Below are 139,767 nucleotides of genomic sequence, written 5' to 3' on the forward strand. Positions count from 1 at the left end.
TGAAAGGAGGGGAAACAAAAACAGAACAGATTTGTTTTGGGGATTTGGTGCCATGTGTATGCCCAGATACATCACTCCAGGCAGATGCTGGGATGAAGGAAGAGTCTGGGAAAGGGGTTCAGAAGAGAGGCAGAGGGGGTTGGGAGTATGTTCAGAGAGGCAGGGGCAGGGGAGAGGGCTTGTGCAATTTGAGGAATCTCTCTTAATTAGAAGTTTTGTGAAAATTATCCTTGGAAAAGACAGAGATAATGTTGGCAATACAGCAATAACAACAATAATGAGACTAAAGGAAAAAGGAGGAAGAGACATTACAACCATGGGCCAGAGGCGCTGCTGTTGGCCTCTGCCGGCAGCTCTGGTGCCTAGGCTGGGAGAGGAGACCCTTACGTGTTTGGCAGTGGGTCTTTGTTTGAGGAGCAGACTATCCCACAGAAGGCAGAACAGCACTGGAGATTTTCTGGACATTCCTCCTGCTGCGTACAGAAGGTGTTGCAGTCTTCAGGTTCGGATCTGCAGGGTGGAGGTTCCAAGATATACTCTGGAATGGAGAATAGGCAAGAATGGTCGAAAGAACAGGCAGCAGCCGCCTCGTTTCTCCTATGTGCTCTCCAGGGGTGGAAACAGGTTTTGCTTCTAGCTCCTGTCTTCATCTGAGTTCTGTTCAGTGAATTAGGGATGGATATCTGATCCAAGAATATTTGGTTGAATTCTGAGCTTATTGTACATTCACGATCCCTGCAGATCAGATTCAGGGTCCCTATAGACCCTGGTAGGGTCCATTTCAAGGATATGGATGTGTATGTATGTGTGGCAAGCTAAAACAAAGCAAAACAAAAGTGGTATTGGCCACCTAATTTGTAAGAACTTATTGTGTGGACTTGAGAAAGTCTTTTAACCTCTCCTTAACGATTTAGACTAGAGTCAACCAAACATAGGCCGATTGTATGGAGGAAGACTAAACAGAAGGTAAGTTTGGTGTAACCATGAACCCAACAAACTGCAAGTGCTGGATCAGAGAACTGGGACCCAGTTCAGTCGAGTTCTCAAAGTGGCCTTTTCTGTGATGAGATGGGTAGGAATTTCAGAATGGGATGTCAAGATTGGGCTTCTCCTTTTCCTCCCAGAAGCTCTGCAAACAGAACTGAGACTCCCCCAAAACATGAGCTATCAGTCATATCATTTTCCTGAGCCCCAAATATAGAAGAATGCACACTTCTTCCTACTGTGTGGTGGCCCACAGTCATTGTTGCCCTGGTCAGGTTAAACTGGGCAGCAGTGGCCAATGAGACAGACTCGTCTATACTTGTCTGTGGATACTAGTCACTGGTGATCGTGCAGTGCCTCTGGATTTTACATAAATAAAAAAGTGAAATAAAATGCAAGGTTCCCCTTTCCTCCCTCCCCACATATCCTCCAAGACCAACGTTACGCAGACTGGATCTTGATTTCCACCTGCTTCATTGTCCTGTCTGTCTTGAAGCTTGTACAGTGGGACCCAACATCCCCGATGGAGCCAGGGACAGTGAAATTAATCAGGAGGATGAGGCTGACATTTATTGTAACTACTTTTTGTGGGAAGTCTCGTGGTCTAATAAGAGTGCTCCATGGAGAATGTGCCAGCTCATTTCTCCTTCCTCCTGTCTCTATATCATTATTTATATTATGAGGTTACATTTGAAAAACCCAAACCCATTTATCTGGAGGGTTTGGAGCCAGGCAATGAGGAAGCAGAGCAGAGCTTCTAGCCTGAATTGTCGGACTATAAAGCTTGGACCCTTGAACGTGGCACAATTCTGTTCACTGAGAATTTTTCTACATGTCTTCCCTGAGACATTCTCTCTTCCATGGGAGTGAACCCCTTCCCTCCCCTGGAGCCCAAGCCCAGCACCTACTCAGAAAGTATTGCTTGGGACTTCCAGACACCAGCTGGGGTGCAAGGCTGAGCACCAGCAGGAGTTGGACAGGTGACACAGGTGTCATGGTGCTGGAAGGACGGGTGGTAAGTCCTGGCCGAGGATGGCTGGGTTTACCCAGACCCTGCTGTGAGAAGAGAGAGAAACAGGCTCTGGGATGACTGCTGGGACGGCCCTTTGTCTGTTACAGTCAAGCGGAGCCAGCGGGACCCAATCATCTCCTACACCTCCTAGCCCTGCCCACTACAGGGGCAGGTCCTGTTCCCAGATTTGCTGTCTTAACCTCTTCACATGGAAATTAAATCTCTCTCTCTCTTTTGTTTGGATCTGTAACTAATTAGTCTACCACATTTTTCCATTACCTATAATCTTTCTAGTACGTTCTCCCTGTGTGTGGCTGGTCTCTTCAAATTCAATGCCCTTCTCAGCTCTCTGAGTGCTGACCAGGCCCCCTTTCCCTCAGTGCACTGCTAGATAGAAATGATGGTGTGTGTTCTTGCCTGCTGTCTGATTTGGGCTGGAAACTTCCTAAGTTTCCCTGTTTGGCATAGCCTGTTTTAGCTTTCTCCGAAGGACCTCTTTTCAGGCTTAGAGAATTGGCTTTCATTCCTAATATAAAAATAACATTTCATTAACTTATGTCAAATTAAACCCATTGGTTTTCTACATAAACTAAGAGCATTGTGTTTCTGCTTCAGTCTTAGTGTGGACTGTAGGAAGACAAGCCTACCTTGACCTGAGCAGCTAGACTGTCGATTCCAGCGATTCTGTCCACTGTCTGGTGATCTTCAGTTTAAATGAAAGGCAGTTTTCCCCAGTGGTCAGCGCTTTGCAGTTGAATCAAAGTGCAGATGGATGTTGTTTTGTGCCCATTTGTCTTCTGTCTTCTTTGGAGGAAATAGAGTGCTGCTGCTAGGAGCCAACCTGTCTCTTTTTGTTATGAAAAGTCTTTTAATAATTAAATATTTAAATGCCATATTCCCCAGATCTCTGAGCAGTTGAGGGCTGTTTTTCAGGTACAGCTACAGTATACAATCTGCCTGGAGAGCTGAGTCCAAGATCAATTGCACTGGCTCTCAACTTAATAGGTAAAGGAGGGTTGGATTAAATATAAAGTATTTTTGTAAGAGACTTAAAAGTACATATCAGTTTAAAACATGAGACTTATTGTTTTTGTAGTCTGAAATGAGATGCAATGAACAGACAATTATAACATTTAACAGTAAGCACGGATGCATTTAAATTACATGCATGCGCATACACAGACACAGTGAACAGAAATTGGGCGAAATGGATGCTCTTGGTGGGCCCTATCAAAGCATGCCACTGTGTAAAACACACATGCAACAGAGTCAGCAAGAGGAATTTAGAGACAAAAACATAAGTAAACCAGGGGACCAGGCAGGGTATACCTCAATAAAGATGGCAGAACTTGGTCACCTGACCTGGCTCTCAGTTAAGATGGCGGTGAAGTCTCCTGACCTCGGTTAAGATGGTGGTAAGGTCACCTGGCCTCAGTCAAAATGGCAGTGGTCACATGTTGTTTGGAAGAGAAACCTAGAGGTGTGATCCACCCTATTGCTGAGCTGCCGTACCACAAGCCATGGTGGGGAGCAAAAGGCTGGAATTGAAAACAGCTACCTTGTGGATCCGACCAATCTTGTTGACAGAAGTAGCAGTGGCAGGGACAGTTTGAGGAAAAGTGGAGCCAATGAAGTCATCACGACACTGGCGGAGTGTGGGTTTATACCATAACTGAAAATGTGAAAACCCCTGACAACACAAGGCTGATAGGGGGACATCTCCCTTCTATAGGTAGGGTGTGAAACAGCCGTGAACATCTCAGGGCTTGGAGAAGAGCGCCCTCTATCTACAGGCGGGGTGGTAAAGCCTGACTGGCTTCGGTCGGGGTGACTCAGAAGCCAGAGGGGCTAGAGGCCACTCTGAGTGGTGATATTTTGTTTGTGATCTAACAAAGTTTGCCTGAAGATCAGAGTGCGGAACTAAGTCATCACTTAGCCATAGAGGCCAGGCAGTGGTGGTGCACACCTTTAATCCCTGCACTTGGGAGGCAGAGGCAGACAGATCTTTGTTAGCTCAAGGCCACCCTGGGCTACCTGAGAATGATCCAGTCTAAAAGAGAAACAGAACCAGGCAGTGATGGCTCACACCTTTAATCCCAGCACTAGAAGGTGGAGATGGGAAGGGATATTACTGGGAAGAGAGAGGACTATAAGGTGGGAGAAAAAAAAAAACACATGACCAGACACTTGACAAGGAGCAATTTGAGAAGCGTTTAACTCTGGTTTTCAACTCAAGGAGATCTTTCTACCAAAGTGGGGGAGACCTTACAGCAGGAGGGTAGATGATAGAAACAGGAAGTCAGGTGGTCACATTTCATCTGCAGACAGGAAGTAGAATGTGAACAGGAAGTGGGGCTGGGCAATGAAGTCTCAAGGTCAAGCACCATTGACCCAAATCCTCCAACAGGCCTGGCACAACCTTTTCAGACAGCGCCACCACCTGGGGGACGATGTGTTGAAACACATGAGCCTGGGGGAAACATTCTACATGCCAACTGCAACATTTTGTTACTTTGATTAAACAATTATACTTAAAAAAATGTTCATATTGACTCAGGACATTAATAGTCTCAGGCATTGATAAGAGGGCTACATACACTGAAGGACAAGTAACTATGGAATGTTTACGTGGGTAAGTAAAGATGGCAGAAGACAGGTAAAAAACAGAAGCAATTAAAAAAGTGAGATAAGTATTCTTCCTATTAAATATACAGAGAAATTTAAAGATGGTACAGTTAGTTCATGGTAATGCTACACAATGAGATTTTATTTGTTTATGTTTTGTTTTTATTTTGTTTTTGTGTGTTTCAGTGTGTGTGTGTGTGTGTGTGTGTGTGTATGCATGTGAGTATGGCTATAGGTGTTAGATCCTCCAGAACTGGAGTTACAGGCAGTTGTGAGCTACTTGATGTGGCCAGAGGCTCACTGAGCCATCTCTCCAGCCCACACAATAGATCTGTCTGTCTCTCTGTCATCTACCTAGTCTCTTTTCTATACATTATATCTATACACTAGACACACAATTAATGGTATCTCTCAGACAAGAAAAGGCCTGCAGCTAGAAGGCTGACGCTGTGGTGACAGGAGCTGCTCTTCCTGCTGATGCTCAGTTCTATGCTGCACAGTACGGGGGTGAGCAGTCTTTGCAGTGGTGCACAGGTGCCCTCTTGCTCTTCCCCGGTTTAGTCAGCAGGGGCAGCAAAGAGCTGATGCAAACCTTTCCTGCCTTCCCTCTCCGTGTCTTCATTGGACACAATCTAGGCTCGCTGCTTTAGTCAAGCGGTTAGGTTTCTCTGTGACATTGCTGCTGGCAGTGGCACAGGGAGGGCACCCAGAATGGAAGAAGATGCCTAGTAGGTGATGGGCAAGAAGGTTTGGAAAGATGGTACTTCTCTGAACACTCAGTTCTGCAAATAGCACTGCGCTGACTCTGGGCCATTCCAACCTATCACCGCCCTGCCCTGGGATCTAGTGCTAAGACTTGGTGCTGGGCACAGAGGAAACTCCTGCAGTGTGCGTGGGACCCAGTCCTGTGATCTGAGCTTTAAGCTTGAAAAGGTTTCCTGCTTCCTGTCAGAAAAGACAGGCCCGAGAGAGAGGACCCGGCCATGGTCTACGCCACTGCCACCACATGGCATATGGCTCGCCTACTATGAGAATCTGTACAGGCAGCTCCTGTGAGGGGGAAGTTAGCTGTGCTTCCTGAACCCAAACTTACCTCAAGCCACGGGCAAAAGGACGCCAGCAGGAATACCACCCACACTACAGTCTGAACTCTCTGCTCCTGTCAAATGGAGCGGAACTGATGGTGGGCACCGGGCTCTTGGACTCCCACTGTGGGTACCCACCGGGAACCCAGGGCATCTCGCACAGGCATCCTGCTCTTTCCAGACTTGGGCTTTCCTCTTTCTTCTCTCTCACTGTGGCCCAAGGAGCACTGCCAGCCTGTGGGTTTTGCTCACACAGCCACCCCTCCCAGGGGGCACTGCCCATGTTCTCACAGTCCGAGAACATTCCTCACTTGGAGTCCGGGGTAAGCCTAAGCCCGGGTTCCCATACTTGTTCACACCTACCATCACGTCCCAATTTTGGGGATTGAGGTTGAAGTCGGTTTATAATGAGCGCAGTGAACATTGGGTGTGGTGGTGCACACTTTTAACCCCAGCACGGGTGAGGCAGAGGCAGGCGGATCTTTGTGAATCTGAGCCCAGCCTGGTCTACAGAGCTAGTTCCAGGCTAGCAAAGGCTATAGAGCGATACTCTGTCTCAAATAAAAAAAATATTCATAATGAGGATAATGAATTTGGGAAGTCAGGTGGCAAACCTGAAGTGTGTGTGTGCATGCATGCGTGTGTGTGTGTGTGTGTGTGTGTGTGACTAACATGACTCAAAGTGGGGGTTTTCTCTAGTGTCTCTCACTTCTCTCCATGTCCTGAACGCAGAGGCAAGCTTGAGCACACCTGTGCGACATCTCCTTCTGTCCATCACTCATCCGTATGGTCGCTCTGCTAGCGGCCATGGGTTGGTCTGGCTGCCGTGAAGGACTTCAGTGCATTCCATTGGCTGAACGTGCCCACTCTTCCCAGCCCTCCTCCGCTGCTCTCAGTCTTTTTTGACCCAAAAGAACACCAAGGGGGAAGACAGGTGATTCATGCTGATGTTGCTGAAGGTGAGTTCACACAGGGTGGCTCTGGATTGACAAACTCAGAAGCCATTGTCCATCAAAGGAAGCCACAGTGTAAAGAAGTAACCCACGGAGTGGGAGGAAAAGCTTGACAGTTCCGAGCCTGATAAGGGGTTACTATTTCCTGTGCAAAAAGCGATGCTGCCCAGATCCCATTGAGATGTTGCAGAGAAGGGCTGGAGAGGTGGCTCAGCGGGTAAGGGCACTGGCTGCTCTCCTAGAGAATCCTAGTTTGATTCTCAGCACCCACATGGTAGCTCACAATCATTTGTAACTCCAGTTCCACAGAATCCAGTACCTTCTTCTGGTCTCCACAGGCACCAGGCATGCAAGCAGTGCACAGACATGCATCCAGCCAAGACACCCCCCCCCACACACATATAAAATGAAAAGAAACGCAATAAAAGTTGGATGTGGTGGCATACACCTGCTATCCAGGAGGTGGAGGCAGGTGGATTGTGAGCCCGGTGCCACCCCGGACTACACAGCAAGATTTTGTCTACAAAAAAACAAAACAACAACTACAAAAACCCAAAATGGTAAAATAGTTTAGAGTCATAGAAAATATTTACAACATGCATTACATTGAAAATATTCATAGACTTAAGGGAGGTGTCTCAGAACACATTCGCCACTCTTCTAGAGGACCTGAGTTCAGTTCCCAGCACCCTCATCAGGTGACTCACAATCGCGGTTAACTCCAGCTCCTCCGGGGATCAGACGCCCTCCTCTGGCCTCCGTGGGCACTGCACATAGGTGGTGCATATAAACACAGGTAAACAGCAGATCCCCTGGCACCCGAGTTGCAGGTGGTTGGGAGCTGCATTGTGGGTGCTGGGAACCAAACCTGGGATCTCTGCGAGAGCACTGTGGTAGTTTGGATGAGAGTGTACTTCACAAGCTCGTGTTTGAAGCCTTGCTCCCAGTTGTTGGTATTGTTTGGGGATGTTATGGGAGGTGTGGCCTCGCTGAGCTGCTCGGAACAGTGGACTTTGAGAGCTCATAGCCTCATTCTACTTCCAGTTATCTTTCTCTGCTTCAGGATCGTGGCTGAGGATGGGACCTTTCAGCTTCTTGGTCCTCCCACCATGCCTGCCTCTTGTGCCCATGCCTTCCTGCTATGGACTTTTATCCCTCTGAACCCCCAAGTCAAGACAAACTATTTCTTCCATAAACTGCTTTGGGTCGTGGTGTTCTACCACAGCCGCAGAAAAATAGTAACAATAAACACAACATTACAAGCTGTAAATGCTATCAATCCCTGAGTCATCCCTCCGGCCGCCAAGCCTAGGTGTGACATTTATGTGGTGATCCTGATTTCTAACCCCTCTTGGATGAGTCATGTTCCCCCTAGCATAGAGCCCACAGGACACTGTTAGGATGATGCTATCAATGGAGAAACGAGGAGAAAGGTGGGTGGCACTCTGCAACGGCGTCACACGGGGCTACTGAGATGTGCGGACCTTCCTCCCACTCCCACAGCCGTCCAGGCTTTTGAGTGTGCTGTGGAAGGAGTCAGGTGGAGGTGAATCTTGTTCTGGCCCGATCTAGGCTGCCTGTAGCAAGAAGAAAAGCAGGAACCAGGCACAAGGTCCTGCTCGTACCCACCTTAAGATCTGAGATCGATCTGACCCAGTTCGAAGCAAGATCAAAGTTCAAATCGCCGACGTTTGTTCCTCTCATTACTTGCCCTGTGTGCAGAGGTTCCACTGTCCCTGGAACTGCAGAGAAAGCTCCGCCAGTCAAATGATTATCAGAGCTTGTAGCTGAGACATCTTCAGAGGTAGGTAGGGAACAAGGTCCTGGGCTGAGCCTGTAGAGACTGTGATTTGGGGATTGCTTAAACCAGTGGTTCTCTACCCAATGTTTAGTTAGCATAGCTCCTCATGTTGTGGTGACCCCCAACCATAAAATTATCTTCATTGCTACTTCGTAACTGTAATTTTGCACTGTTATGAATCGTAACATAAATATCTGATATGCAGGATGGTAAAGGGGTTGCGACCCACAGGCTGAGAAACAGTAGTATTTCTGGGTGTCCCAATGAACCAGAATATTCAAGGTAGATGAGATCTTAGTTTATTTTATCAACATCAAACTCAATGATGTTGGTAAATATGTCATGTAAGAGAACTGACCTTTTGTTAGAAGACCCTCACTGAAGTATTTAGAAATGAGATCAATAAATCAAATTGACTCTTTGTGACATTTTCATACATACACAAAACTGTACCTTGCTCTTTTTATTCTTGAGACATGATCTCATTATGTAGCCCTGGCTGCCTTAGAACTCACTCTGTAAACCAGGTTGGCCCCAAAGTCACAGAGATCTGCCTGCCTCTGTCTACTGAGTTCTGGGATTAAAGGTGTGTGCCACCATGACTGGCATGTACCTTGAACTTTTATTTTTTTGAGAGTTATTATTTTTATGTATGTGAGCGTTCAGCCTGCATGTGTGTCTGTGTGCCATGTGTATGCAGAGCCTGTGGAGTCACAAGAACCCAAGTCCACTGGAACTGGAATCCCCAATGGTTGTGAGCTGCCATGTGAATGCTGGGAACCCAACCTGGGTCCTCTGGAAGAGCAACAGTGCTCTTAACTGCTACTCTATTGTGGTTTTCAGCCATGTTGTTTATTGCAAAGAAAATTTTCTGCTCATACAACTTATATGTACATTTAACAAGAAACTTTAGGCAGTAAAGAAGTCACAAAGCTATTTCTCAGGGTCATAATGCATTCCTTGAGTAAATGATAAGGAGCAGAGCCATTTACCATGGCAACACAGGGCAGGGTGCAGGGAGGGGGGCGGGCAAAGAGCACCAGGTGTTTCAGCATTCTTTGACAAGGGCTGGCACTGAAAAGTCCCAAGCATAAAGATGCTTTTCTCATCCTGTATGTTGCCTCAGAGTACAAGGAGGGAAGCTTGTAACCTTCTTATTCAAGGCTGTGAGGCCAGACCAGCTTCTGTGGCCCCGGCTATCTGTGAAACTTTTCCCACGTAATGTCGTTTCTCTCTGAACTTGGTTAATTGTTCTTCCTGTTAGCCATATAAATTTTAGGACTTTAACATAAACAGTTAACAGAGCCTTGAATTTTGTGCCATAAACTGAGGCTTGCTAAGGAATGTAATACGGAATATTCATGGTCTCTGTTATCATTCAGGCCTGGCTAGAGATAGTGTTCCTCTGTGTCCAAAAGACCTTGATGTAACAAACCAGACATCTGCAATTCTGTTCTTGGGTAAATCTGGGAAAAGTCTAGCTTGCCATCTGTGCACAGAGACCCTCAGTCTAGCTAACTTGCCCTTAATTGCCTTGCCAGCTAGTGAATGATGGAAAACAGGCTTCTAAATCTTTCACCAGCACGCGAAACAAAGGCTAAACTGTAGAGACCTGTTTTATTCATCAGGCGTACACAGCGAAGGAGGAAGTTATCCTTCTGTCAATTTACAGGATCACCAGTGCTCAGTAGACGAGGAGCACACTGCCAACATCTGTGGGAAGAGATCATGGTATCACAGGAGAATTACAGGCGGAATCAATCGCATCTGTAGTCAGTTGGCCCATACACCCTGTTTGTGAGTTTACCGTCCATCAGACAGTGGCTCGCCTGGTGGGTCATCCTTCTGCACAGTTGTCATCTACTGTGTCTCCTCGCGGACCCCAGCACCTCTTCCCCACGTGATTGCCAGCAGATTTCCTTTTAAAATGAATTTTTGTTTCCTTGTGCGTTTGTGCGTGAGTGTGTATGAGTGTGAACACGGTGTCTGTGTGTGATGTTTGTCAGTATGCGTGGGCACGTGGGTATATATGGAGGCTGGAGGTTGAGGGGGTGGATAGTCTCCATCATCCTCAATATGTATATTTGGAAGCAGTCTTTTAACCTGAAACTCTTGGCTTTGGCTAGGCTGGTTGGCCAGTGAGATTCAAGGCTTAGCCTCTCTCCACCCCACTGCAATTGAGAATCAGCCGAGACACCCATCAAGAGCTGAGTGGACAATGGAAATGTAGAGCACAATGGAATTTTATCAGCCCTGAAAATACAGAGTCATAAACTCCAGCCGTATTCTCTAGAGAATACAGAAGCCAATAATCAATTAAAATTATCTTAATTTAAAACATAAATTGCTGCTGGACTTGGTGGTGCATACCTTCAATCCCAGCATACAGGAGACCCAGTCAGATAGATCTCTGAGTTTAAGGCCAGCCTGAATTTTGTTTAGAGATTTCATGGTTGCATCTCTCCTGCCTACTCTACATAGTGAGTTCCAGGCCAGTCAGAGACACATAGTGAGATCTTGTTTGCAAAACAAAAAACAAACAAACAAATTGTCTGGGTTACTGAAATCGCTAGGAGAAAGCAGAGTGACACCTCTTCAAGATGTAGACAGAGCAAGAACTTCCTGATTAGGACGCCAATAGGAAATCGCCCAGGAATTATAAATGGGATTTTACAAAGTTACAACATTTCTGAAAGCCAAAGAAAACAGTTAGCAAGGGGAACAGACAGCTTATAGGATGAAAGAATGGGCTAATACCTAAAATATATAGTAACTATAAAATTGAACACCCAAAATCCCTTGCCTATCAATAAATAGGCCGATGAACCAAGCAGGTAATTCTCAGAGAAAAAAAACATAAACAGCCAATAAGTAATTTTTTCTCCTATTTATTTATTTTACATCAGTTTTCCCTCGCTCTTCTCCTCCCATTCCCCTCCGCCCCCGCCATAATCCACTTCTGTTCAGAAAAGGGCAGGCCTCCCCATGGATATCAACAAAATGTGGCATAGCAGCTTGTTGTAAAACTAAGCACCTCCCTTTGTACTAAGGCTGAACAAGGGGACCCAGTATGAGGAATAGGGTCCCAAAAGGCCATAAAAGCGTCAGAGACAGTGAGAAGGAGAAAGGATTGTAGGAACCAGAGAGGTCAAGGACATCATAAGAAAACCCACAGAATCAACTAACCTGGGCTCATGGGAAGTCACAGAGTCTGAACTGACAACCAGGGAACCTACATGGGTCCAACCTAGGCCCTCTACACATCTGTAACAATTGTGCAGCTTGGTCCTCTTGTGGGATTCCTAACTGTGGGGGCCAATACGTATTTTGAAGTGCTCAATATCCTTAGTCATTACAGGGAATGGCTAAGATAATAATAGGGAAGAGCCAGCTAAAGCTGCTTGGAGAAGTCAGAGCGACTAAGATCCAGATACAAATGACTAGTACTGGGAGAACGAGGGGAAAGAGGAAACCTCACTCACTGCTGGTGGGAGTGTAACCTTGGGCAGCCACTATGGGAACCGACGTGGCGATTCTCAAGAGACTAAAATTAGAGCTGCTACATCACTCAGCTCTGTCACCTGGACATTTACCCACCCCAGAGATGCCTGCACATCCGTGTCCATCGGTGGCCTCGTCACAGCAAGAAAATGACACTCAGTCTAGATGCCAGTCGACAGACAAACGGATGATAAGAGGTGGTGCATTTACACAGTGGAATTTTATTCAATTATACAAAGATGAAACTGTGTGAATTTCAGGAAATGGGTGGATCTGAAAATTATACCGAGCAATATATCCCAGACTCAGAAAGGCAAACACTGCATGTTCCTTCTCATATTTGAATTTGTTTTAAAGAGTTAATTTTAAGTGTATGTGTATGCGTGTGTGTCTTTGTGCATATGGAGTGTGGGTACAGGTGCCCACCTATGCCAGAAGAGGGTTTGGATCCCCTAGAGCTGGAGAGATAGGTAGTTGTGAGCTATCTATTGTAGGTGCTGGAATGGAACTCGGGTCCTCTGGGAGAGCAGGAAGTACTTCTAACTACTGAGCCACCTCTCTGGCCCAGATTCTAATTTTTATTTATGTGGAAATAAATGTAGGTAGGTCATAAAAACAGAAGGGTGGCCTTGAGCAGGGAAAAGAGGTTCTTTTTTTAAAATTAAATTTATTTATTGATTTATTTATTATACATCTTGGCCTCGGTTTCCCTTCCCTCCTCTCCTCCCAGCCCGCCCCCACAAAGGATTCTAAAGAAAGGGAGTGGGAAGATAATAGAACACATGAGACGTAAAAATGCAAAGGAGAATTCTGCGGTCGAGTGAACATGAGTGAGATGGGGGAGGTGAGAGAGAACCACTGGGGGTCAATTTAAACAAACTGTAGAAGCTGAGGACCAGGGCGCCTGCTCTAAGACAGTGTCCTCTATACATGACAGGAGAGCTGGGCCCATGAAATCTCAACAGTGTGGTTGTCTAAACAAAAGTGGCGCAGTGACAACACCCAACTGGCATGCCAGTGTGGGAAAGGGGACTCTCACAAGACCCACCCCCAGGTGAAGACCTATAGGCAATTCACGGCTGGTAAGAGCGGGAGGACCAACCTTTTCTGGGGATGAGTCCCTGGTAGGTCATCCGACCACAAAAGGTCATCCCTAAACACATGTACATGTGAGCAACGGCAAAATGAATCTAGCAGGTTTTATTTATATATTATTTATTTATATATGTGTGTAACAATAATAATTAAAGAAAAAAAAGCAAGAATCTGGGAGAGAGTGAGGTGAGGGGGCGTGACATGGATCTGAAGGAGGGAAAGGAAGCGGAATGTAAATGATGAAAATGTGGTACATGTATATGACACTTAAAAAGAAAAAATAGAGAGGCTAACGAAAAATTAGAAATAAAATAAGAAGGAATAGAAAGAACGCCACATAATTAAAATTTTATCAAAACAGTTCATACATATTTGTCCATATAAAATGAGGAGAGTATATCATCAGTGGAGTGGAACCAGTAGATAGATTTTATTCCCCTTTTTGTGATTATTTTTTTACATTTAAATTCTGTAAGATTTCATATTTAGATTTTATAAGTCTCAAGTGATAGTTTGAATTATCTTTTAATCAAGGGAAGGAAGAACATATGAAACATATTTCTTCAGCAGAGGAAAAAGACGAGGCCAAGCTGGAGGTCAGACGCTGTCTGGTGGAGGGCAGGGCTTCTAACTAGAAGACTGAATATTTAGAAACCTATAGGTGCTTCCCCTTGGTTCACACCTTTATTTCCCAACTTATATGTTTGATCTCCAGCAGCTCCTGGGAAGGAAAAAAAAAAAAGCGTCCCCAGACACTTCCGTCAGTATCATGAAGACGTCACTGCTCCCGTCTGTGGTGTTTCTCTGCATGCTGCTGCGGCTGCCCACGCTGGGAGGGAAAAGGAAGCGATACTCTCGTAGGTAGTGAGGATACCTTGTGAGCTAGGGCCAGGGGCTGGGCTCACTTCCGGACCAGGGTGTCGTGTCTGGCATTTGATTCAGGTTCCACCTTTCCAGATCAGCTGTTGGAGAACCTAAGAATTCCTCCAGCTGGGACCATTCCCAGGCAGCAGCATTCCCAGGTAGACCATGAGCCCTGGAGACAGCGTACGTCTCAGTGCCTCTGAGGCTCGAGAGCCAATACGGAGAACTCCCTATAGAAGTTCTCTGATTCCTGTCATGAGAACGAAACGGATATTCGTTAAAGAAACCTTGAAGTATATACCTCTTAGAATGTGAGAAGGCGCCAGGGTCCTTGGTGGAGCGAAGCTACGGGTCCATTGAGAAGAGAACCAGTGGAAGGGTGGAGAAAGCGGATTGAGATAAGAATCTGGAGAACGGCCAGCAAGCGGTTCATTGGGTAAAGTGCTTGTCAGGAAAGCCCGAGGACCCGAGTTTGAACCCGGGAACCCACAGAAACACGGAAGGAGGGAAGCGACCTCACGAAGCTGTCCTCTGACCTCCACGTGTGTGTCATGGAACAATCAGCAAGGAAGGAGTCTAGAGAAACCTGGTTCAAACCAGGCATGACTGAATGATGTGGTCCCAGAAATTGGGAGGCTGAAGCAGGAGTTTGGAGTTCAGTTTTATGTGAGTTCAATGATAGCCTAGGCTACATGAAAGCCCATCTCAAAAACAAAGCCGGAAAGCTTGTTCATATTCTCTCTGTCTACCAGAGACAAGTAAAGCTGGTAGACAGCTCAGACTTTCAAATCTCTTATTGAATCAATCTATATTTTATAGACGGGTACATGGATGCTGGGGGCATTCAGGATCTAGTAAGTCCTGTGGGAGCTGAGGTAATGAATTCAGTGTAGAGTCTGTGAGGTCAGGGCCAAGGTGATGACATCACTTGGGGAACACAGAAGACAGATACCTTAACAGGAATATGGGGCTGACACCTTTGACCTCAGAGAGCTTGTCTTCCCGTGCTTGCCTCTGGGGCTCTGTTCACCTCTTGTCATTTCGTTTCCATTTCAGAGGAAGAGCTGCTACTCGAGGAATGCTGGGGACAGCCAAAGGCAAATGACTGTTCCAAGAAGTGTTCTAGAACTTTCAAATGTATACACAGAAATCACACATGCTGCTGGACCTACTGCGGCAACATTTGTGCAGAAAATGGGGTGAGTGGCAGATGTGTGTGCGTGTGTGTGGGGGTATTGGCTTCACTGATGCTACCCTCTGCCTTAGACTGTTATTCCTCAACAGAAGACCAAAGTTGCCCAAATCTGAGGCCCACAAGAGGCCCCCATACAGACAAGCACTCATACACACAGAAAGACAGACACAGACACATACACAGACATACCTAGATACACCCAGACATGCACAGACATAATAGACACATCTATATAGCCCTCCTGTAGACATGTATAGAGAACACACATAAAGACAGACCCTTAATTAATTATACACACGCACACACACACAGACCTAGAAACATCCACACACACCCCAGACATATGTAGACATGCACATACAGATACATACACACAGATACACACCTATACCAAGCCCCCACACAGAGACATATACACACACATATTCACACATACAGAACCACAGACAGACAGACATACCCACCATGTACACAGACACATATATAAGGCACATCCAGACACACAGATCAACACACAAGCAGGCAGACACAAAGATACACATACAGATTGAAACATACACATACACACACACACACACACACACACGGAGGGAGGGAGAGAGGGAGGGAGGGAGGGAGAGAGAGACAGAGAGAGAGAGAGAACCTAAACTTCTTTTACAGAAATTTTTTGAAAGAAAGAAATGACCCGAACTTCTCCGTGGCCCAGTCTCTTGAGAGCTAGCAGCCATTTAGAGACTTCAGTGGTTACTTTTGGAAACGCTGTGTTTATTGGTGGGTAGAAAAGCAAACATACCTGAAAAATAAAGTGTTTGCTAACAACTGGGCTTCCGTGTTCCTTTCCTTCACATCATTCTTTCTATTCTTCCCTGAAGAGCTTGTTTTAAAGGTTATTTATTCTTTCAGTTTCGTGCCATATGTCACGTTCTTTGATCAAAGCCCCCTTAGTGCCATCTCTTACTTCCTCTCCATTCCCATCAAATCCCTTCTTCGTTCAAAGTCCTTCCTACTCTTTGTAGACCAGGCTGTCCTCAAACTCACAGAGATCCTCCTGCCTCTGCCTCCCGAGCGCTGGGATTAAAGGTGTGTGCCACCACACCAGGCTCCTCTCCTACTCTTGACTGTACTCCTTACAATTCCTAACTGCAGGAATTTTGCCACTTTATGTGGCTTAGAATTTACGAGCTACTCCCGTGGACTTTCTCGGGTACCATTTTAATGTGAGGAGTTGGCAAGTGAGCCCTTTGTTTCTTAAAGAGTGGCTCTTTCATAATTTGTTTAGGTATATGGAGGTAATTCTTAATGTTGCACTAAACAAAGAAAACAAATGTTGTGTACCTGGCCGCTGATAGGTTTCTAACTAATGTGGGGACGTTCACAAGGAAGCCTTCATCAACAGCTGGAGACCTCCCTCAGTGCTAGTCATCCTCGGTGACAGCAGGTTCCAGGCAGCTCCCAGGACCAGGGTGACCTGCATAGACCTAATTATTAGGCCGCACTGTAGACCTAGGCTTCCTGATGCCCTGTACAGACACTTCCTATAGTCTCCCAGCATTGCGTGCTAGACAGTCTGCCCCAAGGCCAGCAACCTCATACTGAGCTGATGGGGAAGCTCCAGCAGTCAGCGACCTTTAAGAGGTTGGATCGGGTTAGGGAGTGACCTTTTGGGTACCCAGAGAAAAACTGCTGGCCTGCCCAGGGCTCTCTCTCTCTGTTTCCTGTGTTACACACCTGAAGTTGAACTTCTCGTTCCTGTTTTGTGAGTTTGCCCCTTATAATAAAGAAAATATAATTGGAATCTTTTGTCTTTTGGAGTTAGCTTGGGATTCTTTGACCCGCTATCGATAGACGGGATAGGATTTGGTGTGCGGGTGTGAAATAATACTTTTGTGTTCAAGAGATGGAGAGAACTGAGCAACAAGTGCCCAGAGAAAACACCCTCCTCCAGCCACACCGGACCCTCTCACTCTTTCCCAGGCCCAGTCACATCACCTGACTTCCCAGGACGCCTATCTTCATTGTAGAACACTAATCTAGGAAGGGTCATAAGAACAAGGTGAGAGTGGGCACAGCTAAGGAGAGGACGCCGTCTTTAGGGGGCCTCCTACTCTCTGCTCCAGTTTTGCTTTGTTTTATTTTTAATCTCTACCTGCGTGGTGCTTAGGGTTTTTTCTGACCCCAAGGCAAGGAATGTTCTCTTCAGCACTGGAACATGCAGCACACAGACACTTTGTGGTGGGAGGTCTGATTCTGTGTGCTGGAGCCTCTTGGAATTGGAGTGGGTGCACAGGCCCAAAGGACAAACTGGAGACAAATTACTAATGAGAGAGAGAGACAGAGAGAGGGGGGAAGAGAGAGAGAGAGGGAAAAGAGAGAGAGAAAGGGAGGAGAGAGAGAGAGGGCGGGGGAGGGGGAAAGGAGAGATATCGGACCGGAGGAGGGCGCATGTAGGGACGACACTGGGTTTAAGTGATTACCAGCAGTGAGTGTAAAGAGGGCAGATACCACGTCGTTTATTCTCGTTTATTTACGAGAGGCATCCGGGACGGGCAATGAGGTGGGTATGGCCGGAGCCATATCTCCTTCAAACATGAAGTTGGTGGAGGATTGATCCTTCCAAGAGAGATCGTCAGGGGGCGCAACGGTCACTTCCCACACCCCGTCGTCCAACAGGTTCACACAGACGTTCCCACACCACGTGGAACAGCATATGTTATTTGCTTGGCAGTCTTGGTGAGCCTCACACGGGTGCTTACACAGATACTGCTTTGGCCTCCTCTTACACTCCCCGATGGCAGGGAGATCTTGTGTTACTGAAAAGAGCAACAAGAACGGAAGGGTGAGTAGAATGGCTGCCTAGAGAGAATCCCTCCCAGGCTTAAAGTTCCTTCAATGTGCTAAGGTCCCACTCAACACACCTGGGTTTTCCAAGCACCTGTCTTTGTGCCTCTCACCAAGTCCTGGAGATGAGTTGTTTTCTAAATCCCATGCCCCATGCTACGCTCATCACCTCCTCCACAGCTCTCAGCATCCTGCTCTCCACTCTCCTCTCCTGGTTTTCCTCTTACCTGCATTGAGGGCCAGTCTCTCCTAGTAGACAGAGCTTTGATGACATCACCTCTGTGGATTGGATATTCTTACTCAGCCCACAGAAACCTGAGACATTTCTCAGATCCCCTCTGCTCTCCAGAATTTGCAAGGTCCATGAGGGTGACCAGTCAACCCCTGGCCTCTCTTTGCTTCCTTTGTTGTATCTTTCCAGTATCCCGTCCATTTCATAGTTTATCTTTTACTGACGCCCCTGTGCCCTCCTACCCCCACGAGCATCTCTGCATGTTTACCCTTCCCAAATATGCATCGATCAAGAACAATTGTCTTGTTTGTCGTTTGGACTTTCAGCCTTGGGGTCCCTTTGCCACAGTAGGAACCCTTGGTTTCTGGATCTTTGGAATGAAGTGGGGGAAAATTGCAGGTTTACTCTCCACCTCTTCACTTTGTCTAGCTCTGGGAACCGGAGCAGGGGAGCTGTGATCACCAGGAGCCCGGACAGTGTTGTGGACAAGCAGGGTAGGCAGTGGTGCCTCTTCAGTGTCCCTCCTGGCCTGTTCCCCGCCTCATCCAATCCCCTTACCTTCGTATTGTCTCCGTTTTCCGCGGATCCCTCCCTGGGCTAGTGATGACAGCAACAGCAGGGTGAGGGTGAGCTGCAGAGCCCTGGACAGCATGGCTTGCAGCAGAGGCCTCGGTGAGCTGAGAGCTCCGCTGGATGGCAGACTTCCCAACGCGGGATGAGGGCTCACTGCTGCCTATGCTGGCCAAGCCCGGGCAGAGCAACAACCTATCTCTTTCCCTTGTCTCCGATCTGTCTCATGTGGCTTTTCTCAGAAGATAACTCCTTTTGCAGTATCAGCCCTCTTTTCTTGCTAAGATAATTTCCACAATTGTGAAATATATCACTTAGGGCCCAGGCGATGGTTCAGTGGGTAAAGTGTTGGCATGTAAAAGTCGGTCTGGAGGCGAATGTTGGCTAGCCTGAACTGGGAGGGAAGGTAGAGCAGACAGCTCGCTGGGTCTTGCTGGGCTGCCTGGAGCGGAAACTGTGAGTGCTAGGTTTGTCGAGAGACTGTGAAATCTACCGCTAGTTTCCATATGCACATGCACATACACAAGCGTACTCATATATGTGCACATGTGCATACACTACACACATGAAGGGAAATATACAATTTATTTAATTTTTTTGGTTTTTGGTTTTGGTTTTTTGAGACAGGGTCTCGCTGTGTTGCTCTGGCTGTTCTGGAACTAGCTTTGTAGACCAGGCTGGCCTCGAACTCACAGAGATCTGCCTGCTTCTGCCCCTCCCCCCCGGAGTGCTGGTATTGAAGGCGTGTGCCACCACCGCCCAGACTATTTTAGTTTTTTTCATTATAAAAGATTTTATGGAAAGAAGAAGAGAAAATTATGATTTAAAAGGCTATAGTCTCACCAGTTAAAATAGACTCATTTCCAAAATTTATTTGGTGTATATCTCTATGTGAGTCTGTGTTGTATCTGTGCACTGCACGTGGAACTAGCCCCTGGAACTAGAGCTACAAGCTGTTGTGAATCACCTGATGCAGGTGCTGGAACAGAATCCCATTGGTCCAGCTCTCCAGCCTTGACCCTTGTTTTCCTGTGTTGTCTTTCGGGTTCTCCAGGCACTTCAGAGTCACATTTTTGGCTCAGTTGTTTTTGTTACTTGTCTTCCACTTATTTAATCATGTAACAGTTCCACAAAATGCCTTTCCATTATTGCACAGCTTCCATTTAAATCACACATATGGTCAAGTATTTGTTGTAATTCATGCTGCTCTGCAAAATACCCCAGACTGAGTGAGGTGTGTCTGTGGGTAACTGACAAGGCAGGGTTGCGCAGAGACTGAAGGGGACCAAGGAGGTGGTAACTCTCTGCTCACCTAGATTCATCTACAGCACTAGTGTGGGAGGCAGAACTTAGGTAGGCAGGGAAAACTAAATGGAATGCTGGGAGAAAGGAGGGCGGAGTCAGAGAGAAGTCATGGAGTTGCACCAGAGATAGAAGTGCTGAAACTTTGCTGGTAGGCCATGACCTCGTGGTGATGCACAGATTAATGGAGATGGGTTAAATTAATATGTAAGAGTTAGCCAATAATAAGCTAGAGCTAATTGGCCAAGCAGTGATTTAATTACTGTAGTTTCTGTGTGATTATTTCAGGTCTAAGCTAGCTGGGTGGCAGGGAACCAACAAGTGTTCCCTTCTTCAACAAATTGGTGCCCAATGTGGGGCCCAAACCCACGACCCTGGAATTAAGAATCTCATGCTCTACTGACTGAGCTAGCTGGGCCGCTGCTTGTGCCTCTGAGCTGTGTGTACTGTCCCACTTCCAGGCACACAGCCAGTCCATTTCGCCACCAAGCAAGGCACAACAGTCTGCTCACAAACCCCATCCAAATGCTTGGTTTCTCGAAAGAGTCAGAGTGTGTGCTAGCAGCACAGCCCCGGCCAGAAAGCTGCCATTTTGAAGCCATGTGACTGCTACTGCTGAATCAGTAAGACCTCTCTTAAAGGAACTGAAGCATGCTAAGCCCAGCTTAAAAAAATGTGGCTGAACTTTGTTTTTTAGTGTCTAGAATTCCTTTCCAAGCCCCTTCAGGTTTTAAGTGGATTTTAGTTGGCCATGTGGGGGCCAATCTGTTGGAGAAGGGGGCTGCTTGTTGGTTCCTGGCCGCCCGGCTAGCTTAGATATGAAATAATCACACAGAAATTGTATTAATTAAATCACTGCTTGGCCACCTCAGCACTGTGAAGGCTCTGAATTTGGTTCATGGGTTCTTAGTTTTTAAAAACATCAAACATCTTTTCTTTATTCTTTGACAAGTTCATACCTGTATATAGAGTATGCTGATCCCATCCATTCTCCACTCTCAACACTCACCTTCCACTGCTTTCTGAATTCTCAGCCTCCAATATGTCCACCTTTGTCTCTCTCTCTCTCTCTCTCTCTCTCTCTCTCTGCATATCAGAGAACCTACCTATCTCTGACGAAGTGCCACCTCTTAAAGGTAGCACCACTCTTACCATTGCTGCCCTGGGTACCATGACTCTGGCACAGGAACCTTCAGGGAACAATTTACAGACCATAGCAGGTACCATTGTCCTCCTCATCTGTAATTTCCCTTCAGTGTGTTTCTACACTCTTTATACTGTTGTAATTTCCCTTTAGTGTGTTCCCATACTCTTCACACTGTTGTGATTTCTCTTCAGCGTGTTCCCACACTCTTCACACTGTTGTAATTTCCCTTCAGTGTGTTCCCACACCATTCACACTCCTGTAATTTCCCTTCAGTGTGTTCCCACACTCTTCATACTGTTATAATTTCTCTTCAGTGTGCTCCCACACTGTTGTAATTTCCCTACAGTGTGTTCCCACACTCTTCACATTGTTATGATTTCTCTTCAGTGTGTTCCCACACCATTGTAACTTCCCTTCAGTGTGTTCCCACACTCTTGTAATTTCCCTATAGTGTGTTCTCACATTCTTCACACTGTTGTAATTTCTCTTCAGTGTGTTCCCACACTCTTCACACTGTTGTAATTGCCTTTCAGTGTGTTACCACATCATTCACACTGTTGTGATTTCTCTACAGTGTGTTCCCACTCTGTTCACATTGTTGTAATTTCCCTTCAGCGTGTTCCCACACTGTTCACACTGTTGTATTTTCTCTTCAGCGTGTTCCCACTCTGTTCACACTGTTGTATTTTCTCTTCAGTGTGTTCCCACACTGTTCACACTGTTGTATTTTCTCTTCAGTGTGTTCCCACACTGTTCACACTGTTGTATTTTCTCTTCAGTGTGTTCCCACACTGTTCACACTTGTGATTTTTCTTCAGTGTGTTCCCATACTGTTCACACTGCTGTGCTTTCCCTTCAGTGTGTTCCCACACTGTTATAATTTCTCTTCAGTGTGTTTTTATCCTGTTGTAATTTCTCTTCAGTGTGTTTTTATCCTGTTGTAATTTCTCTTCAGTGTGTTTTTATCCTGTTGTAATTTCTCTTCAGTGTGTTTTTATCCTGTTGTAATTTCCCTTCAGTGTGTTTTTATCCTGTTTTAATTTCCCTTCAGTGTGTTTCCACACTCTTCACACTGTTATAATTTCCCTACAGTGTGTTCCCAAACACTTTGCACTGTTGTAATTTCCCTTCAGTGTGTTCCCACACTGTTGTACTTGGGTTACCAAACCTGGGCCTCTGTCTTTGTACTGGCTTGTCCTCCTTGGTCACCAAGTCTGTGGAGACATAGCACATACTTCCCACTGCTCAGAGCACCAGGGGAACACAGAAAGAGCTCCACACATAGACATCTGTTGTTATATGAAGTAATCCTGTGGGCCAAGTTTGAGAGAAGCCTGTTTTTTGAGGTTGACCTTTGTGTGTGTTTGTGTGTGTGTGTGTGTGTGTGTAAGAGAGAGAGAGAGAGAGAGAGAGAGAGAGAGAGAGAGAGAGGTGGAGGGGCAGAGGAGAACATTGGGTACCCTGGTCTGTCACTCTCTACCTTATTCCTTTGAAACAGGGGCTTTCAATGAATCTAGAGATTGACATTTTCTTCTTTCTTTTTTTTTTTTGGTTTTTCGAGACAGGGTCTCTCTGTAGCTTTGATGCCTGTTCCGGAACTAGCTCTTGTAGACCAGGCTGGCCTTGAACTCCCAGAGATCCGCCTGCCTCTGCCTCCCGAGTGCTGGGATTAAAGGCGTGCACCACCACCGCCCGGCGAGATTGACATTTTCAACCTGGCTAAGTGGCCAGCAAGAACTAGTGACCCTTTTGCCCATTTGCCCCAGTGCTGGAGTTACAGGCATGTGAGTCACTGTTAGGATTTGAAAAAAATGTTTGTGCTGGCATCTGAACTCAGGTCCCAGGCTTTCCCGCAGGCTCTCTTACCCACTGTGCCGTCTCTCTAGCTCCTATCTTGCTTCTCTTTGCTATTTGGTGAACAACTCTCTCCACCTACCAAGCAACAACTCTGTAGCAAGATCTTGACTTTAGGTTTGATCAGCCTTTATTTGCTAGATGGCCAGCTAGCTTTTATAAAAACCCAGTTTCTTCACCTCTGTAAACCCTGGAGGGCATTTGTGGCAGCCTGGACTTTGGTCATCGAAGGAGAATCAATACTGAGCAGGATGCGATGATAAAGGTCAGGTCACAGAGCTGGATGTGGTACACCGTTCCTGAAATTCTCGCATTCTGGAGGTGGGGGCAAGAGGATTGCCATGAGTTCTGGGCAAGCCTGGGCTAAAGAGTGAGATCATTCCTCAAACACCACCTTCGCCAATGCAAATGGGTGCCTTTGACTCCCTTCCTGTGGGGGAACTCAGATGCTTCAGAAAGAGACTGCACCATGCGCTTGAGGAACTCTGGATAGAAACTGGAGCTGTAGACCAGGCACACAATGTCCCTCGCCCACCCTGACTCCATCTGTGTCGATGCGGCGCGGTGCTTTCTGGTGGAAGGGTGCCAGAGAAAGAGTCTGTGATGTGGCCAACACGTAACTCCTGGGCTGAACTTAAAACTCTGCTACCACAAAAGTCACCCTAACTTCTAGGCCACTGAACGTCCGGGTTCCTCTCTTCTGTGCTCTGTTCCAGGTCTGGACAAAGAGCTGTGAGTACACTCTCACAAGCACCTGTGGAGGGCAGAGTGTGAGCGTCTTGAGGCATGAGTCTTATTTGTGCTTGGCTTAGCCTAGTTGCTGTCTGAATAGTGTCAACACTATTCCCATGATATGGGTGGTGGTGTCTTTTTGTTCAATTGAAAAAACTGAAAAAGAGGTGACAAGACTGACTCCAAAGGTAAACTTCAGGTGGATGAAGTGGTCACCTGCACTCCTGTCTAGCTGGGTTTTTTTTTCACATTGTGTACTTTTATGAAATTACAAAAGAATAAGTGAAAGGAAGAGGCAAAGCTCGAGAGGGAGGCTGTGAGTGTTACCACTTCTGAGGAGAAAGGCTCCTCACTGCAAGTGATGCAGTTCTGCTGGGGGTGTGTGGGGTGGGTGGGGGTGGGGTGGGGTGAGGGGGTGGGAGGAAGGTTTCCCCACTGCAAGTGTTACAGCTCTGTTCAGGTCAGAGGAAGGTTTTCCAAAAGTGTCACAGCTCTGAAGGGAAAGTTACTCTGGCAGATGGGAGCCAAGGACTATTATAAAGTCACACTGCACAACAAACCTTACACAGAGATTTATTGGGAGTGAAGAATAATGTAAAAGTATACAACTGGCCGGGCGGTGGTGGCGCACGCCTTTAATCCCAGCACTCGGGAGGCAGAGGCAGGTGGATCTCTGGGAGTTCGAGGCCAGCCTGGTCTACAAGAGCTAGTTCCAGGACAGGAACCAAAAAAGCTACGGAGAAACCCTGTCTCGAAAATAAAAAAAAAAAAAAAAAGTATACAACTGTATTGGTGGTCCTCAGGTAGAAGAATTGTTGATATTCCTCTGTTTCCTCTTGTATTTTGTACTTTAAGAATTACACAATCTAAGGACTCGTTATTTTCCTTCAAGAAAGCAATGTCTTCTAAAAAGAAGCGATTTCACCAAAGAAGGCATATGTCATGCAAGATGGGAAGCAGCCCAAGGGAAACCGACGGCTAGCGAGGGAGTTGGTGTACATGTGGGGGCCAGCAGAACGGGAAGGGCAGGACATAGAGTAAACACGCCCCCCAGCGTGTCCTTCTCCTTCTTGCTCAGTTTGCCTTCGTTTCTTTTCTGCTTCTAGCAGCAGTGGATGAAGATTCCTCTTCCTGTAGATGTTAAGTCAGCGATGAGGCTCCGGATTCTCCTCTTGACTGTGCCCATCTATGGGGTTGTGGTGTTTCTGCACGTTCTGGGAAACCTCAAGGGTAGACATGGTAACAGTAATTGTATGACCTCTGTCCACTCCTGGCATATCTGTCATAGCTGACTTAGGGCCCATATTTCAAAGTCGTCCTTCAGAAGGTCAGACACTGACAACCTGAGTTCAGTTGCTGGAATGTATGGTGGAGAGAACTCTCAAGAGTTGTCCTCTCGCCTCCCCATGTGTGCCATGGCTCACGCATGCCTTCACCCACATGCATACAGCACACACACACATACACACACTACAAAACTTTAAAAATCAGAGCTATCCTTAAGCGGGGACACCCCAGCGAGACTACACTGCACGCTTCCAATCTAGTGTCCCTTTAACCTCCGTCTACGTCTCGAAAGCATTACCAGGTTTGTGGAAAGAGCAAAGCCTTTCTACACCACACAGAGCACGAGGAGACACAATTTTCCATCAGACCTGCTCAGTTTGAATCGTGTGAAGGAAGTATTAACAACCAAGTTTTTCTTTGCACTCATATTTCAAAATCTCTGTGCTTTGGCTGGGTGAGACATCGATGAACAGCACAGTGTGATATTAGTCACGTCCTGCTGGGCTCTCTGACAGAAAGAGCTGGGGCAGAGCCGGACCCACTGGACTCTCCCTTGGGATGAGTGGAAAGTGAGGTTTCTACTGGTTTTGGCTCAGTTTTCCCATTCTGCAAGTTGGGTTTTATCAGTATAAACTTGGTCAGGTGGTATATGTTGGGAAGGCACCCCTGGCCTGAGCTGTAGGACCCAGAATCCCACAGTGCTCTGGTGACAGCTGGGAGGAAGGATTGCCTGTCGTACAAGGATGCTCTCTGAGAGAGAGACTGATTAGAAGTGGGGGGGATTTTGAAGGACAGCCTCTGCTATCCTGGATTCTTCCTGGTATGGGGCATCCAAGTTCCAGAAGGGTTTGCTTGGTCTGAAGATCTAAAAGGCTGTCTGCTGCCCATCATGAGTAAGTAGACCCTGACAACCTCTAGCATCTCCATTCCAGGTGAGATCAAAGAAGTCGACCAGTGCTGGGTACAGCCTCCCAAAAGGTTTTGTGGGAAAAGGTGCACAAAGGTGCACGGATGTTTGAGACCGAACCACACGTGTTGCTGGACATACTGTGGAAACATCTGCTTGGACGACGAGTGAGTGGCTGTGGTGAGAAGGCGGGGGCATGGGCACGCTTGAGTTCTGCTCCTCGCATGCTATCCAACCCACTGTTCAGAAGTCGCGGGTTCAGATGGCAGCCACCTGAAGTTCAGTCACAGAAACAATTAGATAAAGCAAGAAGCTCCTATCTCTAAATCCTTCCTTTCACCAAGAAATCAAGGCACTGACGTGGGGTCGGGTTTGCTTTTCCCACTACTCTCCTTCAGTTTCTCTGCTTCCCATGCGACGTTGCCCACTAGTTCAAACGTCCCTCGTTTGTCTGAAAGACCCGATCACTACTGGTTCCTTTATCTCAGCCAGACCCTAGAAGAGCGTTTGGGGGAAATCACTTTAATTTTTTTTAAGTTTATTTATTTAGTGTACGTACACTCAGATATGCAGCCACGGGTGTGTAGAGGTCAGAGGACAGCTTGTCAGAGCTGCTTCCCGTCTACCTTCTAGGTCCTTGGGATTGTACTTGGGTAACCAAGCTGGGTGACATGTGCTCTTAGCTGCTTATTTGTCTTGGAGGCTCAGAAACTTGATTTCTGAGGACAAATTCTGATGTAACAGAGATTTCTGTCATTTTCCAGAGCCTCCAAGCTATTGTTTGGGTATGAATTTATTCCTAGGGATACTGATGTCTAACAATCTGATTTTTCTCTTTCAGAGAACCGTTTAAAACACTGATGAAGCCGGGCGGTGGTGGCGCACGCCTTTAATCCCAGCACTCGGGAGGCAGAGGCAGGTGGATCTCTGTGAGTTCGAGGCCAGCCTGGTCTACAAGAGCTAGTTCCAGGACAGGAACCAAAAGCTACGGAGAAACCCTGTCTCGAAAAATCCAAAAATAAATAAATAAATAAAACACTGATGAAACTCTAGTCTCTATGCGGTCCACCGCTGGTGTGGGTTGCGCTGTGACCGACCGGGAGGAATGCTGCCTGCTTCCCTGTAGGGACGCTCACTCCAGCTGAGAGTCTTTCTGCTCTCTCCTAATGTCTTCACTCAGAGAAAGTCCGAGCTTTTGCCAAATATACGAATATATCAACCTGAGGTTCTGTGGTTCTTACATATTTTTTTTAAAGATGTGTGTTCTCTCTTGCTAGAAAGTCCTAATGCTTGCTCCCATCCCGTTGTGGACACAGGCACAAGTCTGTCTTCTGTGTATTAACTAATTTACTGCAGCGAAAAAGCAAAGAGGTTAACAAAAATTCCATGGCGCTGCTAAGCATGATGGCGCACACTCGGCAGTGTGAGGCGGGAAGATTGCAAGTTCAAGGTTAGCAGCAGCAGCAACAACAAGTTCACGTGACTATCAAAATAGTTAATTTATATTCATAATACATTTTTTCCGAGGGTCATCTGAGATGGGTACCAAGAGCTCCCAGGAGGGGCTTCTCTTTCTCCCATGCCTAGTTTCCTTCCTGCCCTACCGTCTTACCTGGCAACCATGCTCATCTCCCAAGTCATGTGTTCTGGGCTTTGCTGCCTGTGTTGCTTATCTGGACTGTGTCTGGATGTGACTTGACCTGGATGAGAATATTAGAGGACACCTTCCATGCATTCAGCCTGATGCCTCTGTCTGGAACAGAGAACAAAGTGTGTGTGTGTGTGTGTGTACGTGTGTATGTGTGTGTGCATGTGTGTGTATGTGCGTGCCCTCTGGAGGGACAACAGCTGTTTCTTCATGATACAAAGAAAGGAACAAAGGGTGAAAAGCACCAGGGAATGGAAGGGAAGGGATGTTTTCAGCTGGGGCTGGGTATTTTGCTTCAGTATTAGGTCCTTTTCCTACCTTTATGTGCCAAGCCAAGACACAAGGGCTGCAAAGGAGAAAAGATGTTGGTTTGTCAATATCAGCAAAAGAGTAATTTGGCACACAGTTGCTGCAGTCTGCAAGAATCATGCAGTGAGATTCCAGCTGATTAACGCAGAAGGCTGGCCCACCAGAACAAATGTGTTCTGATGGAGATAAACTCAGTCGCAGCCACCTTTTGTATGATGGCTGATTCTTACAGTAGATCTCTTGCAAAGCCATAAGCATTCTCTTTTGGGGCAAGATTTAGCAGTACATAGATACTGGGTGCAATTTTCCCCATGTACTGGTATTTTTGGCCACCTTTTCCCACCCTGTGGGTCCTCGGGAGGGAATTTATTCACACAGTCAATTGCCTCGGTTCCCACAGTCTAATCTCGGCTTCATTCCCTGAGAAGATTTTAGAAGTCAGCTCCCTCAGTTATCTTCTTCTTGGCAGAACGTTTAGTGAGGAGAGGAGTCCTTCATATGGCTCACATTCTGGACCTTCAAGATAGGGGTGGCACGTCCCGGCTCGTCTGATTCTTAGTCCTTCATGATAAAGAGTCTGGTGCCCTAAATTGTCCGATAGCTGACTTGGGAAAATGCTAACCTTAGTTAACCCCAGTTCTACCCTAACAAAAAGATATTAAATCCCCTTCATATGGACGGCATTAAGGATGCACATCATGGTTTGCTTGGGCTTTGGTTTTGAATTTGTCAGATCATGAATTTTGTACTATATAACCATAAATCCCCCTTGTCCAACTATGAAGGGTCCAAGAATAAGAATATAAAAATGTAAATTCCAGAAACAAGAATATAGAAACAAAGGCACACAAAGTTGTAAGCCTAGGAGAATGAGAACAGACTGTCAGTAGACTTCTCAGTAGCTTGAGGATTAACTATTAACAGTGGGTTACTCTGCTTTACAACCCATAGCTCTATTAACAAGGTCAATGCATCTCTCTGCAGACTGAGAGCCTAACACCCCCGGCCATCTTTGAGCTGAGTTAACTTTTAGGAGATAAATCTATGACCTCTGGGTTACGCATCTTCCCTGCTATGTGAAATTGGCAGCATCAACAGGGAGAGCACAGGGCTCACTAAACACTGCCTGGAAGGACCAAGGAAGACAACAGATTAAGTACAAACACTAGTTTAACTGAAAAACTCTGTTAATAAAGATTGTAAAGTAAGGCATCTAAGTTTTCCCTGGAGATTGTAAAAATTCCTTTGTTCAGACCTAATGCCTGGTGCCCCAAGCACAAAATGGTGGGTTCAGAAACCGGCCTTTGCCACAGAGAATCCATCTCTGGCTGTGGTCTCAGGTAGCTGATAAGCTTTTTGTGCCCCATGGAGATTTTTTATTTTTTATTTTATTTAGTTATTTATTCCTGGAATCTGGTTTCTGGAATAAAGTTTGCTTCTGGTTTATTAGACTTTGGTGGTGTCCCCATCTTTGCATCACTACCCCCTCGACCCAACAATAGAAGTAATTTTCAGTCTGAAAAGTCCCCTTTTAGCTAGCTACACTGATGAAAATGCTAGTGCAGATCAAACACCACACATTTCCCTTCAGCAGTTTATCCCGGTTACCATGGCCACCATAAACAGCCTCTGTGGAGCAAAAGGGGAGTACTCAGAGAGCACAGAGCTGTCGTGTTTCCTCCCCGTTTTCTGCATTTATCGATTACAAACTTCTAGCTTAACTGGCCACATTTAGGAATGCAGTTTAACATACACACTTCCCTTCTCCTCTTTAGAGTTTAGAAGCCTCTCAGAAGCTGCCTGGGCATCTTTTCTGGCCACGCCTCCCCAGGGCCATAAAGATGCTGATAGGGCACCTCCTGACTGTTATCTGCTTTTTGTCCCTGAGAAAATTCAAGCTCGAGAATTGCCTTTGTTCGCGCGTGTACATAAACTAGAAACTTTGCACCACTAGGAGAGAACAAAGAACATGATTTGAACAGCATGTGTGGGAGCTCATTCAGTCATTTCTTAGACCAGGAATTTTCTTTCTCTTAAAATTAATATCCCACACAGTAGAATATTTCGCAAGCGTAAACAAGACTGAAATCTTGCCATTTTCAGGAAAATGAACAGAACTGGAGGAATCACGTTAAGTGAAACAATCCAGTTCTCTCACACTGGAAATGAGAAGAAATAGAAGACACCCCGAAAGAGGAAGTGTGACGGGCTGGGAAGAGGGAGGAAGTCAAAAAGGGAAGGAAGGCTAGGGGCGAGGAGGAGCGTGCTCGTGACGTGCTCGTGACGTGATCTTGACGCATGCGTGGATGGAAGTGTAGCAGTGAGAACCATTTAACTCTTATAACTCATATATGTTAACAATTATGGTTACTATGATTCTGTGCAGAGAAGCTGAGGGACGCCTGAGGGGTCGGAAGAAGGTGGGCATGCAGACAGCGCAGCTCCTTAGCCAGCTACAAAGACACATACACCAGGGTTGTGGTTTGTAAAGCTTGATGGTTGGCTAAGCTCTCAGCCCTACTGCCTGGCGATGTGGCCGGTTGAGGCGGCGAAGAACAAAGCACTAAATGCCAGTGAGACAGGAGCAGAACTAACTTTATTTATTTATTTGTTTGTTTGTTTTGGGTTCACTGGAAAGGGGTGCATACCTCGTGTGTGTAGAGGTCAGAGGTCAACTTGTAAGGGTGGGTTCTCTTCTTCCACCATGTGGCTCCTGGGTATTAACGCAGGTCACTGGGTTTGGTGATAAGTGTCTTTGCCTGCGGAGATGTCTCACCAGTTCATGCATTTCTTAAGGAAGAAATTATTTGGCGCCTTCAGTGGCATCGCAGCAGCCAGTACATCCACAACCCAGGGGAAAAAATGTACATGTTTGTGAAAAATGAGCTGTATTTCTACAGATTGAGTCATACTGGTCGCCAAGTGTAGAATAAACAAGTTGGAGTGCTTCTGAAAGCATGACTTTGGAAATATGGGGGAAAGCTGAAAGGCAACCAAAACAATGAAAAAAAATGAAGTGTCCATGCAGAAGCAGTCATGGAGGAACTCAAGGACAAAGCAGATTGAGACAGGAAGCAAAGACCAAATGGTGACAGTCGTTTTTCAGGGGTGTGGGCTTGTGAAGGGGTTAAAATTGACCAGTCAGAGAGTGACACCAGAAAGATGTTCCAATAGTGAGCCTGGGTCCCCCTCCAGAGCGCCAATTCAGGATAAATACGCATCCTAACTACGTGTTTGAGAAGCCCAGAAAGCAGCTGAAAGGTATTTACACACCAGGCAAGGGTGAAACCGGCACACCTGAGCTCCCAGGAGCACTCCCAGCATCCTCTCCTCAGGATCCTCACATAGCTCAGTGCGCATGCCTCGGAAAACTTCCAACATCCAGCTTCTCCCTGGAGACGCAAAGAGAAAATTAAAAGAATACTTCCGACATTCCAGCGTGTTTAGAGGGGCTGTTGTAGGGTCTGGGTTTTGTTTCACACGCACTACTGGAGTTCCCCAGAACCACACATACCTCATGGAAGCCATAATCTAAAATGAAATAAAGCAGTAGGGGACAGTCTCAGAAGATGGGTATATAGCAGGCAGACACTAGAGGGAGCCAGAGAAGACACAATCATCGTTGCGGTTCGGGTTCATGATTCCCAAGTGGTAAGAGTGTCATGGTGAGAAGCATAGGAACAGGCAGCAGATTCGGCAGTTGGGACAGAAGCTGAGGGCTCACATCTTAAATCAGAAGCTTAAACCAGAGAGAAACTAGCGATTGGACAAATCTTTTAACTCGTCCGCCTCCAGTGACAGGCTTCCTCCAAGACAGGCACACCAGCTAGACCCTCCCCCAAACAGCACCACCAACCAAGGACAGAGACTATGGGGGACAATTCAATGGAACCACGACACAGGGATTTATCAAAAGATGAGCTGTAGATGAATTTCTGGCTTTGCAAGTATAGCAGAATGGAAACATTCAAAGCTGAAAAGCAAGAACAAAAACTTAAGAAAAAAAAACAACAAGCCGGGCGGTGGTGGCGCACGCCTTTAATCCCAGCACTCGGGAGGCAGAGGCAGGCGGATCTCTGTGAGTTCGAGACCAGCCTGGTCTACAAGAGCTAGTTCCAGGACAGGCTCCAAAACCACAGAGAAACCCTGTCTCGAAAAACCAAAAAAAAAAAAAAAAAAAAAAAAGAAAAAAAAAAGAAAAAAAACAACAGAAGACAAAATCCAAGAACATGGGAAACGGCCAAAGGTTTAGAGAGAAGAGTTTCCGAGATGGCCGGATGCTTTCTCACCCTCTTTTTTTTTTTTACAGTGTACAAGAGGATTTATTTCACAGCATTTCCCCCTTTAAATTAAATTCTAATTAAAAAGGAAGGTTTTAACTTCATCATAGTAATATTATATACAACAAAAACAGTTATTAAGAATTACAGTTATAATATCTAGTGTATTTGTATTTGACAAAATTGGAGAAGATATTTTATTATCTATCTTATCTTAGTGAGTCTAAAATTTCACATCTAATTTACCTTTTTATCATAACTAAGAAAAATTCCTCACCCTCTTGACTGAGACAAAAGTCTGGCTGCTTAAAACAAAGGCCTTGCTGGCTTTTGTCTCCCAACAGCAGACCTCTGCTGGTGGACTGGATCAGCAAGTTTAAGACTGGGTTGGACTTAACCATTAGCAGCCAATCAAACACCTGATCTTTCTTCGAACTGACCAAACCTAAATTAGGAGTGGAAAATTTTTCAGGAGACTGAACCCCCAGTCCTTGCGAAGTGACTGGATTTTCCAGCTTTTCAGAGGGTCATTTCCTCTGTGTGTCTGCTGCATGCGTGGTTTCCCCAATAAACGCCATTCTTCAACTGTTGGTTCTGTCTGCGGGAACAGATTTCTTCTCTGCTATCTTTTACACTAGAGAATTTTCCTGCCTTTTAATTCTCCAACTGGCAGAGAAGACAAACCCTATCCAGACCTCTAGACTATATCAGTTTGAGATATGTGTAATGAGACTGTCAACAGAACAAGAGAGAGGGCATAAAAAGCAAAGAAGAGAAAAATATCTGAGCTAATAATAGAAAAAAATCCCCCAGTTAATGCAGATACCACAGCACAAATGCAGATTACCAAGTAAGACAAACACCATCAGTAACCATTATAAAAGGATCCTTTAGCATGTCATTTACTGGAAGATAGTAAAGGAAACACAAACACTCTCAGAGAGGCAAACAGATAAGCCTAATGCCAGGGGCTGGGGAGATGGCTCAGCAGTCAAGAGCACTTGCTGCTCTCACAGAGGACCTGAGTTCAGTCTCACAACCTCCTGTAACTCCAGCTCAGGGGCGATCTGACGCTTCTGGCCTCTGAGGATACCCCACACATGTGCTAAATTTACATAGTATTTCCTTATGGACTTGTAATTCAAGAATAATGGGAATAGTTTTTTAATTTCTTTAATTCCTAAAATATTTAGTGGTGTGGAAAAACTAGCCACTTCTATCTTATGCTTAACATCATAACATTAAATAATTATTTCTATTACTGGTACTGTTCTTTCTGAATTAACTCCTTGTATTCTAATGTGTTTTTTATTTTTATAACTATCTGTAAATTCTGTGTAGATACTTGTTTCACTTCCTGTATCTAAAAGCCATTTTGTTGGTGCTATTATTTCTTTTTTAACTACTGGCAGGTTTATCATTGGTCTTAGCGGCTGCTGTTCCTGGGTGTGGCATTTTGTCTCTGCCACCTGTTTTGCCACCTGTTTTTCCCCCTTGGTATGGGTATTGATCTGCTCCTGTCTGGTTGCCATCTGTTTTGTTGAATTTGTATGCGAGGACCAGTATTTGCTGGTCCTCTGTTGTACCCTAAAAAAGGTCTCTGTGGGAATGGTTTCCTTCTTTGTCCTACTACAGCCCTCCATGGGTTCCATGGTTGATTAGGTCTTATGGGCAGCCCTGTTCTAGCCTTTCCAAGAGGTTTAATTTTCCTAATATTTTGCAAAAATCCTCTTGGTTTCTTACTGACTGGAAATGACAGTACTTTATCATTATCCATCTCTCTCAAGTTTTTGAAAAAATCTATGACTTCTGCCACTGTTTGGCAATTTTGAATTGGTCCTGCTAAACTCATTCTGAGGTGTGGTGGCGCTCCCTTAATTATCATTTTCTTAAATTGTGGAATTAATGGAGCTGCCTGTGGTGTGTTTCTTTCATTGTATATAAAATACAATATGCCTAATTTTCTTGCTAGCTACATACCTTCCTGGTATGTCATCCATTTACCTGCTGCTTCAAACTGGGTAAGATCCATAGTAGGGAATGCATGTCTCCAAGCTGCTGTAATCCAGTCTAATAGGGGGTGGATATCACCCCGGCTTACGTCTAAACAATGCTCTAGAGCTTCTGCTATACTCGGATTTTTTACTATATTACGGATTTTCCTCATTTCATGTTCTGTCAACATAACTGTGTCTGCACCTTTTCCCCACAGTTTCACTATCCTTGTGTCATCTTTCATGCCATTTTGGGCATATTCTCGTCTTAACTCACTTAAATCCCCTGGAGTAAATGGTCTTACTTCCTCTACCCATTCACCTCTGTGCGGTGCAGTTTCTTCTATATTTGGTCCATCCCCTGATAGGGGTACCCACCATGACCGTCCTTTTAATTTTGCCAATAGAGGAGTACTTACTGGAAAAGAGGGAACGGCTTCAGACTGTGGCTGACTGGCCAGGTTTGCCCTACATCTGGTAATATTCAAGGCTAGCTTTTTGCCCATTAATCTATCTTTATCAATATCTTATATTGTTTTTACCAATATTGCTGGTACTTCTTTCTTGGGGGCCCTATCTAGGATTGGATTTAGCAACTGTGGATCTGTTAACTCCATCTTTACTTCTGTTGGTTTCATATACCCTATCTTGTCACTAGGTGTCACTGTTGAGATACAGACCTAGGAAGGGTAAAGTCATGATTCAAACAAAAAGAAAGGGGTGTGGTAAGAAAGGACCTCATACCCTGGCTTATGGGGTGGAGTTCTGTGGGGTGTGGCATTACAGTAGCCTTCTGGAAGAAGAAATGCTTTGTTTTACCCCAAAGGATGAGACAGAAATGGTATACAGTGGAGTGAAAGTCATAAACATAGGTGGGGGTTGGGGAGGGAGTGGGTGGCAACTCAGATCAAAGACTTTAATACCCCGTTTCTCTTGCTCGGAATGACAAGCTGGGAACTAAGCTATGAACCACACATCCCATTTGCCAACCCTTCTTCTTGCTATACCCACAAATCTGTCCAGCTCAAGCACTTCCTTAAAGATAGCAGAGGAGAGGTTGGAGAGATGACTCAGCAATTAAGAGCAGTTGTTGCTCTTGCAGAAGACACAGGTTCAATCCCCAGCAGGCACGTGGAGGCTCCCAGCCATCTTTAACTCTAGTTTCAAGGGATCCAGCGCCCTCCTCTGGTTTCCTAAGCACTGCTTGCACATGGTGCACCACATCCAGGCAAAATGTTTATATACATAAAACAGCAATAAAAAAATCATTAAAAAAAATAATACAGAGAGGCAGAGGCAGGCGGATCTCTGAGTCTGAGGCTAGCCTGGTCTACAGATCAAGTTCCAGGACAGCCAGGGCTATTACACAAAGAAACCCTGTCTCAAAACAAAAACAAAAACAAAACAAAAGCAAACAAACAAAAATAGCAAAGAAGAATAAATCGGCACAAACTGGGAGCTGAGCCTATACGAGTCTGCTCAGCAAGACCCTACTCCAAATCTCTCGACAGTGCAGTATTTGAGCATCCTGAATGACGTCCATTATCACAAGGCAAGGTTAAGATTAGAGAATTAATGAGGAGTTGGATCAGGAAGATGTACCAGGCAGAAAGGGCATTGACATGGGCACAGGGGCCAGACCCTTAGAGTTACACTGAGTTAGCTTGAAGCAATTGCTCTAGGCAAAAGTCACGGGTTGTTTCGTGTTGGGCCATTAAAGAGAAGTCTCTGAGGGAAGGGCTGGTGGCCAGTGCTCTCACTTTCCCTCCCAGGCACTAGGGAACATCAGGGACTTGTGGCTGCCTTGCTCCAGAGCCTTATTTGCTGCAGGAGATTAGTATTCAAAGGTGTGGGTGGGGCCCCCAGGCCATCTGACCTTAGCCTCACTGAGTGGAACGGTCTAAAGCTCTGGGCTCTCAACAATTGGTTTGCGAGCCCCTTAGGAGTTGAATGACCCTTTCACACAGGGTTTACCTAAGACCATTGGAAAACAAAGATATTTACATTTTTGATTTGTAACAATAGCAAAGATACAGTTATGAAGTAGCAACAAAAACGACTTTATGGTTGGGGGTCATCACAACATGAGGAACTGTACTAAAGGGATGCAGCGTTAGGGAGGTTGAGAACCAATGGTCTAAAGTTACCTGATTGGCCATTTATGGCAGGACTGATCAGCAGACAATTTTAATGTATTTTTTCAGTAACAACAACAAAAAGATCAGTGGATGGACATTTTGAAAACTGTCTCAACCAGCAGTGCTAATAACTTTAACTAAATTTGCTATGGTGTCATCACTTCCTAACAGTGCAGTAAAATACCTAGAACAATTTATTGATAAAAATTAAAGCACTGTTCTTTTCTGATTAATTTATTTTTATTCTGTGTTCATTAGTGCCTTGCGTGCATGTATGTCTGTATGAAGGTGCCATATCCCCAGGAACTGGAGCTATAGACAGCCATGAGCCACCATGTGGGTGCCGGGAACTGAATTCGGGTCCCTTGGGAGAGCAGCCAGTGCCCTCAACTGCTGAGTCATCTCTCCAGCCTGCACACTGCTCTTTTTGATGTTTGTTACTTATGCAGAGGAAGGTTGGATGGCAAGCAGTTCTCAGAACAAGGCATTCAAATAACCAACAAATAAAAGCATTTGAAATGTTTTGATACTAGACATTAAAGTTCTCGGTTTCGTGGTGGCAGAAGTCAGCCAGTTGTTTCAACTGGCAAAGGTCTTGCTGCACAAGCCTGGCCACCAGGAGTGTTTCCCTCCTTTCTGTGGGTTTTGCACCTTGATGTGGGTTCAGGAAAGCAATCTGATACACACAATATGCAAATCTAAAATTTTTGCCAGTAATAAAAGCATTTTAATAAAACAATGAAAATCAATATCATTATCATGAAATGAACATAGATTAAAGAGAAAGCTAATACCATAGCAGAGGTGAAAGAAAGCAAAATAATAAAAATGCATTAAAAACACCAAATACAATACCTAGAGATATAATGTATCCCTGTGTTAACAGAACAAAACCAAAGACAAACTTAGTTGATTGACAAAAGTGTTCTCGACAGAACAGCAGGGGAAACCTGGAGACAGCAGGATATTTCTAAAATGTTTGTTCAAAACATTTTTTCAGTTGGCTTAGGACACCTTGTGGGGAACATTCGAGAGTTAGAATAAACAAGACTTTTGCATCAGCTGACCTTGAAAGGTGGGCCACAAACAAATGTCACCAAAGGAATAATTACAAGTTAAAGGTGTCCTAGAAGTATAGCTAAAAGAAGATTTGAGAATCTGGGATAAGGAAGGTAGAGGGATTTTAAAAAACCACATTGTTCAAGGCTGGAGATGTGTTTCTGTGGCATAGAGCTTGACCACTATATATGTTCCTGGATTTGGTATCCAATCCCAGGAAATAAAACATTGAAAAAAATACTATAAATTATTGTATATAAATAATATAAATATGCAAATTGAATAAGCTAATAAAAATCTCGGGAGATTCCTCTTGATTGTGGGAATTTATTTTTTCAAGAAAAGGTTTTATTGTGTAGCCCTGACTGTACTGGATCTCTCTCTGTAGACCAGGTTGGTCTTGAACTCACAGAGATCTGCCTGCCTCTGCCTGCCGAGTACTGGGATTAAATGCATGTGCCACCATCACCTGGCTGGAAATTTTTATAATGCTTACAACTGCCAGAAGTTGGCATGGATAAGTCAGACAAACTCAGAGAAGGCAAGAAAAAATTTAAATAGGAAATTATGAGAAAATATGTCCATGGTTAACAGTGATAAAAGAAGGGACTAATATTAAAAATTCAAATTACATTCATAATATGTGTTTGTATACTTTTTTGAGACAAGGATTCTCTATGTATATACTGGCTGGCTAAAAACTTGTTGTGTAGACTTGACTGGCCTTGAACTTACAGAGATCTGCCCACCTCTACTTTCCAAGTGTTGGGACTAGAGGCATGCACCACCACTCCAGGCTCTGTCTCTTCTCTTACAAGGATGGCAAACATGAAAAGGTCCTCACAGATGCCCTCGAAATGGAGCAACAGAACCTTCAACTATCAACAGCAGGCAGCAAACTCTTAAGACTCTTTGGCATCCAGAAGCTGAGGACAGAAAACCTGTGCAACCTACCTACCCTGGACTTGGCTGTGTAACCTGCAAGAAGCCCCACCTGTGAAACACACACGCACACACACACACACACACACACACACACACACACGTACGTACACACACATCCAGAAACAAAATTGTGTTTTCCAAATGACTCTGTTTACACAGAAGAGAAGGAGATGATAATAATAATAATAATAAAGTTATGTTTGACTGAACATGGTGGCACACACCTTTAATCCCAACACTCGGGAGGCAGAGGTGGGCAGATGTCTGTGAGTTCAAGGCCAGCCTGGTCTACAGAGTGAGTTGTAGGACAGTCAGAGTTACATAGTGAAACCCTATCCGTCAGAAAACCAACATATGTGTATGGGGAAACATGGTTTTGAAAATATGAAGAAAAGAACAGAGGAGGTTATTATATTAATTTAAGAATCTTTGGGAGGATGTGAGACCTGGAAAGAAACAATGTGTTTCGGGTGTGGATGATGCTCTTTCTTTTGACTCAGTGAGAGCCTAGTGGGTGAGCACTTCATACATTTGTTAGGTTGAACATTAATCTTTAGCAAATATTTCAGCATTATTCTTCACACATGTTCTAAAAAAGGCTTTCTGCCTTTTTATTCTCCTCAGATACAGAACTCGTGAACCCTAAAGCCATTAGATAGGGCACATCAAGGTAGATATTTGCCCCCAGGAGAAGGGCACCGGGGGCCCAATGTGGGCGTCAGAACTGGGACAGGCCAGAGGGCTTCTGTGTAGGAGGGTGGCTGGCGCTCGGGGCAGAACCAGAGAATGCTCAGTGCAGGAGCAGGGAAGAGTGCTGAGGAAAAGGTGCCCCGAGGACAATGAGAAAATCGTGCACCTGAGGTGGGGGCCAGGGGACAGCCTGGTACAGGATGAGCTCCTCAGTCCTGTGAGGAGGACGCTCATGTAGAGGAACAGCCTAGTGACGAAGCTGAGGTCTGGCCAGGGTTAGAAAATTCTTCACAACAAAGGAGGGTTGTGGTAGCTGAAGGAGGGGTATGTGGGAGAGCAAGACCCAGGTAGTGCAGTGGAACCCGAGCATGGCCCAAAGGATGCTCAGGCAGGTGTGCAGTGTCAGAGCCCAAGAAGACTGAGACCATGTAGCTGCCAGACTGGCCTGCCATGGGGAGTAATGCCCAAGCACAATGCCGAGATTTTCCCAGAGCAGGGCATCATGAACTAAGCTAATCAGACCATAGAAGGCACTGATTTCCAGGGATGACCTGATGAGGGCATGGGAACCCTAATCAAATAACCTGACATCTGTAGGTAGAATGTTCCAGGGTAGAACCATCTCAATCTGGATAAAGTTGTGTACTTCCCCATGTGCACACATACTCACACGCTTATATGTGATACATATACAGCATTTTTGTAGCTGAAAAGAAAGTAAGAACACATTGTTCATCACAACTGTTCATTCTACATGAGAACTGATTACACTTTGACCTTTGATTTCAGGAACCTGTGAAAGAGAGAGAGAGTGAGAAAGAGGGAGGGGGTCACCAGAAGGAGTAGGGAGAGATTTGGAGCAGTGAGGTATTTATTATTTGGCAGAGGAGAAGGATGTGTTCTTTTGGAGATGCCAGCAAGGAGAGAAGGTTAGCTAGATGTTACTCAACCTCTCTGAGCTAGCAGGTTTTCTGTCCAGCCTTTAAATCTCAAGTCTTACTTATAAATAGAATGATAAAGATTTAGTTAAAGCTACCTTTAGTGGCTGCGGCAGAGCCAGCACCTGCAGGAACAGAATCCCTACCAGGCTGTGGCCTAAGTGTTCAGGCCACTGCCAGAAAAGCTGATAACTGCAGAGTTGCAATTGCTGGCTGGAATAGCAGTAGATTAAGGCACAACCAATGAGCTGAAGATAAAACAGCAATTCATTAGTAAGGAAGGATTGCCACCGGGTTCTTTTTACAAATCCAGTAGTACTCTAACTCCAAAGTCAGGGGGAGACACAACAACAAAAAAGAGAAAATTAGAAACCAGCTTCCTTGGCCAAGCTGCCAAACTGTATTCTAAACGTACATTTAAAAAATAGTTTTTAATGTTTATCTTATGTGTGTGAATGTTTTGCCTGGTTGTGCATATGGGCACCACGTGTGTAGCTGGTGCCCACAGAGGTCAGAAGAGGGCATCAGAGCCCTGGAACTGGAGTTACAGACAGTCATGAGCAGCTATGTGGCTACTGGGATCTGAGCACAGGTTCTCTTCAAGAGCAGCAAGTGATCTTAACTGTGAAGACATCTCTCCAGTCCCCTAGCTATGCATGTTTATACCCATTGATTTGTACTGCTCCCACCTTGAGTAGAAGAAGCCTCTTTTAGCAGTGGGTGGTGGTTAAATGCAGAAACCCCAGCTGTTGACAATGCCAAGAGTAAGTGGCAATCAGAGCTCAGCTATGGATAGAATGTCTTTATCAAGCCCCTGCCCTACCTCCAACCCCACATCCAAGCCTCAGGGAGCAGTGTGGTAGAGGGGGGCAGGGTGGATTGTGGGTGTGCTGTAGAAGGCAAACTTTGAGAGGTTATGTGACTGTTAAGACACACAGACACACTGTACCTGTGGTTACCCACACAAGACCATTACAAGATCAAACTACTCAAACATTCTAACATGAAGCAGGAACTGACTCCTGCTGTCTCACCCCCAGCTGAGGAGCTCATGACAGTTGATGGCTTCCGAGGGAGGGAAAGCCACTTTTCTAAGTGTGGTAAGTGGGTTTGGGTAGTTTGCCCATGACCCAGTGGATGACCCCATACAGGGGCACATAAGGACAGAACTAATTAGAATTTGTACATCATTGACAAAAATCAGAGAATTTAGGCAGAGATGGAAGATCTGTTTGGGGTTTAAGAAGGAGAGAAGATAGAATGGATTCAGCTCATATATGCGAGAACGAGAACCAAGCACAGATTATGCTCATTATCCTTGCTCACGCACCATAGCGAGATGATAAGAATATACTGACGATATACAGGTTCAATACATTGCACACATGTATAAAGGTCTTTACGATGTATAACATTTCAATTAGACAAGAATAAATTTTTTGAAATCTTTGAAAGTTTGCTCATGAGTTTGTGTGTAGAGGTTACAGACTCAAACATAGCTTTTTGGAAGCTAGAGGACAGCTTCTGGGTCCCTCCCACCTTGTGTGAAGTAGTGGCTTGTATTTTTAAAGTTTTCTAGTGATTTGGTGGAGTCTGTGTGGCACTTTTCGTGGGATTTTCACCTGATCTGAGAAGCCACGGCACTGAGCCGCTAACTTGATGATCCATCAGTTAGGGTTTATCCAGCTCTGCCAATCAGAGCCCCCCCTCCCAACCATGAGACTCTCTAAAGTAGCTGGTCATGGTCTTCCATGACCAGAGCGCTTCCATGACACCTGCTCCCAGCTGCTCCTCAGCAGCCCCCCACCCGCACCCAAGGACTCAGAGGAAGTAGAACTCTACCTTCCTGGGAAGTCACATGACACCATTTTTGCTTTGTTTTATTGTCAGAGCAGGGCATACCTAGCTTCAGTGAAGGGGCCTCGACCCCACTCGTGGGTAGAGGCACATGGGACAATGCTGATTCCCTGCTTCACGACTGCCATGCTGTCTTGTGCCATTTCTTCCTTCACCTATTTCCTCCTCTGTTCCTCTTTGCTTCCTCCTGTCTCACCCATAATATTTTATTTGGAGGTTCTAGCGGACACTGTGGAACTGTATCTTTACTACAACCCCATGGTAAATGCAGATTTAACATGAAGGGGGCTCCAGCTGTCAATTCCAAAGATTTGAAGAGAAATTCTACTGTCCCAAATCATCATGGCTAAATGAATTAAAGCAAGCAGTTATTTAAAGTAAGCTTTTTAAATTTATGTATAGGGCTTCCTTCCCCTAAGATGGGGTTCAAGAGATCAACATTGAACATGGGGGAGATAAGATGTTTATAGCTCATGGATAAGGGGTTTCCAAATGGGGGTTTGGTGGGAAAAATAGGTGTGGTTATAGGGGAAGAACTCAAGCATAACAAGTTAGTCATAATGGCCTCCTGAACCAAGACATGATCGCAAGGTGGTCATAGCAACCTTTTGAAAGAAAGGTGGGATTGCCAGATGGTTATAAACAACTGTATGAAGCAAAGATATGGTTATTGCTTCCTGGAACAGGCAGTACAGAACCATTCATAATTAAGGCTACAGGTGGGGCATAGCCTAATCCCTGAGAAACAGAAGTTTAATCATAAACCTAATGGACGCAGGCTGGTTCATGAGAGCTTCAGGGTCCTCCCTTGAGCAGACCGAATGATTATGGAAACGACCCTGGCTGTTGTGCTTACATGGTTAAATGACGGTGCTAAGATGCTCTAAATGCTGTCAGTCAACCTGTCCTCCTCCACCCTGACATCACACTTCTCCTGGGTCAGGTGGCATTAGAACAGATGCCAGCATCTTGAGCATCCACACAGAAGGAAGTGAAGTTAGGGACATATTTAGTTCGGGATTAGTGATATATGCTTAGTGTAGTAAGTTGCTCCTGTCATAATAATAGCTGCAAGGACTCATCCCATCGCATACTGTCGAGCTCCTTTGACACTGAGGCATGAGGCTAGAGGTTTGACTCTGGAGCTCACATCCCTGACTCTGGAAAGATGTGGAAGGAGGCAACTTTTTCAACATATTGAACCAGAAAAACACGTGCCTGAAAGTTTCTAGGAATATGAGAAAAAATGCTTGAAATAGAAAACAAGACTCTCAGAGTCTGCCAGATAGCTCAGCAGGTAAAAAGTGCTGCTTGCCGACCCTAAAACATCCGGTTGGATTTCTGAGACACTCGAGGGAAAGCGAGAGCTGACTCCTGAGTGTTGCCACGCGTCTGCCACGGCACACACCCTCACCAAGTAAAGCAATGTAAAACAAATATTTAAAAGGGAAAAAAATCTCCTCATGTTACATACCGTGTGTGTGTGTGTGTGTGTTTTGCTGGGGACAGAAGCCAGTCCCTCAAAAATGCTAGACTCTACCAGCGAGTTGTGCCTGCAACCAGAAAAAAGTGTTTTTAAATGAAACTAACTACTACTATTTTTTTTTTTTTTTTTGAGATCAATTTTTTATTCGTTACTTTTTGTTGCTGTGGTAAAACATCATGATCAAAAGCAACTTATCGGAGAAAGGGTCTCTTGATGCTTATGGTTCCAGAGAGATGGAGTTCATCATGGCAAGGAAGGCTGACAGCAGTCAGGGAAAGCATGGTGGTCGGAGCAGGAAGCTAGCTGGTCACATTTCATCCATACACAGGAAGCAGAGGGGACACAGGAAGTGGAGCCAGGCTGTAAAATCTCAAAGCTTACCCCTGAGAGACATACTTCCTCCAGCAAGACTGCACTTCCTAAAGGTTCCATAGCTTTCCCTAACAGTGCCACCAACAAGGAACTGAGTGTTCAGACATGAACCCTTAAGGACATTACATTCAGACCAGCACAGTACTTAGAAGTCTTGCCAAGGCTCACCTTTTATGTTGTATGGTGCATTTTGAGGCACGATATCACAATGTGAGCCTCCTCCTCAGCTTGGGAAGCATTGGTCTTATTAGAGACCAATTTTTGCTGGAGAGTAGAAATGAAGACATATAGCTGAATGCAATAGAGATAGCATTCCTTCTGCCTTGAACTCTTGTGGGCAATAAAGAACTATTTTTATATACTAGATTCATGTTGATTTTTTTTATTTACCATCTTCCAAATACTTTTAATATTTTTTTTTTATTTTTTTATCATTTTTTTTTATTCTTTTTTAATTAAAATTTCCAACTGCTCCCCGTTTCCCATTTCCCACCCCTCCTCCCACACATTGCCCCCTCCCCCCACTCCCCTCCCCCATCCCCACTCCTCTTCTCCTCCCCCCAGTCCATTCCCCCTCCCTCTCGATACTGAAGAGCAGTCCAAATTCCCTGCCCTACAGGAAGACCAAGGTCCTCCCACTTCCATCCAGGCCCAGGAAGGTGAGCAACAAAACAGGCTAAGCTCCCACAAAGCCAGTTCATGTATTAGGATCGAAACCTAGTGCCATTGTCCTTGGCTTCTCATCAGCCTTCATTGTCCGCCATGTTCAGAGAGTCCAGTTTCAACCCATGCTTATTCAGTCCCAGTCCAGCTGGCCTTGAAGAGCTCCCAATAGATCAGTTCCACTGTCACAGTGGGTGGGTGCACGCCTCGTGGTCCTGATTTCCTTGGTCATGTTCTCCCTCCTTCTGCTCCTCATTTGGACCTTAAGAGCTCAGACCATTGCTCCAATTTGGGTCTCTGTCTCTCTCTCGATCTATCGCCAGTTGAAAGTTCCTGTGCCATTCTTCTTGGCCTCTCGTCAGCTCTCATTGTCCGCCACATTCCGAGAGTCCGGTTTTATCCCATGTTTTTTCAGTAGCAGTCCAGCTGACCTTGGTGAGCTCCCAATAGATCGGCCCCAATGTCCCAGTGGTTGGGTGCACCCCTCATGGTCCTGACTTCCTTGTTCATGTTCTCTCTCCTTCTGCTCCTCATTATAACCTTGGGAGCTCAGTCCGGTGCTCCAGTGTGGGTCTCTGGCTCTATCTCCATCCATCGCTAGATGAAGGTTCTATGGCGATATGCAAGATATTCATCAGTATGATTATAGGATAGGTTCATTTCGGGTTCCCTATCCTCAGGTGCCCCAATGAACTAACTGGGGACATTGCCCTGGGCATCTGGTAGCCATTCCAAGTTCAAGTCTCTTGCCACCCCTTAGGTGGCTCCCTTACCTAAGGTATGAGTTTCCCTGCTCCCCTATCCAACCTTCCTTTATCCCCAATCACCCCGATTCCCCCATTTCCCCTCATCCTCTCCTTCACACTTTTCTCTCCCCATCACCCCTCATCCCCATCCCACCCCACCCCCAAGATTCCAATTTTTTGCCCATCAGTCATGTCTATTTCCCATAGCTGGGAGGATATCTATATGTTTTTCCTTGGGTTTACCCTCTTGTTTAACTTCTTTAGGATCACAAATTATAGACTCAGTGGCCCCTATCCATGGCTAGAAACCAATTATGAGTGAGTACATCCCATGTTCTTCTTTTTGGGTCTGGGTTACCTCACTAAGGATCGTATTTTCTATTTCCATCCATTTGCATGCAAAATTCGAGAAGTCATTGTTTTTTACCGCAGAGTAGTACTCTAATGTGTATATATTCCACAATTTCTTCATCCATTCTTCCATTGAAGGGCATCTAGGTTGCTTCCAGGTTCTGGCTATGACAAATAATGCTGCTATGAACATAGTTGGACAAATGCTTTTGTCATATGATAGGGCATCTCTTGGGTATATTCCCAAGAGTGGTATTGCTGGGTCCAGGGGTAGGTTGATCCCAATTTTTCTGAGAAACCGCCACACTGATTTCCAAAGTGGTTGCACAAGTTTGCAGTCCCACCAGCAATGGATGAGGGTACCCCTTTCTCCACAACCTCTCCAGCAAAGGCTATCCTTGGTGTTTTTGATTTTAGCCATTCTGACAGGTGTAAGATGATATCTCAAAGTTGTTTTGATTTGAACTACTACTATTTTTATTATTGTTTATGTGTATGATGTGTATGTAACTGTGTGTGTGAGAGAGAGTGTGTGGAACAGAGTGTAAATGAAAGTGGACATCAGAAGATGACGCTGTGGCGCTGATTTCTCATCCCGCATTGTGGGTGTTACAGGGATTGAACTCACACTGTCTGCCAGGCTTGCACAGCAAACAGCTTTATCCCTGGCAAGGACTTTCACCCCCAAGGAACCATCTCGTAAACACTCCGTAAGTCAGTTCTAACGGAAGCTTGGTTGGGAGTTCTTCACAGGTAAGAGCAGAGTGAAGGGACCGCAGAGATGGCTCAGGGTTGAGAGCATGCGCTTCTCTTGTGGAGGACTCCAGTGTCATAACCAGCACCCACTTCGGATGGTGCATCGTCCCTGGGACCCCAGCCACACACACACACACACACACACACACACACACACAAACTAAATCTTTAAAAAGTTGATGGTAAACTCTGTTCTTACTTATTTTCTCCTATATTTCTAAGCATTTTACAAATGAGCCTCCAGTTTTAGGGGTGCTGTCTCTTCTCTTTCTCGGTTCTTTAGCACTACAGGATAGATACATTTCCCCTGATCCACAACTGTCATGATTTTCACACTCTTCTCTTTTTGCTGTTAGTAGAAGATTCATAATCTGTCGTGATGTGGGATTTCCTCTGTATGCTGTGATTATCATTAATGAATAAAGAAACTGCTTTGGACCTATAGCAGGGCAGAACTTAGGTAAGCAGGGAAGACAGAACTGAATGCTGGCAGAAAGAAGAGCAGAGTCAGAGAGAAGCCATGGAGTCCTGTCAGAGACTTATGCCACAGCCATGTGGTGACACACAGATTAATAAAAATGGGTTAAATTAATATGTAAGAGTTAGCCAATAAGAAGCTAGAACTAATGGGCCAAGCAGTGATTTAAATAATATGGTTTCTGTGTTATTATTTCAGTTCTGAGCTGCCAGGACAAACAAGCAGCCCCCTTAAAACACACTTGTTATCTGAGAATTTATACAGAGGACCAAGAGCAGATGGGATTAACATATTGATTCCTCTGAACAGACAGGGACATCTGAACACAGAGAGCTGTTAACAGATGTGAACATCTGCATACCGAGGGGTATGAACAGACGTGAACATCTGTATACAGAGGGCTGTGAACAGACGTGAACATCTGCATACAGAAGGCTGAGAACAGACGTGAACACCTGCAGACAACAGAAGAGTTTTTCAGATTCTGAGACATCAAAAATCACATGATCTTTTTATTAGGAGGAACTAGAGTCTTCATAGGAATAAATGAGAACCCCGGAAGTTGAGGTCACAGGGTGTTACACTGAGAAGGGGTCAAAAGCCTTAAGGGCATTATGTTTGAAGAGACGCTGGGTTGAGGGAAAGAGAATAAGCAAATTCTGCAGTTCTGTTGTGGGAGCAGCCAGAATCTTAGTGGCTAAGACTTGACTGCTATCAGCCCATCTAGAGTATCCTTGGACTCACAGAAGGAAGTCTCAATTTGCCAAGACCTGGAATTTCCTGCAGCTCAACCCTATCATAACCAGGAAGACAGATCTGTAAGACACAAGAGTAAGGATGGAGATGCTGGGCTTCAGCCACCGTAGGAACCAGATCCTTCAGCAAATGGAAAGGGATGGGATGATTTTCACATCCCCGGGCAAGCAGGGAAAACAGAAGTGATGGGCATGTGGGGCTCAGCTCGCGCCTTCTAATTTATACCACTTTATACCTGTTAACTCAGTGTGGTGACCATGGCAGCTCACATGCTCCTGCTCTGAGTTGGGTCGGGTGCTCCCTGCTCCTGTGTCCTTTCTTTTCCCACTGCTCCCCTCAGACTTGCAGGCTTCCCTTTGCCCACTGCCTCCCTCCTATCCTCTCTTTCCCAGGTCCTTCCATTTGCACCTCCAGGACTGCCCAGGCCTTGGAAAGGACTGATGCTCAGATTGCTGTTTAACTTTAGTGGAAATGCAGATTGGGGACCTTTAGCACTTACGTTATTTTTTACAGATGTCTGTACAGTCATTTTCACTATGGAAATTGTTAAGGTTCCCATGGCAACCACCATAGATGAATTCAGTACAGACCCCAGTTTCTTTATTATACCACCAACGTGGAAAGTAAGCCAAGCAGGGGCCACTAATCTTTGGCAGACTGCATACATCTGTGGGGAAAAAAATGGAAGACAGATATTTGGATGCATGTCTCCTCAGTAACAGCCCCTCCCCCTTCCTCTGTCCACTGCTCTCTTTGTCTAGCTCAGAGCTGTGTTTCCGGTTCCCTGGGAATCTGACCAGTCACTTCAGCCTCTTTGGTCTTCTTTTTCTCAGCTGCAGGATGACAACACAAAGAACCACCTTGCTGGTCGGGACAGGACCGTCCCAGGAGCAGACGTGGCCATTGTGTCTCCTCAGCATCTGAATGATGACTGCTTGATGACTTGGCCTCATAAACGGCAAGGATGGCTGTCTCTTTCCTTTCTGCCAGGAATGGCCACCATCTAAGTTAAAATATTTCCAGTCCACTGGACGTCAGAGGAGCTGATGCACTGGCTCAGGACAGTTATCTTCCAACCCCAAAGTCCATACCTCCCTCTCCACAGCTTCTCTCTTTTGCTGCTCTGAACGCTCTTCCTTTCAAACTGTCCTCGAAAGTCAGCCTACTCCCCAGTCTCCTTCACACCTGCTCAATGCCCGAGCTGCACTGGCTAGCAAGTCACACTCCTATTCATTCTTCAAAACCCTTCCAGTAGCCAGGTGTGGTGGCATTTGCCTGACATCCCAGCACTTGGGAAGCCGAGGCAGGAGGATTGCAGCGATTTTGAGGCTGCCCTGAGCTATACAGAAGACCATGTCTGCAATATCTAAACACTCCCAGCACCATTGCCTTTCTGATATCTCCTGGGTCCATGCTTTACCCCTTGATTTTAATGCATCTGTTTTATGTCTGTGATCAAGATTTATCGTGGGTTTACCCATATTTTCTGACTGCAGGAAAACTGAGTTCTTAATGAGCAAATACTGTACCTTAGCCCTGTACAGCGGTTCTGAGCAGGTCTTTGGATGTTTCAGGAATGTTCTCAGAAATAAAAAAAATAAAGGAAGGAAGGAAGGAAGGAAGGAAGGATGGAAGGAAAGAAGGAAAGATGGAAAAGAAGAAGAAAGGAAGAAAGGAAGGAAGGAAAGAAGGAAGGAAAGAAGGAAGATGGAAAGAGAGAAAGATCCCAAACGTAAGCACTTAATGAACAACTGATTTCACCACTGAAAAATTCCATTACAATCACACAAGTTTAGCTATTAAAGTGCTGGCTGTGGGTCTTAGCCTTTGACCCATGTTGACATTTCCTCTGTTGTGGCAGCCCTCATTCTGTTCTCATTGTGCAGGTAGAGGGCATGAGACTTGGAGAGATGAAGTCACTCCCTGATGTCACACACCAGTGAGGGAGTTATGTGTAGATGAATCACCAGATATGGTGGTGCACTCTTAGAAACCCAGACACCCAAAAGCTAAGGTAGGAGGATGTCAAGGTTGAGGTCAGCCTTAATTCCCTGATTCAGCAACCAGAACCTGAGTAGACCACAGTCGGGGGTTAGGAGCACAGGGAGGAGGATCACGTCCGGATGTCCCAGTGCTCATCCTCAATGATCTCCACCTTCTGCACCTCCCAGTGTTTCCACGCCTGACCACATGTCTCATAGCACAGCGTTTTCCCGTGAGCACTTGCTGGCATCTGTGTTTGCCTGCACACTACCCATCATTCAGATTCCAAGTCCTATATGGCTTTCCCAGGAAAATCTTTGGTGGCCTCATTGAGGAGCCCATCCTGGGTGTCACGGGCACCCTTAAATATTTGCTGATAGATAAATGGGCAAGTAGGTTTTTTTTGGTTTGGTTTTTTTTTTTTTTTTTTTTTTTTTTTTTTTTTTTTTTTGGACAAGTGGTTTTGAGGGTTTTGTCTGGAGCTCAAGGATGTGAGCAGAGAGAAAAGAGTATAGGAGGCTAACGCGATGAGGGGAGGCGTCCTGGGTTTTATGTTAGTCCAAGACCTGGACACTCAAGCCCGGAAACTCACGACACCTGTCTCAACTTATGAACAGCCAGACGTGTTTTTGCTGTTTGATGAGACTTTGGTAGCTACTTGCATCTCAGAACAGCACCTGAGAGTAGCTAAGGGGTCACATGACTCAGGAACAATATGCCTCATATAAAACGGTTAACTGAGGTTCAAAATGGAAAGGCCAGGTCTAGATAAATGTCTCACTAAGATCACTTACTACCCCTTCAGAAGACCTGGGCTCAGTTCCCATTACCCACATGGCAGCTCACAACTATTTATATCACCAGTTCCAGGGGCCATGATGCCCTCTTCTTTCCTCCAGTGGCACCGTATGCATTTGGTGTGCATACATACATACATTGAGCCAAAATGTTCACTCACATAAAAATAATCTTTTTTTAAAAAGAAAAGGGATGTTGTTTCCTTCATATACTGAAATGGAAGAAAAATGAAAAAGCACAGTCTCTCTCTGTCCATCACTGTCAAAATCAGCACCAATCAGATGCCAAGATAATCGTGGTCAAACTCTAACCCCCAGTGGTCCAGGAGCAGACATGGCAGTACCAGCATTGGAAGGCAGGAGGGGTGACCCAGAAGGCATGGCAGTACCAGCATAGGAAGGCAGGAATGGAAGCTAGAAGGCACAGCAGTACCAGCATAGGAAGGCAGGAGTGGAAGCTAGAAGGCACTGCAGTACCATATTAGGAGGGTACAAGCAATTCAGCGAACCGGACAGTTACCTATTTTGGGGTTCATGCATTTTTTTTCACAGAGAAACCGGCAGCACTTTTGCTTTGGTGGGCAGTCTCTGTGCCGTGAACAGTCGGTTGATTTTTCATATCTACACTTCACTTTGTATTTTGGGCACATTCCTATAGGAAAAGAAGAAGATGTAGTCCCCTGAGGAGTTGAAGGAGATATTGTTCTCCCTTCCTAGTTCCAGATGGTCACTGCAGAGATGAGGAAGCTTGTTGGCCCCTCACCTGTCACTAGAAGAGGCAACCCTCAGGGGCTCAGGTTTTCACAGCACTGGCCCCATCGCCCCCTGCAGCGACTCAGCACCTAATCCCCAGAACCTTCTCCAGCCATCTCTCCACCCCTACAAGATTCCCCAGAGAGGGACCTGCTCCTTTGGGACTGTTCTGATCATTTGGTTTTGGCCTTTGTTGGCCCCTGTAACTCAGTGTTTGCTTAGCTTGTCATCCTGAAAGCTAATGGAACAAAGTTTGAAAAGCCTTGGTCAAGATGCCTGGGCTAAAAGAACTGTGATGAACACTGATAAAGGATTTCCAGTGATTAATATTGGTAAAGCGTCCCATGGAGCGAGCAGAGGCGTCCAGAGCATGTGAGGCTCTGTGGACTTGTGCAGGCCACACAGCTCTCAAGGAGTGGACCCGGAACTTGCTCCTGTCACACGGCCTCCTGATCACTCACTTCCCCCACGACCTTCAAGTGCTCAGTGTGTTTTAGCTGGTAAGGATGAAATCTCCCTGCTTCACCATCTGAAGGGACCCTGGAGGCTGTTCTTCAGCATACAGGTAAGGTCCTGTGAATACAGGAAAGCTTTGGGGAGCTGCAGTGGGCAGGCAAGGAAGCTGCTGTGGTGCTGCTAGGGAGAGGCTCATCCTAAGTGGAGAATCTTTTGTCTAGTTAATTCCCAATGTCCATTCAATGCACACCAGTCCTGAAGTGCATGAAGAATTCCTTATAAAGATAGGGAGTCAGCTGTCACAGACAGAGAGCCCTGTGTGACCCAGGGCACCTCTCCAGGATGACGGGGAAACAGTGACCCCAAACATCTCACTCCCACCAGGGTCTGGGACTGGGGTGGGGAAACCCTCTCATCTGCAGTGTGTTTTGTTCTTTGACCCCATCAAGCTACTTCTCTCCATATTAAGAACTGTACCCCAGATCCAAAGGAGGAACAGAAGGAGAGTGAGCACGAGCAAGGAACTCAGGACTGCAAGGGGTGCACCCACACACTGAGGCAATGGGGATGTTCTATCGGGAACTCACCAAGGCCAGCTGGCCGGGGACTGAAAAAGCATGGGACAAAACCGGTCTCGCTGAACATAATGGACAATGAGGACTACTGAGAACTGAAGAACAATGGCAATGGGTTCTTGATCCTATTGCACGTAATGGCTTTGTGGGAGCCCAGGTAGTTTGGATGCTCACCTTAATAGACCTGGATGGAGGTGGGTGGTCCTTGGACCTCCCACAGGGCAGAGAAACCTGCTTGCTCTTTGGGCTGAGGAGGAAGGAAGACTTGATTGGGGGAGGGGGAAGGAATGGGAGGTGGTGGCGGGGAAGAGGCAGAAATCTTTAATAAATAAATTAATTAATAATAATAATAAAAAAAGAACTGTACCCCAGTACTTACTGAAAAAGAACCCCTCTGCCAGCTCAGGTTCCTGGATGCCCCACAAGAAGATGAAGAGGACCAGGAATGGCAGAAGTTCCCAGAGTCTCATCTTAAGAAGCAGTTGTCTGGCCAGAGGCATTAAGCTGGGTGGAACTGGTCAGTGGCTCTGGCTTCTGCTCTGAGGTCTGTGCCCAAACCGTCAAGAAGCAACTCTGGACACGAGCCAGTCATGTTCCCTTCCGGAGGCCATCCGTGGCCTACCTAGCTGTACCCACAGTCACACTGTGGAGGAAAGGCCTCTGACTCTCTGGTCTGGACCTCTGCAAGCTGAGGTCTCTGGCTCTCTGGCCTACTGGGGAGAAGGGTGTACTTGCTTAGGGTCTCCTAGAACCTCTTAACAAAGCTATGTGATTCCAGAATCTTTGTTTTCCCAGTTGTAAATTGGTGTTTGGGAATATCCTAGTCCTTTTTCTCTGTGATTCCTTTCTCTTTTTTTTCTTTTCTTTGTTTCTTTGTTTGTTTGTTTGTTTGTTTGTTTCTTTCTTTCTTTCTTTCTCTTTTATTTATTTTTTTTTTTGGTTTTTAGAGACAGGCTTTCTCTGTAGCTTTTGGAGCTTTGAAGCCTGTCCTGGAACTAGCTCTTGTAGACCAGGCTGGCCTCGAACTCACAGAGATCTGCCTGCCTCTGCCTCCTGAGTGCTGGGATTAAAGACATACGCCACCACCGCCTAGCAATGCTTTCTTTCTTTTGCCTCCTTTCCCCCATCCTTCCTTTCTCCTCCATTTATTCTTCTCTCCACCCCTCTCTCTTTGAGACAGGATCCATCTATCCCAGGCTGGTCTCAAACTTGGAATGAGGTAGATGATTTCTGTTCCTTCTGCATCCACCTCCCTAGTGCTGGGATTACAGACCTGCATCTCCTCCCCCAGTTTACATGGTACTGGGCTGGGGCTGGGGGCTTCAGGCATGTTAGGCCAGCATTAGATCAATCGACCTGCATCTTGTCTCCCTCTCTGGCCTAATTATCTGTGGTTTTGCCCTGTATGTCCTTTTTCTCCTTTTCAATGAATCTGTCTGAGTCTCTGTCTCCTTACCTTTCAGCTCCCTACCTTGTCCTAGCTGGCCTTGAATTTGTAATTCTCCTGCCTTCTGAGTATCTGTTATTACAGCCCTGAGCCATGATGCCCAATTCCTGCCCTGGATATGCCCTCTATGAGGAGTAATGCAGTAAGGTGTGTGTGGCTAGGAACGGGTACGAAGGCAGTCTCCAGGGCTGGTTTTCCTCTTCCACCGTGCTTGAGGTAGTCTCCTCACAGTTTATTGCTGTACCGTGTATTCTGGGGCAGCTTGCCCATCAGTCTCTAGGGTATTTGCTCTTTACTGGTCTCACAGTGGTAGAGCTGGCTTTAACAGTTGCTTGCATTGTTCCAACTTCCCATGGGTTCTGGGGTATTCACCTTAGGTCCCCATGGTTAGTGCTGTCCATGCTACCTTTGGACTCCATTTCCCCAGGTATGTCTTCCACAGAAACCAGGCAAAGAAAGTCTAGTCAGTTTTAAGATCTTTGTTCCTCATGGGGATCACTGTTAATAATACGTGCTGTAGGTTTCCAAGTTGCCAAGGGAATAGATCTGATGTTCTCACTGCAAACAGTGATCTCTGAGCCAATGATGTGTTATCTTGAATTGTCCCACAATGTACACTCCTCACATACCATTCTTCTCCATAAAAGGCATAATCGTCATTTGCCCAGTAAAATTTAAAACCTAAAGGGTAACGTGTAAGATGCTCCGGAAGAGCGAGGTCACAATTAAATATGAAAGCAAATGCTGAGAAGTGAGAACTCTAAGGAAAAGAAACGGGGGGGGGGGGGGGGGCGGGGAAGAAAGGTGAACTACATCTAATTAAAACCATGCATAAGGACAATATTATGCCCAACCCCGAAAGTTCGTATATGGAAACTGTCTGAAGGACTTAAAAAGTAAGTTTATTAGTGGCACTCACAGACACATCTTTTTACTTGGAATCCTAATTCTAGGCTGGACAGCTAAAATCACAGTGGCATACCATAGGGCGTCCCCGAGTGAGACAAACCGTGAAACCCTCAAACTTTATTCTCTCTCTCTTCTCTAGTCCCCACACGGTGTGTGTGTGTGTGTGTCTTCATGAATGTGCACATGTTGGAAGTCAGAGGACAACCTTGGGTGTTGTTCCTCAGGTGACACCCACCTTTCTTTCTTTCTTTCTTTCTTTCTTTCTTTCTTTCTTTCTTTCTTTCTTTCTTTCTTTCTTTCTTTCTTTCTATTTTGAGTGAATCTTTCTCTGACATGGAACTCATCAAGTAGGCTACACTAACTGGCCAGACTGCCCCTGGGTCCCTGGTCTCTTCCTTCCAAGGTCTGGTGTTACAATATGTACCACATTCCTGACTCCCACCCCCACCATGGGTTCTGAAGATTGAACCATGCATTCAGGCTCACAGGGCAAGCCTTTACCCCTTGAGACAGTTCTTGGCGATTCTTACCCATTTTGTCTTTGCTTTGTTCCCATGAACCACATCCTCAGGGGAAGAACTTTGAAAATTCCTTTTGTTTGAAACCTGGAATTTCCCATAACTGAGTGGCATATGAGAAGTACAGACACGTTTTTTTTTGTTTATTTTTTGTCTTTTTGTTTGTTTTTTTGGTTATTGCTTTGTTCTATTTCTTTGTTTGGTTTTGTTTTTCGAGGAAGAGTGTCACTGTGTAGCCCTGACTGTCCTGGAGCTTACTATGTTGACCAAACTGGCCTCCAACTCAAAGATCTGTCTGCCTTTCCCTCCTGACTGTGAACATCACAACACCTGGCTTGAGACATGATTTTTAAGAATTAATTCATGAAAGAAGAGGTGTCAGTGAGATGGCTCAAAGGGTGAAGGCTTTTGTCACACAAGTCCTACAACCCGAGCTTAATCCCCGCCCCAAACCCATATATAGGCAAAGGAGAAACCAATTGCACAAAGTTGTCCTCTGATGTCTACATCCTGTGGCGGGCACCCCATCCAATCGTAATTATAAACACAATAAAATTAGAAGAAGATCCCCTGCAGATTGCAGGTCCATTAACTTCAGGAAGAAATACAGAATCCATACAAAATGTCATGAAATCCTTATGTGCACATGTTGAGAACCAATGGTCTAAAGTTACCTGATTGGCCATTTATGGCAGGACTGATCAGCAGATAATTTTGATGTATTTTTTTCAGTAACAACAACAACAAAAATATCAGTGGATGAACATTTTGAAAACTGTCTCAACCAGCAGTGCTAATAACTTTAAATTTGCTATGGTGTCATTACTTCCTAACAGTGCAGTAAAATACCTACAACAATCGAGTGGTAAAAATGAAAGCACTGTTCTTTTCTGATTAATTTATTTTTGTTCTGTGTTCATTAGTGCCTTGCGTGCATGTATGTCTGTATGAAGGTGCCATATCCCCAGGAACTGGAGCTATAGACAGCCATGAGCCACCATGTGGGTGCCAGGAACTGAACCCGGGTCCCTTGGGAGAGCAGCCAGTGCCCTCAACTGCTGAGTCATCTCTCCAGCCTGCACACTGCTCTTTTTGATGTTTATTACTTATGCAGAGGAAGGTTGGATGGCAAGCAGTTCTCAGAACAAGGCATTCAAATAACCAACAAATAAAAGCATTTGAAATGTTTTGATACTAGACATTAAAGTTCTCGGTTTCGTGGTGGCAGAAGTCAGCCAGTTGTTTCAACTGGCAAAGGTCTTGCTGCACAAGCCTGGCCACCAGGAGTGTTTCCCTCCTTTCTGTGGGTTTTGCACCTTAATGTGGGTTCAGGAAAGCAATCTGATACACACAATATGCAAATCTAAAATTTTTGCCAGCAATAAAAGCATTTTAATAAAACAATGAAAATCAATATCATTATCATGAAATGAACATAGATTAAAGAGAAAGCTAATACCATAGCAGAGGTGAAAGAAAGCAAAATAACAAAAATGCATTAAAAAACACCAAATACAATACCTAGAGATATAATGTATCCCTGTGTTAACAGAACAAAACCAAAGACAAACTTAGTTGATTGACAAAAGTGTTCTCGACAGAACAGCAGGGGAAACCTGGAGACAGCAGGATATTTCTAAAATGTTTGTTCAAAACATTTCTTCAGTTGGCTTAGGACACCCTGTGGGGAACATTCGATAGTTAGAATAAACAAGGCTTTTGCATCAGCTGACCTTGAAAGGTGGGCCACAGACAAATATAACCAAAGGAATAATTACAAGTTAAAGGTGTCGGAGAAGTATAGCTAAAAGAAGATTTGAGAATCTGGGATAAGGAAGGTAGAGGGATTTTAAAAAACCACATTGTTCAAGGCTGGAGATGTGTTTCTGTAACATAGAGCTTGACCACTATATATGTTCCTGGATTTGGTATCCAATCCCAGGAAATAAAACATTGAAAAAATTCTATATAATATTGTATATAAATAATATAAATATGAAAATTGAACAAGCTAATAAAAATCTCGGGAGATTCCTCTTGATTGTGGGAATTTATTTTTTCAAGAAAAGGTTTTATTGTGTAGCCCTAACTGTACTGGATCTCTCTCTGTAGACCAGGCTGGTCTTGAACTCACAGAGATCTGCCTGCCTCTGCCTGCCGAGTACTGGGAGTAAATGCATGTGCCACCATCACCTGGCTGGAAATTTTTATAATGCTTACAACTGCCAGAAGTTGGCATGGATAAGTCAGACAAACTCAGAGAAGGCAAGAAAAAGTTTAAATAGGAAATTATGGGAAAATATGTCCATGGTTAACAGTGATAAAAGAAGGGACTAATATTAAAAATTCAAATTACATTCATAATATGTGTTTGTATACTTTTTTGAGACAAGGATTCTCTATGTATATACTGGCTGGCTAAAAACTTGTGTAGACTTGGCTGGCCTTGAATTTACAGAGATCTGCCCACCTCTACTTTCCAAGTGTTGGGACTAGAGGAGTGCACCACCACTCCAGGCTCTGTCTCTTCTCTTACAAAGATGGCAAACATGAAGGTCCTCACAGATGCCCTCGAAATGGAGCAACAGAACCTTCAACTATCAACAGCAGGCAGCAAACTCTTAAGACTCTTTGGCATCCAGAAGCTGAGGACAGAAAAACTGTGCAACCTACCTACCCTGGACTTGGCTGTGTAACCTGCAAGAAGCCCCACCTGTGGAACACACAAACACACACACACACACACACACACACTACGTACACACACACATCCATAAACAAAATTGTGTTTTCCAAATGACTGTTTACACAGAACAGAAGGAGATGATAATAATAATAAAAAAGTTATGTTTGACTGAACATGGTGGCACACACCTTTCATCCCAACATTCGGGAGGCAGAGGTGGGCAGATGTCTGTGAGTTCAAGGCCAGCCTGGTCTACAGAGGAGTTCCAGGACAGTCAGAGTTACATAGTGAAACCCTATCCGTCAAAAAACCAACATATGTGTATGGGGAAACATGGTTTTAAAAATATGAAGAAAAGAGCAAAGGGGGTTATTATATTAATTTAAGAGTCTTTGGGAGGATGTGAGACCTGGAAAGAAACAATGTGTTTCGGGTGTGGATGATGCTCTTTCTTTTTACTCAGTGATTGCTTAGTGGGTGAGCACTTCATACATTTGTTAGGTTGAACATTAATCTTTAGCAAATATTTCAGCATTATTTTTCACACATGTTCTAAAAAAGGCTTTCTGCCTTTTTATTCTCCTCAGATACAGAACTCGTGAACCCTAAAGCCATTAGATAGGGCACATCAAGGTAGATATTTGCCCCCAGGAGAAGGGCACCAGGGGCCCAATGTGGGCGTCAGAACTGGGACAGGCCAGAGGGCTTCTGTGTAGGAGGCTGGCTGGCACTCAGGGCAGAACCAGAGAATGCTCAGTGCAGAAGCAGAAAACAGTGCTGAGGGAAAGGTGCCCCCAGGACAATGAGAAAATCGTGCACCTGAGGTGGGGGCCAGGGGACAGCCTGGTACAGGATGAGCTCCTCAGTCCTGTGAGGAGGACGCTCATGTAGAGGAACAGCCTAGTGACGAAGCTGAGGTCTGGCCAGGGTAGAAAATTCTTCACAACAAAGGAGGGATGTGGTAGCTGAAGGAGGGGTATGTGGGAGAGCAAGACCCAGGTAATGCAGTGGAACCCGAGCATGGCCCAAAGGATGCTCAGGCAGGTGTGCAGTGTCAGAGCCCAAGAGGACTGAGATCATGTAGCTGCCAGACTGGCCTGCCATGGGAGTAATGCCCAAGCGCAATGCCGAGGATTTTCCCAGAGCAGGGCATCATGAACTAAGCTAATCAGACCATAGAAGGCACTGATTTCCAGGGATGACCTGATGAGTCCATGGAACCCTAATCAAATGACATGGGCATCTGTAGGTAGAATGTTCCAGGGTAGAACCATCTCAATCTGGATAAAGTTGTGTACTTCCCCATGTGCACACATACTCACACGCTTATATGTGATACATATACAGCATTTTTGTAGCTGAAAAGAAAGTAATAACACATTGTTCATCACAACTGTTCATTCTACATGAGAACTGATTACATTTTGACCTTTGATATCAGGAACCTGTGAAAGAGAGAGAGAGTGAGAAAGAGGGAGGGGGTCACCAGAAGGAGTAGGGAGAGATTTGGAGCAGTGAGATATTTATTATTTGGCAGAGGAGAAGGATGTGTTCTTTTGGAGATGCCAGCAAGGAGAGAAGGTTAGCTAGATGTTACTCAACCTCTCTGAGCTAGCAGGTTTTCTGTCCAGCCTTTAAATCTCAAGTCTTACTTATAAATAGAATGATAAAGATTTAGTTAAAGCTACCTTTAGTGGCCGCGGCAGAGCCAGCACCTGCAGGAACAGAATCCCTACCAGGCTGTGGCCTAAGTGTTCAGGCCACTGCCAGAAAAGCTGATAACTGCAGAGTTGCAATTGCTGGCTGGAATAGCAGTAGATTAAGGCACAACCAATGAGCTGAAGATAAAACAGCAATTCATTAGTAAGGAAGGATTGCCACTGGGTTCTTTTTACAAATCCAGTAGTACTCTAACTCCAAAGTCGGGGAGACACAACAACAAAAAAGAGAAAATTAGAAACCAGCTTCCTTGGCCAAGCTGCCAAACTGTATTCTAAACGTACATTTAAAAAATAGTTTTTAATGTTTATCTTATGTGTGTGAATGTTTTGCCTGGTTGTGCATATGGGCACCACGTGTGTAGCTGGTGCCCACAGAGGTCAGAAGAGGGCATAAGAGCCCTGGAACTGGAGTTGCAGACAGTCATGAGCAGCTATGTGGCTGCTGGGATCTGAGCACAGGTTCTCTTCAAGAGCAGCAAGTGATCTTAACTGTGAAGACATCTCTCCAGTCCCCTAGCTATGCATGTTTATACCCATTGATTTGTACTGCTCCCACCTTGAGTAGAAGAAGCCTCTTTTAGCAGTGGGTGGTGGTTAAATGCAGAAACCCCAGCTGTTGACAATGCCAAGAGTAAGTGGCAATCAGAGCTCAGCCATGGATAGAATGTCTTTATCAAGCCCCTGCCCTACCTCCAACCCCACATCCAAGCCTCAGGGAGCAGTGTGGTAGAGGGGGGCAGGGTGGATTGTGGGTGTGCTGAAGAAGGCAAACTTTGGGAGGTTATGTGACTGTTAAGACACACAGACACACTGTACCTGTGGTTACCCACACAAGACCATTACAAGATCAAACTACTCAAACATTCTAACATGAAGCAGGAACTGACTCCTGCTGTCTCACCCCCAGCTGAGGAGCTCATGACAGTTGATGGCTTCCGAGGGAGGGAAAGCCACTTTTCTAAGTGTGGTAAGTGGGTTTGGGTAGTTTGCCCATGACCCAGTGGATGACCCCATACAGGGGCACATAAGGACAGAACTAATTAGAATTTGTACATCATTGACAAAAATCAGAGAATTTAGGCAGAGATGGAAGATCTGTTTGGGGGTGAAGAAGGAGAGAAGATAGAATGGATACAGCTCATATATGCGAGAACGAGAACCAAGTACAGGTTATGCTCATCATCCTTGCTCACGCACCATAGCGAGATGATAAGAACATACTGACGATATGCAGGTTCAATACATTGCACACATGTATAAAGGTCTTTAAGATGGACAGCATTTCAATTAGACAAGAATAAATTTTTTTAAATCTTTGAAAGTTTGCTCATGAGTTTGCATGTAGGGCTTGCAGACTCAAACATAGCTTATTGAAAGCTAGAGGACAGCTTCTGGGTCCCTCCCACTTTGTGTGAAGTAGCAGCTTGTATCTTTTAAGTTTTCTAGTGATTTGGTGGAGTCTGTGTGGCACTTTTCGTGGGATTTTCACCTGATCTGAGAAGCCACGGCACTGAGCCACTTACTTGATGATCTATCTTCTGGGGGTTTATCCAGCTCTGCCAATCAGGGCCCCCCTCCCAACCATGAGCCTCTCTAAAGCAGCTGTCTCCCATGACCAGAGCGCTCCCATGACACCGGCTCCCAGCTGCTCCTCAGCAGCCCCCCGCCCGCACCCCAGGACTCAGAGGAAGTAGAACTCGACCTTCCTGGGAAGTCACATGACACCATTTTTGCTTTGTTTTATTGTCAGAGCAGAGCATACCGAGCTTCAGTGAAGGGGCCTCGACCCCACTCATGGGTAAGAGGCACATGGGACAATGCTGATTCCCTGCTTCACGACTGCCATGCTGTCTTGTGCCATTTCTTCCTTCACCTGATTTCTTCCTCTGTTCCTCTTCAGTTCCTCTTTGCTTCCTCCTGTCTCACCCATAATATTTGATTCGGGGGTTCTAGCGGACACTGTGGAACTGTATCTTTATTACAACCCCATGGTAAATGCAGATTTAACATGAAGGGGGCTCCAGCTGTCAGTCCCAGAGATTTGAGGAGAAATTCTACTGTCCCATATCATCATGGCTGAATGAGTTAAAGCAAGCAGTTAATTAATGCAAGCCTTTTAAATTTATGTATACGTGCTGCCTCCCCCTATGGTGGGGTTCAAGAGATCAGCATTGAACATTGGGGAGATAAGATGTTTATAGCTCATGGATAAGGGGTTTCCAAATTGGGGTTTGGTGGGAAAAATAGGTGAAGTTATAGGGGAAGAACACAAGCATAACAAGTTAGTCATAATGGCCTCCTGAACCAAGACATGATCGCAAGGTGGTCATAGCAACCTTTTGAAAGAAAGGTGGGATTGCAAGATGGTTATAAATAACTGTATGAAGCAATGATATGGTTATTGCTTCCTGGAACAGGCAGTACAGAACCATTCATAATTAAGGCTACAGGTGGGGCATAGCCTAATCCCTGAGAAACAGAAGTTTAATCATAAACCTAATGGACGCAGGCTGGTTCATGAGAGCTTCAGGGTCCTCCCTTGAGCAGACCGAATGATTATGGAAACGACCCTGGCTGTTGTGCTTACATGGTTAAATGACGGTGCTAAGATGCTCTAAATGCTGTCAGTCAACCTGTCCTCCTCCACCCTGACATCACACTTCTCCTGGGTCAGGTGGCATTAGAACAGATGCCAGCATCTTGAGCATCCACACAGAAGGAAGTGAAGTTAGGGACATATTTAGCTGGGGATTAGTGATATATGCTTAGTGTAGTAAGTTGCTCCTGGCGTAATAATAGCTGCAAGGACTCATCCCATCGCATACTGTCGAGCTCCTTTGACACTGAGGCATGAGGCTAGAGGTTTGACTCTGGAGCTCACATCCCTGACTCTGGAAAGATGTGGAAGGAGGCAACTTTTTCAATGTATTGAACCAGAAAAACACGTGCCTGAAAGTTTCTAGGAATATGAGAAAAAAATGCTTGAAATAGAAAACAAGACTCTCAGAGTCTGCCAGATAGCTCAGCAGGTAAAAAGTGCTGCTTGCTGACCCTAAAACATCCGGTTCGATTTCTGGGACACTCGAGGGAAAGCGAGAGCTGACTCCTGAGTGTTGCCACATGTCTGCTATGGCACACAACCCCACCAAGTGAAGCAATGTAAAACAAACATGTAAAAGGGAAACAAATCTCCCCATGTTACACACCGTGTGTGTGTGTGTGTGTGTGTGTGTGTGTTTTGCTGGGGACAGAAGCCAGTCCCTCAAAAATGCTAGACTCAGCGAGTTGTGCCTGCAGCCAGAAAAAAAGTGTTTTTAAATGAAACTAACTACTACTATTTTTATTATTGTTTATGTGTATGATGTGTATGTAACTGTGTGTGTGAGAGAGAGTGTGTGGAACAGAGTGTAAATGAAAGTGGACATCAGAAGATGACGCTGTGGCGCTGATTTCTCATCCCGCTTTGTGGGTGTTACAGGGATTGAACTAACACTGTCTGCCAGGCTTGCACAACAAACACTTTTATCCCTGGCAAGGACTTTCACCCCCAAGGAACCATCTCGTAAACACTCCTTAAGTCAGTTCTAACAGAAGCTTGGTTGGGAGTTCTTCACAGGTAAGAGCAGAGTGAAGGGACCGCAGAGATGGCTCAGGGTTGAGAGCATGCGCTTCTCTTGTGGAGGACTCCAGTGTCATAACCAGCACCCACTTCGGATGGTGCATCGTCCCTGGGACCCCAGCCACACACACACACACACACACACACACACACACAAACTAAATCTTTAAAAAGTTGATGGTGAACTCTGTTCTTACTTATTTTCTCCTATATTTCTAAGCATTTTACAAATGAGCCTCCAGTTTTAGGGGTGCTGTCTCTTCTCTTTCTCGGGTCTTTAGCACTACAGGATAGATACATTCATTTCCCCTGATCCACAACTGTCATGATTTTCACACTCTTCTCTTTTTGCTGTTAGTAGAAGATTCATAATCTGTCGTGATGTGGGATTTCCTCTGTATGCTGTGATTATCATTAATGAATAAAGAAACTGCTTTGGACCTATAGCAGGTCAGAACTTAGGTAAGCAGGGAAGACAGAACTGAATGCTGGCAGAAAGAAGAGCAGAGTCAGAGAGAAGCCATGGAGTCCTGCCAGAGACTGATGCCACAGCCATGTGGTGACACACAGATTAATAAAAATGGGTTAAATTAATATGTAAGAGTTAGCCAATAAGAAGCTAGAGCTAATGGGCCAAGCAGTGATTTAAATAATATGGTTTCTGTGTGATTATTTCAGTTCTGAGCTGCCAGGACAAACAAGCAGCCCCCTTACAACACAGTTGTTATCTGAGAATTTATACAGAGGACCAAGAGCAGATGGGGTAACATATTGAGTCCTCTGAACAGACAGGGACATCTGAACACAGAGAGCTGTGAACAGATGTGAACATCTGCATACCGAGGACTGAGAACAGACGTGAACATCTGCATGCAGAGTGGTGTGAACAGAAGTGAACATCTGCATACAGAGGGCTGTGAACAGACGTGAGCATCTGCATACAGAGGGGTGTGAAGAGACGTAAACATCTGCATACAAAAACTGTGAACAGATGTAAACATTGCATGCAAAAGGCTGTGAACAGACGTGAACATCTGCACACAGAGGGCTATGAACAGATGTGAACATTTGCATACAGAGGGCTTTTAACAGATGTGAACATCTGCATGCAGAGGGCTTTTAATAGACGTGAACATCTGCATAAAGAGGGCTGTGAACAGATGTGAACATCTCCATACAGAAGACTGTGAACACATGTGAACATCTGCATGCAGTGGGCTTTTAACAGATGTGAACACCTGCAGACAACAGAGGAGTTATTCAGACTCTGAGACATCAAAACTCACATGATCTTTTTATTAGGAGGAACTAGAGTCTTCATAGGAATAAATGAGAACCCCGGAAGTTGAGGTCACAGGGTCTTACACTGAGAAGGGGTCAAAAGCCTTAAGGGCATTACGTTTGAAGAGACGCTGGGGTGAGGGAAAGAGAATAAGCAAATTCTGCAGTTCTGTTGTGGGAGCAGCCAGAATCTTAGTGGCTAAGACTTGACTGCTATCAGCCCATCTAGAGTATCCTTGGACTCACAGAAGGAAGTCTCAATTTTCCAAGACCTGGAACTTCCTGCAGCTCAACCTTATCATATCCAGGAAGACAGATCTGTAAGACACAAGGGTAAGGATGGAGATGCTGGGCTTCAGCCACCGTAGGAACCAGATCCTTCAGCAAATGGAAAGGGATGGGATGATTTTCACATCCCCGGGCAAGCAGGGAAACCAGAAGTGCGCCTTCTAATTTATACCACTTTATACCTGTTAACTCAGTGTGGTGACCATGGCAGCTCACATGCTCCTGCTCTGAGTTGGGTCGGGTGCTCCCTGCTCCTGTGTCCTTTCTTTTCCCACTGCTCCCCTCAGACTTGCAGGCTTCCCTTTGCCCACTGCCTCCCTCCTATCCTCTCTTTCCCAGGTCCTTCCATTTGCACCTCCAGGACTGCCCAGGCCTTGGAAAGGACTGATGCTCAGATTGCTGTTTAACTTTAGTGGAAATGCAGATTGGGGACCTTTAGCACTTACGTCATTTTTTACAGATGGATTTACAGACACTTTCACTTTTGAAGTTGTTAAGGTTCCCCTGGCAACCACCATAGATGAATTCAGTACAGACTCCAGTTTTTTTATTATACCACCAGCGTGGAACTTGAAACATGCAGGGGCCACTAACCTTTGGCAGACTGCATACATCTGTGGGGAAAAAATGGGAGACAGATATTTGGATGCATGTCTCCTCAGGAACAGCCCCACCCACTTCCTCTGTCCACTGCTCTCTTTGTCTAGCTCAGAGCTGTGTTTCCGGTTCCCTGGGAATCTGACCAGTCACTTCAGCCTCTTTGGTCTTCTTTTTCTCAGCTGCAGGATGACAACACAAAGAACCACCTTGCTGGTCGGACAGGACCATCCCAGGAGCAAACGTGGCCATTGTGTCTCCTCAGCATCTGAATGATGACTGCTTGATGACTTGGCCTCATAAACGGCAAGGATGACTGTCTCTTTCCTTTCTGCCAGGAATGGCCACTGTCTAAGTTAAAATATCTCCAGTCCACTAGACGTCAGAGGAGCTGATGCCCTGGCTCAGAACAGTTATCTTCCAACCCCAAAGTCCATACCTCCCTCTCCACAGCTTCTCTCTTTTGCTGCTCTTAACGCTCTTCCTTTCAAACTGTCCTCGAAAGTCAGCCTACTCCCCAGTTTCTGCACCTTCAGACCTGCTCAATGCCCGAGCTGCTCTGGCTAGCAAGGCACACTCCTATTCATTCTTCAAAACCCTTCCAGTAGCCAGGTGTGGTGGCATTTGCCTGACATCCCCAGCACTTGGGAAGCCGAGGCAGGAGGATTGCAGCGATTTTAAGGCTGCCCTGAGCTATACAGAAGACCATGTCTGCAATATCTAAACAGTTCCAGCATCATTGCCTTTCTGATGTCTCCTGGTTTTACCCCTTGATTTTAATGCATCTGTTTTATGTCTGTGATGAAGATTTATCGTGGGTTTACCCATATTTTCTGACTCAGGAAAACTGAGTTCTTCATGACCAATTACTGTACCTTAGCCCTGTACAGCGGTTCTGAGCAGATCTTTGGCAAGAAATGGATGTTTCAGGAATGTTCTCAGAAATAAAAAAAACAATGGAAGGAAGGATGGAAGGAAGGAAGGAAAGAACAAAGGATGGAAGGAAGGAAAGAAAGAAAGATCCCAAACTTAAGCACTTAATGAAAAACTGATTTCACCACTGAAAAATTCCATTACACTCACACAAGTTTAGCTATTAAAGTGCTGGCCGTGGGTCTTAGCCTTTGACCCATGTTGACATTTCCTCTGTTGCAGCAGCCCTCATTCTGTTCTCATTGTGCAGATAGAGGGCATGAGACTTGGAGTGATGAAGTTACTCCCTGATGTCACACACCAGTGAGGGAGTTAAGTGTAGATGAATCATCAGATATGGTGGTGCACACATAGAACCCCAGACACACAAAGGCTAAGGTAGGAGGATGTCAAGGTTGAGGTCAGCCTTAATTCCCTGATTCAGGACCAGAACCTGAGTAGACCACAGTCGGGGTTAGGAGCACAGGGAGGAGGATCACGTCCGGATGTCCCAGTGCTCATCCTCAATGATCTCCACCTTCTCCACCTCCCAGTGTTTCCACGCCTGACCACATGTCTCCTAGCACAGCGTTTTCCCGTGAGCACTTGCTGGCGTCTGTGTTTGCCTGCGCACTACCCAGCCTTCAGATTCTAAATCCTATATTGATTTCCCAGGAAAAGCTTTGGTGGCCTCATTGAGGAGCCCGTTTTGGGTGTCATGAGCACCCAAATATTTCCTGATTGATAAATGGGCGAGTAGTTTTGAGGGTCTTGTCTGGAGTTCAAGGATGTGAGCAGAGAGAAAAGAGTATAGGAGGCTAACGTGATGAGGGGAGGCGTCCTGGGTTTTATGTTAGTCCGAGACCTGGACACTCAAGCCCGGAAACTCACGACACCTGTCTCAACTTATGAACAGCCAGACGTGTTTTTGCTGTTTGATGAGACTTCGGTAGCTACTTGCATCTCAGAACAGCACCTGAGAGTAGCTAAGGGGTCACATGACTCAGGAACAATATGCCTCATATAAAACGGTTAACTGAGGTTCAAAATGGAAAGGCCAGGTCTAGATAAATGTCTCACTAAGATCACTTACTACCCCTTCAGAAGACCTGGGCTCAGTTCCCATTACCCACATGGCAGCTCACAACTATTTATATCACCAGTTCCAGGGGCCATGATGCCCTCTTCTTTCCTCCAGAGGCACCGTATGCATTTGGTGTGCATACATACATACATTGAGCCAAAATGTTCACTCACATAAAAATAATCTTTCTTTAAAAAGAAAAGGGATGTTGTTTCCTTCATATACTGAAATGGAAGAAAAATGAAAAAGCACAGTCTCTCTCTGTCCATCACTGTCAAAATCTGCACCAATCAGATACCAAGATAATCGTGGTCAAACTCCAAACCTCAGTGGTCCAGGAGCAGACATGGCAGTACCAGCATTGGAAGGCAGGAGGGGTGACCCAGAAGGCATGGCAGTACCAGCATAGGAAGGCAGGAGTGGAACCCAGAAGGTAGGGCAGTACCAAAATAAGAGGGTACAAGCAATTCAGCGAACCAGACAGTTACCTATTCTGGGGTCCATGCATATTTTTTCACAGAGAAACTGGCAGCACTTTTCCTTTGATGGACAGTCTATGTGATGTGCACAGTCATCTGTTTTTACATCATTACAATTCATTTTGTATTTTGGGCACTTTCCTATAGGAAAAGAAGAAGATGTAGTCCCCTGAGGAGTTGAAGGAGATATTGTTCTCCCTTCCTAGTTCCAGATGGTCACTGCAGAGCTGAGGAAGCTTGTTGGCCCCTCACCTGTCACTAGGAGAGGCAACCCTCAGGGGCTCAGGTTTTCACAGCACTGGCCCCATCGCCCCCTGCAGCGACTCAGCACCTAATCCCCAGAACCTTCTCCAGCCCTCTCTCCACCCCTACAAGATTCCCCAGAGAGGGACCTGCTCCTTTGGGACTGTTCTGATCATTTGGTTTTGGCCTTTGTTGGCCCCTGTAGCTCAGTGTTTGCTTAGCTTGTCATCCTAAGGATAATGGAACAAAGTTTGAAAAGCCTTGGTCAAGATGCCTGGGCTAAAAGAACAGTGATGAATACTGATAAAGGACTTCCAGTGATTAATATTGATAAAGTGTTTCATGGAGCGAGCAGAGGCGTCTAGAACATGCGAGGCTCTGTGGACTTGTGCAAGCCACACAGCTCTCAAGGATTGGACCCAGAATTTGCTCCTGTCACACGGCCTCTTGATCACTCACTTCCCCCACGACCTTCAAGTGCTCAGTGTGTTTTAGCTGGTAAGGATGAAATCTCCCTGCTTCACCATCTGAAGGGACCCTGGAGGCTGTTCTTCAGCACACACGTAAGAAAAGCTTTGGAGAGCTGCAGTGGGCAGGCGAGGAGGCTGCAGGGGTGCTGCTAGGGAGAGGCTCATCCTAAGTGGAGATCCTTTTGTCTAGTTAATTCCCAATGTCCATTCAATGCACACCAGTCCTGAAGTGCATGAAGAATTTCTTATAAAGATAGGGAGTCAGCTGTCACAGACAGAGACCCCTGTGTGACCCAGGGCACCTCTCCAGGATGACGGTGAAACAGTGACCCCAAACATCACACTCCCACCAGGGTCTGGGACTGGGGTGGGGAAATCCTCTCATCGGCAGTGTGTTTTGTTCTTTGACCCCATCATGCTACTTCTCTCCATATTAAGAACTGTACCCCAGTACTTACTGAAAAGGAACCCCTCTGCCAGCTCAGGTTCCTGGATGCCCCACAAGAAGATGAAGAGGACCAGGAATGGCAGAAGTTCCCAGAGTCTCATCTTAAGAAGCAGTTGTCTGGCCAGAGGCTAAGCTGGATGGAACTGGTCAGTGACTCTGTCTTCTGCTCTGAGGTCTGTGCCCCAACCGTCAAGGAAGCAACTCTGGACACGAGCCAGTCATGTTCCCTTCCGGAGGTCATCCGTGGCCTAGCTGTACCCACAGTCACATTGTGGAGGAAAGGCCTCTGACTCTCTGGTTTGTGCCTCTGCAAGCTGAGGTCTCTGGCTCTCTGGCCTACTGGGGAGAAGGGTGTACTTGCTTAGGGTCTCCTAGAATCTCTTAGCAAAGTTATGTGACCCAGAACCTTCCTTTTTCCAGGGGTAAATTGGTGTTTGGGAATATCCTAGTCCTTTTTCTCTGTGATTCCTCTCTTCTTCAATGCTTTCCCTCTTTTTTTAATTTTCTTTCTTTCTTTCTTTCTTTCTTTCTTCTTTCTTTCTTTCTTTCTTTCTTTCTTTCTTTCTTTCTTTCTTTCTTTTTTTTTTGGTTTTTAGAGACAGGCTTTCTCTGTATCTTTTGGAGCCTCGAAGCCAGTTCTGGAACTAGCTCTTGTAGACCAGGCTGGCCTCGAACTCACAGAGATCTGCCTGCCTCTGCCTCCTGAGTGCTGGGATTAAAGACATACACAACCACCGCCTTGCAATGCTTTCTTTCTTTTGCCTCCTTTTCCCCATCCTTCCTTTCTCCTCCAAAGGAAACTCCTCTCTCCACCCCTCTCTCTTTTGAGACAGGATCCATCTATCCCAGGCTGCTCTCAAACTTGGAATGAGGCAGATGGTTTCTGCTCCTTCTGCATCCACCTCCCCAGTGCCCTCTTTCTTTTTTTCTTTCTTTCTTTCTTTCTTTCTTTCTTTCTTTCTTTCTTTCTTTCTTTCTTTCTTTCTTTCTCTTTTATTTTTTTTGGTTTTTAGAGACAGGCTTTCTCTGTAGCTTTTGGAGCTTTGAAGCCTGTCCTGGAACTAGCTCTTGTAGACCAGGCTGGCCTCGAACTCACAGAGATCTGCCTGCCTCTGCCTCCTGAGTGCTGGGATTAAAGACATACGCCACCACCGCCTAGCAATGCTTTCTTTCTTTTGCCTCCTTTCCCCCATCCTTCCTTTCTCCTCCATTTATTCTTCTCTCCACCCTTCTCTCTTTGAGACAGGATCCATCTATCCCAGGCTGGTCTCAAACTTGGAATGAGGTAGATGATTTCTGTTCCTTCTGCATCCACCTCCCTAGTGCTGGGATTACAGACCTGCATCTCCTCCCCCGGTTTACGTGGTACTGGGCTGGGGCTGGGGGCTTCAGGCATGTTAGGCCAGCATTAGATCAATCGACCTGCATCTTGTCTCCCTCTCTGGCCTAATTATCTGTGGTTTTGCCCTGTATGTCCTTTTTCTCCTTTTCAATGAATCTGTCTGAGTCTCTGTCTCCTTACCTTTCAGCTCCCTACCTTGTCCTAGCTGGCCTTGAATTTGTAATTCTCCTGCCTTCTGAGTATCTGTTATTACAGCCCTGAGCCATGATGCCCAATTCCTGCCCTGGATATGCCCTCTATGAGGAGTAATGCAGTAAGGTGTGTGTGGCTAGGAACGGGTACGAAGGCAGTCTCCAGGGCTGGTTTTCCTCTTCCACCGTGCTTGAGGTAGTCTCCTCACAGTTTATTGCTGTACCGTGTATTCTGGGGCAGCTTGCCCATCAGTCTCTAGGGTATTTGCTCTTTACTGGTCTCACAGTGGTAGAGCTGGCTTTAACAGTTGCTTGCATTGTTCCAACTTCCCATGGGTTCTGGGGTATTCACCTTAGGTCCCCATGGTTAGTGCTGTCCATGCTACCTTTGGACTCCATTTCCCCAGGTATGTCTTCCACAGAAACCAGGCAAAGAAAGTCTAGTCAGTTTTAAGATCTTTGTTCCTCATGGGGATCACTGTTAATAATACGTGCTGTAGGTTTCCAAGTTGCCAAGGGAATAGATCTGATGTTCTCACTGCAAACAGTGATCTCTGAGCCAATGATGTGTTATCTTGAATTGTCCCACAATGTACACTCCTCACATAACATTCTGCTCCATAAAAGGCATAATCGTCATTTGCCCAGTAAAATTTAAAACCAAAAGGGTAACGTGTAAGATGCTCCGGAAGAGCGAGGTCACAATTAAATATGAAAACAAATGCTGAGAAGTGAGAACTCTAAGGAAAAGAAGGGGGGGCGGGGAAGAAAGGTGAACTACATCTAATTAAAACCATGCATAAGGACAATATTATGCCCAACCCCGAAAGTTCGTATATGGAAACTGTCTGAAGGACTTAAAAAGTAAGTTTATTAGTGGCACTCACAGACACATCTTTTTACTTGGAATCCTAATTCTAGGCTGGACAGCTAAAATCACAGTGGCAAACCATAGGCCGTCCCCGAGTGAGACAAACCCTGAGACCCTCAAACTTTATTCTCTCTCTCTTCTCCAGTCCCCACACCGTGCGTGCGTGCGTGTTCATGCGTGTGTGCGTGTTGGAAGTCAGAGGACAACCTTGGGTGTTGTTCCTCAGTGACACCCACCTTTCTTCCTTCCTTCCTTCCTTCCTTCCTTCCTTCCTTCCTTCCTTCCTTCCTTTCTTTCTTTCTTTCTTTCTTTCTTTCTTTCTTTCTTTCTTTCTATTTTGAGTGAATCTTTCTCTGATGTGGAACTCATCAAGTAGGCTACACTGACTGGCCAGACTGCCCCGGGGTCCCTGGTCTCTTCCTTCCAAGGTCTGGTGTTACAATATGTACCACATTCCTGACTCCCACCCCCACCATGGGTTCTGAAGATTGAACCATGCATTCATGCTCACAGGGCAAGCCTTTACCCCTTGAGACAGTTCTTGGCGATTCTTACCCATTTTGTCTTTGCTTTGTTCCCATGAACCACATCCTCAGGGGAAGAACTTTGAAAATTCCTTTTGTTTGAGACCTGGAATTTCCCATTACTGAGTGGCATATGAGAAGTAGAGACACGGTTTTTATTTGTTTGTTTGGTTTGGTTTTTTTTGTTTATTTGTTTTGGTTATTGCTTTGTTCTGTTTCTTTGTTTGGTTTTGTCCATGGCATGAAAACATCCCCTTTTCCCTTCCCTCTTCTCTTCACTGTTTCTGGAATGTGTTTGCCTGGAGTAAGCAACACATCACTGGGTCTTGTCATCTTGAAAAAAAAAAAAAAGCACCTATAGGAGGTGCTGGCTCAGTGGGTAAAGGTACTAACCCAAGTTCTGCCCCTAGAACTCACAGTGAGAGAAGAGAACCGAACCCCCAAATTGTCCTCTAGTTGCACATGTGCTTGACACCCCCCGACACACATGTGCCCAACACACACACATACATACACACACACACATTTTAAAGATACATATTAGACATGAAGAAGCATGATGAAACTGGAGCTTCGAAGGGGGACTGTCTGCTTGTCAAATTGTCTAGATGAATCATAAGATCCCAGAGTTGTATGGAGCTAGAAAGAACGAGAAGAATCTCTTTGTTAACCCAAGGTCATTTGGGACATGTGTCTGTGTGTCTGTGTGTTTTATCTATGCATGTGTATCTGTGTGTGTGTTTATGTACATGTCCCTGTGCTGTTCAGAGGCACCAGGATGCTCTACTGCCTGCCCAGGTCTCCAGACAACCTCGTGCTCTCTATTCCTGTCATCAGTGGCACAAAGCAAAGGCCCTGAAACGGGTCTGAAGTTGCTTCAGACATGAGCATAGGAAAGCTCCTGGCAACGATTCCAAACAAAGCTCTGTGATGATTCAAGTGTGACCTCTTACCCAGGAGCGAGACAGTGGGAAAGTGACCAAAAGGGCCCAGCTGCAGCCCTGTGGCCAAGTATGGGGTGCCACAGAGGATCCTGAGGTGACTGTCCCAGGCCTGTCTCACTCGCTACCCTCCAACAGACCCCTTCTCGCTTCTGGCTCTGTTTTCTCATCCATGAAGTAAGTAGGGCTGGGAACCCTCTCTGCATGGCCTGTGCTTCCCTCCAGATGTGCCTAACTCAGGCCCCTGTTCTTTGCTTACACAGGCATCTTCCCCTCCACGGCTCCACCAGCTTCTGGAGGAGTGGAGTTCTTGTGTTGCTTCTCTTCCTCTTCTTGGAGCAGACTTCCGCATCGTACACTGCCAAAATCAAACGTGTGTCCTTCTTCCTGGGAAGTGCTCTCGGGGACTGAGGGCTGGAATGAGGCAAAGGCTGGCATTGGTAGACAATGGTTGGATTCAGGGTGCCAGAGAGTTATCTCTGTTTGCCACTCTATGGTTTCCTGCATCTGTTTACCCCAAGTTATTTCCCTAGCTTTCCTCAATATGTGTCATCGAGTTTTTAAAACTTAATTATTCATTGGGCATGAGTCTGAAAAGAGAGGGCCAGAGAGGATGTCATCTTAATAGTGGAGGTGAACCACGGCAGGAGGCCAAGTGTCACTCTGAGGAAGGGGCAGCAAAAAGAGAGGGGTGGGGGTGGGAAGAGATTTAAGAAACAGAATTGGCCCAAATCCTAAATGGATCAGAATCTGGGGTTTGGGGGAGTTGTTGATGTGTTGAAGGTCAAGCCGGGAAACAGAGTGCAGGGTGCTCTTTAAGCCCGCCAAACACTGGTTCTGTGTACACACATGGAAGCGAAAGGCTCTTGAGAACCACTTGAGTAGCTTTTCCTCAGATGACTGGAAACAAGGGTCTTCAGTTCAGAATAGAGAGTGGGTCTGGGGGAAGATGCCAGAACCAGTCAGACCAGGAGAATGAACATGCTAAGCCAGAAAGAGTTCAGGAAGTTGAAGAGACAACTGAGACCAGGACATGTGCAAGTGCCCTTGGGTGCGTGCACACAAGGTGAGTGACTAAGAAGAGCCATCTAGGGAGGAAGGGGAGCTCAGAATGACTAGCTGACGAAAGGGGAAGAAGTACAACAGCAAGGCCACACAGAGGTCCAAGTGTCCCCACTAGCAAGGTCCGGGTTGGACTTCATAATCTCGAAGATTCCCTGTCTGTGCCTCTTTATCACTAGGAGGTGATTCCATATTATTTGCTTAACCTTCTTGGGCTTAAACGTAGCATTCAGATGCCTTCTCCAGCACTGCATAGGAAATCTCTAAAAGATGGGACCACCTAGGCCTTACTTTCTAGAGATTCTGATGTAGTTCATTGTCCGTATTTTCTGAATGGTACACAAGTGTGCACTCTAGATGAACACCATCCTTAGCTTCAGGCTGCCCTTGCTGGGCGTGCCAAGAGCGGTGTGAAGGGCAGGAAGCAGCCAGGGACTCCTGAAGTGAGCCACGTGGATCCCAGACCCCCATCTAATTCACTGTGCCATCCTACCTGACGTAATTCTGTGATCCAGTGAAACCAGGAGGCTGGCACAGACATGTGGGCCTTCTCATTCTAGAGTTACCTAGTTCTAAACCCCAAGAAGATCTTGCCTCTTTGAGTAAGTCCTGATGATGGATGCTCAGTGTCGAGACATGGAGCCCTGTGTTAGCTACCTGCTGCCACGGAACCTCTATCTGGAGGCCACAAATCTGACATGTGGCATCGGGGTTCTCGGAGCCTCACCAACCTGAGAACACAGAGCCAATCAGGGCTGTTCTCAGCTGGGACTCTGGGTCCGCTTCTCGGATCACTTGTAGTGCAATCATCTGTGTCTTACAGTTTTAGGTCTGGGGCGCTTGTTTCTATAGTGATGCCAGTTTTAAAGGCCACGCTCACTTCCTGGCACTTAGCCTTGTGCCATGGTCAAAGCTGCATGTTGGAACCTTCCCAGGGTTTGAATATCTCTACTGTCTCTGCCAGCTGGAAAAATCCTGCTTTTAAGAGATGCTGTAGGTTGGGTGTGGCACAGTTGGATTATCTTTGTGTCTTAAGGTGAGCCAGTTTAGGACTTGAATTGCATCTACAAAGTCCCCCATAGCACACCCAGATTAGTGCTTGACCCAATAACAAGAGTACAGGGTCATTGGGGCACAACTTAAGAATTATGACCACCACAAACCACGAAGCCAGGAAGTCATGCCATGCCCTTAAAAGGGAGGAAGCAACCTCATAACTGCCCGGATTTGAGCCATTGCCATAGAGTGTGTCATGGGCATCATCCACTCAATTCCTACGAGCAAACTCTAAGGTAGGGATCACCATTCTCGTCTTATAGATGGGAAACTTACGACTCAGACAATGAAAAGTGTTTTCAAATATTATTTGTCTAGTTAATGTTGGAGCCAAGCTAGCCAGACCAGAGCTGTCTGATGAGGGTAGCTCCTTCCTCTGCCCCACACATCATTTCTCTCTAACTAACTCAGAGAATCCTGCAACTGAACTCAGACTGGTCCTGAGTTCACACAAGATGCCAGGGACCCAAGTCGGCACCCCTGGCTCCTCTTTCTATCGTGCAGTGCGTCCTCTGAGCAACCTCCCCTGCAGACTGTGGCGCTGGAGGCTGTCATTTAAGACAGATGGCTTTGTCTCCACCTAGTTACATGCCTTGGACTCCAAGATGGCTTTCTTCAGTTACTCGAGCAAAAACTCCTGATTCAGCTCCACTGGAAGGAACCAAGGGTGGGGAGAGACAGCTGTGGCCCCTTAGTACAAGCAAGGGAAGAACTGAGGGTCGGGGTAGATGACAAAGGGATGAGATCTTCGCAGCTCCCCTTTGCCGTGGAGGAAAGGAGCCATTAGTGTTCAAGGATGTGAACCTGGGTCTTTCTTTCTTGCAGAGAAAGTGGGCGAGTGCCCCAACAAGCGGTTGGAATGCGGAAGTAGGGTTCCAAACCCATGCACAACAGACTTCAACTGTGAGGCACATTTGAAGTGTTGTCCTTTCTCCTGTGGGAATTTATGCATAGATCCTTATGAAGGTACTGGCATCCAGGCGGGAGGCGGAAAACGAGCCAAACAGTCCTTTCAGATGGCAGGACCATACGCCAGTGTTTAAGCCTTTTTCATTCTGTAATTTAGCTCTCTGCATTCAAGTCAGGAGTCCAGGTGTAGTGGTTACCAAGTCATTAGTACTGATGCTAGACTTCTTTTGTAGGACCCTCAGTCATTCACCATAACTAGTGCCTTTTCTATGTCCACCATGCATTAAAGCTATTGTTTGTAAAAAGCCAAACTTCATACTAATTGTTGTTTGAGAAATGAAGCATCCATCAACCCAGAGACCCATTCGTTCATTTCATAATTTTAGAAAGATCTCATTGATATATTAAGATAGGAGCCAGGTGTGGTGGCACATGCCTTTAATTTGAGCACTTGGGAGGCAAAGGCAGGTGGAGCTCTTTGAATTACACAACAGCCTGGTCTACACAGAGAGACTTTGTCTCAAAAGGGAAAAATAGATGAACATATATATGTATATATGTACATACATATATATATACACATATATACAAACACATATATGTATACACACACACACACACATATATATAATATTGTATAAAGATAATATTGTCTCTCCATATCTCAAAATAGAAATTACACAGGGGACATGAAGAGAGGGGACCTGTGCACCTGCTGGGTGGAAGTATTTAATAACCCACACTCTCTGTTAACTCGAAGCCTTATGAGATCAACTTTTGCTTTTTTTTTTAGCCTAAAGCTACCATGAATACACTTGTTGAACAAGTTATGTTTGTTGCTCATGACCGTCATGGAGCACGTTCGTCATAGAGTCATGAGGCTTCTATCTCAGTAGAGATTTGTTCGAGTCCATCAGAGGATTTGGGCTTGGATTGGGTAGTTCACAGAGGGCTAGAGAAGTGAGGGTTAGCCTTACATCAGGTATTGTCCAAAGATGGGTTCATTCCATGACTGAGCGTCTATGGCTCTTATCTCTAAATAGTGGTTCTTATCTCTAAAGGGGGCATTTAGAATGAGGATAACTTATCCTCTCAAAGCTCAAGACATTCAGGAAGGCGGATCTGCTCCAGTGTGGTTTTGTAATGTACTCTATAAGAAATTGGCAATGCTTAGAAGAAGAGCCAGGACAAGAAATCTTTTTAGAAAGATTTGCTTATATTTCATGTGTGTGGTTGTCTTGCCTGCATGTATGTATATGTACCATGTTTTCCTGGTGCCTGCTGAGGTCAGAAGAGGTTACCAGATCCCCTGGAACTGGAGTAATAAACAATTGTGAGCCCCATGTGGATGCTAGGAATCATGCCTATGTCTTATAAAAAGGAAATTTAGTTGAAAGCTCCTGCTGCTTTTGCAGAGCATGCAATGTTCAATTCCAGGAGATCTGTCTCCCTCTTCTGGCCTCAGAGGCTACTGCACACATGGTACCTAATCATACCAGAAAGCAGAACACACATATACACAAAATTAAGTTGGGGATGGGATTAAAAGAAAAACTGTTACTGCTACATTTGCTTATTTTTATTTTGGGGGAGGCTGCCATGTCATGTTTGTGGAAATCAGCAGACAACCTGTGGGAGTCGGTTCCTCCCTGGAGGTCAACTCAGGTCATCAGGGTTGGTACCAGGCAAATGCCCTAACTCGCCAAGCCCACCTTCTTCATTCACCTACGTCTTTTTTTCACTGACTTTTTCTATGAGCAGAGCAGTAATAGTAGGGATTATGATGAGGCCTTGTGGCTGGAGCCTGACCTCCTCTTTTCATGCCCATGCTTTACACTCTTGCTTTCTTCCTCGCCTCAGAACCCTGCATGTTACCCTCAGACGCAGGGGACTGCCATGACAATCAGACTCGCTGGTATTTTGACTCTGAGAAGCATTACTGCAGACCTTTTACATACAGTGGATGTCATGGGAATTCCAACAACTTCCTCAGCAAGACGGACTGCAAGAACACCTGCATGTTAATTGGTAAGAGCCACGTCCGTAGTAGTCTGAGGTCCTTGCTTAACTACTAACATTATACCAGTCTAGCTATAGAGCCTCAGGCTGTGAGGCTAACCTGCCTTAGATCCAAACCCTGGCTCTTTCGTTTGCTGTAAGAGGCCTTCAGCCGGCTGCTTGCCTTCGTGAGTTTCGGCTGAGATATAAAATGAAGACGAGACGTCAACAGAATTTACACGATGGAGTTGTCATGACCAGAAACAGATGACGTAAGAATTGTGAGGCTGGAAATGAGGGCAAGTAAGTAGATAGGAGGCCTCCGGAAGCCAGGCCACGTTCCTGTGGGCTGTCCCTTCTCCCCAATCACTTTGGCAGGCGTACACGTGGAAGTCTTGGACTCAGAGAATAACAAGGGGAAGGCGTGGTCCTTCCTGCTCCGAGCCACCTCCCATTCAGAAGAGGTGACTTTCCAAACGGTCTCCATTTTAATGTCTCCCACCCACCTAGGCTTCCATTGTCTACAGGTAAACGCTTAGACTCCTTGGACTCACTTCCAAAACTCTCTAGCTTCCAAGTAGCATTGAGTAATCTCAGGAGTCCAGCCTCTTCCCCTCTTTTGAGCAATCAGGCACCTGCCTTGGGTTTTCTCTTTCCAAATGTGGGTTTTCATACCATTCTCTTGAACACTCTAATTCTCCTTGGCCCTTACTCAAGGGCTTAAACTGCTTTTTCAACTCTCAAGTTTTTACTCCAACTACCCATGACTTCTCTATTCTTGAAGTCTCCCCAATCCCGCAAAATGAGACAACACGCAAAACTTGCTCGCAAACATTGGCCTGCGGAACCTGAAGTTCAAGTCTCACTCTTTGGAGGAAGGTGTCTTCTCACACCAGCCTGCTGAGCCTCATCCCGAGGAAGCAGGACAGACACAGACAGGTCTGTTCCCAAACCCCAGGGAGTAGCTGCAGACCTGGGAGAGTGAGGTAGAGGTAAATTCTGCAGATTTGCTCTTCAGTGCAATGATCAGGACCAAAAGTGTTGGGAGTCAGGGTGCTGTGGGGTTTATGTATTAAATAATGTGGATTAAAATCTTACTCCCCTCTGTCCACTGCAAGTTTCTTTGCCTTCTTGATTCTGGAAGAGCAATTGGCTTTCTGAATTGTTGATAGGATTCTGTGCCAACAGAGATATAAAAGGCATGGCATGCTGGGTCTTCCTGGTGTGGCAACTGCAGATCTTCAAAATGTATGTGTCCACCTTGGAAGAGATATGAGCGACTTATTGGCACTGTATTTCTAAAGTTTTCTGAGGCAGGTTGACAAATATCCTGTTGTCAACACTTTGCTTTCGTTTGTTTGTTCTCACTCTGTAGCCCAGGCTAGCTGGGAACTTGTGGCAAGTCTTCTGCCTCAGCCATGCAAGTGTTGGTGTTATAGGTCTGAGCCACCGTTCTTGGCTCCATCACCAACACTGCAGATGAGAAAACAGAGTTAGAACAATTCACTTAGCTGCCTAGTGACGGATGGTTGTTTGGGGTGGAGCTGAAGTTTTAACTTAATTTCTTAGCCTCTGAACAGCAAAACTAAATTTATGACCTGACTCCAAGAAGCTAGGACCATATGCTCCCCTTTCCAGAAGGCTCGAGAATGCAGAGAGGTTCTCAACCCACAGATGATGATCCCCTTGGAGTTGCGTATCTTGTATTTATATTGCGTATCATAACAGTAGCAAAATTACAGTTATGAAGCAGTAGCCAAATAATTTTATGGTTGGAGGTCACCTACCACAACATGAGGAAGTATATAAAAGGGTCACAGCATTAGGAAGGTGGAGAACCACTGCTGTAAAAGAACCATGGAGTCATGGACTCGAAGGAAATTGGGCAATACCTTTGAGAGTCCAAATACATGAGCCAGAGCCAGGTATAATGTCTTATAGTCTTAGCATTTATGATGTAGAGGAAGAAGGATTAAGAGTTCAAGGCTGGGGACTAGAGAGATGGTTCAGTGGTTAAGAACACTGACTGCTCCTCCAGAAAACCCAGGTTCAGTTCCCAGCATCCACATGGCAGCTCACAAGTGTCTGTAACTCCAAGATCTGACATCCTCACACAGGCATATACGTGCAGGCAAAACACTGATGCACATAAAATAATAATAATAAAAAAGAGTTCAAGAGTGGCCTTGACTACACAGTGAGTTCAAGACCAGCTTGCACTACATGTGACCTTGTCTCAAAACATTAAAAGTGAAACAGATGCAAGAAGAAATATATATATATATATATATATATATATGTATATATATATATATATTTAAACTTCAAGTCTGAATCTGACCTGAGAAAAAGAAAGAAAGGAAAGAAGGAAGGAAGGAATGGAGTCCTTTTATGCTACCCAGGGAGGTATGCACGGGGTTTTCTCTCCCCATTATAACCCAAAGGGAATCTTTCTCACAACATCTGGAGCCCTTGACAGCCCAACAAGGAGGAGAGAAGATGTCCTTACAGCCACTGCAGCAGGAACTCCATCTACCAGAGGCAAAGTGATGGTGTTTACGTAGCAAATCTGAAGACGGCAGCTTTGTGACAATTTTCACATCATTTCCTTTCTTTCTCAGCGACCCTGAGCTCACTGAGTGGCAGGACTGGGGCCTTGTGGTGGGGGCTTCAGACACTAAGCCCACTCCATTGCACGGAACACCCTATGTTTTTGCTCCTCCTCACCCTACTGGAGATGGTCAGGGCAAGCTGAAGCAAGGTATAGGAAGTATGACCCCCAAGGAGGAGGAGGAGCTTGCTGCAGGTCAGTGGGGTGCTGGGGTGCTGTCAAGTTCACCTTGCCTCTCCTTGCAGTGAAGAAGGGACAGTGCCCACTCTTCCCTTTCCAAATGAGGATGGAGTGCCCACCCTCCTGCAAGAACGACATGGACTGCCTGGAGAAGGAGAAGTGCTGCGAGTCCAGGTGTGGCTTCATTTGTGCCAGGGCCTGGCTAGGTAAGGACTGGCGGCCGGCCTCCCAGGGTCTACTGGGCATAGGCATGGATGCCATGGTACCCCATGGAACAGGGGAGGGAAGCTCCTCAGAGAACAAATTCGACGTAGTCTGGGGTGGCCTGGATCTCACTAAAGAATCAAGCCAGGCTCAAACTTAACCATCCTCCTGCCTCGGCCTCCTGAGTACTATACCAGCATCTGCCTGGGAGGTGGAGAAGTCCCTTGGATTTCAGATGCCTCTTGCCCTAATCTTTGATATCTCAGGGGACTTAAAAGAAAAAAAAGGAAAGAAAAAAAAAGCCCAGCAGGGCTCTCATGTCAACCTCTTGACCTCTGGATCCTTGTACCGTTCTTCAAAACCTCTCATGAGTGCAATTATTCTGTTTTTTCCTCCCCCCCAAAAAAATTTATTCTGAGTCCTCATCCTTCAGTGACTGTGAGTTGATGGTCCAGCGACAGGTGTGAGCATGTATGTGCACGCGCGCACACACATATACACACACACACACACACACACACACACCTCCATTGGGTGCATTGCCCTTATAAACCTGCATTCTGCAGGAGGGGAAGCCTGAGGAGCGGTTAAGTCACAGTACAGCAAAATGGCAGGAGCTGGTGGCCTAGGCTGACTTCACCTGTCCTGCCTTTCTGCAAGGCTTGGAGCACTACAGTCTTCAATCCCCTTTGTTGATAAGATAAGGGGTTCTGGGTTCTTCTGAGACACCTTCCCCCACTATCACTCTGGGACTGTGTAACTCAAGTCTATTTATTGTGCAGGGAGGAGGGTCCTATCCATTTACACAATTGCACAAGGCCTTTCTCGATCTTCAGGTCATTATTCAGGGTTGACACTGCCTCTTGTAAGCCATAGAGGAAAGAGAAGAGGTTTAGTTAGGATAAAAACTGGACTGGAGGGACTTGTGCAAGCATGAGGGCCTGAGTGTGGATCCCCCAAACCCACATCAAAGTTGTGACCCCAACGCTGAAAGGCAGAGACAGGGGATCCCAGAAGCTCAGTGGTCAGCCAATAGAACTGCGTGAAGAGTTTCAGGTTCAGTGAGAGACTTCATTTAAAGAAAAAAGAGGATTTGTTGATTGTGGAAAGACATTATAATGTCAACCTCTAGCCTCCACCCACACCTGCATAGACAAGCACACGTATGTACACACACACACACACACACACACACAAAGAATAAAACATTACCTGGGTTTCCAAACTTACGTCAGACTATTTCCAAGTATTTCAAGTCAAGTGTCTTGTTTTACTTCACAAAGTCAAAACAGGTTTCTGCCCAAGTAAGCCCATGATGTGCTTGAAGATCGACAAGCCCAAGTGCTTGAAGGACAACGACTGTCCCCTGGATGAGAAGTGCTGCTCACGCTGTGGCCTGAAGTGCTTGGAAGCCAAACACTGAACAGTAAGCGGGAAAAGTGCCATTGTCAGAATATGAATTATCAGTAGCATAATATGAAGCTGCCACTTCTGTCTTGTTCAACTACAAAAGCTATTGTCAATTATGACAATATTCATAGGCTTGCTGTGATTTCAACATATATTTAATTACAAATTATAAATTTATATATTATATAGTTATAAAGTATAAATTAAATATATATTTAATTTTAGTTTTATTTACGTGTGAGCATATGTGAGAGTGTGCATGTGTGTGTGCATGAGTGTGTGTGCATGCATGTGTGTGTGTGTGCGTGTGCATGCATGTAGCAGAGGTGTCAGATTCCATGGGACTGGAGTCTCACGTGATTGCAAGCTGCCCGCTGGGTGTGGTGGGAACCAAACTTGCCCTGCAAGCATCAGGACCTAAGCTTGATCCCCAGAACCTATGTAAAGTTTTTGGGTGTGGAAGAATGTACTGATAATCCCAGAGCTGGGAAGACAGAGAGAAGGATCTATGGGGAGCATTGGTTGGCCTAATCACTGAGCTTAGGTCAATGAGAGACCCTGTGTCAAAACCAAGGCAGATGATACCTGAAGAACAACACCCAGACTTTACACCTGGCCTCCCCACATGTGTGCACACATGTATACAAGCACCAGAACGCATAGATGTACCTGCACACCCATGTACCTGCATACACAATGTGCACACTGGCACATCTACATGAAATACACGACCACATCCTAGTGAGCAGAGAAAGATCCATACAGGAACCTTCCAGGTGGGCTTTATGGCACACATATCCTGACGCTCAGAAGTCTGAGGCAGGAGGATTGATACAAGGCTGAGTCAGCCTGGTCTGCCTTCCAAGTTCCAGGCCACCTAGGAAGACTGGGAATCCAGGGAGACCTTGTTTCAAAGCAAAACGAAACAGAGACCAGGCTGGGGAAAGACAGCTCAGTGGGTAAGGGTGCCTGCTGCCAGGATGACCTGAGACTGATCCCTGACATCCATGTGATGGAAGAGAGAACCAGCTTCTGGGAATTGTTCTCTGACCACCCCACCACACACACACAACAGGACACACATGCACAGTAAAATAAATCAATAAATCACACATACATACATACATAAATGTAACCAAAAATAGAAAACAAAAATAGGAACATTTCAAAGTTTTCTCTTTTTTTGAAGTTCCTATACAAAGTTATCTGTCTATCATCCATCTATCTATCTATCTATCTATCTATCTATCTATCTATCTATCTATCTATCTAATTATCTCTCTATCTCTCCAATGCCATGTCTTAAAATCTAACCCATGCCCTTGTATGTAAAGTAAATCCATGGAAAATAAAGACCCTGAAACCTTCCTGGGTTCTGCTAACCTGTAGGTACCCATGTAGTATGTAGAATCTGGCAGCTAGCCAGCCCTGGTTTGGTCCAAGGAAGACAGAACAAATACTTAGCACGTGAAATTTGGGTCTAAAACACTCTTCTATGGTCTCTTCTTTCCTTCTCACTTTCTGGAAGTCACACATAAAGAAGCGGGATCCAGAGGCGAGGAAAACCTGCCGTAAACCTGCTATCCCTTGTCTCTTCATTTGCAGATATCATCTTTAGAACTGAAAACGACCTCGTGTCTTAGTCTGTGTCCTCTGCCAGGATAAAACAGCAATGACCGAAAGCAAGTCAGGGAGGAAAGGCTTTTTTTTTTCTATTACAGTTTCACATCACAGTCCATTATCAAAGAGAAGTCAGGGCAGGAACTCAGTGAAGGAACCTGGAGGCAGGAGCTGAAGCAGTGGCCATGGAGGAGTGTTGCTTACTGGCTTGCTTTCCGCAGCTTGCTCAAGGAAAACCTGCCCAGGTGTGGCATCACCTACAGTGAGCTGGACCCTCCCCCATCACCCACTAGTTAAGAAAATGCACTATAGGCTTGCCTACAGGTCGTCCTCAGGGAGGCATTTTCTCAGTGAGAGACCGTCTTCCCAAGTGACTCTAGAAACGTCAAGTTGACATAAACTAGCCAGTACCGGCGGAAGGCCTTTCTTGAATTCTGGTTCCGCACTGGGTGGCGCTGTTTTGAGACACAGTGGAAGTGGTTTTTTTGGGGGGGGCATAGCCCAGCTTTTGGTTCTAGCCTTGATCTCTGCTTCCTGGCCTGCCCAGTGAACAGTCTCTGTTACCCTCTCTGGCCGCCACAGACTGACCCCTTCTGCCATGCTCTGATGGAACAAAAGACTCTGAACAGGGAGCCAGCACAAGCCTCTCCACTCTGGGGTTTCTGTCAGGCATTTGTCCCAACACTAACATAACTAATACAAGAAATGTGTTATTTCAGCAGGGTGTGGTGGTGCACGCCTTTAATCCAAGCACTCACAAGCCAGAGGCAGGTGGATCTCTGGGAGTTCTGGGATAGCCTGGTCTACATGACAAGATCCAGGCCAACTGGAGATATATAGTGAGGTCTTGTCTCAAAACATAAAACAAGCAAAAATAGAGCGAGAATGGGGAGGAGGAGGAGGAGGAGGAGGAGGAGAGAGAGAGAGAGAGAGAGAGAGAGAGAGAGAGAGAGAGAGAGAGAGAGAGAGAATTTGCTTAAAAGACTGAATTCCTTTTTTTTTTTTTTCTTCAGATATCCACTCTCGGCCTGGACAGCCACCAGGAAGAATTATTCCCCTAATGGACAAGAGAGACCCTTTCATCTTTTGAATCACCTTTGGAACAAGGCTCAGTCACCCACACACTTGGTGGCACTTCACTTGCTGCTCCTCTGACTGTATCCCTGGAATCACTGGCTTTGTCTCTGCCATGCATAGTGTTCCTGCCCCAGTGACCCTGGGACTTCTCCAACTCACGGGTCCCCAGGGTCTGGGCTTGAGCTAGACACACATGGCAGTGCCTGATCCGCAGTTACACAGATTCCTCATGCCGTAGAATATTGTTTTAGGATGTGTTGTATTTTTTTTATGCTGGGAATATTTCTTTAATGATGCAAAGATGTGTTGCACTCCTTTATGTCACATTTGTTTAACTCTGTGAAGCTGTGTTTCTTTGCCTGCCTAAAACATCTGGCTGTTCTAATAAAGAGCTGAATGGCCCAAGGTAAAACAGGAGAAAGGAAAGGCAGGACTGGCAGGCAGTGAGGATAAATAGGAGTCTGCGAGGAGGAAGAGAAGCAAGAGAAAAGGAGAGGGGAATGCTAGGGGCCAGCTGCCAGTCATCCAGCCGGCCGCAGAGTAAGAGTGAAAGTAAGAAACACAGAAGTAAGGATAGGGAAAAGCCCAGAGGCAAAAGGTAGATGGGAGAATTTAAGCTTAAGAAAGCTGGCTAGCATTAAGCCAAGCTAAGGCCTGGCTTTCCTAAGTAATAATAAGCCTCTGTGTGTATTTATTTGGGAACGGGGTGACAGGCCCCACAAAGTGCAAAGAGTAATGAAACAACCAGCCCTACCTGACCGTCTCCACAGCTACAGGGTGGGCAGCAGGAGACAGGAACGTGAGGCCCCGCGTCTTCCGTGACTCTCCTAGCACCTCACTGTGTAGCTCACAGTGCAGCTCATCTTCGACTTCGGCTGATGTTCTGACTCATACAGTCAGGCTTCCAACTCATCTGCCCACTAAACACTCAATCCCCTTACTCACGTGTCCAATCTCTCACCTGTACCCAGGTTCACCTCCCCTCTCTGCTCTCATCTGCCAACTTGGTTATTCATCACTTCTGCATCCAGCCATACCCAATCCTCTCATCAACCCACTAGCCAACCTTCCATTCAGACGCCCGCCATCTATAGCCCCGCCCATCCCACTGCTAACTACTATGTGCTGGATCTTAAATGTCCCCCGAAAGCTAGCATGCTGAATGAAGCCTTGGTCACTTGACACTTGGGAAGCCTTAGGAGATGGGATTTAGTTAGAGGAATAAGTCTATTGAACTTAAATCTTCTGTCCTTCAGGGACGTATTGATGCTGTTGTCCCTTTCTTCCTGCTTCCCGGCTGGCATGAAAAGGAAGTGGGAAGCTTTCTTAGCTCCACCACGTGTTCCCCACCTCGATGGTCTGCTTCCAGACAGACCCAGACCAATGAGTCCAACCAACTATGGACTGAAACAGTCACACAAAATTTCCCTTTTTTAAATTACAAATATCTTATTAAGAATGTGTTTTTTAGGGGCTGGAGAGATGGCTCAGCGGTTGAGAGCATTGCCTGCTCTTCCCAAGGTCTTGAGTTCAACTCCCAGCAACCACACGGTAGCTCACAACCATTTGCAGTGAGATCTGGTGCCCTCTTCTAGCCTGCAGGCATACACACAGAATACTGTATACATAATAAATAAATAAATTTTAAAAAAGAATGTGCTTTTTAAAAAATACAAATACCTTATTTCTCTGTGTGTGTGTGCACGTGTGTGTGTGCATGTGTGTGTGTGTGTGCATACATCCCACAGATATATGTGGAGCCCAGAGGACAATATTCAGGAGTCAGCTCTTTCTTTCTACCATGTGGGTCCTGGGGTTCAACTTCAGGTCATCGGATCTAGCAGCAGGGACTTTTATACCCTGAGTCATGTCACAATTGTAGGTTCCCCTCCTCTTAGTTGAGAATGCTGAATATTTTGCCACAGCAACAAAAAGCTGTTATATTCTGTTCAACCTTATATTTTGTTCAACCTACTTCACCCAGCTGTTCATCCATCCAACCATCCGGAATCCGTGCACTCATACATCCAGATACCCCCACATTCCTTTCCTCTTTTTCTGCTCATCCAAATCCTCCCATCTATCACTCTATCAACACCACCCACCTGTGTGTCTGCTTAAATGCCTACCGGTTGCCCTGCCTATCTTGCTCAAACAGGGAAATGTACTGAGAGTTTATTCTGAACCTCCTCATGTTTTAAGGACTGGTGGCTAGACCTTGACCTGTTTACTGGATCTCAGAGCCTATTTGGGAGAACAGATGTGCACATTAACAATTCAGTTTGATGCACTAGGAACAATACCGGGAGGGAGTCATTCATGCCAAGTCCTGGTCTGATGAAGAAGTATGAGTTGTTGGATACGGGTCAGTGTGTCTTGGCCCTTCCTGGATCACTCTTTTTGAGCAGAAGATGTGTCCTAGAACAGAGGTATATGAAGGCCATGGCCTTCAATGAGAGTAGAAGAAGGAATGAAAGGCAAGGACCCAGGTGTGTCCTGACCAACGTGTTCCATGAATTAAGTTAGAAGGAATCCCAACCTAGGCCCCAGAGACATAAATTTCAAGTCACCTGCTTGGAATATGACACTTATATGTGTTAACATACAACTCAGGCAGATCAGACAGAATGTGGTAGAATAACCAGTACATGTTTAAATTTTTCCCAAGAGAGTTTAAGGAAGAAGGCAGATTTAGCTGGGGGTCCTGGGGACACTGGGAAGTTTGTTGGCTGTGGTTCTTCAGCCTGTCTCTATGGCATGCATCACTTTTGTCCCCTATGGGTTAGTATTCTAGCCGTTACCTTCAAGTCTACGAAGTATTAGAGCCACATCACCATGAGAAGATTCCCTAGTGGCCTCCGGTGGAGACACACTTGTGCCCTGGAATTCTGTCGCTCACAGTCACTCATTGGATGACATCTGTCAGGATCTTCCCTTCTCTGGGCTACATCAACCCTGTCTACAAAATTAAATACCTCAGGGCCTTCCTGCCTAGGAACAAGAAAAAGGTGAGTTTGAGAGAATACCAAAGTACAAGAAGGTCAGGCTGACTTAAGACATCTTGGTTGTTTAGTGGAAATTCTGTTTCCCAGACTGGAGAGCTAGGTCAATGGGGGAGTGTTTCCTAGTCTGTGCAGACCTGGATTTGACACCCAATACCAAAAATAAATCTATTCTTCAGCATTTTTACAGGATCATTCTTAGGTGACATTATAAAGTGGCTGAGATGGGATTATCATGGGGGTTCTACCTGTGATCTCAAATTTTGTGGTCATATTATTATTTAATGATGAGACTGTGAACTCTAGGTGGCTGCTGTCTGTCATGTGAAACAAATTGAGGACAATGACCTACACAATATGTCGACAACCCAGCCATAGAAAACAGAATCCTTATTGTTAACACAGCCCTTCATGGTGTCTCTTTCCTTTCCAGCCCGAGTTGAGCGGCTGGTACCATAGATGCATGCCTTATGAGGGGGGTGTCTGGTACCACGGATACATACCTTATGAGGTGGGGAGGCTGGTACTATGGATACATGCCTTATGAAGGTGGTGTCTGGTACCACGGATACATGCCTTATGAGGGGGGCAGCTGGTACTATGCATGCATGCCTTATGAGGGGGCGGCTCAGGTTTGCACCCTTCTTCTCCTGACAGCACAGTTAGAATCCAGCAGCTCTGCAGTGTCGTTGACCTTGATTCAGCTGCTGTCTCTCAGATCGGTGTCTTCATTTCAGTGTCTCCGCAGGCAGCAGAGTCTGTGTCATGTGGTGGAGGCTCCCTATGGTCTGTAACATTCAACAACACTGTGGCAAACACTATCAAAAGACTCTGATATCAGCCTGATTCCCCCTCTCCCCAATTCCCTACTCTCTGACCTTAGGAGAAGGAGCGGGGAACACAGAGACTATGGGTTTCCCACAGGAGTAAAAATTAGATACTAACATGAAGAGATACCAAGACAATAGAGACCCTGTCAGAGACAAATGGAAGGGTGTGTTCATTGGATGGATGCTTTAGAAAGGAGCAAATGAATGGGAAAGAGGGCGATCCACATAACTTTGAGTTATCAAGATGAAGACCTAAGGGTGTCATTTCCTCTTAATGTAGCATAGGAGGTGTAGAGTACATTTTGCTCACTACTCTGGTTGGCCAGAAGGCTAGCCCTATGTAGTCCAAGCATCAAGGGCATAGTAAGATGTGGGCTTTCTCCATCTATGTGGGATGTGAATGTCATTAGCTCTACTTATGATCTCAAGAACTTGGTGTTCCCAGCAAGATAGTAGGTGACTGGCTGTGCTCCAGCCTTACAGCCGAGGTAGACTCTTGAGAGAGTCAGCTGGGCTAAGGAAGCCAGACAATTCCATGGTCTAGAACCAACAGCTCGGCCAGTCCCTCCCCAGAATGAAGTTTTCTGGATTTCTGAGCATCCTCGTGCTGCTTGGCCTGTTTGCAAATATCCAGGGACTTGGCCTGACTGACTTGCTGTTTCCCAGTAAGTACCGGTTTTCTGCTGTTGTCTGGGATAAAGGGAAGACCAGGATCAGCTCCTCAGGTTCCCATTGCCTTTCTGCATCTTCTCCCTGGACGTGACATGGGAGAGGAGGGAGACACTTACAAGGTCTCTTCCGTGTGATATCATTTGTGTTACTCCAGAGACAAGGGTCTGGGAAAACATTCCTTGAAGGGCCTTTGAAGAGGTGTCTTCTTTGGGGAGAAGAATCATGGATCCAGCATTTATGGGAAGAGCCCTCAGCTCTCAAGTTCCTTTGTCGGGAACTCTAGGGTCAGAAATTGGTGGGTTGAATGCTGATAGCTAGGAGATCATGAGAAAAATATTTGAATTTCATGTAGGCTCTCTGAAACTTAATTTCTTCATTTTAAGAGAATTTTGGCCCTAAGCTTTGTGACAAAGACATGGGGTGGAGAGTGCAGCTTCTCGCCTGGTAGCTGCTCTGCCATCACTATGTAGTAGCTGTTGTATTTGCTATCTCACTAATCCTCATCACAGCTCCGCGAGGGTAAGTCCTAGCAACATCCCTATTTTATTCTTCTAATTTAAAAAAATATAATTTTTAAACATTAAAATACAGTATCATTTTCCCTCTTCCTTCTCCTCCCTCCATTTTCTGTCATGTACCCTCCCCCGACACACAGCCTTTCAAAATAATGGTCTCTTTTTCTTTAATCTCTGTTGTAATATGTATATCACTGTGTGTGGTGTTTATGGTGTGTGTGTGTTTGAGTGTGTGTGTATGTGTTTCTGTGCATGTGTCTAAATAAATAAATATGCAGTGCTGGGTCTGTTTAGTGTTTCTTGTATATATGTGATTTCAGGGCTGAACACTGGTATTGGATAAGCAATTAGGAGGCTCTTCCCTGGGAAAGACTATTTCTCCTGCTCTCAGCATCCCTTAGTTGCATGTAGCTCTTTGTCCCGCTCCCCTCTTTAAAGATGAGGAAACTAGAAGACATAGGATTTAAATAATTTGCCCAGGATTACACGGCTACCAGGATTCAACTTACCAAATATTTTTCTAAGATAACATTTTTGTTAATCCATTGAGAATTTTATGCAGTGTATTTATGATCATGTTTATTCTCCCATACACATTCATCCCAGTAGAGTTAGAATTTCAAAACCCAGCCTTGGCTGCGGAGTAATCGCTGTACAATGTCGCCCTCCAGAGGAACTCACAAACAAGGCCACAGCAAGACTGACTAGCTAGGGAGAAAGGGGTACACTTATCCATTGCTGGTGGGAATGCAAACTTGTGCAACCACTTTGGAAAGCAGTGTGGCAGTTTCTCAGGAAATTCGGGATCAACCTACCTCTAGACCCAGCAATACCACTCTTGGGAATATACCCAAGAGATGCCTTATCATACAACAAAAGTATATGCTCAACTATGTTCATAGCAGCATTGTTTGTAATAGCCAGAACCTGGAAACAACCTAGATGCCCTTCATTGGAAGAATGGATGAAGAAAGTATGGAATATATACATATTAGAGTAATACTCAGCAGTAAAAAACAATGACTTCCTGAATTTTGCATGCAAATGGACGGAAATAGAAAACACTATCCTGAGTGAGGTAAGCCAGACCCAAAAAGAGGAACGTGGGATGTACTCACTCATATTTGGTTTCTAGCCATAAATAAAGGACATTGAGCCTATAATTCGTGATCCTAGAGAAGCTAAATAAGAAGGTGAACCCAAAGAAAAACATATAGGCATCCTCCTGAATATTAACCTTCATCAGGCGATGAAAGGAGACAGAGACAGAGACCCACATTGGAGCACCGGACTGAAATCTCAAGGTCCAAATTAGGAGCAAAAGGAGAGAGAGCACAAGCAAGAAAGTCAGGACCGCGAGGGGTGCACCCACACACTGAGACAATGGGGATGTTCTATTGGGAATTCACCAAGGCCAGCTGGCCTGGGTCTGAAAAAGCATGGGATAAAACCGGACTCGCTGAACATAGCGGACAATGAGGACTACTGAGAACTCAAGAACAATGGCAATGGGTTTTTGATCCTACTGCACGTACTGGCTTTGTGGGAGCCTAGGCAGTTTGGATGCTCACCTTACTAGACTTGGATGGAGGTGGGTGGTCCTTGGACTTCCCACAGGGCAGGGAACCCTGATTGCTCTTCGGGCTAACGATGGAGGGGGACTTGATTGGGGGGGCAGGGAGGAGGCAGAAATCTTTAATAAATAAATAAATTAATTAATTAATTTAAAAAAAAAAAAAGACTGACTAGCTAGAACAGCCTAAAGTAGCGCTCTAGGCCAGGGGGTTTCGCTCCCAGAGAGGCCTTCCCAGTGTCTTGAGTCAGTTCGGGTCAAGGTTGTTGCTAAAGGCCCTACAAAGCACAACACAGTTCCCAGGGCCAGCAGGTGATTATCCAGTCTAAATGTCACCAGTGGTTGAAAATGTCTGCTTCCGCGGCTTGGGGTAGACCAAGGACGGAGGGAAGAAGGGAGAGAGTGGGGGTGTTTGAAGAGGTTCGGGGTGTAGTGTGGGAAACACGAGTGAGGGAAAGGATTCCTTCAGGATGAACGAACTTGAACATACGCTTCCCTGAACCCGGCAAACTGAAGGCCCCGAGACTCAAAGACTGTCTCCTCTCCAGGGAGATGCCCCCGATTCCGAGAGCACTGCGAACTCAAAGAAAGGGACCTGTGCTCCAGGGACAGGGATTGCCAGAGGAAAGAGAAGTGCTGTTTCTTCAACTGCGGAAAGAAATGTTTAGACCCCCAACAAGGTAACCCCATGGCTCCTCTCCTGCCCACCTGGGCTGCCATTGCCACGGCTCACTGAGGGGTGTTATTTAGGTAAGGCTGATGGGTTTAGGGTCTTGCGATTTAGATTCGTTACAGTTCCTGATGTGGTGTGTGGCAGTGATGTTCTTATCCCAGCAGGTAAGGTGAGAGCCTCAGTTTTCCCCAAAGAAATGGTGGGTGCGGGGCTGGAGAGATGGCTCAGTGGTTAAGAGCATTGCCTGCTCTTCCAAAGGTCCTGAGTTCAATTTCCAGCAACCACATGGTGGCTCACAACCATCTGTAATGAGGTCTGGTCCCTCTTCTGGCCTTCAGGCATACGCACAGACAGAATATTGTATACATAATAAATAAATAAATATTTAAAAAAAAAAAAGAAATGGTGGGTGCATGGGTGGGATCAAACTATTTTTTTCCTTCCTTCCTTTTCTTTTCTTTTTTTTTTTTTTTTTTTTGGTTTTTCAAGACAGTGTTTCTCTGTAGCTTTGGAGCCTATCCTGGAACTAGCTCTTGTAGACCAGGCTGGCCTCGAACTCTCAGAGATCCACCTGCCTCTGCCTCCCGAGTGCTGGGATTAAAGGCGTGTGCCACCACCGCCTGGCTAAACTGTTTCTGGACGATTTTTCACCACCATGATTTTCTGAGTCCCCACCTGGCCATTGTCATCCTAACTTATGTTCGCATTATTGGTGACAAGCAAAGCGATTTATCTTCCTAACTTTTGACTGCTAAGCAGTTATCTCTCTGTCCATATGAATTGGACTACTTACTAGGAAACATGCCTTGACATTCCAGACCAGAGCTGCAATTTCAACTCTGTCTCTGGACTCCCAAAAAGCTATTTGAGATTCTTCATTTCTTTAGAAATAGTTACGGGGTGTTTCAGATGCCCACTTTTTAGGTTCATTTTGTGTTAATAAATATATGAGACAGGTTAATTATGAAGAAATGGGGTTTATTTAAGTCAGTTTTTGAGGCTGGGACCACACATCATGGCAGGGAGTAGCATAGACCTCATAGGAGATAATGGGCAGGAAAGGTCACACAATCAATGGAAACCAAGAGGGGCTTAGGGTTCTAAAATCATTTTGGAGGACATGTTCCAGTTAATCTGGGAGTCTTCCAAGAGATTTCACCTCTCAGAGGTATCACAACCCTGTGGACCAAGACTTCAAAACATGAGCCTTGAGGGGGACACACATAAATCATACTCAGACCACAGTGCCTGTAATAGCATCTGACTTGTTCAGTGTGGTACTACGAAAAGCCTTGAGGTAACCAGACTCGGAGCTGAGTTCAGAATAAAGGGTAGCAGTAAAAGTGAGGCTGACGAGGCTCACCAGGGAATGACTTGCAAAGACCTCTGTGGGAGCTCCCAGGGAGGCAGAGCAAGCACGACCCTAGTCACTTGGAAAGGCCCTCTGTGTGTTCGGATCATACAGTCCCGGTCTGATGGGCCTGAAGAAAGACTCTCATCTTAATCCTAAGAACCACAGGCTCGAAGATCATCTTATTCCTAAGAACCAGGGCTGAAAGACAATGAAAAAGTAAGCAATGAGGTGATCAATATGTGTGGCCCTCCAGAGCGTGGGAGGGTGACTGGAGGACTTCCTAGAAAAGGGAAGTGATGGGTTCAACCAGAGACAGCTCAGTGAAGGAAAGAGCGGTGGCATCTGGAAAGTACCGAGGAGCATGGGATGTGTCAGAAGAGCAGAGTGGGCAGACAAGGTGACATGTCAGGGTCTGACTCCAGACTTCCTAAATTCGGATCTCAGATCCAGTTTTTAGTGTCTTTTTAAAAATCGTGAACAAATTAATGCTTTTTTTTTCTGTGTGCCTTCATTTCTTTACATGATGAAAGGGTTCATGCCAATGGCTCTTAATTCCCTTGGAGTTCTCAGAGCAATGCCAGGCACAGGAGAGAGCCACCTGAGGCCCATTAGTTTAAACGGTTCGTCTTTCTGGCTTGAGAACTAAGCAGGAGTGATCACATGTCTTCTTTTTCTCTGAGAACATCCAGCAAATGGTAGGTGCTCAGGAATAATTTACTCAGTTCTGGTCAGGGTCCGCCTTACTTCCCCTCTTACGCTCCATAAAGCTCTGTACCATGCCAGCCCACCTGCTGGGCATCAGAACCTGCAAATGAAATCAGACATAATTCCTGAGCACTGGAAATTCACAATCCCAGGAACAAGACTGGAGATTTTTTTTTTTTTTTTTTTTTTTTTTTTTTTTTTTTTTTTTGGTTTTTCGAGACAGGGTTTCTCTGTGGTTTTGGAGCCTGTCCTGGAACTAGCTCTTGTAGACCAGGCTGGTCTCGAACTCACAGAGATCCGCCTGCCTCTGCCTCCCAAGTGCTGGGATTAAAGGCGTGCGCCACCACTGCCCAGCGTTTTTAGAATGATAAATGAACAAACAAGCTTCAAAACCAAGATAGGGAAATGCAGGCTTGATTCGGGCAGCTGCCGTGCTGTGGGATACGGCGTGGAGTTGAGAGTCATCACAGAGGAACTGATTTTTGATAAAGACTTTCGGAGGAAGAATAAGCATTCTGCTAACAGCAGCATTCTGCTAACAGCAATGGTGTGTATGGTTGTACAGCGGTATTGCCGTGCAGTGTAGCGTTGTGTGCTGACTTGAAAATCGCCTTAGCATGGGGCTCAAAGGGATCCCTCGGCAGAAGACGCCAGAACCAGATACAGGAACCAGAAGATGAAGGACCTTGTGAGTGACAGAAGAATCTTGTCATGAAGCCGAGGTCTTAACACGTGGCGTGACATGATCAGCGTGTTTTCAAGTCCATTCGCTCCTCCTCCCTGGTGATCTACATAGTAGATTGATGGGATAAGCCAGGGAGGAAGGCGGGAGGATGCATCGGAGGCTGCCTCAATGGACTATGTGGAAACCCGGGCTTGAAAAGCCTGGCAGAGAGGGGAACTGTCAGGAGGACAGAGGAGGAGAAAGCAGTTGCTGTGCTCCATACGGTCATGGAGCTTGTGGCTCAGCTGGAGCCTGCGTTAGCTTGCTAGTACTACTGCAACAATGTGCCCCAGCCTGCTGGCTTCTGCAATAGTAATGTGTTTTCTGACAGTCCTGCAGGCTCAAAGGAAGAGGTTAGGTGACAGTGATATCCCAAGAGGTCAGAAGAACATTTCGTGGAGTCTTTTCTCTCCTTCCACTTTTTCATGGGCTGTGGGATTGAACTCAGGTTCTCTGGCTTACATAGCAAGTGCCTACATCTCCCTGGTTCATGAGTGAGAACTTAATTACACATCTCTATTCATATCCGGTGGCTTTCTGTCAATCTTTGGCATCTCTTGTAGATACATCATTCTGATCTCCACTTTCAAGTCCACACGGTATCCTCCCTGTGTGTGTGCATCTCTGTCCAAACTCACTCCTTCTGTTCCAATATGCAACCACCTCAACTGATTGTGTCTACAGGCGGAAGATACAGTTCTATGATAGAGCACTTGCCTAGCATGCGTGAGGTCTCCAGTCCATTCTTAGTATCCCCAAAACTAGGGCAGGGAGGGTGTCACCTGTGTGGTAATTCTTTTACCATGCTGTGACAAAACACCCAACAGAAACAACTAATGTACAAAAGGTTTCTTTTGGCTCAAGACTTTAAAGGGCCTCTGTACGTCACCATGGAAACAGCATGGTGGAGTTCGTGGTGTCGGAAGCACGTGGTAGAGAAGGGGGACTAGGCTTAGGAACCGGCTTAGGAACTGGGCCTAGGCTATTACCTTGAAAAGCCCTCCCTTAGTGACCTACTTCCTCTAGCCAGGCTCCACCTCCTAACAGGTCCCACACCACACCCCCACAAATTATCATCCCCCAAATGGACAAGTGTTCAAAATGTAAGCTTGTGGGAAGATATTTCATGTTCAAACCATAAGCACCCGCAAAGATCCGACCTCTGGGGATGTAGACACTCACCATCATGTCTCCCAGCAAGCAGGTGCAGTGTGTTTGTGGTGCTGAACCCCTAGAGTGTGAGAGGAAGAGGAATCTCTAGGGGAATGGAACGGCATTTTGTTCTGTTTTGGGTCGCACACTCTTGAGTTCTCAACCCTGGGCTCTCTCTGCAGATATATGCAGCCTGCCGAAGGACTCTGGCTACTGTTTGGCTTATTTCCCTCGCTGGTTTTATAATAAAGAAAACAGCACGTGCCAACTCTTCATCTATGGTGGCTGCCAGGGAAACAACAACAACTTCCAATCCCAAAGCCTATGCCAGAACGTCTGCCAAAAAAGAAGTGAGTCCTGGAGGTGCCATCTAATATCCCCGCCAGGGCCATCTGGGAGGTGTGGGTTGGCCTGTCTCAAAGCAGCTAGGTCCTTCTCAGACCTGGCAGAATTAGATCTGCTCAGGAGCTGGGGGAGGGTTGATCTGCTCAGGAGCTGGGGGAAGGTTGGGGGAAGACAGGACAGTACTGTGGCCCTCTGGAAACTGGAGGTGGGAAGGTATGGGGGAATTAACAAACAAAAAGGGATTTAGGGGGGTGGAAGGGGACATAGAAGGGTCCCAAAGACCAATTGCAAACTGATCCATGTCCAGCCCCACCTGGGCACGCTGGGAACCATCCCAGACCAGCAACTTCTTCACCCCATTTTGCCAGCAATCCAATTTTGCCCATTTTTCCTTGAAAGAACAAACTGACTGGTTTTAATATGCTTTGGAGTTCGCACACAAAATAATAAGTTTCATTACATTCTCACCCCTAGATGTTTGCACTTGGCTCACTTTCAACCACCATCGACAAACCCCACTTTGAACCCCCTCCCATGGAAAGATGTAGAAACATAACTCAGGCTCCAGAGGTAAACTGAGCCCAAGATTCTCAGCTATATCTTGTATCTGTGTTCTCAACAGGCTCTTCCCCCTGAAGAGAGGACATGCTGCGAAAACCATCAGGATTTGGCTCCTCCAGAGTGGTTTCTGGTGACTGCTCCAGGCACTCCAAGGCATTAGATCCTCCCAGCATTGAACCCCAGGATGCCTCCCCTCCCTCCATCTCCAGTCCCTAATTATAACCCCCCCCCTTAGGATCCCCTCACTAACGATGCCTCGCCTGCTCAGCTCTACCCGCACGGCACGTAAACTCCCTGTTTATGTCCGTGTAGCCTTCAGCTTTATTCAGTAAAGTACTGGCTTCACCCTGTGCCTCTGAGACTGGGTAATGCACACATCTTCAGCCTGGGGAGAATGAGGAAATGGGAAAGCTTCTGGTGACATCACTCAAGGGCTTGTGGACACCATGTCCTTAAAAATCGGGACGCCCAGGGATCTTGTTTTGTTTTGTTTTGTTTTTCTCCTCTGTCTAAGGCCTGTGGGCAATGACTCTAAGACAAGGGAGGGGGTTAAGGGGCATCTTTGGGAAATTCCCCCAAGAAACACAAGATGGAGACTGTTTCAGGTGATTCGCAGGGAGAGGGGTGTACACTGCAGCAGGAACTGTTGCTACCTCACCTCAACACACTTGGTTCCCAGCCAACAACCTGCAACAGCAAACGTGTTCCGGCGTACACTTTTTTCCATCTAATTTTTTTCAAATTGCTGTATTTTAAGTTGGTTGCTGTTGGGAATTGTAACACACTCCCACTAGGTATATTTTAGAGAGTCATGTGAACCAATAAAACATGCCTCCAAATTTTCCTCATCTATCTCCAGTAACAGGGACACTGATACCGGTCCAGTGTTCCCCCATTGTCCCTGGATGCCTGAGGTATTCAACCCCACATCCACATTCCAGAATGTTCCACATTCAAGCTGAGTAGGCTCCAAGGAATCCAAAAAAAATAAATAAATAAAAATTGTGGGTCAGAAAGTAGAATGAAACTTTGGCATATGACAGGATGCAATTCAATCACAAGAATGGGGAACTAACACAGTGTTCTGCTATGGATGAGCATACACTGGTGGCTGGGAGCGTGGCTTAGAACGTGCCACACAGGCGTGAGTTCCTGAGTCCAAATCCCCAGAACCCATATAAAGCCAGGCAGGGTAGCACATACCTGTAATTACAGTGCTCCTTCACTGAGATGGGCACAGAAGACAGAGGAACCGCAGAAGCTTGTGGATCAGCTGGCCTGGAGGATATGCAGAGTGGGGGATGGGCCTGGGCAACAAGGATACCTTGCCTTAAACAAGGTAGAAGAGGAAATCCCACATCGGAGATTGTCCTATGACCACTACACACAGGCCATGAAAACCTCACCACACACACACACACACACACACACACACACACACACAACTGTGTAATTCCATTTACATGAAATATCTAGGAGTTGGGCATGGTGGTTCAGGCCTGTATTCACAGATACTCAGGAAGCAGAGGCAGGAGGATTACAGGTTCAAGGCCTGCCTAGGCAAGTTAGTAAAAGTCTGTGTCAATTCTAAAAAAAAAGGGGGGGGGTAAGAGGACTAGATTAGGAATGTAGCTCAGAGGTAGGGCATTTGTTGGTATGAGGCCCTGGACTGAAAACCACCATGGGCAAAGAGAGACACAGCAGGAAACAGTCTGAGGGGCTGGAGGGGATCGGAGGCTAGAAAGTGATTGCTCGTGGGACGAGGTTTATAGCTACAGTGATAAAAACACTTTGGAGCCAGTAGATATGGCCCACAGTTATATGGATGTACTAATGAGAGAAGACAGATTCCATAGCTGGAAAGGGTTGATTATTTTCTGGAGGAATTCGGCCACAGGTTTTTGAGATGCAGGACATGGAAACGGCCCTTGCAGTTCCAGATGGAGTCCTAGGTGAGTCTGGTGTAGCTGGCTGCAGCCAGCATCCCTGCCTCAGTCTCCCCTTGCACTGCTCACGTGTGTCCACACTGCGTCCACTCTCTCACTAATGCTCCAAGACTTGAGTTGAGGGAATATTCCAGAACTATCAGAGAGCCTCTTGGTTCCCCCTGCAGTTGACTCTGAGCCATTGCTTCCTGTGGCCTCTGCTAACCTGCTGTTGGGGCACAGACCCTCAGAGCCACTATTTTCCTGCCTTCAAGACGCATCACCTGTCCAGATGCTCACCAGGAACGTTAGGTTTGTGCCCACCGGACAGTCTTTACTCTGGGATGGTGGCAGAAGAGGACAAGTGGGTCAAAGACAAGAGAGAAAAAAAACCAAAGGGAACTGAAGGGTAAGGAGACAAAGACTCAGGCAAAGTCGTTGAAAAGGAGAAAAAGGACACAGAGGGCAAAACCACAGATAATTAGGCCAGAGAGGGAGACAAGATGCAGCCAAGGCAGGATGCAGCTCGATTGATCTAATGCTGGCCTAGCATGCCTGAAGCCCCCAGCCCGAGCCCAGTCCCATGTAAAGCGGGGGAGGAGATGCAGGTCTGTAATCCCAGCACTGGGGAGGTGGATGCAGAAGGAGCAGAAACCATCTGCCTCATTCCAAGTTTGAGAGCAGCCTGGGATAGATGGATCCTGTCTCAAAAGAGAGAGGGGTGGAGAGAAGAATAAATGGAGGAGAAAGGGAGGATGGGGGAAAGGAGGCAAGGGAAAGAAAGCATTGAAGAAGAGAAGAATCACAGAGAAAAAGAACTAGGATATTCCCAAATGTCAATTTGCCCCTGAAAAAAGGAAGGTTCTGGAATCACATAAATTTGCTAAGAGGTTCTAGGAGACCCTAAGCAAGTACACCCCTCTCCCCAGTAGGCCAGAGAGCCAGAGACCTCAGCTTGCAGAGGTCCAGATCAGAGAGTCAGAGGCCTTTCCTCCACAGTGTGACTGTGGGTACAGATAGGCCACGGATGGCCTCCGGGAGGGAACATGACTGGCTCGTGTCCAGAGTTGCTTCCTTGACGGTTGGGGCACAGAGCCTCAGAGCAGAAGCCAGAGTCACTGACCAGTTCCATCCAGCTTAGCCTCTGGCCAGACAACTGCTTCTTAAGATGAGACTCTGGGAACTTCTGCCATTCCTGGTCCTCTTCATCTTCTTGTGGGGCATCCAGGAACCTGAGCTGGCAGAGGGGTTCTTTGTCAGTAAGTACTGGGGTACAGTTCTTAATATGGAGAGAAGTAGCTTGATGGGGTCAAAGAACAAAACACACTGCAGATGAGAGGATTTCCCCACCCCAGTCCCAGACCCTGGTGGGAGTGCGATGTTTGGGGTCACTGTTTCACCGTCATCCCGGAGAGGTGCCCTGGGTCACACAGGGGTCTCTGACAGCTGACTCCCTATCTTTATAAGGAATTCTTCATGCACTTCAGGACTGGTGTGCATTGAATGGACATTGGGAATTAACTAGACAAAAGATTCTCCACTTAGGATGAGCCTCTCCCTAGCAGCACCCCAGCAGCTTCCTTGCCTGCCCACTGCAGCTCCCCAAAGTTTTCCTGTATTCACAGGACCTTACCTGTGTGCTGAAGAACAGCCTCCAGGGTCCCTTCAGATGGTGAAGCAGGGAGATTTCATCCTTACCAGCTAAAACACACTGAGCACTTGAAGGTCGTGGGGGAAGTGAGTGATCAGGAGGCCGTGTGACAGGAGCAAATTCCGGGTCCAATCCTTGAGAGCTGTGTGGCCTGCACAAGTCCACAGAGCCTCGCATGCTCTGGACGCCTCTGCTCGCTCTGTGGGACACTGACAGGGCTTTCTCCAAATTGTGTACTGAGGAGGAAGGAGAAAGGCCAAGGGTTCAGGAGAGGGCTGGAGAAGGTTCTGGGGATTAGGTGCTGAGTCGCTGCAGGGGGCGATGGGGCCAGTGCTGTGAAAACCTGAGCCCCTGAGGGTTGCCTCTCCTAGTGACAGGTGAGGGGCCAACAAGCTTCCTCAGCTCTGCAGTGGTACCCTGAACCCAGGAAGGAAGAACAGTATCTCCTTCAACTCCTCAGGGGACCACATCTCCTCCTCCTACAGAAACATGCCCCAGAGTCAGAATAAAGTGCGAAATTGAAGAAAGAAACGAATGCACAAGGCACAGACACTGTCCCAACAAGAAGAGATGCTGCATGTTCAGCTGTGGCAAGAAATGCTTAGACCTCAAACAAGGTACCTCTCTGAGCCCGAGCTGCCCCCGTCCTCCTGCTTTCACCTCTCCCACCCCTTCATGAGGGCTGGTGTTCACCGACACTCCCATGGCACTGTCTACCCGATGCAGATCTTGTAGGTACTGGACACGGAGACCTGTCCTGAGACAGCTGGCGTCTATTTGAGTAAAGGATCTGACTGAGGTTCTTTTTCCTTTCTGAACCTCATTTCTTCTTAAGATATAGCTGGGTACTGGGTGGGTCATATGATCCCTTGGCTACGCTCAGATGCTGTTCTGAGATGCCAAGTAGCTCTCCAAGTCTCATCAAGCAGCAACAGTGCATCTGGATGTAGGATGAGCATGAGGCAGGTGTCGGGAGTTTCCGGGCTTGTTTGTCCAGGTCTCAGACTAACATAAAACCCAGGATGCCTCCCCTTGTTGCATTAGCCTCCTATACTCTTTCCTCTCTGCTCACGTCCTTGAGCGCCCATTTATCAATCAGCAAATATTTACGGGTGCTCGTGACACCCAGGATGGGCTCCTCAATGAGGCCACCAAAGCTTTTCCTGGGAAAGCCATATAGGACTTGGAATCTGAAGGACGGGTAGTGTGCAGGCAAACACAGGGAGAAGTAGCTTTCCAGACACCAGCAAGTGCTCATGGGGAAACGCTGTGCTAGGGGACATGTGATTAGGCAGGGAAATACTGGGAGGTGGAGAAGGTGGAGCTGGATGGGAGAGAGCACGCAGACATCCGGACTTGATCCTCCCTGTGATCCTAACCCCCGACTGTGGTCTACTCAGGTTCTGGTTGCTGAATTAAGGCTGACCTCAACCTTGGCATCCAGATCCTCCTGCCTCAGCCTTTGGGTGTCTGGGTTTTTTTTTTTTTTTTTTTTTTTTTTCGAGACAGGTGTCTCCGTAGCTTTTTGGTTCCTGTCCTGGAACTAGCTCTTGTAGACCAGGCTGGCCTCGAACTCCCAGAGATCCGCCTGCCTCTGCCTCCCGAGTGATGGGATTAAAGGCGTGCGCCACCACCGCCCGGCAGGTGCCTGGGGTTCTAAGCATGCACCACTATATCTGGTGATTCATCCACACTTAACTCCCTCACTGGTGTGTGACATCAGGGAGCGACTTCATCTCTCCAAGTCTCATGCCCTCTACCTGCACAATGAGAACAGAAAGAGGGCTGCCACAACAGAGGAAATGTCAACATGGGTCAAAGGCTAAGACCCACAGCCAGCACTTTAATAGCTAAACTTGTGTGAGTGTAGTGGAATTTTTCAGTGGTGAAATCAGTTGTTCATTAAGTGCTTAAGTTTGGGATCTTTCTCTTTCCTTCCTTCTTTCTTTCCTTCCTTCTTTCCTTCCTTCTTTCCTTCCTTCCTTCCTTCCTTCCTTCCTTCCTTCCTTCCTTCCATTCTTCCTTCCTTTGTTTACTTCTGAGAACATTCTTGAAACATCCATTTCTTGCCAAAGATCTGCTCAGAACCGCTGTACAGGGCTAAGGTACAGTTTTGCTCATGAAGAACTCAGTTTTCCTGCAGTCAGAAAATATGGATAAACCCACGATAAATCTTCATCACAGACATAAAACAGGTACATTAAAATCAAGGGGTAAACATGGACCCAGGAGACATCAGAAAGGCAATGATGCTGGAACTGTTTAGATATTGCAGACATGGTCTTCTGTATAGCTCAGGGCAGCCTTAAAATCGCTGCAATCCTCCTGCCTCAGCTTCCCAAGTGCTTGGATGTCAGGCAAATCCCACCACACCTGGCTACTGGAAGGGTTTTGAAGAATGAATAGGAGTGTGCCTTGCTAGCCAGAGCAGCTCGGGCATTGAGCAGGTCTGAAGGTGCGGAGACTGGGGAGTAGGCTGACTTTCGAGGACAGTTTGAAAGGATGAGCGTTAAGAGCAGCAAAAGAGAGAAGCTGTGGAGAGGGAGGTATGGACTTTGGGGTTGGAAGATAACTGTTCTGAGCCAGGGCATCAGTTCCTCTGACGTCTAGTGGACTGGAGATATTTTAACTTAGATGGTGGCCATTCCTGGCAGAAAGGAAAGAGACAGTCATCCTTGCCGTTTATGAGGCCAAGTCATCAAGCAGTCATCATTCAGATGCTGAGGAGACACAATGGCCACGTCTGCTCCTGGGACGGTCCTGTCCCGACCAGCAAGGTGGTTCTTTCTGTTGTCATCCTGCAGCTGAGACAAAGAAGACCAAAGAGGCTGAAGTGACTGGTCAGATTCCCAGGGAACCGGAAACACAGCTCTGAGCTAGACAAAGAGAGCAGTGGACAGAGGAAGGGGGTGGGGCTGTTCCAAATATCTGTCTCCCATGATTTCCCCACAGATGTATGCAGTCTGCCACAGGATCCTGGCCCCTGCATGGCTTACTTTCCACGCTGGTGGTATAATAAAGAAACTGGAGTCTGTACTGAATTCATCTATGGTGGCTGCAAAGGGAATCCTAACAACTTCCAAACTGAACATATCTGCAGAGTTGTCTGCAAAAAGAAACGTAAGTGCTAAAGGTCCCCAATCTGCATTTCCACTAAAGCTAACAGCAATCTGAGCATCAGTCCTTTCCAAGGCCTGGGCAGTCCTGGAGGTGCAAATGGAAGGACCTGGGAAAGAGAGGATAGGAGGGAGGCAGTGGGCAAAGGGAAGCCTGCAAGTCTGAGGGGAGCAGTGGGAAAAGAAAGGACACAGGAGCAGGGAGCACCCGACCCAACTCAGAGCAGGAGCATGTGAGCTGCCATGGTCACCACATTGAGTTAACAGGTATAAAGTGGTATAAATTAGAAGGCGCGAGCTGAGCCCCGCACACCCATCACTTCTGGTTTCCCTGCTTGCCCGAGGATGTGAAAATCAACCCATCCCTTTCCATTTGCTGAAGGATCTGGTTCCTACGGTGGCTGAAGCCCAGCATCTCCATCCTTACCCTTGTGTCTTACAGATCTGTCTTCCTGGATATGATAAGGTTGAGCTGCAGGAAGCTCCAGGTCTTAGCTCCTAGACTGAGACTTGCTTCTGTGAGCCCAACAGATGCTCGGTTGGCTGACAGCGGCCAAGTCTTAGCCACTAAGACTCTGGCTGTTCCCACAACAGAACCCCTGAATTTGTTTATTCTCTCTCACTGCAGCGTCTCTCCTAAAATAATGTCCTTTAACCTTTGACCTCTGCTCAGTGTTAGACCCTGTGACCTCAACTTTCAGGACTCATTTATTTCTATGAAGATTCTAGTTCCTCCTAATAAAGGATCCAGTGAGTTCTGATGTCTCAGAGTCTGAATGACTCCTCTGTTGTCTTCAGGTGTTCAATCTGTTTACAGCCCTCTGTATACAGATGTTCACATCCGTTCACAGCTTTTTGTATAAAGATGTTCATGTCTGTTCACACCCCTATGTATGTCTGTTCATAGCCTTCTCTGTGAAGATGTTCACAGCCTTTTTGTGTGCAGTTGTTAACATCTGATGCTTACGTCTGTTTGCAGCCCTCTGCATGCTCATTTGCATGTTACTATATAGAGACAGAACTTAAGGATCTCAAACACTCTCTCTCTCTCTCTCTCTCTCTCTCTCTCTCTCACACACACACACACACACACACACACATACACACTGTTAGATAAATTTATTAAAGTTTCAGAGTAAAAAATGAATATGCAAATATATGTGGTGATTCTATACATCAATAAAGTTCCACAAGAGGGAAATTTAGAGAATAATAATGTTTTCATCAGTAACAGCAAAACAAACAAACTAAAAAACAAAGTTCTTCAAATCATCAAAAGGGTAAAAGATCTATGCACCAAAAGCCATGAAGTATTGATGAGGAGAATTAAAAAAACGAAACACAGATATGTGAAAAATATCTTAAGTTCATAAATAAAAAGATTTCATATAGCCAAAATGCCCAGAGTATTTCCAACCTGTTGTGGAATCTCCCTTTCTACTGTAGGAAGGTGTGTCTTTGGGACTGGTCTAATAAAAAGCTAAGCACCCAATAGTGAGGCAGGAAGTACAGGTGGGACTTCTGGACAAAGAGAACTCTGGGGGAAAAAGGTGGAGTCACCAGCCAGACATGGAATAACCAAGACGGGTATAATGGAGATGAGGAAAGGCATGTGTGGGAAAGTGTAGATTAAAAAACATGGGTTAGTTTCTGTCATAAGAGCTAATGGGCAAAAGCCTAAGCTAAGACTGAGCTTTCATAAAAAATAAATCTCTGTGTCATTTTTTGTGAGCTAGTAGCCCAAAAAGAAAAGTCCATTTGCACCAACCATCTATACATTCCACAAAACAAAAGCATTACAACAACAATAAAAAAAGAATAAGGCCCAAATTTAAATCTCATTGTTGCCCATAGCAACACCCTAGTGCATCCTAGTGTATACCCTAACTGGGACAGAGCAGGGTGGAGGGAGTCCCTTCCCAGGGCATTTCCCTTCCATAACAGGAAGGTCAGTGATTGATGATATCAGACAGTACTTTCCACTTCTGGGAAAACATGGCATTGAAGGAATCCTGCCAGATTCGATAAGCACATGTGACTCAATCTTACATCCTTCAGTCCTGCTTGGGTTTGCCATACATGAGTGATTAGAATGAATTGTTCCTGCCCCTGCACCAATGAGAATCTTAGAAATGGCTAGTGTGTGCCCTGTGGTGATAAGATCTGTTCCCAGTTCTGCTCAGGAATGAACATGCAGTTTTCAGGGCTGTGCTCAGAGAACCCCTGCACCGAAGGACCTCAGTGAAGCTGAATGGACCTAAGTCTCTGTGTTACTGCCTCATTGTAGTAGACACCCCCAGGGAAGCAGCTGTTGGTTGTTTGCAGGGTGCAGGACCCCTCGTCTTTCTCTCCTGACGCGCCCCTTGTATCTGCCTCCAGAAGTGGAAATGTATAAGGGAGCTTGGGTAATTTGGAAACAGGGTCATCCAGGCTAACCGAACCACTCCTTTATATCTACATGTGTACAAATGGAAAGTTCTAATAAAAATGAACTTGTCCAAGACCACACACGTACATTATAACAAAATGAGCTAAAACTTAGACCTAAAGAGTGGCTAGGGCTGGGCATGATGGTGCCAGAGCTGTTACACAGAGAAGCTCTGTCTTGGAAAACAAAACAAAAAATGCAGGTGCCTTTAGGGACTATTTGAATTTAATATTTGGCATCTAACTCTCTTTCCTGGAGTTGAAGAATCTTGCTTGGAATTAAAACCACCATTTCTGTTAGGGCTGAGAAATCCAGACTCTCAAACTTTATTAATCAAGATCCAGTAAAGAACACAGAAACAGCAGGGTCACGAGACAGTGATAGCTCTCTTAGAATCCCCGGAATGCACACAGAATGTACACATATGGAATAAAGCCAGGCACAATGGCGCTTGTCTGAAATCCCCAGCGCTCCTAGAGAGAGAAGGGAGGCAGAAACTGGAGAATTCCTGGAAGTGTGTAGGCCAGCTAGACTGCTGTCCACAGCAGTGAATGTCAAGAATCCCTGTATCAAATAAGGTGGAAGGCAAGGACCAGCTCTCAAGGTTATTCTCTGACCTCCAGGTGTGTACCATGGCCTGCAGGCAGGAGCAAAGTGTGTGTGGCACACATACAATACACACATAGAAAATGAACAAATAACCCAGGAATAAAAGTGGGCACTTGAAACATGGGGTTTATAGTTGCATGAGTGTTGGAGAATAGGAGGAAGAGAGGGAAACTGAGGCATTGTTGCTTCTAGATTTGTAAGATAGGGATCATTTGATTGGAAGAATCTCTGAGTTCATAGAAGGAACCCAAGTGAAACTGGAGCTGATCCTTGTGGATGAACAAGTGGGATGTGTGTACCTGGCCTCTATCTTCTAGAACATGCTGTGGCTGGATTCAGACCTTTAAGGGTTCTAATAGTTTTTGGGTGGAAAGCCATGGCCACCTCGAGATGGTATCTAAGGGGAAAGAAAAAAGAAAAAAAAAACAGATTGGGGGGCTGGAGAGATGGCTCAGTAGTTAAGAGCACTGGCTGCTCTTCCAGAGGTCCTGAGTTCAATTCCCAGCAACCACATGGTGGCTCACAACCATCTGTGATGAGATCTGGCGCCCTCGTCCGGCTTGCGGGCATACATGGAGGCAGAATGTTGTATACATAATAAATAAATAAGTAAAAAAAAAAAACAGGTTTAGAGGATGCCAGAAGTCAGTGAAGGGACACGTAGCCTGCAGAGTCCCATTCCCGATACACAGAGAGCATGGGTTTGTTGCTGGGAGACAGTAGGTACAGAATAAGCATATTTATTCTCCCAGCCTCCCTTGCGGCCAGGAGAAAATGGACAAGCAATGCAGGTGATCCCTCAGACTCTCCCATCTCAGATACTGCTATGGTTTGACTTTTTTTTTTTAAGAGTCTCACTATGTAGCTCAAACTGGAGACAGACTGCCACACCCCACGCTAATATCATGTTCTTGGTAAGTTTTATCAAATGCAGAGCACATCCCTCTTAATTCAACACATTCATACGTTAGCCCATGCCTGATTCTTCCTACTAATTTTGCTCTGAAGACCCAGCCTTCATATCTGCCTTGCTTGTTAAATGCTATCTAGCAATTCACTGTATTTGCAATATGCCCAATTTTTCTTCCTTTTGCCACTGGTTTCCTCTTTATTGTCTATGTCAGTTAGATAGACATTTGGCCTTATTAGGTGAAATGAACACATAATTAGTGTTATTTCTAATTCAGTGCTAAAAAGACATGGAGATGTCAGAAGTATGACCACCTGGGATCTACTTGATTCAAATCTAAGGAGAATTGCCTATTTCTTTGAACCTCCTACTCAAAATAAATGCATTTCTGAACCCAGGTTGGGTGGTGGTGGCACATGCCTTTAATCCCAGTACTTAGGAGGCAGAGACAGGTGATCCCTATGAGTTGGAGGATAGCCTGATTTACAGAGCAAGTTCTAGGCCAGCCAAGGCCACACAAAAAGACCCTGCCTCAAAAAACTAAATAAATAAAAACAAATAATAAAGACAATAGTGGGGCATAGAGGCACAGGCTTTTGATCACAGTACTCAGAAGATCCCGGGCTAGCCTGGTTTACATAGTGAGACCCTACCCCAAAATAAATAAATAAATAAATACAATAACACCTATCAGCAATAACTATTATTGTATATTAAGAACTCCTAGAAGTCAACAACACACAACTAATACAGTAAGAAAGCTGGCAAAAGTTGGGGCTGAGAAAATAACTTAGGTGGTAGAGTTTCTAAGCCCCTGAGCTCAGTCCTCCATATCATAAAACAAAAGGAACAAGAAATAGAAAAATTAAGAAGGGAAGGAAAGTAAAGGAAAGGAAAATTAGTAAAGACCTTAAAAGGCATTTTTCCTGAAAGGATACACAAATTTAGAAGCTAAAGAGGGGCTCAGCAGTTAAGAGCCTGTATGCAGGACCTGAGTTTGATTCCCAGCCCCCATGTTGGAGGCTCACGACCACCTGGAACTCCAGCTCAGGAGGACCAATGCTTCTAGCTTCCACAAGCACCCATACCCACAGGAACATACCCCTCAACACATGCATACACACATAACTAAAAATAAGCCAGGAGGTGGCACACACCTTTGACCCCAGCACTTTGGAGGCAGGGGCAGGCAGATCTTTGAGCTCAAGGCCAGCCTGATCTACAGAGTGGAGTGAGTTCCAGGACAGCCAGGACTACACCGAGAAACCCTGTCAGAAAAAACAAACAAACAAACAAACAAAAAACAAGAAAGCAAAACAGAAACAAACAAAAAGAAAATAAATAAAATAATCCTTTTTTAACAAAAGGATATAATGATTTTAAAAAGCAAACTTTCATTCTTTTTCATTTTCTATTTTTTTTCTTTTAGACAGGGTTTCACATGACCCAGGCTGGCCTTGAACTCACTGTTTAGCCAAGGGTGACCTTGAACTTGTAATCCTCCTGCCTCGATTCTAAGTACTGGGATGGCAAACACAAACTACAGCTTGATTTTATACTGAACTTTTGTGATTCTTCTTAAATCCACTGAATCTGCTCCTTCTCCATCCAGATGACAGGTTCTAACTTCTGACCAAGTGTGTGTTGTTCCCATAACTCCCTGGGGCACCCAGGTGTGATGGAGGCAGCACCTGGCAGTAGGATCCACACAACGAAAGAGACCTGAGAAATGTCTCTTTAACAGTGGCACAAATCACTGGGGCCGAACAGATGAGCGACACAGCTGTGGCTCTGAAACTTAGCAGTTGAATCTTCTTGCAAAACGGAATGCTTCTGTGTATTTTCTGTTGCTATAACAAAATGCCTGAGGCTGGATGGCTTATTTTAAAAGGGGGTTTACCTAATCAAAAAAAAATTTGGAAACTGGGGGTGGAGAGGCAGACTGGAGAGGTGGCTTGGTGGTTAAGAGCACTGGCTGCTCTTCCAGAGGTCCTGAGTTCAATTCCCAGTAACCACCCATAATGAGATTTGGTGGTGCCCTCTTCTGGCCTGTAAGCAGACACACAAGCAGAACACTATACATAATAAATAGACAGACAGACAGATAATTGGAAACTGAAAGTCCAAAATGAGAGGTCCCATAGGCTTGACTTTCACCACCCCCACCCCAATCAGCTGTGTCACGGGGTGACTGGTGGCATTACGGCAGGAGTACATTTGAAAAGAAGAGACCATATGTTGAACAGGACATCAGAGAAACTCAGGCTTGTCCTTTCCGAGGATTTATTTTCCTTTTGATGACGTATGTCATGCGGAGGGGGGTCGTTCACAGTGTATAGGTGCCCACTGAGGCCACACGCATTGGATTCTCTTGGAGCCGGAGTTACAGGAAATGTGAGCGGCCCAGCTTGGATGTCAGGACCCCAAGTCAGGTCCTGTGTAAACATCAGGGACAAGCAGTGTGTGCGGTGTATTTTGTGTGGTGCCTGGAAATGCGAAGGCACACCGCTGGTAGTAACTGCGGCCCCATTCCTGTTGAAGGAGCTTCAGGACCGACATGGTAGCACATTGGCTTCGGAGTTCAGATCAGATAAGTCCTGGAGGAGAGAGAGGCTGTGCTTTGCCGGGACTCTCTGTTCCGGCAGCAGCCAGCCCTGGCGCGCGGCAGCAGTTAGGGGTTAGTGAGCAGGACACAGAGTCAGCTCCTCCTCCTAGGCTCTTCTCTCCCTGAATAAGACAGCTCCAGACTACGCCACTGCCCCGCTGCCGGCAGACACCATGCGGCTCCAGGCCTCCTTCTGGGTTTTCCTGATCCTCGCCTTCTGCCAAGAGCTTTGCTCAGAACCAAGTAAAGGTTGGTATGAAATGGGGGCCTCAGCGTAGCCCAGGAACTGAGTAGGGACCCGCAGGACAGAGTCTGTTTCTCAACCAGCAGGACAGGGAGCCAGTTCAGGTCTGGCAGACGCAGTCAGGTATTTGCTGTGTGCCAGGCACCATCCTAGGAGCTGGAGTTACAGCCACCAGCCAAAGACACTGCCTTTAAATTCTGGGGGTAGGGGGTGTGGAGGGAGGCACACAGCATATGTCATAGCATAACAGACAGTGAAGAAACCATTGGAAGAGGAAAGTTTGGGCTTGTGATGGTCAAAGCGAGATCAAGAAGGGGAGATATATGCTCAACTTTGATGTGTCCTCCTGACAGGGTCAGGCTCCTTCCTGGGCCACTGTCTCTGCTGTGGTTTGAAGTCAGCAGGTGGATGGGGGAGGGGCGTGAATGTGATATATTCAGACCTTCTTGTGAATAGGAGGATTCCCTTTACGAACATTCAGAGCTGGAATATAGCTCAGTGGGGAAACAGTTATTAGCACGTAGGAGCCCTGGGTCCCCCCGAGTCAGTAGCATCAGGGGTCAGGTGCTGGTCCTACTACCTACAAAAATCTATGCCTCAAGGGTGTTGTCTGGTCTCTCAGAATATCAGGGTTTTTTTCCTCTAGAAGATAAGAACAATGGTTGTGTCTTATTCACACATACACACACACACACACACACACAGAGAGAGAGAGAGAGAGAGAGAGAGAGAGAGAGAGAGAGAGAGAGAGAGAGAGAGAAGGGGGATCACCTCTATTACACACAAAAATAAATAAAGTGATTTCTTCTTGGTTTTAACAGAACCAGTGAAGAGGGAAAGCAGACTAGGAACATTTTAAAACAAGTGGGACTCCACCTCCTCTTGAGTCACCTGGGGTCAAGGAGGACACTATTGTGACCAGGATGTCACACACTACGCAAACATGCCAACTTGCCCCACCTCCCCAATCCATTTCCATCTTGACTGGATAACTATTTTGTTCTTGTATCTAGCACCAGTCTTACAAGGCATTGACATAGAGAACCTGAACCTCTCCCCTGCTTAGGCTGCTGCCAAATTCCACCCAAAGTGTTCATCCACCCCTTCACACTACAGTAAAGGAGACAGGTTAAGAACCTGGATCGTGCTGGCTTTATGTCTTGATTCTCCCACTTCCTGGCATTAGAACAGATGCCCCATCTCTCTGACTGTAGTTTCTTCATGTGGCATGGTAAGCCATGATAGAGTGACCAGAGAGGCAGGTTAGCTAGCGGTGGAGCTCTGGCCTGGCACACACGAGGCCCTCTGCATCTTCCACTCACCCCAAAGTTACTAGGAAGGGTAATTACAGAGACTGAGAAGACAAATCATTCTGTAAACCATTCTCCTTGGAAACCTAAAGACCTACATTTGATCTCCAACACCTACATCAAAAGAAAAGGAAAGGAGAGGGTCAGTCGCGAGGCATGCTGTGATCCCAGAGCTCGGGAGGCAGAGTGCTCACTGTCCAGCCAGCCTTGCCTATTTGGTGAACCCCAGCCTAGTGAGGAACTATGACTCAAAAAAATCCCCATAAAACAACACCTAAGTTGTCCTTTGGCCTCCACAACACATATGAACACACACACACACATGCACCCATGCACACATATACCCCCCAACACGTGAATGCACATATAAAGCAGTAATTGCAAAACACACCTCACATAGTAAAAAATACAAAGAAACTTGTAGCACGAGGAGCTCATGGTTATTGTGGCTTTGTTGGGTGTTTGCTGAGACCTCAGAGGCATCCTTGCACCAGGAACTAGGGCTACAGAGTTAGTATGCAAGGTTTGTATTGCTAGGTCTTGTTGCTTAGGAAGAAGAGGATGCTTAGGGGCAGTTCACCGTTATCCAGTGATTGGGTTTTGTTTGTTTGTTTTTTAGTTGTTGGACTTCTCAGTGCTTCTTATTGGCTGTTTTTGCTTGGTTTTGTTCCCTATTTTTGTTGCTGTATTTTGTTGAGATGGGTCTCCTTATACAGCTCTGCCTGGCCTGGAGCTCTCTATGTAGACCAGGCTGGCCTCCAACCCAGAGATCCCCCTGCCTCTGCCTCTCCTGAATGCTGGGATTAAAAGTGTGTTTCTCTCCCACCCCCAGCCCTCATTAGTTCTCTTTAACCTCCCAATTAGCCCTAAAATGTGAACATTACAGTCCAGCTTATGGTCAAGAAACTCAATGTAGAAGAGACAGGTCCTGCATATAGGGTTATCAGCTAGCAAATGACTGTGTCAGACTTGAAACCCTGCTCTCAGACTCAAGGCCCACCCTTTCCCTGCAGTCTATCCATTCTGGAACAGACTGTGATATAGAAGGCAGAAACCTGCAGGGTCTGACCACAGCAAATCAAATCTGAGGGGGTGAAGGAGATCCAGGGCTCAGCTCCTTGGCATCACAGACAACCAGCTGGAGACTTGGAGATGTGATGTCTCTACAGCCTCATGCAGTCGTGGGTGGCAGGGCTTACATCGAAATCCCAGGCAAGGGAGGTTTCACTGCTTGCAGAAGTACAAACCTTGGCTTCTGTTGAGATGGAGAAGTTCGGGTGGGAAGAGGTGGCTGTCATGAATGGTCTCAGCCCTGCACCTTGTGGCCATGGAAGCCTCAAGCAGAGGGGAGAGAAGCAAGGGGTGGTGATGGATTCGGCCCCCTTAACCACTCTTCTTCTTCAAGTATTCAGAAAGCCCATACCAGAGCTATGCAAACTTCCTATGGAAAGGGGTGAGTGTCAAGCCATGCAGCTGCGATGGCACTATAACATCAAATCTGGCAAGTGTGAGCGGTTTAGCTACGGAGGCTGTGGAGGCAACGAAAACAACTTTCTGACCAGAAATCAGTGCCGCTTAGCCTGCAGACGTTCCTGATTTATCAAGCCTGTACAACTCTCCATGAAGTCAAGTTCCCTATGGGGTCCCCTAAGGCTTTTCGTGTGTGAATAAAAAAAAAAAAATGCATTCCTCTAAATACATTTCCCTAAAGTTAATTCTATCTCAGAAACTGCACAAATGTTGGCATCCTGCTTAAAAATCTTTCCTTGTAAAATACAAGTCCATTGGGAAAATTTAGAAGTGCCACTCAAAACTTAGTATGGATTGCTGTTCCACCCACCTGATGATAAAGACTCAAAGTTGGAACTAAAAGGGCCTATACTTGGCTAAGGAAATGACCCATGATGTAAGAGATGTTTGTACCAAGCTCCACACTAAGCAGAAACAGGAAGAAATAGAAAATGAAGAGGGTAAAAAACCTGAAGATTTTAAGGCCACTTTTAATTTTAAATTTAAAATTAATTTTAAAAATAGCGAGTTTTTATCTACTGCTAAAGCCAAGTCATGTCTTTCTGTCACGTGGGAAGAGAACAGACAATCCCTGGCCCCAGGTCCTCTGGTTTTCCTTAAGCAACAATTATTACTCTCTGAAAGGAGAGGAGGAAGACGAGCCTGTCCGCTCTGTCATTTCAAGGTGAGATGAGACACAAAGCTAGGCAAGGACTTCTTTTTAAACCACACAGGTAGGGGGAGGACAGAGAGATGGCTCAGTGGGTAAGGGTGCTTGCCACCAAGCCTGACCACCTGAATACGATCCCTGGAACCCACCTGATGGAAGGAGAGAGCCAATTCCCGCAAGTTGTCTCTTTCTGAACTTGATGCTTGGCAGTTAGCTAGATTGGCTGTCCAGAAAGATCTGGGGATTAACCTGTCTCCCACCTCATCCCCACCCCAGTGGTAGGGTGAAGGCATAATGTTGCACTTGACCTTTTATAAATGGGTGCTAGGATCTGAATCCAGGCCCTCAGACTTGTGCCGTTTATTGATGGCCTGCTCAGCAGACCCCCAGACTGTCGCGAACTTCTCCGAGGACTCTGAGCGGCCAGGAAGCCTCCCTGAGCATGTCTCCCAGCATTGGCTGGCAGAGAGACACGCAACACACCCAAGGGTGAATATGAGTGATTTCCGAGGTGTTTCTCCACCCGTAAGAGGATGTGTTGGCTCCAGGATCCTTGGAGAATAAGGAACCTCACAGGATTGGTGCAAGGATTCACCAGAGAAGTGCTAGCACCCCAGAGACATACCTGAATCGTTGTTCATGACTTCAGAACTAATCTTTCCCTGGATTTTGAGCCTGGATGACCCAGTTGTCCCATACTCTTTCACCCACCTAAACCAAGTCAGGGGAAACAGGCAGAGTGGAGAGAGCAGGTGTTATGGCGTCTCCATTGCTGAAAGGGAGCTCTTTATTGGTTAGAAAAGGGAGATGCTTTTGCAGGTCCAGGAAGAAACACAAAGACCAGAGAGAAGGGAGGCCCCGGGAATGATGCCAGATGCACGGCCAGGCAGAAGCATTCTCGTCCCATTCCTCAGGCTGGTGGTGACTGCGGCTGAAGGAAGAAAACCATGACATCATCAACACTAACATCTGTCACACTAAACACAAGTGTCAGCAGTTTAAATCCTGACCTAGCTTCCTCTTTCCTCCGTCACACTGCATACACAGCGATGCACCGCCTTCTTGGGAGCTCTGCCTGCATCTTCCAGCAGGTTCTAGACCCATCTCTTGTACTTCAAGTAAAATCTGTTCCAGGACCTCCTTGGGTAAGCCATGATCCCAGTTGACCACTGTGGCCTCTCTGGAGACGCAGAAACATTTATCTCCCTCGAATCTTCCTTCTACCACCAAAACGTCCCACCATGCCTTTATTCCTTAGATCAACTTGAGCTAAACTGGCTAAATAGATGACATTTATCCCCAATCTGTAAGGAAAATAACTGTGGTCGAGGAGCAGAAGAAGCTAGGTAAAGGTCAGAGCAGAAATCTGAACCTGGTCTTCCTGCTTGCAATGCCCACCATGCAGTTGACATTCAAGGAGAACACTGGCATCATAGCATAGTTCAGGGTCCTAGGAAGACCACAGCTCCCTCCTAATCTCTGAAAAGCATACTTTGAAATAACAAGCATGAGACATTGGGCACATTCCGTGTCTCTGGCTTTGGTTATCTCTGTGTATACTAATGGATTCCCCCCCACACCCCCGAGCAATCTGTGATTGCACCCAATGGCTTGTCCAAGTTCTTGCTCATCATGGCTTCCTCTGCCTTGAACAGCATCCCACCCTGCATCTCACCAAACCATGAATCACGGCCTCATCCTTTTGTGCCACCTCAAGGTCAGCCCCTGGGAAGCGTTCTCCAGCTGCGCCTACTCCATCCTCCCTCCCTCCAGCCTGGGTGGCATTTCCTCATCTGTCTCCCACAGCAGTGGTCACTGAGTAATGCAGGCTGTGTCATCAATTCTTCCGTCTCAATCACTGCACTGCAAGCTGGAGGGAGTGGTCTCCTTTCTGTCCCAGAACCTCAAACAGGCCAACCAAGCCTCTGTCTCAGTTTCTCCCCTTTTAACACTTACTGTGTGACATGATGCTATATTGGTGTTTTGTGTTAGGTGTGTGTGTGTGTGTTCTGCATGTATCTATGTGTACCTTGTGTGTGCAATGCCCTTGGATGCCAGAAGAGGGCACCAGAGCCCCTGGAACTGGGGTTATAGCTGGTCGTCACCAGAAACCAAGTGTTCTCCGCTGAGTTACCTCTCTAGCCCCAACTGAATAGTATTTTGTTTTTAGTCACATACAAAGGGAAGTGACTCCCCAAACTTCTCCTTTCAGGGCCCGAAGCACTAAAGGTACTGAATTTAGTCCTGGCTTGCTCAGAGTGAATGCTTAACCTATTTCAGACACAACTGATAAATGCAACAGAAGTTAATGACCTCAGCGCCTTTGCCCACAAAGAGGAGCCTTTGGAGTAAACAGAGATTATCTCCTCTGTGTCCCACTCACCGTGCAGAGAAATACCTTCTCAACCCCACTGGCCATCCGTTCTTCCCTGCCCCGCCCCCAGCACTGTCCTCTCCCCTAGGACACAACCACCCCTTTCCAGTTCCTGACTTAACAAAGTTCCTGCTAAACAAAAGAGAACCTCATCACTCATCAGCAAACTCCACCATTCTTCTTTGTGAACTGGCCACCTCTGTCCCCTGCCTCCCTCCTGGTCAGGCTTATCTGCCATGTCCATTCACAGGTGAGTCTATGAATCTTTTCCTGCCCTCAGCGTTCTAGCCACATCGCAGCATAATACAGGAGGGCCCTTTCAAAATATCAGGGCAAGTCTCTTTCTGCAGACACACCTCTGGGTCGAGACAATGGCCTCTAAGGCCCTCAAATCGTCTGTCCCAGACCTTTTGGCCTTCCTTCTTATTTCTACCCAGCCTTCGGGTTCTTCCTTAAATGCCCCAGTATGTTTTTGCCTTCTGTTGGGAGCAATGAGACCCCAGATCCCGAATTTCTTGTAATCCCCCCCTGATCTGAGTGCCTACAGCTGCTCTGAGCACGAGACCTTCATGAGTTCCTGATGGCAGGAGAGTGGTTTCTGGTAGGTTTGGCTGGGGCATGGCTATCTCTATATAATCTGCCCCTGAACACAATAAAGGGGGCATTCTTGGGGAATTCAAGGATGACCCGTGTTGCTGTGTCTCTGTCTGTGTGTGTCTGTGTATTTTAACCTCCAGACCCTTCCCCAAAGCTCGCGAACCGGGTAATAGCGCACGGAGCGCAGACACGGGGGCGCAGTGCGCGGCAGCCTTCATATTGCTGCTACCTCTGCCTGGACATGCTCGTGTCCCTTCTCTGGTTTTACACCTCCTTGGTGAAATCTTCACCCACTGTCTCGTGTAAAAGTTACAGTAACGCCCCTTGTCTCTCCTCCGCCAAGAACACTTCCCTCCTGTTCTCTTTGTCCCCTGCCATGTACCTCCCTGTGACATACTACAAAATCAGCTTGTTTATCTCTTTCCTTGCACACTAGACAAGAAAACCCATCCCCCAGCCTGTGTCTGATTCATTTGTAGATGAATCACACTGTAGATGAATATTAGCTGAGATGCTGAAGGTGAATTTATGGACAGATTCATTATCACTGTGTTTTCTGAGGTCTTCCTTTGCAACTTGCTTAAGAAAGTACCCCATACTTGGGCATCTCTGAACCAGCTCTCCTGCTCCCACCTACCTCAGAGTTTGGGTGTGGCACAAGTCATCTTCCCACAGCCGTTGCGGCAGCATTTCATGTTGCCAGGACACTGGCTATCCACCTGGCACTGGTCCTCACAGATGCCGAGCTTGGGGAAGTCCACACTGGGGCAGGAGCCCTGCTTTTCTGGGTAGGCAAAGGAGTAAGGGGGTAAGAAGCTAGGGGGTCCAGGTAGACAATCAGCAAAGCGCGGTCGAACACTGCCCTGAAGTTGGATCACCTAGATCTGCCCACCTGAGTTGATTGTGGGAACCTGAGTTGCTCCCAGAGGTCCTGGACCCTGTTTCTGCTCTCAGATGGTTTTGAAATCACAGAACCTCAACCCGAGTCACACAGCTCTGCCATTTTCTACCCTTGTGACTGAGGGCCCAAATCTCCCGAGCCCCCGTCTTTAGATGTCACATGGGATCCCTGTCACTACACTGCGGGGTTCTTACAAAAGCAGTTATCGCCCACACACATCACCCTGAAAAAATCAAACTTCTTGATAACAGTAAGTAATTCCCTCCACTTTCCACCGTGCTGCTTTCTTTGCCTTGGGACTCCTAAGTATAAACACTCCCAGGGTCTGTGGCATCCCTGGGGAACATAGTAAAGGCAAAATAGGGGGTAGGGGTGGTGGCCACCATCAAGACCAGCAACTACAAACCTTTGTGTTTCCCTCTTGTCCCCACCCCCACCTCCTAGCCTCAGCTGTTCTCTCTTGGAAATGAGAAGCTTAGATTCCATACCAAGGACACCTTCGTCCATGGCCACAGCAGGTGGCGTGGTGATTTGACCTCCCTCTGATGGAAAAGTAGGGTTAACGGATGAAGAAGTATCCCAGAGCTCTTCCTCAGCCAGTCCTAAGGGTGGAGATGGTTTTAAAGATCAAGAGAGCTAGTTCCAGTACAGGAACCAAAAAACTACGGAGAAACCCTGTCTCGAAAAATAAAAATAAATAAATAAATAAAAATAAATAAATAAATAAATAAATAAATAAATAAAGATAAAGGAGGGAAAGCCAGAAAGTGTCAAAGAAAGAAACGGAACCTCTGCCAACCACAGGATGGCGGTGTGACTTTGTGCAAGAATATTTCTTTGGGCCGCTCACTTCCACAGACTAGGGTGTGGCAAAGTTCTTTCCCGCCCTCAGGGAGGAATCTGAGGAGTCTAGTCAGGCCAGATGGTGGAAGGTCCTGAGGGAGGGACTCCAGAGGCAAGAGGTCCCCAGGGCTGGGGTCCCAGGCCTGATGCCACCTAGGGATTGCCCACAGTCTCCAGCCAAGGAAGCCACTGTGCCCGGGTCCCGGAACAAAGTCTCGCTGTGCGTGCCCGGAAGCCCGTCATGCACCAGAGAATCGAGCCCAACCAGGAATGGGGGGACCTCCCCCCTGGGCCGCACCTCAGTGACGCCCTTGTCCCCCTCCCCCGCCCCAGCCCGCATCCACCCAAGGCCGGACGAGGGAGGGCATACGTGGATCGGGTTTCCACCGCTTCAACCTTCCAGGGGGTGGGGGTCCCTGGGTCCGGGGTGCCCTTCCTCCCAGCACCGTGCGCTCCCCGCCTCTCGCAGCACTTGACTGCCCCGCCTTGTCCCTGCCAGGTCGCTGAGGGGTTACCATTAGGCAGGGAACAGATAAAGCTGCAGCCGGCCTGGCAGCACTTGAGGCTGTCGAGGCACTGACTATCCGAGGAGCACTCCGCCACACACTCAGTACTCTTGGAGCTGGGGGCACACACCCGGTTTCTCTGTTCCCGCATCTGGGGATGGGGAGAGCAGAGAATTGTCCGGGAGAACCGAGTCCAGTCCACCGGGATAGTCATCCCCCTGCTCCAAGATCCTCACATTTCAACCCCACGGACTTCTGATTCTCTGGACCCAGAGGTACTCATAACACCCCAGAGGGGCCCATTCCCAGGCCAGGGGTCTCTGATACTTGGGGGCTCCTTGTTGCTTGGCTTTAGAGCCCCAGTCCCCTGGGGACTTGAGCCAGCTTCGATCATCCCGGGAGCTTCCCGCTCCACTGGGTCTCCGCCTACAGCTAAGGGGGAGCCTCCGCCCCTCTAACTTGCAGCGTTCAGGGGTCTCCCCACAGCCAGTATATTGAATCCAACGCTTCAAGAATCACTAACTGTAGGCCCCAGGGTTCCCAAAATTTAAATTTTCATTGACCTCCCCACTTTCGCCCCCCAGAGCCCCTACTTCTGGGTACCGCACTCCTGGCTGCACTTACCTGCGCCTGAGAGGGGGGTGGACAGCAGCAGCCCCAGAAGAAGGCCTGCAGCCGGCAAGCACAGGCGACAGGCAGGCATGATGCAGGTGTGAGCTGCAGCCTGGGTGGAGGGGATTTAACCGCTCGCGCCGGGGGCGGGGCCGAGCGAGGGGTGCAGGAGGCGGGTAGGAAGCACAGCGGGCAGCGCGGGCGCCCTGCCACCTCATGCCATTTCACAATCCCCCGGGATCAGGTGTCACTCTTGGCTCTGGTGGGAACCAGGAACCGAGACAGCTTCCGAGCCAGTTGTAGCCGGACATTTGTCCACTCCTCCCTCTCTTCCTACCTTTCCGAAGCCTGAGGGCAAGGCAGGGCAGCGGGAGCGGAGGGCCCAGGCCCAGGGCTCCAGGACTCATTTTTTAAAGAGTCTGGGGTCCTCCCTAGGGCGACTGGAGTCCAGGAATAAGGAAGAAAGGGCAAGCTGCAGGGAGGCAACAGATGCTGGGGATTAAGTGCTGAGACTTGGGGTCAGATGGATCAGAATGCAGAGTCCTGTTCAGGGATTAGTAGAAGGCTAGTCAATGGGCGTAGTTAACAAAGGAGCCCATCTGACCTGCAGGGAACAGGCCCACGAAGGAGAAACACCCATACAATATCCAGCCCTTTTAGACGCATTTCTGCTTCTTCCTACCACACGTTAGGGCAGAATGGGGACCTCAGTCTCATGGCATCTTTTTCTCTTACGACTAGTGAGTTATTACTGTCAACTGCCTATGACACACAGGCCGAACATTCAGAGATTTGACCCCAACCTAAGTCCCCAACCAAAGCCATTCAGGCAAGATTTTGAATAGACATCTCTTCCTCCAGGCTATGTTTCCTCCCTTCCATTATAAGCATTTGCTGGGTGCCTACTGTATGACACATTCAGAGGGAGTACTGACCATGTGGATGCAGATGACAGGCAAATCTTAACTGTGCCAACTGGGCATGTACAGGAACGGAGATTCCCTAAGACCCTCTCCGGGATCTGAATGTGTCTCCATAAGAAATTCCTCCCCCTGCCTGGCCTTCCTTTGTTGCTGAGAGCATCACTTTGGAGATTACTCCCTTCTTCTCCTGGCCTCTGCAGGAAACAAATGGCTCTCCTATCTTTTATGTGTCCGCTGGATTTACTTTAGCTCTGCACCCCCCGAGGTGTGAACCACCGTATTCAGTTACCATCACCAAAACCCAAAACGGGGCTGCCCAGCACTGGTCTTGGGGTGGCAGAGACTAGGTTTGACGCCCACTGCTACCACTTCCCATTGGAAGGACCTTGGGTGAAACATTTTCCTCTTCTGAAGAGCCATTTTGTCATCTGTGAAAATGATGATTGGGGACTAGGATTGTACCTCAGTGGATACAGCTCTTGCCTAGAATGTGTGAGGCCCCTAGGTTCAATCCTGAGGACTACAAACAGGGAGAGAAAAGGAACAATGATTAAAGTCACATTCGATGAGAACAAGAATGCCATGGACCAACCCTGGAACAAACATGGCGTCCATACATTGACATAAGAACCCTGGGGCTGGGCATATGACCGCTACATACACAGCCATGAATATCCCACAGATGATAAGTGCCCACTGTTAGGAAGGAGCTTGCTGAGTACATGCTACCCTTTATGATCCTGGCTCCCATGTCCTTGGATTCAACCAACCTCTGATGGAAAATTCTTGGTGCCAAAACTGTTCCTGAACTGAGTGTGTGTTGATCGTTGTTTCTTGTCATTTTTCCCTAAATAATACGGTTTACAGTAACTCACGTGGCGGTGACTTTAATACGCCAGAATATACATGTGTTCTAGGCAAGCACCACACTGGGTTTTTATTTAATACTTTTATTTTTCTAAAAGTACAGCCCATCGAACCTGTCCACACATCCTTGCCAGAGGCTGGGTCTTCTCTACACTTTGGGTTTCTGGTGTAAGTTACTGGGGTTCAGTGTCTTGAAGTGGTTTGGTAAGTCCTTTACTAAGAAGCTCTGAAGATCTTGCCCAGGGAACCCCAAATCTCATCCTCTCAGAGGTCACAGTGGGGTGATAGGCTTCTAGTCGGGGCCTTCTGACAGTTCTGCCATGCTAGGCTGGGTTTCTGAACACATACAGATTTAGACTCAGGCTTCTTGGTAGCTTTGCCCCAGTATGTGTTTCTTTCTTGGTCAGCTCTCTGGCATCTTCCTCTTGCCATCCTCGGGCAGCATGACAACTCTCTGAGAACACTGGAACCCACTACAGCCCCACTAGGAGGTGGTAAGAGCCAGAGATGGCATGTGACTCTAAGGGCACAGTGTCGTGCAGATATAACAGACATGTGTATCGTACGTTACACATATAAACTCTCACTCTCTGGCAGCACAAACAAGATCTGCACAGGTTCAAACCAGACAAAATCCCTGTGCTGAGAAGGGAAGTGGGCATCAAGGCCCACCCCAAACAAAGAAGTTATTTGAAATTGATATCTTCTGGGAAAGGTAAATTCTCTCTGATGGAGTTGTCGTGGGGCACATCAGCCACACTCCCAGCAGACCCCTGCCAGGAGAACCATCTAACATAAAATGGACTTCATTTTTGTTTTGTTTTGTTATTTCTTTTTCTTACTGGATTTTTTATTTGATTTTCAGTTTGGGGGAGAGAAAGAACACAAAGTTGAGTAGGGAGGGAGGATGGGGGAGGAAAAGAATGTCATAAAAATATATGCTATTTCTTTAAAATTTAATAAAGAATTAAAACAAATATTGCTGAGGGAAATGTCAGGATGGGGGAGTCACTGCTTTGTGCAGGGGACTTGTGTGGGTTCGGGTGTTTATGGGAGACGTAGAGATACTTAAGACCAGCTGTGTATATCAAACTCCAGAATTCAGAGCGGCAAATGCCAAAACAATGACCAAGTTACACAAGAAGTACCTGCAAGCATGCTTCTAGCTCCAGCTATCCAAGATTCTCTAAGGCCCAGGGGGATTTTTCTGCCGTGGGGGAGAGGTATCTGCAACAACGAAAACTAAGTCAGCTGGGGAGGGTTCAGTCATACAGACGCGTCCAGCTGCTGAGTTGGTGAAGGATATTGATAAAAGCCGCTGAAACCATCTCCTCCAGCTTTGCAGGCTGGGGACTGGAGACATGCCGTTGTTGGGAGGGGCTGGGGCTATTTACTCTGAGCTCAGAGAAAGTCAACAGCAAGAAAGGTGAGAGCTAGGTGGGGTCACAGCCCTGGACAGGCTCCTGAAACCCAGCGCACACAGAAGACACTTTGGGGAGCAGCTGGTTTAGCCTGGAGACCAGATGGCTACTGGACATTTATCCTTGGGCACTGCTGCACTCAGCTGTCTTCCAGAACTTACCTAGCGTTCTTGGACAGAGCATGGTCAGGTCCCAAGCCCTCCCAGGCTGTCATGGGCTCTCTTGTTGATAGGCACTCTCTTCTGGAATATGGATTAGTGTGAGGCTAGGGGAGTCGGGGGCTGGTAGAAGATAGGGAGAAAGTTCCCAAGGTCAGTGATGTCAGATGCTCAGCTTTATTTTGGTGCTTGGCTCTGAGCTAAGACGTCCTGTAGTTTCTCTTCTGTATAAGTAAGAGAAGAACAGAGGCTTTCGGACCAAAAACGCCAAGTGAGGTGCGAATAGCTTCTGGGCTAAGACTCAGAGCAGAGCTTCACCTTGAGGGCCTGTGATGTTTCCCACAAAATGGCCATCGCTGTAGCATCTTGCAGGATTGTTAAAAAGAAGAGCAAAATCGGGGGTGTCCGATCCAGCTGGAGCCAGTCTATTATTAGCTCACACGGTACATTTCTAAATTCTGAGTCTGTTGCCAATGTTTAAAAGCGGAGAATTTCACATAAAAGAAATAACCTTTTCAATTCTCTTAGAAATAGTACAGGATCTGGCAGCAAGCCCTCAAACCCATAAAGCAATCATCAGCTAGAAAGTAGCTCTTCAAAACCGGGTTTGCACCACCGTCACCTGAAGGGCTCCTCGCAATGTAGCTGGTGGAGAACTAGGGCTGTGGCTCAGTTAGTAGAGTGCTTGCCTAACGCACAGAAAGCTCTGGGTTCAATCCCCATTGCTGCTCAGACTGGGCATGGTGGCTCTTGCCTGCCTGAGGATCAGACTTTTTAAGTTTAAAGCCAACCTGGGCTCTGGGAGAGCAACCCCAGAATGGGTCTGGGTGTAACCTGAGAGTGTACACTCGTGAGGGCGCCACAACATAGGGCTAAGCTGGTATGCTTTCTGTTTATGAGAGAGCTCTCACCTTGTTGTCCCGTGTGCCCCAGTGCCCATTGCTCCCCTCCTAGCAACGACCTAAGCACATTCAAATCTGTGGCCTGTGGGGTAGGCGTGCCCTAGAGCTCACTGGAAAGCAGCTTGTATCTACTTAGCAAGATGGGTTGAGAAGCCTCACTCCCATTTTGCAGATGAGAAAACTGTGGTTCAGTGAGGCAGAAGTGACTTGCTAAGGGGAACCCAGGCCATCAATTGCTCCTGTGGCTTCCGTTATTTCAATATTATACCCACCCACCCCATTCCGCACATATTCCTAAATTTAAAAAAAAAAATTCCATGTCATTGTGGAGCATGCCTTTAATCCCAGAATTTAGAAAGCAGAGGCAGGCAAATCTCTGTTGAGTTTGAAGTCTACCTGCTCTGCACAGTGAAATTCCAGGCAAGTCAGGGCTATACAGTGAAAGAAAGAAGGAGAAGGAAGAGGTGATGGAGGGGGGAGTAGGGGGAAGGAAAAGTAGAGAGAAAAGGAGGAAGAAGTAGAAGAAGAAGAAAAATTAATTAGTCGGTTAATCGGGCTTCTGAGAAGGCTCAGAGGGTAAAAGCACTTGCCCTGTAAGCTGGACAACCCAGATCAGGTTCCAGAGCGAGAAAGAGCGAGAACCAACCACGTAAAGTAGTCCCCTGACCCGGCCGCGACACATGCCCGTACACAGCCCTGTCACTAAGCCCCACTCATACACAAATAAATAAAATCTTTAAAAAAAAATAGATGATGCATTAAAAATTTTGGGCATGGCTCCATGAGTGTGAAATATATTTGTAAGAGATATATAAATAGAGCAGAGAAGAAAGGAGGGATTTACAATGGGAGGGGCTGGTAGCCACCTGCAGACATGCCCACTCTAAAAAGACTGCAAACAAGTTTATGTGAAGATTTAAGGAGCTCCCAGAGCAAACAGGCTGCCTTGACTGCACATTGGGACTTTCCTCCTGACCTTTCAGACTCTGATAAATTTTCTTTCGTTTTATGGAAACCTCTTTTACTGGGCATATTGGCTAGTTTGTTGGGTGTCTATCCTCTTTCTGATAAAGCAGCCTGATTTTGGTTCGGGGTACTCTTCCTATAGCAGGCAGAATTGTCAAGCAAAGTGCCTTCTCTACCCCAGACAGACAGTAGCCAATCAGATCCTCCCAGAAGACTTCAGTCTGATGAACAAAGGACAGCAGAAGATGGAGCTCCCCCACAGGTGTCTTGGGAAAGTCTCAGGTCTTCCTGGTTTCCTTTCCTTTCCAAGGTGGGTGCTTTTCACTCTTCTCTTCAGTTCTGTGGACTCAGTCACGGCAGCTAGTGTTATGTGAGCTCATAGAACCCATCCCGGATTCTATTAGGAATGGAGAATGTGTCCATTGCATCATTATACCTCTTCCTATGTTTCCCAGTCATCACCCAAACTCAGACTCTGCAAAAAATAAGATTTTTCTGTGGCCTTAGGAATTGCAATTCAGGGAATGCGGATCTAGAGATCTCTGAGTCACTGTTCAAAGGAAGAGGGGGGAGGGGGCTTGACTGGGGAAGAAGAACAAAGACTCAGAGGTTCCTTTGTAGGGAAACTTTGAGACTGCAGGATGATAAGGACCAAGTCGCTCATGGGAGACAGAGAAAAGAGTGTACCTGCTTAGTCAGGGTATGTGGAAAAGAAGAGCCCAGCCATATCTTGATGCCTATCTTGAGGAGCCTCTGGCCTAGAGGCGATCATGAAGCCTGGGTGGCAGCAAACAAAGGGAGGAGGTCAACATTCTCAGTCCTTGTGGCTGTTGGAAAGCGTACATGCAGGCAGTGTTTGCACAGGACCTTGGAACTGGTGCAGAGAGCACCCTGCAGCCTCTCTCAGACGCATTCCCTTTCATTTCACACCTCTGCTGCCCACGATGGCTGGACTTGCTGTCCGTTGTTGGCAACTAATGACGTCTGGCACTCTATACCAGGGTCCACACCGAGTGCCTCATTTGTTTCTACAGCTACTGGCTTTTTCTCAGTCTCCCTCCCTCTTAGGCTCACAGATAGAGCCCTCAGAGCATAAATGCAATAATGCTGCTCAAAATAAATCCTTTCTACAAAAATATAATTTGTTCACAAGAAGCACAGCATCTGGGGCTGGAGAGATTGCTCAGAGGTTAAGAGCACTGGCTGCTCTTCCAGAGGTCCTGAGTTTAATTCCCAGCAACCACATGGTGGCTCACAACCGTCTATGATGAAACCTGGTGCCCTATTCTGGCCTGCAGGCATACATGCAGGCGGAATGTTGTATACACAATAAATAAATCTTTTTTTAAAAAAGAAGAAGAAGCACAGCATCTCTATTTGAAGTCGTTTGACTTCTCTGTCTGCATCTCCTGGACTTTTAAAGACATGACTTTAACCAACACTTGGGAGACTGAGGCAGGAGGATCTCCGTGAGTTCAAGGCCTGCCTGGCCTATAGAGCTAGTTCCAGGACAGTCAGAGTTACACAGAGGAAGAAGAAGAAGAAGAAGAAGAAGAAGAAGAAGAAGAAGAAGAAGAAGAAGAAGAAGAAGAAGAAGAAGAAGAAGAAGAAGAAGAAGAGCAACAACAATTTCAACAAACAACCAAAATAAACCAAAAGCGACTCTGAAACCTCTTTTTCACAGGTCAGGGTCTGAATTGTGGTCTTGAGTTTGAATCCTGCATTACTCTACTTGTTTTGACAAAATGCCCAACCATAGCAACTCAAGGAAAAGAGAGTGGATTTGGGCTCAAAGTCGATGGTTACAGCCTTCACGGAGGGCAAGGCACGGTGGTGGGAGCAAGAAGCCTCTGGGCACTCGGCCTCCTCTTCCGGGAAGCGCGTGTGACAGATGCTGCAGCTACAGCCCACTTTCTCTTTTATGCTCAGCCCAGGACCTCTCCATGAAATGACTCCACCCACATTTGCCATCAGTCTTCCTAATCTCACCAATCTAGAAACTCCCTCACAGACTCACCAAGAGGTTTGTTTCCTAGGTGATGAAACCACCCAGCTGATACCCAGCCTTAACCATCATAGATGTCAGTTCCGCCATCACTGGCTGTGCCACCTTAGAAAAGTTAGTCACCCTCAGAGCCCCACCTTGCTCGACTCTCACACGGGGACAAAACTCCCCAGACTTTTGGAGTTTGGTACCAAGTACAAACCCAACAAGTGGCAGCAGGACTTTGTCCCTCTCCTTGCCTTGAAGATTCTCATTGACTCAGGGACTCTCACCGTGCTTCAGGACAGGAGACTTGCTGTTGCTGTTTGTCGTTGGTGACCTCCTGCAGCAGGCTTTTTCTTTTGGTCAGCCAACTAGCTCCCAAATCATGGCAAGGAGACTTATTATTAGTTTTTGAATATTTGGCCTAGTTTAGGCTCATTTCTGGCTAGCTCTTTTAAATTAACCTGTTTCTCTCTATCTACCTTTTGCCTTGGGACCTTTTTTATCTTTTATTTCTTCTTTCTGCATATTTTTCTTTACCTGCTTCTTGAGTCTGGCTGGCATCCTCCTCTCATTCTTCCTCCTGAAGCCTAGATTTCTCCTCCTATTTATTATCTCTGCCCACCAGCTCCGCCTATCCTATCTCTGCCTTGCTATTGGCCATTCATCTTTTTATTAGACCAATCAGGTGCCTTAGGCAGACAAGGTGAAACAAATGCAGCAAATCTTTTTCAAAAAATATTTATTTATAGCCGGGCGGTGGTAGCACACGCCTTTAATCCCAGCACTTGGGAGGCAGAGGCAGGTGGATCTCTGTGAGTTCGAGACCAGCCTGATCTACAAGAGCTAGTTCCAGGACAGGGTCCAAAACCACAGAGAAACCCTGTCTCGAAAAACCAAAAACAAAAAAAAAATTATTTATTATGCATACAATATTCTGTCTGTGTGTATGCCTGCAGGCCAGAAGAGGGCACCAGACCCCATTACAGATGGTTGTGAGCCACCATGTGGTTGCTGGAAATTGAACTCAGAACCTTTGGAAGAGCAGGCAATGCTCTTAACCTCTGAGCCATCTCTCCAGCCCCCATCACATCTTTACATAATTAAATAAATGCAACATAAACAATGTGATATGCCTTTACACGAACGGTTATCAAAATATTAAAATATTCTGCAGCATAAACAAATGTAACGCATCTTTGCCCAGTTAAAATAATATTCTACAACAATGTCCAGAAACCCTGTCACCTTCCCTGGGTCTGTTATCTCACAAGTAATAAAACTATAACACCCTTCCTAGAGGCATTTTTGTTTGTTTGCTTGTTTTATTTTTATGTGTATTAGTGTTTTAGCTGCATATATGTCTGTCTACCACGTATGTGCCAGGTGCCCAAGAAGGCCAGGAGAGGGTTCAGATCCTCTGTGATTGGAGTTATGGATGGTTGTGAACCACCATGTGGATCCTGGGAATCAAACCTGGGTCGTTTGGAAGAACAGTCAGTGCTCTTAATTGCTGAGCCTTCTCTCCTGCCTCTGGAGGTCCCTCTGAAGAGTAGCTTGTAACTATAGCTGTGAAGCACCATCAGTGTGCCAGGCACATGGTGAGTGTAGTCTGCATCACTTTGATCTCCGCCCCTCTTCTGAGTCCATGAAACTCCTTCTCTGTCTCTCTCTTTACCAATTGCTATCTGTTGCCCAAAGTCTCGTGTGTTGAAAGTTTGTCCCCCAAAGGTGGCATTCATTGAGAAGTGACGGGATCATGACGTCATCGGGGTGGTTTCCTAGCTCTGCGGCCTTTTAGGAAGTGGGGCATTGCTGGAGGAAGCAGGTCCCAGGGAGCGGGCATTAGAATGGCATATCTTGTTCCTGAATGCCCCTACCCCTCTCTTTACTTCCCAGCTGCCTGGGGTGAGCAGCTTTAATCCACCTCAGCTTTTCACCAGGACCTTCTGCTTCACCACAGGCCCAGAAATAATGAAGCCACCTCTGAAACTATGAGCCACAACACTTTTGTTTCTCTCGGGTATTTTCTCACAGTTGTGGGAAGTTGAGCAGTGATAGCTCATGCAATCACCTCCAGGTGAGGTGGCCACAATCCCTGCAGCTCTGTTGAGTCTCCCTTCTAGTCTTCCTTCTACTCCCTCCGCACCCCTCTTCTTATCATTCCTGCTATGTCCTCTGCCATGCAGGCTGTTTTTACCCCTCTGATGATAACCTGCCCCTGTGCCCTCCTTACTCCATGCCATCGTACGCCCACTGTCAGCCCCAAATAAACATTATCCAAAATCACATTATTTTTGTCTTTTTTATTTTTATGTATGTATGTGATATGTATATGTGATATGTGTGCATTCATTTTTGCTTGTGTGTTAGGTGTGTGGGATGGACATGTGTGTGCATGCATGTGTGTGTAAATCATCCTCGGTCTCTCTTCTACTTTATCCAGTGAGGCAGGGTCTCTTAATTAGATCTGGAGTTCACAAGGACAGCGAGGCATCCTAGCCAGCTCGACTGGGGATCCCCTGTCTCTGCCTTTGTAGGCTGGAATTACAGGCAGATCCTCCTGTCCACCTGACATTCCTGTGTGTTCTAGGGAATCCAAACCCTCATCCTTAGTCTAGCGGGGCAAGTGCTGTAACCACTGCGCCATCTCCCCAATCCTCTGAGCCACGTTCTTGGTTCCTACCACTTTAACCTGCCTGTTTTCTCAGTAAGCGACTCTGTTTCCCCGGGCATTCAGGTCAAAGGCCCGATGGCCACTCTCAGTGGTTACCAGACCAGTTCAGATTCTCCTGCAGATCTCAAGGTAGAAATGACAGAGAACTGAGCAACCGCTTCTCCTTTAGAACAGAAGATGTGAGTTTCCGAGATTCACGGAACACGGGTCCCATTAAATGTTCCTCTCTGTCTGCTAACCCATCACAGGCCACTGGCTCTGGCTTCAGATAAATAAAATGTCCAGAATTCATCTCTTACCATTTCTACCTCCCTATCTGGTACTGTCACACTGCGTGCACAGGCCTGCTCCACTGTGATGGTTTGGATGAGAAATCTGGACTCGTGTATCTGAGCACACGTTTAGGAGTCAGAGCCTTGCTGGGGGAAGTACGTCATCTGGGATTGGGGTTTGAGGTTTTATAGCATTGTCTGCTTTCTGTCTCTGTACCCCATGAGAGGGCAAAAATGTGACCAGGTAGCCTTCTGCTGCCATACTTTCCCTGTCTGTTCTCAGGCCTGTCCCATCTCCTGTACCCCCACTGCACCCACCCATATTCACATGCACGCACGGAGACACACACACATGCATGACTCTATCCCTCTGGAACTGCGAACCCAAACAACCCTTTCTTCCTTAAGTTGCCTTGGTCGGCATGTTTTATCACAGCAACCAGAAAGTAACTAGTGCCCCCACTCTCCATCTGTGCCGCCTTTCTCCGCAGGCACGCACACAGCCAGAGGAATCTTTCTAGACACACACCTCGGCTCACACACCCCAGCGGCTCCCACCAGTAAAAGCCAAAGCCTACGGTGGCCATCCCACAAGCCTCTGGCCTCAGCTGCTGCTGTTTCTCCTCCCGGAACTGTCTAGCAGGGCTGGGCAACCCTGCCAGCTCACTCCTGCCTCAGTGCTTCTGGACTTCTTGGTTTCCTTCTTCCCAAAGCTTCGGCCCCTCCTCCACCTCAGAAACTGTCAATACTTGTTCAGTGAAACACTTTTTGATGGTTCAGTTTAAAATTACAGCTTCCCCTGCTTTTCGGTCTATATTCTTCTGGTTCTCCCCCTTAGCTCTTCTTACCGAATGAGGAGACAGGAGCACTCTGCGTGCTTGTTTATTTGGTCTATGGAGTCAAGAGTTCGTCTTGTTGATAGCTATATTCTAGGTCCTAGGGAAAAAGAAAGAAAGGAAGAAAAGAAGGAAGGAAGGAAGGGAGGGAGGGAGGGAGGGAGAGAGGGAGGGAGGGAGGGAGGGAGGGAGAGGAAAGGAAAAGAAAAGAAAGGAGAGGAAAGAAAAGGAGAGGGGAGGGAAGGGAAGGGAAGGGAGGGGAGGGGAGGGGAGGGGAAGGGAAGGGAAGAGAAGAGAAGTAGGGACAGGAGGATCAGAAATTCAAGATCATCCTCAGCTGCATAGAGAGGCCAACCGGGGCAAGGTGAAGCTGCACGAGACCCTGTCTCAAAGAAACCAAAAGAAAAGATCAAAAGGGAGAGGAGAGGAAAAAGCAAAGAGCAGGGATAGGACTTGGTGACAGCGGAGAGTGATGTGGACAGTGAAAGGTGACCTCCCATCAGGACACTGCAGTGGCCTCCATTCTCTGAGTGTTCTCCATAGCCGGGGGCCATCGCCAGTTACAGCATTTCGCCTCGCAAATCTGCCAGTGGCTGCTATCACCTGTAGAATAAAGGTCCTATATCCTAACAGGAGCTCCCAAATTCCACATTGCTGGGTTCCTGTTTCCTTCTAAACTTCTGTTTCCTGCCTTCTCTGTCTCCAGCTCTTCGGGTCTGCACGCCCCTCTTCGGCATTCCCCCAGGGTCTCTGCCTGGACCTCTTTCTTACCAGAAAACAAGCTTTCGTCTCCCTGTGTTCTAACATCGTTTCCTCTAGAGAGGGGTTCTCAACCCCCCTAATGCTGTGACCCTTTAACACGGTTCCTCACGTTGTGACCCACAACCATAAAATTATTTTTGTTGCTACTTCATAACTGTCATTTTGCTACTGCTATGAATCATAATGTAAATACCTGCTGTGCAGGATATCTGATATGTGACCCTGTGAAAGGGTCATTTGATCCCAAAGGGGTCACAAACCATGGGCTGAGAACTGTTAGGACTTTTTCCTAACATGAGCTCTCTGTCAATGCAAAAATCCCAATCAAGCCAAATCACAACAAGCCCAATTTAAAAAATATCCAGGTTTAATGGGATTCCTGCATTCTCGGGTGGCCCCGAGGGGGAACTGGGAGGCCATGAAAACAACCACCAGAGGGAGAGAAAAGAGACCACGTGTTTCTCCTTTGGGAGCTCACTTAAATACGCTGTGGGAGTGATCCTGACCCGCCCAGGGAGGGGTCAGGACCTGGCATGCTGGGATTTGGAGTCCAGACCAATACAACTCTCAGGCCTGGGGGCCAGGATGGATGTGAGGGGCTGGGGGCTACACTCCCAACTTAACAAGTACCACTGCTCTGGAGGCCTTGGCTAAGGGCTGCATGGGAAACAGCACCCACTCCCCCCTCAGCTTTTCCTCCCTCTGTGGCAGTCACCACCAGTGACCACAGTGCGCATTTATGGATTCACCTGTGAGTCAACTCTCCCTTGCACGATCTTGGCTGTAGGTAGTCAGGAATGTTTACGGTTCTCTGTCATCTCCTGAAGACCTGTGTCAGGTACATTCTGGTCATAACCAGTTGAGCAATATTTGTAGAATGACTGAATGGAATAACTCATTCTAAAAGCAGCTCTCATTGTGTCCAGTTCCTGCTCCGGCTACCACATTTTACAGATTCTCTCTCTTAACCTTTAGAAAAATTCCTGCAGGTGACTGTTCTTGTCTGCTCTGTGGAGTGAGGACAAGGAAGAAATTCAGAGGAGCAGAAAGGTTACATCCATCTTCCAGGGCCCAGCTCCTGAAGGTAACAGGATAAAAACCTTAGCTCTGGTATCCATAAGACTCTATAGTGGCTTAGTCTGCTTAGTCTTAGTCTGCTTAGTTTACGGTTGCCCAGCCTTGGCAGAGGTAAGACTTCTCTAGTGGCTTGGCTGCTTTGCTTTTTGGGTTTTTGGATTGAACCCCAATTTCTTTCTCTGGGTTTTTATTATTTGGCACCCAACATTTAGGGTGCCAAAATTTCACAAAAAAAAAAAAAAACCATTTGCCTGAGGCTTTTCAGCCACCAACACAGGTCAGGGCTATATGTGGGGAGCTCCCACTGGCACTGCATGTGGGGGCTCCAGCTCCACCTGACTAGGCTTCTCTCTCTCTCTCTCTCTCTCTCTCTCTCTCTCTCTCTCTCTCTCCTCTCTCTCCACCATGGATTGCAAACTCTCCCTGAACCCCCTTCTTGGGCTGCTGTCAAACTACATGGCTGCCTTGAAATCCAGTCAGGCTTTTACTGTTCTTTGCAGCAGCAATCAGCTTCACATCTTCCTGAACATCGTCGGTAGATTTGAGAACAGAAATTAGAATCCAATGAATCCCAGTGCCCGTGATAGAACTTCCACAATAAATCACACACACACACACACACACACACACACACACACACACAATGTTAGGTGTGATGTTGTACAGATCTCAGATTTCAAGGCCAGAATAAAACCTGGTCTACAGAGAGAGTTTCAGGACAACCAGAGCGCTTACACAGAGAAACCCTATCTTCAGAAATAAACAATCAAGAAGTCAGAATGAACTGTAACTCCATCTTGTGGGTCACACCCTCATGTACATACTCATACACATAATTAAAAATAAATATCTGGGACCTCTGCTGGAGCAGACCTGAGCCAGCCACCTCTGCCAGAGCAGGCCTGAAGCAGCGACCTCCACGGGAGCAGGTATAAGGGAGCAACCACCTAGGGAGCAGGCCTGAGTCAGAGACCTCTGCGGGACTGGGCCCAAGCCAGGGACCTCTACAGGAGCAGACCTGGGCCAGGGACATCATGGGAATAGGCTCGAGCCAGCAACCTCTGCAGGAGAAGGCCTGAGCCAGTGACCTTCACCAGAGCAGACCTGAGGCAGCAACCTCCACAGGAACAGGTACAAAGGAGAGACCTCTGAGGGAGCAGGCCTGAGTCAGAGACCTCTGCAGGACCAGGCCCTGCCCAGGGACCTCCTTGAAAACAGGCCCCAGCCAGTGACCTCCACAGGAGCAGGCCCATGCCAGCGACCTTCACTGGAGCAGGTCCAAGCAAGTAACCTCTGTGGGAGCAGGCCCAAATAACCTCTGGGATAGTAGATCAACTCCCAGGAGTTGAGCAACCTCTGGGAATACCGAGTGACCTCTTGGATGACTAGAACCATGGCCCTGACTACACCATGAGGAACAACCATCTGAATCTTGGATCCACTGGCACCTGGAAGACTGACCACCAGAGACACAGCTCCAACTACACCAATCAGAGAAAAAGATGGGTAGACAAGGTAAAAACACACTCAACACCACAAAGACCAACACAACACCAACAAAAACTAGTGTCTCTTCTACAAGACTTGAACAGCCCAGTATAGATAAAGCAGAAGAAAATGACCTAAAAATTAACTTTAGGAGAATGTTTGAGGCCTCTAAAGAGGAAATAAAAGATTCCCTCAAAGAAATGGAGGAAAAGACAAACAAAAAATTAGAAGAAATCAACAAATCCCTTAAAGTAAACCAAGAAAAAGCAATCAAACAGATGAAAGAAATGATTCAAAACTTGAAAACTGAAATATAGACAATAAAGAAAACACAAGCCGAGGGAATTATAGAAACAGAAATCATGAGAAAACAATCAGGAACCACAAATGCAAGCATAAAACAGCAGAATACAAAAGATGGAAGAGAGAATCTGAAGCGCTGAAGATACAATAGAGAAAACAGACTCATCAGTCAAAGAAAACAGATGAGGGTTGAAGGAGAGGAGAGAGGATGGGAGGGGAGTGGAAAAAATATATAGCTCAATGAAAACAATTTAAAAGATAAATAAATAGGGGCTGGAGAGATGGCTCAGAGCTTAAGAGCATTGCCTGCTCTTCCAAAGGTCCTGAGTTCAATTCCCAGCAACCACATGGTGGCTCACAACCATCTATAATGGGGTCTGGTGCCCTCTTCTGGCCTGCAGGCATACACACAGACAGAATATTGTATACATAATAAATAAATATTTAAAAAATAAAATAAATAAAAGATAAATAAATAAAAAATTTTTAAGAAAGGGAAAAAGTTTTGTTTGTTTGTTTGTTTAATAAGTAAAGCTGACTTCTCCATTCACTAGAATCTTGCTGTGTCTCCTGACTGTTTAGACTCAGAGACTAGTACAATAGGTCTGGAGTGTAGCTCATTTACACTAGCATGACATATTCAAGATCCCATGTTTGAACCCTCACACTGGAAAAAATAAAATTTAATTTATTAAATATTCAAGACTTGATCGCGGGGGATTAGCAATTAATAGTTCTCTAATATGCCCATACATTAGAATCACTGTGACCTGTACATCTGAAACCTCATCAGCAAATATGACCTCTCATTTACAAGAAGCAAGAGACCAGCAGGCATGGCGTAGCGGAGCTTTAATCCCAGCACTGGGGACGCAGACGTAGGCAGGTCTCTGAGTTCAAGGCCAGCCTGGTCTATTGTGGAGGCCCAAAAATGTGAGCCTATTTCCATCTCGTCTGAAGGTCAGAGAGTTAGAGGATGCTCAATACTGCTAATAACAATCAGAGCTACACATCCTGACCCAGGATGTAATTACTTGTTGACAGAGGTTTCTATCCTGCCTGGTCCCACAGCCATTCAGTCCCACGGAAACACACAGAGGCTTGCATTAATTATAAGCTGGTTGGCCTATTAACTCAAGCTTCTTATTAACTCTTATATCTTACATCAACCCATAATTCTTGTCTGTGTTAGCTGCATGGCTTGGCACCTTTTATCAGTGAGGCATCTTCATCTTGCTTCCTGTGTCTTGACTGCAAACTGACTTTTTCTTCTTCCCAGAATTCTATTGTTCTCGTTGTCCCGCCTCTACTTCCTGCCTGGCTACCGGCCAATCAGCATTTTATTAAAACAATACAAGTGACAGGGTACAAGACCATTGTCCCACAGCAGTTACTTGGTTCTTTGGACATTAAGATGGCACATACAGGTAGATCCACTCCATCCTGGCAGATGGTCAGGATATACAAGCGTACTTCTGCTCCTTCTTCTGTAACTGGAGGTTCAGCCTGGGCAGTGGCTGCTTTCAGGATACTTGGTCTAGGGTGACAACACTGCCTAAACAACAGAATGCTAATGACTTGATGTTTCAATGTGTTAAAGCAATTGACTGTTCAAGTTGTCCTTTGTATCATGTTGAAGGAAGTCTTGTTGCTGTCTTCCCCTTTTTGTGTTGGGGTATAAAAGTATATGGAAAATTAAACACAGGCGATTTCAGGATTCACTGGAACTCCCTCCCAATACCCTCCTAGGTGTTCTGTTTTATTATTTTTATCCACGTCTTTGTATTCTTTACTTATTTTTCTAATCCCCATGACCCTAGGGGTATTTTTGTCAAGGCTGGTCCCCAACAATCTATAGGGTGAGTTCCAGGACAGACAGATTTGCACAGAGAAACCCTGTCTTGTCTTGAAAAACCCAAAAGAAGCAGGAGACCAAGCACATGTGGAGCCTGGAGACAGAGGAGAGACGGTCAGCAGGGTAGGGGTAGCACAGGTGACTTGCTTGCTGGTGGAACTTCTATGCTGAAAGCTCCAAGGATGAAAACACTGACCCATGGGATCATATGCTGAAATCATGATTTAGTACTCACAGGGAAATCATGAGTCATTGCTCACAGAAAACCAGCTTCACAAAAGGAGCCCTTGGGAAGCATACCTGGCATGGCAGGAAACCGGTCAAGATGAAGCTGGAAGGAGAGAAGCCAGAAAAAGAGAGCAAGCCTCAGCTCATGTCAACAGGGGGCATGGCTGATCTGCTGATGACTATAAGGATGGTATGGCCCCAAATGCGATTCTCTTTAAGAGTGGAAAATATAAAGTAGATTTAGCAATTGTTTTGGATCTATCATCTGCTATGCTAACTGGCAGCTGCTTGTTATCCATGCGGTACCAGGGCTTAAGGCAAATGGGGCCAATGCCATCTTAAGTTTCTCCAGTATTATTATTAGTATTGAAAAATTTTTGCAGCCCGATAAGCCTCTCCGCCAATGCAATAATCTAAATCAGACCAAATCAAACCAAATTAGAAAAAGCCCAGGTTTAATGGATACCAACACTCCTGGGTGGCCTTCCAGCCTCCCAGGGAGAAGACTGGAAAGGAAGATTGAAAAACCACATGTTTGTTCTCTGGGAGGCAGTTTAAATACCCTGTAGGAATGGTCTTGAATATCTCTGGGGAGGGGGTCACCATTTGGCGGGCTTTTTCAGAGGTGAATTCTGGACTGAAGCAACTCTCAGGGGAGGGGGGTTGGGGTGCAACTTCCACCCAAGCATTCCAGACTCTTTGGGTATAGGGATGCCAGGGGCTGGGGTGATGCTTCCACCCAAACATTCCAGACTCTTTGGGTATAGGGATGCCAACTCAAGTTTGGCTACTTCCTGCAGGCATGGGGCAATTTGGGAGAGGGGAAAGTTGGGAGTTGGTGGGCTCACACTCAGCGGGAGGTGTGACTGGAGAGGCATCCAGTTAACTGCCATCCTAGGAGACCTCAGGCATCTGTTCCTTGAGAGAGATGAGAAGGCAGGTAGCTAGGAGAAAAAATAGATTATTATTATTGGCCCTAAGAATGGAGTTAGCCATGGGGAGGGTCATTAACTTCCAGAAAGAATGGGACAGAGAAGTGCCCTGGTTGTACAGGAGAGGCTCAGGTTGAATAAGTGAGAGGAGAGCAGATGTGCCCCTTAAAACTGGGTAGGTGCCCATTTGAGCCTGGAGAGGTGGTTCCAACGGTGAAGCCTCGGGAGCTGGCACAAGTGCTGGCGTTATCTAGAAGGCCCTCTGTAAGTTGGTCTTGGCCCAGACAGCTGGAGTCACCTGTAAAATACGCTTGAAAATGGGTGGGGTTAAAATAGGCTCTGGAGACTTAGCTTTTACCAGACCAGATAAAGGAAATTGGAAACTCTAAACCTCTGAAGATACACCTGAAACCTGTTAATCCTGGACTATGAAGCCTGTGAAAGAGGCACACCTGTCTGTATCTTTTTATCAGGAAACTTAACAAATGAAGCAATAAACCACCAGTACCTTAAGTCATCAAATGCCATCAGACGGATCTGAGAGGGATAAATAAATGAGAGAAGTGAGACAGCTTTTTTAGCTATGCAGGGAATCTTCAGTCTCTCTGTAGTCTTTGGCAAATACCAGTCTTAGAAGCAGTACTTGCCTTTAGCTCATGAGACCAGGAGGCCTGAAGATTTTTTTGTGGGGGTAGGGTTCAGTCTACCTGTCTTGTCAGGATGAGATGATTGATCCCCTGGTGTAGTGTCCAGAAAGCCGATGAGGTGGAAGGCAGCTTTTTGCTGTGTGGGTGGCTTTGCCGTATCCAAAGGCAAGCATCCAGGCAGAAGGTTTTCTGCAACCATGCATCTTCTTGGAGGAGCTATAGGATGCTGCAGGAGCTGGCATGTCTCTGTCATAAGAAGTTCTTTTTTAAAATGCCATACTCTCAGATCTGTAAAGGCACTTGAGAATCAGGGTACCATAACCTGTCAGGTATATCTAAATTAGACATATAAGTTAGATTTAGTCATATAGTTTACCCAGTCAGTTACAGCTTACCAATGTCAGTAGAGGCAAGAAGATTAGAAGGAATATTGTAGTAAGCCAAAGTGTATTGGAGGTAGAATGTCTTCTTGGTAGGGCCAGCACACATGGGTACTCTTATCAAAGATGGCGCTGAGGTTTTTACTTTGACCTCAACCAAAAATGGTGGCTATACACGTGTTTGTATTTTTCCAGAGCTGTTGCAATCTGGAGTCACAAGTTTTACAGATTTTCAAACAAGCACACATACACACACACATAAAACAAGCATACTGTGGCCACATTATTTACCCATATATATTAACAGACAAACAAACAAACTTTTTTGACCAACTTAAAAATCCTGGAGGAGGCTGCAGAAGCCAGGTGAGCCTACAGGCCCCATTGAGGGCCAGATCAGCAGATGCTGTAAGGGAGAACAGAGACATAGGGATGGACCACCTATGCAGTTTTAGATGGAAGGACACGGGGACCGGATTCATTGTAGAGAGAATCCCAGCATGACCAGATTACATGCCAGGAACGCAGACAAACAGCAAACAGCTAAGAAAAGTGGGGCGGGAATGGGGAGCAGAAGCACAGCATCCAGAAACCGTGGGCCTATGCGGGGACTTGTTTACTTGTTCCCACGTAGGCAAAAAATTTTAGGCACTAAGGACATATGTTATCAGCCCCAATTTAAAAATATTTTGTAAAAGGCAGGCCAAGGGCATTTGGAGATCAGGCCTCAGATTTTAAGTGTTCCCTTTTCAAGTACATGCTGGGACTCAAAGCCTAGTGCAATGCATCCACTATGATAGACTCTGGGTCAAAACAAACAAACAAACAAAAAAAAAAACAAAAAAAAACAAAAAATACAAAACCCAGAGGGGTGGGAATTCCTTGAAAGGACATCTCCTGACAAATGAACCTCATAGGACAAGGCAGGTCCTTGTCCTGGTCAGGTCGGGCACCTGGCACAACTGTGTCTTCAACAGAACAGCCCCAAAATTGTATGAGGCCCTGGACCTCCAAAGGCAATGACTTGGAAATCAGAACTTACCCAGATGAAGCCGATCTTAGCCTGGCAGAGAGCAGGTGTAGGGGAAATGGGTATTTTCCCAACATGTCAGCCTGGGATGGTGAGGAAAAGTCCCTTTGGTGGGACCTCCAGACGAAAAGTTTTTGTGTCCCAACAAACCTCTCTGCTGACGCAATAATCTAAATCAGACCATATCAAACCAAACTTTTAAAAAGCCCAGGTTTAATGGATACCAACACTCTTGCATGGTCTTCCAGTCCCAAAGAAGAGCTGGGGAAGGAAGACCAGAAAAACGTTTGTTCTTGGGGGGGGGGCAGTTTAAATACCCTGTGGGAGTGGTCTTGAGCATCTCCGGGGAGAGCTCACCATTTGGCGGGCTTTTTCAGAGGTGAATTCTGGACTGAAGCAACTCTCAGAGGAGGGGGTTGGGATGCAAC

General features: G+C 46.4%; 10 protein-coding genes and 1 long non-coding RNA gene across 14 annotated transcripts; 5 read left to right on the plus strand and 6 right to left on the minus strand.

The window, feature by feature from the left end:
• Window positions 1-383: 383 nt before the first annotated feature.
• On the minus strand, window positions 384-1,980 carry Wfdc13 (WAP four-disulfide core domain 13). The gene is made up of 2 exons (XM_057781073.1): window positions 1,893-1,980; window positions 384-538 (listed from the first exon to the last, which is right to left on the minus strand). The coding sequence occupies exons 1-2, from the start codon at window positions 1,978-1,980 to the stop codon at window positions 384-386; spliced, it is 243 nt and encodes an 80-aa protein (XP_057637056.1).
• An 11,845-nt stretch (window positions 1,981-13,825) lies between these two features.
• Wfdc11 (WAP four-disulfide core domain 11) lies at window positions 13,826-15,799 on the plus strand. The gene is made up of 3 exons (XM_057780135.1): window positions 13,826-13,913; window positions 14,977-15,119; window positions 15,776-15,799. Exons 1-3 carry the CDS (start codon window positions 13,826-13,828, stop codon window positions 15,797-15,799), a joined length of 255 nt encoding a protein of 84 aa, XP_057636118.1.
• A 1,836-nt stretch (window positions 15,800-17,635) lies between these two features.
• Wfdc10a (WAP four-disulfide core domain 10A) lies at window positions 17,636-18,837 on the minus strand. Its single transcript, XM_057781076.1, has 2 exons — window positions 18,744-18,837; window positions 17,636-17,925 (listed from the first exon to the last, which is right to left on the minus strand). Exons 1-2 carry the CDS (start codon window positions 18,835-18,837, stop codon window positions 17,636-17,638), a joined length of 384 nt encoding a protein of 127 aa, XP_057637059.1.
• A 6,104-nt stretch (window positions 18,838-24,941) lies between these two features.
• Window positions 24,942-26,847, plus strand: Wfdc9 (WAP four-disulfide core domain 9; the record flags this gene model as incomplete). Its single annotated transcript, XM_057780128.1, has 3 exons — window positions 24,942-25,020; window positions 26,010-26,151; window positions 26,826-26,847. Coding segments are annotated over exons 1-3 (243 nt in total), but the record flags the coding sequence as incomplete, so codon positions are not given.
• A 21,103-nt stretch (window positions 26,848-47,950) lies between these two features.
• On the minus strand, window positions 47,951-52,514 carry LOC130881929 (WAP four-disulfide core domain protein 6A-like). The gene is made up of 3 exons (XM_057781780.1): window positions 52,394-52,514; window positions 50,751-50,882; window positions 47,951-48,117 (listed from the first exon to the last, which is right to left on the minus strand). Exons 1-3 carry the CDS (start codon window positions 52,512-52,514, stop codon window positions 47,951-47,953), a joined length of 420 nt encoding a protein of 139 aa, XP_057637763.1.
• Window positions 52,515-64,930: 12,416 nt separating this feature from the next.
• On the minus strand, window positions 64,931-68,854 carry LOC130881923 (WAP four-disulfide core domain protein 6A-like). Its single transcript, XM_057781775.1, has 3 exons — window positions 68,727-68,854; window positions 67,565-67,696; window positions 64,931-65,097 (listed from the first exon to the last, which is right to left on the minus strand). Exons 1-3 carry the CDS (start codon window positions 68,815-68,817, stop codon window positions 64,931-64,933), a joined length of 390 nt encoding a protein of 129 aa, XP_057637758.1. The 5' UTR covers window positions 68,818-68,854.
• A 3,788-nt stretch (window positions 68,855-72,642) lies between these two features.
• Window positions 72,643-84,996, plus strand: Wfdc8 (WAP four-disulfide core domain 8). 3 transcript variants are annotated; one of them, XM_057781506.1, is made up of 7 exons: window positions 72,643-72,762; window positions 72,849-72,958; window positions 75,529-75,669; window positions 77,473-77,640; window positions 80,467-80,607; window positions 81,889-82,031; window positions 84,649-84,996. In XM_057781506.1, exons 1-6 carry the CDS (start codon window positions 72,758-72,760, stop codon window positions 82,026-82,028), a joined length of 705 nt encoding a protein of 234 aa, XP_057637489.1. In that variant the 5' UTR covers window positions 72,643-72,757; the 3' UTR covers window positions 82,029-82,031; window positions 84,649-84,996. The 3 variants fall into 3 exon arrangements, with proteins under 3 accessions (XP_057637489.1, XP_057637487.1, XP_057637490.1); XM_057781504.1 differs by lacking the exon at window positions 84,649-84,996 and having other exon boundaries at window positions 81,889-82,107; XM_057781507.1 differs by lacking the exons at window positions 72,643-72,762; window positions 72,849-72,958; window positions 84,649-84,996 and adding an exon at window positions 73,392-73,651 and having other exon boundaries at window positions 81,889-82,107.
• Window positions 84,997-89,118: 4,122 nt separating this feature from the next.
• On the plus strand, window positions 89,119-104,330 carry Eppin (epididymal peptidase inhibitor). Of its 2 annotated transcripts, XM_057780973.1 has the most exons (6): window positions 89,119-89,209; window positions 91,853-91,984; window positions 96,095-96,262; window positions 100,880-101,011; window positions 103,347-103,514; window positions 103,953-104,330. In XM_057780973.1, exons 1-6 carry the CDS (start codon window positions 89,119-89,121, stop codon window positions 103,970-103,972), a joined length of 711 nt encoding a protein of 236 aa, XP_057636956.1. In that variant the 3' UTR covers window positions 103,973-104,330. The 2 variants fall into 2 exon arrangements, with proteins under 2 accessions (XP_057636956.1, XP_057636958.1); XM_057780975.1 differs by lacking the exons at window positions 89,119-89,209; window positions 91,853-91,984; window positions 96,095-96,262 and adding an exon at window positions 99,856-100,002.
• Window positions 93,992-100,594, minus strand: LOC130881399 (uncharacterized). The gene is made up of 4 exons (XR_009057728.1): window positions 100,377-100,594; window positions 99,693-99,980; window positions 98,022-98,125; window positions 93,992-94,136 (listed from the first exon to the last, which is right to left on the minus strand). It is a non-coding gene; the product is annotated as an uncharacterized LOC130881399 (long non-coding RNA).
• A 5,848-nt stretch (window positions 104,331-110,178) lies between the features above and the next one.
• On the plus strand, window positions 110,179-113,258 carry Spint3 (serine peptidase inhibitor, Kunitz type 3). The gene is made up of 2 exons (XM_057782076.1): window positions 110,179-110,311; window positions 113,022-113,258. Exons 1-2 carry the CDS (start codon window positions 110,236-110,238, stop codon window positions 113,210-113,212), a joined length of 267 nt encoding a protein of 88 aa, XP_057638059.1. The 5' UTR covers window positions 110,179-110,235; the 3' UTR covers window positions 113,213-113,258.
• A 1,302-nt stretch (window positions 113,259-114,560) lies between these two features.
• Window positions 114,561-119,764, minus strand: Wfdc2 (WAP four-disulfide core domain 2). Its single transcript, XM_057781714.1, is given in 6 exon segments — window positions 114,561-114,726; window positions 117,404-117,550; window positions 118,156-118,269; window positions 119,026-119,123; window positions 119,125-119,167; window positions 119,641-119,764. Coding segments are annotated over 5 exon segments (480 nt in total). The 5' UTR covers window positions 119,720-119,764; the 3' UTR covers window positions 114,561-114,726; window position 117,404.
• Window positions 119,765-139,767: the final 20,003 nt, after the last annotated feature.

The sequence above is a fragment of the Chionomys nivalis genome, chromosome 9 (assembly GCF_950005125.1).
Source record: "Chionomys nivalis chromosome 9, mChiNiv1.1, whole genome shotgun sequence".
In the NCBI taxonomy this organism is placed as follows: Eukaryota; Metazoa; Chordata; class Mammalia; order Rodentia; family Cricetidae; genus Chionomys; species Chionomys nivalis.

What these genes read in the sequence shown, in the direction of transcription:
- Wfdc11 (XM_057780135.1), top strand. Translation starts at nt 13,826, where the DNA reads ATGAAGACGTCACTGCTCCCGTCTGTGGTGTTTCTCTGCATGCTGCTG. An exon ending in GAAAAGGAAGCGATACTCTC is followed by an intron (nt 13,914 to 14,976) that starts GTAGGTAGTGAG and finishes TTTCCATTTCAG; the next exon opens with AGGAAGAGCTGCTACTCGAG. An exon ending in ACATTTGTGCAGAAAATGGG is followed by an intron (nt 15,120 to 15,775) that starts GTGAGTGGCAGA and finishes CTTCTTTTACAG; the next exon opens with AAATTTTTTGAAAGAAAGAA.
- Wfdc10a (XM_057781076.1), bottom strand. Translation starts at nt 18,837, where the DNA reads ATGCTGTCCAGGGCTCTGCAGCTCACCCTCACCCTGCTGTTGCTGTCA. An exon ending in AAAACGGAGACAATACGAAG is followed by an intron (nt 17,926 to 18,743) that starts GTAAGGGGATTG and finishes TGCTCTTTTCAG; the next exon opens with TAACACAAGATCTCCCTGCC.
- Eppin (XM_057780973.1), top strand. Translation starts at nt 89,119, where the DNA reads ATGAAGTTTTCTGGATTTCTGAGCATCCTCGTGCTGCTTGGCCTGTTT. An exon ending in ATGTTTAGACCCCCAACAAG is followed by an intron (nt 91,985 to 96,094) that starts GTAACCCCATGG and finishes CTCTCTCTGCAG; the next exon opens with ATATATGCAGCCTGCCGAAG. An exon ending in AGTTGTCTGCAAAAAGAAAC is followed by an intron (nt 103,515 to 103,952) that starts GTAAGTGCTAAA and finishes TGTGTCTTACAG; the next exon opens with ATCTGTCTTCCTGGATATGA.
- Wfdc8 (XM_057781506.1), top strand. An exon ending in ATGCATAGATCCTTATGAAG is followed by an intron (nt 75,670 to 77,472) that starts GTACTGGCATCC and finishes TCCTCGCCTCAG; the next exon opens with AACCCTGCATGTTACCCTCA. An exon ending in GAACACCTGCATGTTAATTG is followed by an intron (nt 77,641 to 80,466) that starts GTAAGAGCCACG and finishes CTCTCCTTGCAG; the next exon opens with TGAAGAAGGGACAGTGCCCA.
- Wfdc13 (XM_057781073.1), bottom strand. Translation starts at nt 1,980, where the DNA reads ATGACACCTGTGTCACCTGTCCAACTCCTGCTGGTGCTCAGCCTTGCA. An exon ending in TCCCAAGCAATACTTTCTGA is followed by an intron (nt 539 to 1,892) that starts GTAGGTGCTGGG and finishes TCTCCATTCCAG; the next exon opens with AGTATATCTTGGAACCTCCA.
- LOC130881923 (XM_057781775.1), bottom strand. Translation starts at nt 68,817, where the DNA reads ATGAGACTCTGGGAACTTCTGCCATTCCTGGTCCTCTTCATCTTCTTG. An exon ending in GGCAGAGGGGTTCCTTTTCA is followed by an intron (nt 67,697 to 68,726) that starts GTAAGTACTGGG and finishes CTTTTCCTATAG; the next exon opens with GAAAGTGCCCAAAATACAAA. An exon ending in ATGCATGGACCCCAGAATAG is followed by an intron (nt 65,098 to 67,564) that starts GTAACTGTCTGG and finishes TTTTCCCCACAG; the next exon opens with ATGTATGCAGTCTGCCAAAG.
- LOC130881929 (XM_057781780.1), bottom strand. Translation starts at nt 52,514, where the DNA reads ATGCCTCTGGCCAGACAACTGCTTCTTAAGATGAGACTCTGGGAACTT. An exon ending in GGCAGAGGGGTTCTTTTTCA is followed by an intron (nt 50,883 to 52,393) that starts GTAAGTACTGGG and finishes CTTTTCCTATAG; the next exon opens with GAATGTGCCCAAAATACAAA. An exon ending in ATGCATGAACCCCAAAATAG is followed by an intron (nt 48,118 to 50,750) that starts GTAACTGTCCGG and finishes TTTTCCCCACAG; the next exon opens with ATGTATGCAGTCTGCCAAAG.
- Spint3 (XM_057782076.1), top strand. Translation starts at nt 110,236, where the DNA reads ATGCGGCTCCAGGCCTCCTTCTGGGTTTTCCTGATCCTCGCCTTCTGC. An exon ending in TTGCTCAGAACCAAGTAAAG is followed by an intron (nt 110,312 to 113,021) that starts GTTGGTATGAAA and finishes TTCTTCTTCAAG; the next exon opens with TATTCAGAAAGCCCATACCA.